The sequence below is a fragment of the Microtus oregoni genome, unplaced genomic scaffold (assembly GCF_018167655.1).
Source record: "Microtus oregoni isolate MIOR12 unplaced genomic scaffold, Mior012 000005F_ref0000423, whole genome shotgun sequence".
NCBI classification, from domain to species: Eukaryota; Metazoa; Chordata; class Mammalia; order Rodentia; family Cricetidae; genus Microtus; species Microtus oregoni.
Window position 1 is genome coordinate 23519629 of NW_024543064.1, and position 102145 is coordinate 23621773.

At 46.0% G+C, this 102145-nt stretch overlaps 4 protein-coding genes and 1 pseudogene across 10 annotated transcripts; 2 read left to right on the forward strand and 3 right to left on the reverse strand.

The window, feature by feature from the left end:
- Positions 1-303: 303 nt before the first annotated feature.
- LOC121448934 lies at positions 304-423 on the reverse strand (annotated as a pseudogene).
- Positions 424-1413: 990 nt separating this feature from the next.
- On the forward strand, positions 1414-23946 carry Zbtb8a (zinc finger and BTB domain containing 8A). 3 transcript variants are annotated; one of them, XM_041652067.1, is made up of 5 exons: positions 1414-1785; positions 7949-8042; positions 12761-13581; positions 15592-15761; positions 23002-23946. In XM_041652067.1, exons 3-5 carry the CDS (start codon positions 12762-12764, stop codon positions 23329-23331), a joined length of 1320 nt encoding a protein of 439 aa, XP_041508001.1. In that variant the 5' UTR covers positions 1414-1785; positions 7949-8042; position 12761; the 3' UTR covers positions 23332-23946. The 3 variants fall into 3 exon arrangements, with proteins under 3 accessions (XP_041508001.1, XP_041508004.1, XP_041508003.1); XM_041652070.1 differs by lacking the exon at positions 1414-1785 and adding an exon at positions 4760-4801; XM_041652069.1 differs by lacking the exon at positions 1414-1785 and adding an exon at positions 5110-5138.
- Positions 23947-28606: 4660 nt separating this feature from the next.
- Positions 28607-40364, reverse strand: Zbtb8os (zinc finger and BTB domain containing 8 opposite strand). Of its 2 annotated transcripts, XM_041652071.1 has the most exons (7): positions 39846-40364; positions 35421-35445; positions 33544-33665; positions 33271-33353; positions 31597-31649; positions 30737-30773; positions 28607-28718 (listed from the first exon to the last, which is right to left on the reverse strand). In XM_041652071.1, exons 1-7 carry the CDS (start codon positions 39940-39942, stop codon positions 28632-28634), a joined length of 504 nt encoding a protein of 167 aa, XP_041508005.1. In that variant the 5' UTR covers positions 39943-40364; the 3' UTR covers positions 28607-28631. The 2 variants fall into 2 exon arrangements, with proteins under 2 accessions (XP_041508005.1, XP_041508006.1); XM_041652072.1 differs by lacking the exon at positions 31597-31649 and having other exon boundaries at positions 39846-39964.
- Positions 40365-40605: 241 nt separating this feature from the next.
- On the forward strand, positions 40606-65819 carry Rbbp4 (RB binding protein 4, chromatin remodeling factor). The gene is made up of 12 exons (XM_041651721.1): positions 40606-40744; positions 41217-41364; positions 46792-46937; positions 57593-57766; positions 58297-58412; positions 58528-58688; positions 58782-58908; positions 59567-59644; positions 60589-60665; positions 61434-61491; positions 61597-61707; positions 64864-65819. Exons 1-12 carry the CDS (start codon positions 40729-40731, stop codon positions 64927-64929), a joined length of 1278 nt encoding a protein of 425 aa, XP_041507655.1. The 5' UTR covers positions 40606-40728; the 3' UTR covers positions 64930-65819.
- On the reverse strand, positions 65816-87239 carry Sync (syncoilin, intermediate filament protein). 4 transcript variants are annotated; one of them, XM_041651719.1, is made up of 5 exons: positions 83173-83244; positions 79265-80420; positions 70024-70148; positions 69803-69879; positions 65816-67288 (listed from the first exon to the last, which is right to left on the reverse strand). In XM_041651719.1, exons 1-5 carry the CDS (start codon positions 83223-83225, stop codon positions 67278-67280), a joined length of 1422 nt encoding a protein of 473 aa, XP_041507653.1. In that variant the 5' UTR covers positions 83226-83244; the 3' UTR covers positions 65816-67277. The 4 variants fall into 4 exon arrangements, with proteins under 4 accessions (XP_041507653.1, XP_041507652.1, XP_041507651.1 ...); XM_041651718.1 differs by lacking the exons at positions 65816-67288; positions 83173-83244 and adding an exon at positions 87084-87239 and having other exon boundaries at positions 69124-69879; XM_041651717.1 differs by lacking the exon at positions 65816-67288 and having other exon boundaries at positions 69124-69879.
- Positions 87240-102145: the final 14906 nt, after the last annotated feature.

Genomic DNA, 102145 nt, shown 5'->3' on the forward strand with positions numbered 1-102145 from the left:
CCACAACTGAGGATATAGTTGACCCCACAGCCATCGGGAAGGAGCTGTTTCTCAGGGAATATGTCTTCAAATTCACCTGCATTACATTTGATGGGGCCCCACTGCTTTGAGATGTGGATCAGCTGCAGGCCAGAAACTTGAACTTGCCTCCAGGTGGGGCCTGGAGCATATGTTCCTCATCAGGCATCTTGGTGCAGAGGACAGGGTGACCTGGCTTAAGTAAACCCTGGCCTTTGTGCCCTGGGGCTTCCCAAAAGCTTCCTGCATCCCGTCTGCAGTCTAGAGTGGGCATAGCTGCTGGAGAATTGTTTCCTACTTCCTTTAGGACAACCACATAGGTAAAAGGCTGCTCTGTGCAACCATCGCACGCCAGGCCCCCCCATGGGGCAAAGGGACCTTCCTGGTTGGCTCAATTGGCTGCCGAATGCGTTTTGTTTTGAGGCAGGGTCTACACAAGCCCTGGATAGCGGCAAATTCTCTTTGTAAGCCAGGATGGTCTTGAATACAGAGGGACCTGCCTGCCTCTGCCTCCCCAGTGCTGCTGTAAGCTTTTGCTATTATGTCTAGGTCTTTCTGGGATAAATCTTCAATGGGGCGTTAGCAGAACTGCACATTCAGCAATGCTGATCACTAATGATATTCTCTTTTGGAGAAAGGGTCTCAGTACCTTCCTCTGGCTGTCTTGGAACTCACTGTGTAAGACTGGGGTGGCTTCCAGCTGGAGAGATCTGCCCGCCTCTGTCTCCCAGAGTGTTGGGATTAAAGGCTTGCTAATGGTTTTCAAACAAGTTTCCATTATCTCAAAAGGTGAGGAAATACATCTACATCACAAAGCCCCCCCTGGAGTGAACAGGTGTGACGTTCAGACGACTGAATGACAAAGAGGAAACCACAGACACAAGAATTGGACAAGAGCTTGGGAAAAGAATCTCTCAAAAAATGGCAACCAGTATGAGGAATAACAAAACTAATTTAGTTTATAGAATTTATGCTGGTGTAGAGGGGGAAATTCAGCGATTTACTGTTATAGAAAATGCATAACCTGATGTTTGCAGCCTAAATATTTGGGACATGTCCGGAGAGAAGCTTGATATTCGATCAACTTTTGTACAAATCCTTCTGTTTTTACTAGTTTTATATCAAGAATCATGTTCTCGGGATCTCAGCTTCTGTGGGCTTGCCTTTTCAAATGGCCCTGCCGGGGACCTACGAAGGTTTCTAAAAGGCTATCCCTGTCTAGAATAAGTGCTTCGACAAAAGGGGAAATTTGTGGAAATTTCTTCCATTTGACGTTGCTAAACTTAAGTACAATAATGTCACATGTACTTATACAGTAATTGCGGGCACGCCTAAGTCCCTCCCTCTCTCCTTAAACCAATATCCCCACATCTTAGAAATCCAGCCCTTCTGCCCTCCGGAGGCGCCTTTCCCAACGTAAAGTACAATTTTAAAATTTAAGCTCCCGACTAAAAGAATGATCCGCAGTCAACTGCTAGGGAATCTGGGCGCCCCAGTGCCTGCGGAGGGTGCAGCCGGGTGTGGGCACGGGCAGGGGGAGTGGGCGAAGCTGCTGGTTGGTGCCTGAAATCTGTGCGTTGCCCCTTTAATTGTGTCCTCAGCCCTCGGGCGTTTCTGTCCAACGCCCACGTCAGCAAATACCTTTTGTTTCTCCCACGTTGGGGCTACTTGTTTAAGGGCGCACAGCCTCTGCTTCGGAAGGGGGTGCTTCCCCCACCGGGAACCGGGAATTGCTCCGCAGCGCGCACGAGCGGCCAGAGCCCCGCGGTAAGTGGCTGCGCGGGCGCGGGCGGGCGGAGGACGGCCGGGGCGTCGGGCCCGGCCCGAGAGCCTGGCGGAGGGCGGCGGGGCCGCCGAGGTGCACCCCGGGGATGCAACCGTAGCCCGTGCGCGGGGCGACGCAGGGGCGGCCGGGCGCCATTTGCAGCCGGGGGCGCAGAGCAGCGGCTCCGAGGACCGGCGACGGCCACAAAGGAGGCGCGGGCGGCGGCGGCCCCGGGCGCGGCTGCGGGACAATGGCTGCGCCGTCGCCGTCCGCGCCCGCCCCGCCGCCCGCCCCGGCCGGGCCCCGGGAAAGGCGGGAAGGCGCCGGAGCCTCCTGGCGGCGGCGGTGGGAAGGAGGCGCCACGGAGTCGGGCGTGTCCGCAGCCGTCGGGCGCCGCGGCGGGGGAGGGGCGCGGGGCGCGGGGCGCGGGGCGCGGGGCGCGGGGCGCGGGGCGCGGGGCGCGGGGCGCGGGGCGCGGGGCGCGGGGCGCGGGGCGCGGGGCGCGGGGCGCGGGGCGCTGCGGCCCGGCGTCCTCATTCCGCCCTCCACCCTTTCGCTTTCAATCACAACGCGACGGTTCCGGGCTTAGAACCGAGGGCAGAAGTCTGGAGCCCCAGCTGGCTCCCGGGAGAATGTCCCTGGCATCTCCCACCTGGCGACACTGTCTGCTTTGGTCCCTTCGCGTCTGGCGGGCTTACTCGCCCTTGACCGTGCGGTTAGCTGTATTCCTTGCTTTTCCGAGACGTGTTTGGAATGGGATTCACACCTAGCGGGCACCCAACCGCACACGCGCTAACACCTAGAAGTCTATATTTGCAGGACTCTAGTAAATGGAGTGGTTTCACTTTCATGAAATAGTTGACTTAATTTCTTCCGAGACGACTACCAGTTCAGTCTGTTTATTCTACCTGACGAAGGAAAGACTCTTAAGCACCGAGTTTCACTCCTAGGCAGGAAGCAGCCCCAGGAGCAGTCTCCAAGTACCAAAAAAACCTTCACTGATCTTCGTCACTTAAATCTTACTGCTATTTGCCTATTTATTTTTTGTTTTAAACTGGGCTCAGGCTAGCCTTGGCATTTTGATACTCCTCCTTCCACCTTGTGAGTGTTGGGATGAACTAGTCGAATTTCAGTCTGTTTTAACTCCTTCAATGGCATATATATATATATATATATATATATTAGTATTCAAAGAGGTTGATCTAAGGTTAGTTGTTTTTTTATTCTCCCTGATTTTTATATATTTATTTTTTGAAGACAGATCCCATGTACCCCATGCTGGCCCACAATCTATGTAATTTTTGATGGCCTTGGTCTCCTGATTCTCCTGCAGCCACCTGCCAAGTGCTGGGATTACAGCCATAGATCTCCACACCTGGTACTGTTCTGTGCTCAAATTGAACCCAGGGCTTCATACATGTTACACTGGAGCACTACCTCTGAGCCATCCGCCCAACCCTCTCCAAGCTTTAAATGCTTCTTCACATCTTACCAAAAAGCCAGAGGCCCATAAAGCCTTTAAGTCTCCAAGGCCTTATAGGAATTTGGCTCACTGTGTGTGTGTGTGTGTGTTTTGCCGGATTGAATTCAGGGCCTTGCACATGCTAGGCAAATGTTCTACTATTGAGATACATCCCCAGACACTTACTTTTTTTTTTTTTCCACAGTTTCTCTCTGTTGCCTTACCTGCCCTGGAAGTTGATCTGTAGACCAGGCTGGTCTCAAACTCAAAGATCCGCCTGTCTCTGCCTCTGAAGTGCTGGGATTAAAGGTGTGCACCACCACCTCCTAGCCTCATTTTAAAAATTAATTTTATTTTTGAGATGAGGATTTTCTGAGTGGCCTACGGCTGCCTTGGACTTCTTCTTGCCTCAGCCACCCGGGTCAGGGGCACATATATTACAGGTGGCCTGCTTTCCCCACCGGTTCTCCATGGTCCAGTCTTACTTGTTCCCCTTCAGGGCCTTTGCACCTGCTCTTAACTTTGCCTGGAATAGTCTTTCTGATACTTGGACATCACTCAAATGAAATGAGGTGGGTTTTTTTTCAACTATAGTTTTGAGTCTCTCTTTTTTTAAGTTTTAAACGGGTGTTTTGCCCGTTTGTGTACCAAGTGCATGCCTGGCACCAGACGAGGGTGCTGGATCCCCTTGGATGGGAGTTGCACATAGTTATGAGCCTCCTGTCGGTGCAGGGGAGCGAATCCAGGTCCTCTGGAGAAACAGGACTCTTAACCACAGCCCGTGCTCTTAACCACCGGGCCATCTCCCTAGCTGTTAAATGTGGGTTTGTTTTGTTTTCCCCTTGAGGCAGGCTTCTCTGTGTAGCCCTGGCTGTCCTGGAACTCACTCTGTAGACCAGGCTGCTCTCAAACTCAGAGATCTGACTGCTTCTGCCTCCCGAGTGCTGGGATCAAGGATGTGTGCCAGGAAATGTTCTTATATTTACTTTTAAGATTTCCAGTTTTAGACCCTGTAGCCCATACATGCTGCTAAAACAAATTACCCGGGACTGGGTAACACATAAGGAAGAAGTACTGCTGGGTGGCGGTGTACTCCTTTAATCCCAGCAGAGGCAGGAGTTCGAGGTCAACCTGGTCTACAGAACAAGTTCCAGGACAGCCAGGGCTACAGAGAGAAACCCTGTATTCGAAAAACAAAACAAGAGGGGCTGAAGAGATGGCTCAGAGGTTAAGAGCATTGCCTGCTCTTCCAAAGGTCCTGAGTTCAATTCCCAGCAACCACATGATGGCTCACAACCATCTGTAATGAGGTCTGGTGCCCTCTGCTGGCCTGCAGGCATACACACAGACAGAATATTGCATAATAAATAAATAAATAAATAAATAAATAAATAAATGAAAAACAAAACAAGAACGGATATTTATTCTCACATTTGTAGATGCCGGGAAGTCCACGATTAGGTGTTGGCAGTGCCCTGGCAGATGAAGGGTGCTCCCTGCTCCAGGACTGTGCCTGTCCCTACGTTCACCATGAGGTCATCTCCGTGTCCTCATTGGTAAGATGGATAGAAGGATGAAGAGGGGCCAGACCCACTTCTCCGAATCTCTTCATAAGGATGCTAATCCCATCCATGAGGGCAGGGCCCCTGTGGCCTGATGACCCCCTAAAAGCTCCTCTTAACACTCCCCCTCCGAGAATTAACTTTCAGCATGAACTTTGGAGGAGACGCAGCCTTCTCCAGCACGGCTCTTAAGATGGACTTAATTCCGAATATTCCCAGAATTACATCCTCCGAAGAGTACAATCACGATTCAAAGAACACAATTGCCGTTCCAGTTAGCTCAAATTTAGGAGGCAGGGATTTTTGCTAAGACCAACACACTAAGGTCTAGGTAAGTGGTTCTCAACCTGGGGCCGCAAAGCCCAGAGGGGTCGGATATTAGACATCCCGCATATCGGATATTTCCATTATGACTCATAGCAGCAGCAAAACTACAGTTATGGAGTGGCGTCGGAATCATCTCAGGGTTGGGGTCACAACACGGGGAACTGTATTAAAGGGTCGCAGCATTAGGAAGGTCGAGAGCCTCTGCTCATTGCTGTGTATAGTATCAGGCTTTACTTGTTACCCAAATCTGCATGGCTTTTTTTTTCTATTCCAAAGACCTTCAAACTTAATGGTTCCAAATTTGTCTTTTCCCACCACCTTTTTTTTTTTTTCTTTTTCTTTTTGGTTTTTTCGAGACAGGGTTTGTCTGTGGTTTTGGAGCCTGTCCTGGAACTAGCTCTTTTTTTTTTTTTTTTTTTGGTTTTTTCGAGACAAGGTTTCTCTGTGGTTTTGGAGCCTGTCCTGGAACTAGCTCTGTAGACCAGGCTGATCTCCAACTCACAGAGATCCGCCTGCCTCTGCCTCCCGAGTGCTGGGATTACAGGCGTGCGCCACCACCGCCCGGCCTGGAACTAGCTCTTGTAGATCAGGCTGGTCTCGAACTCACAGAGATCCGCCTGCCTCTGCCTCCCAAGTGCTGGGATTAAAGGCGTGCGCCACCACCCGGCCTCCCACCACCTTTTAAAATGGGAATTTTGACTTCTGTAATCTTCTTTGGGACTCCTATAGATATTTAGCGCAGAGATATTGCAAATGTCCCATTTGACTTTTGGATGGGCCCTGAGTTATAACTTGCTGATACAACTTGTAAGATCAGTCTACTGAAAAAGGAAAATCTGGAAGTCAGTATCCATGCCTGTGGCATAGTCCTGTATGCAGAAAATAAGCCTTTCATCATGTAGGATGCTATTTGCCATTGTGAAGTATGCTAAATGGTATCAAGTAGTAAGGAGCCAGTTTACTGAGCACTTCCTGAAGGGACCAGCACACAGCTGGATGCTCCTTCCCAGACCCCGGATTAGGCATGGACCACACACCTTTCTTTCTTTTTTAAAAAATAATTTATTTATTTTTATTTTATGTGCATTGGTGTTTTGCCTGCTTGTATGTCTGTGTGAAGGTGTCAGATCTTGGTGTTACAGACTGAACCTCCTGACATAGGTGTTGGGAACCGAGCTTGTGTCCTCTTGAAGAACAGCAAGTGCAAGCCCATCCTGTGAGCCGAGATCTCCCCAGCCCTGACTTCTGATTTTCATGCTTGAAAAACATAATACACTAATTAATGGAGGCCAGGGAGACAATTCTGAAGGTGAAGACATTTGCCACACTTGATGGCCTGAATTTGATCCCTGGAGCTCTCAGGATGCTGGAGAGAGTCTATTCCCCCATTGTCTTCTCACCTTCAGGCCCCCACTATGGGCTGTGTACATGGGACAACACAAACACAATAAGAAATGATTGTGATTTTAAGATTACAAGAAACACTTGCTGTAGTGTGTGTGTGTGTGTGTGTGTGTGTGTGTGTTTTAAAAGATCGTTATAACTGGATCACAATTGGAAGCTAGCTTGGGCTACATAGTAAGATCATCCAACCAGGCGATGGTGGTGCACACCTTTTATCCCAGGAGAGGCAGGCCGTGAGTTTGAGGCCAGCCAGGTCTATAGAGTGAGTTCTAGAATAGCCAACTCTACATGGATAAACCCTGTTGCAAAAACAAGAACCAGACAAGAATTACCATTGTTAACATAATGTCTGCATTACTGAGATTCATGATATTTGCATGCATGTACAACCCATGTGCTGTCTTGACATCCATGAAAGCTTCCATAAGCACGTCTGCCGGCATTAACAGTCCAGCCGTGGGAAGATGGTTCCGCCTCATTTCTGCCTTGGAGCTCTCATAAAAGATTTGTTATTTTACATGGGGGCTGGTGCGTGCGGTGGGGGAGACTAACTGCAAAGGAGTCTGGGAAATATGTTTTTTAGTTTCCCTTAAGGAAGTTCTAGAGGTGTCTGAGTATGCGTTAGGGTGGAACTTGGTGATTGTCACCCCAAAATGACATGTCATCAGCATGTAAAATCTGTATGGGATACAATCTAGGCTTAGAAATCGTTCTCCCTGATAGCTTAGAATTCACTTTTGCTAAGTCGCCCTGGTGAGCCCAAAAGCTGTCAGAGTAACCGTTTCACCCAGGTTCTTCTGGCTCCTTAGGACTGGCTAACAGATGAACTTTCCCTATAACAAGTTTTCCTCTCTCAGACTCCTGGATTTCCTGTGCATGGGAGGGAACACGTGCCCGTAATCTAATACTGTGGAGGCTGAGGCAGGAGGATCAAAGATGGGAAGCCCATTTGGGCTTCATGATGTCACAACCAACAGACAGTAAAACCAGTTGTTCCTCCAACTTCTCAGTTTCGTTCACAATTTCCAGCCTGCTGCATTAGTTGCCAGTGTTTGCTAAACTTCTTCTGTAGCCAGTTTATTACTTTTTTTTTTTTTTTTAGTTTTTCGAGACAGTTTTTCGAGACAGGGTTTCTCTGTAGCTTTGGAGCCTGTCCTGGCACTAGCTCTTGTAGACCAGGCTGGCCTCGAACTCACAGAGATCCGCCTGCCTCTGCCTCCCGAGTGCTGGGATTAAAGGTGTGCGCCACCACCGCCCGGCCTATTTTTTAAAACTAATGATCTGTGCCAAATTATCTATTTTTACATGCTGAACACTGATGCCTAAACTATCAATAAATAATTAAGTACCTTACAAGATTACATCTCTTATTACAAAAGCTCACTCTGTGTGTCTCCTTTCTCTCCACAGACACAGCTCCTTTTGTGACGTCATTGACTTAGAGTCTTTCATCTTTGCCCTTCAGTAGTCTTCAGGTGTCAAGACTAGCATCTGCACATTCCAGGTATGAGAAAACCTGTAGACTGAGACGGTTCATTTCCCAGTTACCCAGACCCGAATAATCACACAGAAAATATAGTATTTTTTTTATTTATTTATTATATATACAATATTCTATCTGTATGTATGTCTGCAGGCCAGAAGAGGGCACCAGACCTCATTACAGATGGTTGTGAGCCACCATGTGGTTGCCGGGAATTGAACTCAGGACCTTTGGAAGAGCAGGCAGTGCTCTTAACCTCTGAGCCATCTCTCCAGCCCCAGAAAATATATTAATTAAAACACTGTTTGGCCAATATCTCAAGCATATTCCTGGATCACTCTTATATCTTAAATTAACCCATTTTATTATTTTATATTTTACTACAAGGCTCATGGTTTGTTACCTCTTGCTTCTTGAGCAGCTACATGGTGTCTCTCTGACTCTGCCTACTCTATATATCTCTTCCAGCCTGGCTATATTCTGCCCTGCAATAGGCCGAAGCAGCTTCTTTATTAATCAATGGTAATAAAACATATTCACAGTGTACAGAGGGGCATCCCACACCAGAAACCATTGCTTTGGTGCTGGAGGTTGGCCTTGGGTGTTCTACCAAGGAGCTCCATCCTCACCAAATGTGAAAAGTTTAAGTCTTTTGCCTCATTAATATAAATATTAATTCTATATATCAGTAAAATACAATTTCTATTTTACGTGTATCCATGTTTTACCTGCATGTGTGTCTATGTACTGCATGCAGGTAGAGGCCAGAGAGGACCTTGTATCCCTTGGAACTAAAGTAACGGATGGTCGTGAGCCATCCTGTGACTGCTGGGAATTGAATTAGGGTCCTCTGGAAAAGCAGCCAGTGCTCTTAACGTCTGAGCCATTTCTCCAGCCCCCATAGTTATAACTGATATCATACCTCATCTAAACACTTATATAGCCAGGCGGTAATAAGAGTGCAGTAGCAGCAGCATGCACCGACCAGCCTGGTCTACAAGAGCTAGTTCCAGGACAGGCTCCAAAGCTGCAGAGAAACCCTGTCTCGAAAAACCAAAAAAAAAAAAAATTTCACAACTCTGCACTTTATATGTTACAGAATGCATTTATTGTTTTCACACTCCCTGTGTAAAGTGTTCAGCATTCTGATCTTGGTTCGTTGTTTCTGCTCACTTACTGTTAATTTTCTTCTTGTGTACACTGTGCTTGTTTGTGTATGAGTGTGGGCGTGTGGAGGTCGGAGGACAGCTTAGGTGTTGGTCCTCAGTGGCCACCTTGTTTGAGGCAGGGTCTCTTGTTTGCTGCCTCTGTATGCCGGGCTGGCCAGCCCCCACATTCCTGTGGTGTCTTTGGTCCCTGCGTCCCATCTCACCAAGGCAGCACTGGAATTGTCACTGGGGAAACTAGGATTCCCATTTGCATCCTTAGTCTCCTTAATAGAATAGTTTTAAAATAGGTTCAGAAGGAAGCTTGAGGACCATTTTATTAGAGCTGGAAAGAAAAACAACAGGGCAAGCAAGCTGTAAATCTTGGCAGCTGCCGGGGGAGGGAAATGGAGAGGGGAGAGAGGTGGATAGATGATAGGTACGCAGATAGATTAGATGATAGATAGGTAGACAGACAGACAGGAGTTATACAGGCAGGCTTGGCAGTGCTGTGTGCTGGAGGCTCTGCAGCCCACTCCATCAAGATTGGGATAAGCCCATGATCTCAATAAGGGGATAATTATTCCTCCTGTCTGCTTAGCATGTCTCCTGGTGAATCCGCTTTCCTGGGGAATGATCTCCTACCCAGGTGATGAATAGTCCAGCTGGGTTAACCCTCAGGGGAAGAGACAAGAGTATAATATTCCAGTCTTTAGAGCATATCAGAATGCCATAGTTCTCATATTTCATTCTTTTGACTAGGAGCAAATTGTTTTCCCTTAATGGATCTCAAAACCCTGATAGCTCCGTTTTACCCTATAGTTTTTTTTTTTTTCTTTATTTTAAGGTACCTGGAGGGACAGCCGTGGGTGCTGGGAACCGAACTCTTATATTTTTGGTTGTGAGCCTAGCCTTTAACGGCTGAGCCATCCCTCCAGGCCCCCTATAGTTTTTTAAATCCTAAGAAGGGACAAAATTGACGCTTCTGTTTGTCACATTACCGGGGGTCCAAGGGAGCCCTGGAAGGGGAGAAATCCATCCATAGTGCCCTCAGGTCAGGACAGAACCAAGAAGATTTTACACTTCTCCTATCCCTAAACTGCTTGGCCTATGTCTAGCTCTTGTTCTCATCAGGATTACAGATGTGCACCACGAAGTCAGGATTTCTGTGGGTTCTGGGGGTCAGAACATAGGTCTTCAGACTTCTGTGGGAAGTCCTTTCTATTCCAGCTGTCTCCTAGCCTCCTATACTGTCAAAACTTTAACGTAATCTTTTTCCTTGAGAATTTCCTGCACGTATACATGTATTTTGGCCATATCACGGTCCATTCCTCACCCCCAGCTTCCCCTGTGCCCCATACTTCCCCAACTTCACGTCCTTCTCCACCCCCCACCCTTCTTCATAACCCGCTGAATCCAGTTAATGTTGGCCATATGCACACGAGCGTGAGGTCATTCACTGTCTAACATAACCTATCAGTGGGTCGCAACCTCCCTCCCCCAGTAGCCATGGACAGCTGTGTGCCAGTGAAGACTGGGGCTCATGAGCCTCTCATCGTCCATGCTCTTGTCCATGCTTCTGTGCTATTCTTGTTGGGGCCCCACGCTGCTGTGAGTCCATGTCCAGTCTTTGACAGCACTCCATTGCACTCCTCCCATCCTCTGGCTCCTGCAATTCTCTCTCCCTTTTCCACTGAACCTTGGGGGTAGGGTTGAGTAGATGTGCCATTTAGGCCTGAATTTTCACAATCGCTTATTCTAAGCACTTTGACTAGTTATGTGTCTCTGCATTAACAGTTGCCCACCACAAAAAGCTCCTCATGGCCGGGCAGTGGTGGCGCACACCTTTAATCCCAGCTCTTGGGAGGCAGAGGCAGGTGGATCCATGTGAATTGGAGCCCAGCCTGGTCTACAGATGGAGTTCCAGAACAGCCAGAGCTACACGGGGCTATACAGGGAGACCCTGTCTCAGGGGGGGAAATGTTGTAGTGATATTTCATTTGTATTTTAATAAATAAAGCTTGCCTGAAGATCGAAGAATAAAACAGCTCACTGGTCAGCTTTACAGACCAGGCAATGGTGACCTACACCTTTAATCCCAGTAGCCATACTAGTTTGTCATCGAAACCAGTCAGTAGTAGTGCATGCCTTTAATCCCAGCCCTAGAGATGGGAAGAGACAGTTCTCAGTCTCATTCTGAGATTCCTGGAGACAGGTTCGTCATTTCGGACTGAGATAGAAGTAAGAGCCAGTGGCTAGCTCTCTTGCTTTTCTGACCTTCAGGTTGAATCCCAATCTGTCTCTGGATTTTTATTAATCGTGCTACAGAATGTTTAGATTTATTCTTAGGAATTTGGGCTGGAGATAAACATGTGAAAGCTAACAATGGAACTGAGGCAGGCAGCACAGGGACTGACTTAGTACCAAGGGGCTCCTTTTTTTTTTTTTTTTCTTTTCAGTACAGAGTTTCTCTGTGTAGCCCTGGCTGTCATAGAAATCACTTTGTACACCAGGCTAGCCTTAAACTCAGAGATCCACCTGCCTCTGCTTCCAGAATGCTGTGATTAAAATCATGTTCCACCTCTGCCCGGTAAACCCCCCCCCAACCACTGCCCGACCAACCCCCCCCAACCACTGCCCGGCCGACCCCCCCTCTTACAATGCAACTGGTAGCCTAGCTCCTTCACCCTGCATCCACCTGCAGAGCTACACTTAGCCCTCTCTCTAGGCAACAGAACAGGTTCTCCAGACAGCTGCGTCAAGCTCCTGGTAACTGGGTAAAAGTCCTCATGAATTATGGGAAATTGCTCTGCTGCGAAGCTGCATCCCAGGCTGTCTTCTTTACTTTCTGTTTTGGGGCATTCTCTCCTAAGTGTTCCCAGGCTAGCTTAGAATGGTCCCCAGAAGGGTGCTGAGAACTCCTCGTAGTCACAGCCCGACTTAAGGGAACGAGGCAGTATTTCTGAGGCGCAAGCATGTCTACCTCGGAAGCTAAGATCTCCGTAGAGACAGCAGAAGCTGTGTAGATCGCATGGAAAGGGAGCGCAGACTCCACTGCTGCTTTTACTTTTGGCTCGTGTTTTGTTGGTGCTGGAGACTGAACCGGGGAACTCTCCCATGGTACTATGTACCTGTAGCCGGATTTTTCTGTCTCCAGACTGATTAGGATGTATAAACCCTTTCCTTCCCAAATGGAAAACAAAGTCCCTGTTAACAGAAACTGCGAACGTGATATTAATGAGCATTGGCAGATACTCTTCGGGGCTAGCCCGAACTCTCCACTACAGTGATATTTTATTTATGTTTTATTTTGAGATGGTCTTGCAAGTTTTCCAGGCTGAGACCTGAACCCTCTCTGTAGCTCAAGTGGGCCTTGATCCTTCTCCTGCCTCACCTTTTGAGTAGCAGGGACTACAGGCCAGCACAGGAGATCCTGTGGACCCCACTATCTTCTGTGTCTTGGGGACTGTGTTCCTAAGAAGGAACAGGTTTAGATCGGGAACGAACTTTCTGAGTCCTGTTTTCTCGCGTGCCATTTCTCTCTGGTAATCGCCTGTCGCTCCTCTCTGGTAACCCCATGCCGTTCCCCTGCAGAATGGAGATCTCCTCCCACCAATCACACCTCCTGCAGCAACTGAACGAGCAGCGCAGGCAAGACGTGTTCTGTGACTGCAGTATTCTCGTGGAAGGCAAGGTCTTCAAAGCGCATCGAAACGTCTTGTTTGCTAGCAGCGGCTACTTTAAGATGCTGCTGTCCCAGAGCTCAAAAGAGACGAGTCAGCCAGCCACAGCCACGTTTCAGACCTTCTCCCCGGACACCTTCACAGTTATCCTGGACTTTGTCTACTCCGGCAAACTCTCTCTTACTGGACAGAATGTCATAGAGGTGATGTCCGCCGCGAGCTTCCTTCAGATGACTGATGTCATTAGTGTATGCAAGACTTTCATTAAATCTTCCTTGGACATCAGTGAGAAAGAAAAGGATCGCTATTTCAGCCTCTCAGATAAGGACAGCAGCTCGAATGGTGTGGACCGCCCCTCTTTCTACAGTAGCAGCTGGCAGGAGGAAAGTGCATCTCCCCGTTCTCACCTGAGCCCAGACCAAGGCCCAAGTATAGTAAGTGGAAAGTTGTGGCCCAAGTACAGTTACCACACCGCGCCCCAAAGGAATGCTCCGCAGCCGTTGGCCAACGAACACAGGAAGGATGCCCTTAAAAAGAGCAAGCACTTGAGACTGTCGCAGCCTTCTCAGCCTGTTCACCTTAAGTCGGGGAAAGCAGAAGCACGAGGGTCTGATTCCTCCGGCCACGTTTCCCAGTCTGAAGAGCAAGTACAGATTGACGCTGAAGTAGACTCTGCTCCCGCGGGCTTCCAGTACAGCCAAGGGTCTGACGTCACATCCAGGAGCTTTCCAGGTACCCAGAAGAGCTTAAGTCCCTCCCCAGACCCAAACACCCTTAGTTTTAGGTGCCATGGCAGTTGAACCAAGTGATTTTTTTTTAGAGATTTATTTTTTTATATTTATTTGTGTGTGTGTGTGTGTGAGTGCGTGTGTTTGAGCATGTGTGTGTATATATGTATGATGCCCACAGAGGCTAGAAAAGCATATCAGATGCCCTAGACTTGGAATTACAGATTGTTGTGAGCCTCCTGACATGGGTGCTGGAAACCAAACTCCGGTCCACTGGAAAAGCACCTCATTTTTTTTTTAAGTCATTTTTTTTACTCAAATTTATTTCATAGGACATGAATTTAAAATGTTAATTCAAAATATAATACTGAGTACATTTAATGACAGTCAAAAGAATAGAGTAATCAGATTATATACACATACACACAAAAAAAAAAAAAGAAAAAGGAAAAAAAATGCCTGACAGTGTCTTGAGGCAGCAACACACTTTTGCATGACTTAGCCCTGGATTCTGTCTCCAGCCTGACAACAAAAAGCCTTAAAAAGTGGATAAGAATAAGGCAGGGGTATGGAAAGTATAAGCAAAAGAAAGCAAGCTCTTATAGCTGGGTGTGGTAGCTCACACACTTAATCCTAGTGCTGGGACGCTGAGGCAGGATGCTCACTCTGAGCGCTAGGCCAGCCAGAGCTACTCGGTGAGACCCTGTCCTGAGAAGCAAAGCAAGCCCTTGGTGAGATGGCTCTCTTGCCACCAAGCCTGAGGCCCTGAGTTCCACCCCTGGGGTCCACACAGCCGAAGGAGAAAAGCAGGTGGCGAATCCTGCAGGTTTTCCTGACTTCCACATGCTCAATTTGGCGACATGTAATTTACGCGCATGCACTTGCACACATCACAAATAAGTAAATAAATATAATCTTTAAAAATCTAAAAAAAAAAAAAAGAAATAGGGATTGGAGGTTTACCTCAGTGGTAGAGCACTTGCCTAGCAATTGAAAGGCCCTGGGTTCGGTCCTCAGCCGGGGAGAAAGGGTCTCTTTTAAACGTGGTGGCACACACTTTTAATCTTTGTACTTGAGAGGCAGAGGCAGATAAATCTCTGTGAGTTTGAAGTCAGTCAGGACTGACAGTGAGAACCTGTCTCTAACAAACAAATAAATTCCCTCTTAAAAATGAATTGCTAGGGGCTGGAGAGATGGCTCAGAGGTTAAGGGCACTGACTGCTCTTCCTGAGGTCCTGAGTTCAATTCCCAGCAACCACATGGTGGCTCACAACCATCTGTAATGAGATCTGGTGCCCTCTCTGGCGAGTAGGCATATATGAAGACAGAACACTGTATACATAATAAATAAAAATCTTTAAAAAAAATAAATTGCTTGCTGGGTGATTGTGGCCACGCCTTTAATCCCCACACTCAGGGGGCAGAGGCAGGAGGATCTCTGTGAGTTCAAGGCCAGCTTAGTCTATGAAGTGAGTTCTAAGACAGCCAGAGCTGTTATACAGAGAAATTCTGTCTCAAAAACACAAATAAATAAATAAACAAATAAAGAATGAATTGCTGAGCCCAGGTGGTGGTGACCCACACCTTTAATCCCAGCACTTGGGAGGCAGAAGCAAGTGGATCTCTGAGTTTTAGGGCAGCCTGGTCTACAGATCGAGTTCTAGGACAGCCAGGGCTACACAGAGAAACCCTGTCTCGAAATGCTTCCCACCCCAAATTTCATTAATTAAAAAAAATTGATTGCTTTATTTTGGCTTGTGTGTGTAGTTTTACAGTCTGGTATTACCTTTTTTTTTTAAAATTTAAAATCTAATGTGGAGTAAAATGATAAGGCTGGTAGTCTAAATGTACCTGGTCTTTGTGTTCAGGTTACTCGTGTGTGCCCAGGATGGTTAACTCAAGTTGTTTGTCCTTGCCCCTCACAAGATTGGGCTCACCAGCGTCGTTGGATCCCTTACACTAACAGAAGTGTTTCTATGGTCTCTGAATGATCTAATCCAACTGTCTCTGACAGATGATCTGCCCAGGCTGCGATTCAAGTGCCCATACTGCACGCATGTTGTGAAGCGGAAAGCAGACCTCAAGCGCCACCTGCGCTGCCATACAGGAGAGAGGCCCTACCCGTGCCAAGCTTGTGGGAAACGCTTTAGCAGGCTGGACCATCTGAGTAGCCATTTCCGAACAGTATGTAGACAAGTTTTCATCATTCTGCTTCCTGTAAAGCTTGTGCACTTAGGTGCTTTGCTTTTCTCTCTCTCCCAATTCTCTCTCTCTTTCCCATTCTGGTCCTGGGGGATTGAACACTGCATCACGCATGCTGAAATGAATTACACCCCCGCCTCTCATTTATCTAGTTAAGTAATGGAAATTGGGGGTGGGGCGGTGACTTGCTTGGGTCCCCAGCAACCACATAGAAAATAATCCAGGGGTGGTAACGCACACATGTAATTCTAGCCCTGGGACAGTAAAGAGCAGAGGCTCCTGGGAGCACCTTGATAGCTACTCTTTTTTTCTTTTTTTTTTTTTTCTTTTTCGAGACAGGGTTTCTCTGTGGTTTTGGAGCCTGTCCTGGAACTAGCTCTTGTAGACCAGGCTGGTCTTGAACTCACAAAGATCCGCCTGCCTCTGCCTCCCAAGTGCTGGGATTAAAGGCGTGCGCCACCACCGCCCGGTGATAGCTACTCTTGCTAAATCAGTGAACTCCAGTTTAAGTTAAAGACTCTTTAAAAAACATTAGGTAGGGGGCTGGAGAGATGGCTCAGTGGTTAAGAGCACTGACTTCTCTTCCAGAGGACCTGAGTTCAATTCCCAGCAACCACATGGTGGCTCACAACCATCTGTAATGAGATCTGGTGCCCTCTTCTGGCGTACAGGCATACAGGGAGGCAGAGTGTTGTATACATAATAAATAAATCTAAAAAAAAAAAAAAAACATTAGGTAGAGGGTCTGCGGAGGTGGCTCAGAGGTGCCGAGCACTGGCTGCTCTTCCAGCTTCCAGAGGTCTTGGATTTGGTTCCCAGCACCCACATGGCAATTCACAAGCATCTGAAACTCTACATTATAGGGGATCTGACACCCTTTTTTGTACTCCATAGGTTCCAGGCACTTCTGCTGCACATGTATGCGTGCAGACAAAACACTCTTTTTTGTTTAAAAGATTTATTTATTATGTATACAACATTCTGCCTCGATGTAAGCCCGCACGCCAGAGGAGGACGCCAGATCTCAGTACAGATGGTTGTAAGCCACCATGTGGTTGCTGGGAATTGAACTCAGGACCTCTGGAAGAGCAGCCAGTGCTCTTAACCCCTGAGCCATCTCTCCAGCCCCCGACAAAACACTCTTATATACATAGTAAATAATCTTCTAAAATCTAATCAGTAAGAAGACACGGAACAGCAACCTCCACATGTATGTCCTACACATACAGATGCACACACACATAGCACACAACCACCCATCTAAATTCATGGCAGAAAGCCTCTTCCCCCAACTCCACCACACTGAGCACTCTTGGTCCAGTGAGATGGCTCAGCGGGTAAAAGTCCTTGCTACCCCGTGATCTAAATTTGATTCCCAGAACCCAGAGGAACAGTTATCCTCTAGCCATCACACGTGGACCATGACACACACATTCTCACACTCACACACACATTCACAGACACACATGCATACAAGTAATAAGATTTTAAAAAATGATTCCAGAAATACTATTTTTGTTTTGTAAAGAAATGCATAGGGGGCTGGAGAGATGGCTCAGAGGTTAAGAGCATTGCCTGCTCTTCCAAAGGTCCTGAGTTCAATTCCCAGCAACCACATGGTGGCTCACAACCATCTGTAATGGGGTAGGGTGCCCTCTTCTGGCCTGCAGAATATTGTATACATAATAAATAAATAAATATTAAAAAAAAGAAATGCATAGATTTATATAAAGTTATGGGTAAAGACACTTCTGTCACACCCGAGAACTCACTTTAATTCCAGGGACTCACATGGTGGGAAGAGAGAACCAATTATTTGTTTTTTTATTTGTTCTCGTTTTTCAAGACAGAGTTTCTCTGTGTAACAGCCCTGGCCTGGCTTGGCCTGGAACTTGCTCTGTAGACCAGGCTGACCTCAAATTTACAGAGATCCACCTGCCTCTCCATCCTGAGTGCTGGGATTAAAGGCTTGTCCACCACTGTCCAGCTTTTTTTTTTTTGAGAGCCAATTCTTGAAAGCCATCCTGAGACCTTTACATATGTGCCGTGACACACGTGTACACAGAGATGCACACTAAATAAAGTATAAACACAATCACTGGTCTTGAACTCAACAAGGACTCCCTGTCTCTGCCTCCAGGATTAAAGGTGTGCACCATCACACCCTGCATATATATATATATATTATATATATATATATATATATATATATATAATTTTATTCTCCTTTGGGACCTTGAGAGATATTCTTTTGGGGCTATTTTTTTATATTTCTATTTTAGTTCATATCAAATCTCATCTGCTTTGGTATATTTCTCTGCTGGGAGACAAAGATCAACCTGGACAGATGTTCTAAGTGTAAGGTCAGAAGCACCGTTTATGCAGGTGCTCAGCATCTGCTGTTGATAACCGAAACCTGCTGGGACCTCTGTCGGGCTGAGCCCAGCCTGCCTCCACTATACCTTCTTTCTAGTCTGGATCAACTTCTCCCAAGTCTCCTAAGGGAAGTAAGAAGGCCACTAGACACTGCCAGTCAGGGACTCTCAGGAAGTACTGTTCAGTGCTCCGTGCCTCATGGTTTAATATGGTATAACAATGGACTGGGTATAGCTCATGCCTCTAATCCCAGTACTCGTGAGGCTAAAGCAGGGGGATCACCATGAGTTTGAGGCCAGCCTGGTCTACAGAGTAAATTCCAGGCCAGCCTGAGCTACAGTGTAAAAGACCCTGTCTCTTTTTATTTTTTATTTTTTAAATATTTATTTATTTATTTATTATGTATACAATATTCTGTCTGTGTGTATGCCTGCAGGCCAGAAGAGGGCACCCTACCCCATTACAGATGGTTGTGAGCCACCATGTGGTTGCTGGGAATTGAACTCAGGACCTTTGGAAGAGCAGGCAATGCTCTCAACCTCTGAGCCATCTCTCCAGCCCCAAGACCCTGTCTCAAAAAAAAAAAAAATCCAAACTAGGGCCAGGGATTGACCGAGTTGGTAAAAGTGCTTGCTGTGTGAGCATAGAACCTGAGTTCAGTTCAGGCCCTGGGACCTTTCAGAGACAGCTGCAAGGCTACAGCAGCCAGGAGAGACCCTGCCTCAAAAAGACGGAAGGGAAAGCCTGACACCAGACCTCCACGCACTCTGACACATGACATGCACACACAGAGGAATACACATGCACAATAAACAATAAAAGGAGATGGCTCAGTGGTTAAGAGTACATAGTACCAGCGGGGCATGGTGGCACACCCTTTTAGTCCCAGCGGAGATGGGCAGATCTCTGAGTTCGAGGCCAGCCTGGTCTCCAGAGCGGATTCCAGGACAGCCAGGGCTACACAGAGAAACCCTGTCTCAAAAAAACCCAAAGGATAAACAAAAGTACATAGTAGTCTTCCAGAGGATTGCACAGCCCACAACCATCTATAATTCTATCCAAGGGAGCCAGTGCCCTCTTCTGACCTTCGTGGACACCCACACGCGTGTCATATGCTCATACACACACACACACACAAAGAAAAACGAACCTTTTATTTATGTGTATGCAAATATATATTAAAATATATGCTAAAATACAATTTCCTGAAAGTACCAGCTACCAAAAGTTCTTCTTTGATCTTCACCTGCCTCTCATGGCACTCATGCAATCACACGGCCACACATACATCATGTAATCACCACCAACAGCCTTTTAAGAGGGGCATAGAGGGGCATGCCTGAAATCTATTTATTTATTATATATTCTCCCGAGATTTTCTTCTCTGCATTTCTTTTACATGTTGTTATGTCACCTGTGTTACTTAGTTTCTTTTTTTTTTAATATTTATTTATTATGTATACAATATTCTGTTTGCATGTATGCCTGCAGGCCAGAAGAGGGCGCCAGACCTCATTACAGATGGTTGTGAGCCACCATGTGGTTGCTGGGAATTGAACTCAGGACCTTTGGAAGAACAGGCAATGCTCTTAACTGCTGAACCATCTCTCCAGCCCCAACCTGTGTTCCTTAGTAAATAGCTACCTTTCCACTGCAGGAAAATTTGATTGATTGATTGAGCACGCAGTTCAGTTCTGATTCTCCCATACTTCCCATCAAATACCTTTTACAGCTGGTTTGTCTGAGCCAGAGTCAAGTCTATCTCATCGCTAAAACCCATAAGTGTATTTTAATCTAGCATGATTTCCCCCACTCACACCCTCCTGCCTCATAATACTGGATTGTTGAAAATACTAAGCCATTTATTTTACAGAATATCCTACCTCGGAGTTTGCTAGCTCGTTCTTTTACCAGCCTGCACTTTTATGTACTGAAGTTTCATCCTTAATGGATTCAGATAAAGCACTTTTGGCCAGAACACATCAAGGCCAATGTCTATCTCGCGCATCACGTAGGAAACACTAACTGGAGGACTGGTCATTCGTGAGCACACCTTGCTCACTTTGCTGGGATGCTGGTACCATGCACATGCCTCTACACTCTCACAGGTGCTGCCTTTGCTGGGAACTGATCTGGTATCTGCAGCTGTCCATTTCCCCCGCAGTCATTTACTTAAATGGTATTTTCAGAGCAAAGGGTGAATGTCGGGATGGCAAGAGGACTTGGTGGATGAAATGCTCGCTGTGACAATCCAAGCAGCTACACAAAGGGCCAAGTGTACACATCTTTTTTTTTTTTTTTTTTTTGAGACAGGATTTCTCTGTAGCTTTGGAGCCTGTCCTGGAACTAGCTCTTGTAGACCAGGCTGGCCTCAAACTCACAGAGATCCGCCTGCCTCTGCCTCCTAAGTGCTGGGATTAAAGGTGTGCCACCACCGCCTGGCTATACACAGCCTTTAAAACTTATTTTAGGGGGCTGGAGAGATGGCTCAGCGGTTGAGAGCATTGCCTGTTCTTCAACAGGACCTGAGTTCAATTCCCAGCAACCACATGGTGGTTCACAACCATCTGTAATGAGATCTGGCACCCTCTTCTGGCCTGCAGGCATACATGCAGGAAGAATACTGTATACATACTAAATAAATAAAGCTTAAAAAATTTATTTTTAATGTGCAGTCTCCCCCCCCCCCCCCGTGTGTGTATCTGTGTATGGGTTTGTACACATGGGTGCAGTGCTCATGGAGGCCAGAAGAGGGAGTCAGATTCTCTAGAATCTGGAGTTACAGGCAGTTGTGCGTTGTCCAATGTGGCTGCTGGGAACTGAATTCAGTCAGGTTCTTTGGAAGAGCAATATGTGGCTCCTAAACACTGAGCCAATCTCTCCAATCCTCACTAAATAAATAGATAATTTTTAAAAATATGTATGTTTGTCTGCATATATGTAAGTGCATTGCATGCTTAGCCTAATGCCCACAGAAGCCAGAGAGGGTCCTGGGTCTCCTGAAACTGAACTTTTGGATGGTTGTAAGTCACCAGGTAGATGCTGAGAATTGAACCCAGGTCCTCTGGAAGAGCAGCCAGTGTTTTTAACTGCTGACTCATCTCGAGCACCCATCTAACTTTTTGGGGTTTTGTTTTGTTTCAGTCGGTTTCTTTGTGTAGCCCTGACTGTCCTGGAACTCACTCTTGTAGACCAGGCTGTCCTCGAACTCAGAGATCCACCTGCCTCTGCCTCCCACTGCCCAGCCGCCCATCTAACTTTTTAACCAAAGTATCTCATGACCAATAAGTCAGTTGATCCTCTCTTTCAGCCCTATGGGTAGCATCCCCATCAATGGTAAAGAAGCAGGCAGGGATAACTGTCTGGTGTGTGGAAAAACTGTGGTCTTGGTTACTTAAACCTGTCTCCATTCAGGGTAGTCAGGTTCCCCTCTGTGTGGATAATACTTTTCTCTGCTCAGTATTTTGAACACAGTTTGAAACTGGTTTATCACGTTTAAGTTTGTTCTGAGACACTTAGTTAATAAATGACAAGGATGTGGCCAAGCCAGGATCAGGAGCTGAGCCTTTTATCCCCCTGTGTGATCCACTTCCTAGCCAGGATCAGGACCCGAGCCTTCTATCCTCCAGTGTGGTCCACTTCCTAGCCAGGATCAGGACCGGAGTCTTCTAACCCCAGTGTGGTCCACTTTCTAGCCAGGATCAAGACCCGAGCCTTCTATCCCCCCCATGTGGTCCACTTCTTCCTAGCCAGGATCAGTACCCGAGCCTTCTGAGCACCCCCCCCCCCCAAATGTGGTCCACTTCCTAGCCAACCTTTTATTAACAAAAATAACCAGTGATCATTGCAGAAATGTTGGTAAATTTATTACTTGGGATTATATTTTTCTTTCTCTAGTAAAAAAAAAAGTACACGAAGTAAATTTTGGGTTTTTTTTGTTTGTTTGTTTGCTTGATCTCTAAGTTTAACTATATAAAGAGTCTTTAGAACAGGGTCAGTGAGGTAGCTCAGCAGTGAACAGCACTTGCTCCACAAACCCTGGTCATCTGTGTTCAATCCCCAGATCCTACGTTGAGGAGGAAGGAGAGAACTGCACATGCTCCCCCCCCCCTGCCCCATACACTCAATAACAACAGCGGCAACAGTAGTTTTTCAGCTCAGCAGTGGTGGCGCACACCTTTAATCCCAGCACTCTGGAAGCGGAGGCAGGTGGATCTCTTTGACTTTGAGGCTAGCTTGGTCTACAGAGTGAGTTCCAGGACAGTCAGGGATACACAGAGAAACCCTGACTTGAAAAATAAAATGACAACAAAAGTTCTTTAAAGTCCTTAAAACAGCACATGACACAAGCCAGGCCATGGTGATGCACGCCTTTAATCCCAGCACTCAGGAGGCAGAGGCAGGAGGATCTCTGTGAGTTTGAGGCCAGCCTGGTCTATAAGAGCTAGTTCCAGGACAGTTAGGGCTGTTACACAGAGAAACCCTGTCTCGCAAAACAAACAAACAAAAAAAAGAACAGCACATGGCACATAGTGTTTGGAACTTTCACACTGGGAAGGAACCCCCTCCTCACATGTCAAAATACTCTTGGGTTAATGAAAGTGTAGAATTATTAGGCATTTGATAGTAATAAGAAAGCCACTGCAGCCATTGTTTGGAGAAAGCTGGTATGTGATGTGTCTATGGTGTGCATGTGTCACTGATACTTGGGAGCTTTTCTGATAATTAGGTGTCCACATGAATTTAAATGCATGGCTTTGAACATCTTAAGTGTATGAACTGGTCCCTAAAATAGCAAACTAACCCACTTTTGAAAATTTTAATCACTGCTTAAATCTCTACGCAGATCCACCAGGCCTGCAAACTTATCTGCAGGAAATGCAAACGCCATGTGACTGACCTCACAGGACAAGTGGTCCAGGAGGGAACCAGGCGCTACAGACTGTGTAACGAGTGCCTGGCTGAAGTCGGCATCGACAGCCTCCCTGTGGATCTGGAAGCTGAGCAACATTGCGTGTCCCCCGCGGACGGAGATAAGGATTCCCGATGGCATCTGAGTGAGGAGAACAGATCCTACGTGGAGATTGTAGAGGACGGGTCTGCCGATCTGGTCATAAAACAAGTTGAAGATAGTGAGGAGGAGGAGGAAAAGGAAATCAAACCCAACATCAGGTAGCCTGAAGTGACTAGTCCCTGAGCGGGCGCGCCTGCCTGCAGTTTACAAGGACATTTGTACCTCTCCGTGGGCAGAGCCTAGCTGATGGATTTCTCCTGCTGGCTTGGAAGTGACCTGATGTAACTTGCATGCTTTACGAATAGGTCACTGTATCCATTCTGAACTCTGTCGCCCTGAAATACATCGCTGCTCTGGGAAGACCTTGCTTGCACTGGCATGACGGATGATCAGTTACCCTTTCTGTTATTGTGCAGATGCCATCTCTTTAAATATTGGAAAAATCTATTTAGCAAACTTTTTTAAGTAAATATTTTAAATAAATCTATCACAACACTTTAAGACAATCTTCTATCACATTTTTCTGTTTGGGGGAGGAGGCGGGTAGGTGTAGGACATGTATGGGAGCCGAAAGAGAATTTGTAGGAGTTGGTTCTCTCCTACCATGTAGGATGGAATTCCAGTCATCAGGCTTGGTGGCAGGGCCCCTCACCCTCACCCGCCAATAAACCCGCCTGCAAAATGTTAATGCATTTTAAACCTGAATCTCATAAGGAACCAAATAAGACTGAATTTGGGAGTCTGGCTACCCAACAGGAAATTTATTAAAAACTTCAAGTCTGCCGGGCGGTGGTGGCGCATGCCTTTAATCCCAGCACTTGGGAGGCAGAGGCAGGCAGATCTCTGTGAGTTCGAGACCAGCCTGGTCTACAAGAGCTAGTTCCAGAACAGGCTCCAAAACCACAGAGAAACCCTGTCTCGAAAAACCAAAAAAAAAAAAAAACCAAAAAAAAAAAAACCAAAACTTCAAGTCTTGGGGCTTGGAGAGATGGCCAAGCAGTTAAGAGCACTAGCTCTTCAGAGGACACATGTTCAATTCCTAGCATGGCAGGTCACAAACATCTGTAACTCCAGGTCCAGGGGATCTGGCATCTACTTCTGACCTCCATGGGCACCAGGTACTCAAGTGGTATACTGACATACATACAGGTAAAACATAATTTTTTTTTTCTGAGCTAGTGAGTTCTTTTTGTTGTTGTTGGGTTTTTTTTTTTTTTTTTTTTTTTTTTTTTTGGTTTTTCGAGACAGGGTTTCTCTGTGGTTTTGGAGCCTGTCCTGGAACTAGCTCTTGTAGACCAGGCTGGTCTTGAACTCACAGAGATCCACCTGCCTCTGCCTCCCGAGTGCTGGGATTAAAGGCGTGCGCCACCACCGCCCGGCTTGTTTTTTTTTTTTTTTTTAAATAAATTCTTTTCTTATATTTATTTATTTATTTATTTATTTATTATGTATGCAGTGTTCTGTCTGTGTGTATGTTTGCAGGCCAGAAGAGGGCACCAGACCCCATTTCAGATGGTTGTGAGCCACCATGTGGTTGCTGGGAATTGAACTCAGGACCTTTGGAAGAACAGGCAATGCTCTTAACCACTGAGCCATCTCTCCAGCCCTTGTTTTGTTTTTTGAGACAGAGTTTCTCTGTGTAGCTTTGGAGGCTGTCCTGGCACTAGCTCTGTAGACCAGGCTGGCCTCAAACTCACAGAGATCCACCTACCTGCCTCTGCTTCCCAAGTGCTGGGATTAAAGGCATGTGCCACCACCACCTGGCTCATAGTTGAATTTTTTTTGTCATAAAATTAATATTACTCACTGGGCACACCTTTAATCCCAGCACTCAGGAGGCAGAGGCAGGTGAATCTCTGAGTTCTTGGTCAGCCACTTCTACGGAGTTCCAGGACAACACAGAGAAACCCTATCTTGAAAAGCCAATAAATAAATTTAAAAAAAAAAAAAGAAAGAAAGCCAATAAATAATACTCTTGAGTGGCTGGAAAGAGCTCACCACAAGAGCACTGGCTGCTCTTTCAGAGAAGCTGGATTGGTAACTCCAGCTCAGAGGACCCCAAATCTTCATCTGGTATTGCGGGGCACTGCATGTGGTACGCAGGCATACATGTATGCAGAAAAACCCATGCATATAAAAATAAATCTTGCTAAAAATTACTTTTATCAGCTAATATTGTTGGGGGGAATTAAGTAGAGAGGATGGGGATGGTTCAGTAGAAAAAGTGCTTGTTCATGAAGGCATAAGGACTTGAATTTGGTCTTTAACCCATGTGAAAATCCAGACATGGCTAGTGCCATCTATAACCCGTGTTGACTGGGAATGAGCAGATCCTAGGAGTGAGTTCCAGGTTCACTTAAAGAAGCCCTGTCTCAAGAACTAAGGCAGAGAGTGATAGAGGAGACAGCTGGCTTACACAGGCACCTGCACATATATGCATTTACACACTTGTACACACACTACACACACACACTATGTATGGCACAGTAAGTATAATTGCTCTGCAAGCATGAGGACCTGAGTTTGAATTCCTAGAGCCTATGTAAAAGCCAAGCATGTGTGTGGGTGAGTACAGGTGGTGCTGAGAGCTATCAGGTTAGTGAGCCATGACAGAATGCTGTGCCTGCAGCTCACTGAGACAGCGTGGCTCATCAGAGAACAGCTGAGGAAGACTGTGGATATCCTACCCTGGTCTCCACACCATATACATGTACCACACACATAAAGAATAATAAGATCAAATCAGGAAGTACATACTGCTATCAGGAAGAGCACCTGCTGGAGCAGTGGTTCTCAACCTGTGAGTCTCAAGCCCTTCGGTAAACCTTTATCTCCAAAAATGTTTACATTAGGATTCACAACAGGCAAGGAAATAATTTCATGGGGTTCCACAAGAGGAACTGTATTAAAGGTGGTGACCCCAACCATGAAATTATTTCCTTGCCAATTAGGTGAAAATTGACCAAACTTGCCTAAGGCAGTAAGAAGCAATACCCACTGGGTATGGTGGTGGCACATGCCTTTAATCTTAGCACTTAGGAGGCAGAGGCAGGTGATCTCTTGAGTGTTTGAGGCCAGTCTGATCTACAGAGTAAGTTCCAGGCCAGATATGGCTGTTTCACAAAGAAACTGTCTAGAAAAACAAAAATAAGCAAAAACAAACAAACAAACAAACAAAAAAGCAATATCCTCAGTCATCACGTTACAATCATTTTCGGAGCTGCTTTTCTTGGCCTCATCTTCACTAATATTACTATCTGTATTAGCTAACCAGAGAAAATAATGCAGCCTCTGGAGACTGCGATGAAATCTGGCCCCGCCCCGTGGAACCCTCAGAGTCTTGTGAACAAGGCCAGCTTTGCATATTTGATCCCGAGAAGATCCCTCAAGAGAAACTAAAGCTTCAAATCAAACCCAGAGCATTTTTTAATTTGGTTTTTGAGATAGGGTCTCTCTCTAGAGCTGACCATCCTGGAACTCACTATGTAGACCAGGCTAGCCTCAGATTCTCAGATACATCTGTTTCTGCTGAGATTTAAAGTATGTACCACCATGTCTGAGCCATTAAAAGAAAACCAAAAACATTTTTCTTCTCTAATTGGATGCACAGACTGGTTTTAATAAAATTATAATCTATTGGGGTACACCTTTAATCCCAGTACTTAGTAGGCAGAGGCAGGCACTATGAGCTCAAGACCAACCTGGTTTATATAGCAACACCTGGTCTTCAAAAAAAAAAAAAAAAAAGTAACAGAAAGTCAGTGGTAGTGGTGTATGAGTTTAATTCCAGCACTCTGGAGGCAAAAAGCAGGAGGATCTCTTAGTTCTAGGCCAGCCTGGTCTATAGAGTGAGTTCCAGGTTACCTAGGGATACACAAAGAAACCCTGTCTGGGAAAAAAAAAAAAAAAACAATAAATAAGTAAACATAAATAAAATTTCACTTTAGGGCTGAACTATAAATTCAGTGGTAAAGCCCTTGGTTACTGTGATGGGGCTTCATCCCCAACACTGTGAAAAGAAGTAATAAATAAAATTATATGTCTAAGGGTCTATGTAAGGTACAGTATCAGATATTTCTAAGAAAATATGAAGTTGGGGCTGGAGAGATGGCTCAGTGGTTAAGAGCACTGACTGCTCTTTCAGAGGACTGGGGTTCAATTCCCACATAAACCCACATGGCAACTCACAACTGTCTTAAAATCTAATTGCAGGGGATCTGACACCTTCACACCAATGCACATAAAATAAAGTTAAATAAACCATAATTTTTTTTTTTTTTTTAAAGAAAAAGGGGGCTGGAGAGATGGCTCAGTGGTTAAGAGCACTGGCTGCTCTTCCAAAGGTCCTGAGTTCAATTCCCAGCAACCACATGGTGGCTCACAACCATCTGTGATGAGGTCTGGCGCCCTCCTCTGGCTTGTGGGCTTACATGGAGGCAGAATGTTGTATACATAATAAATAAATAAAAATCTTGGGGGCTGGAGAGATGGCTCAGAGGTTAAGAGCCTGCTCTTCCAAAGGTCCTGAGTTCAATTCCCAGCAACCACATGGTGGCTCACAACCATCTGTAATGGAGTCTGGTGCCCTCTTCTGGCCTTCAGGCATACATACAGACAGAATATTGTATACATAATAAATAAATATAAAAAAAAATAAAAATCTTAAAAAAAAAAAGAAAAGAAAAAATACGAAGTATCATTGTTATCAGAGCCTGGTGATGGTGGTGCACGCCTTTAATCCCAGCACTTGGTAGGCAGAAGCAGGTGGATCTCTGCAAGTTCAAGGCCAGGAGAGCTAAGAGGTGTAACACAGAGAACCTGCCAAACAAGTAAACAAACAACACCCAAAAACAAACAAACAAACCAGGACACCTCTAGTCCATTTTCCAGAGGGTTCCACTCAGAACCAGCCAGAATACAGGATGGCCCTGTCCCTTAGCAACCTAAAAAAACACAACCTCATGGTGTATGCTCTCCCTGCCCTACACTTTCCTTTTTTGAAACAGAGCAATGTTAAGTTGCCCTGGCTAGCCTTAAACTAATTCTACAGCCAATGCTGGCCTCAAGCTCAGGATCCTGAGTGTTGTGATCACAGGCATAGAATGTCTGTCATACCTGGATCAAATTATTTTGTTTGGAATTGGATGCAGACCCATGCTGGAGCGCTTGCATTCCACCGCAGGTGAAAGGCTACTTCTACAAACGACCAAGTACAAGACTGTTCCTCAAAAATCGAAGAATTCATTACCTAGGACTCATAGACCAAGGCTACACACTGGTTTTCCATTTCGGAAGTCACACTGTAAATTCCCAGTTCTCTAATTCCATTTAGCAAAGACACTATAGAAAATAAATCGTTGCATTTTGTTAAAAGACAACAAGTCAGTTCTTCCTAAGAGTCTGTCTGTCTGTCTTTCTTTCTTTCTTTCTTTCTTTCTTCTTTTCTTCCTTTCTTTGGTATCTTAAATGTCGATGATCACAAACACTTCAGGTTTCTCTTCATTGTAGACTTGCATCGCCGAGTATGTTATTGCTTTGACTTCTGTTCCCTGAAGTTGGAGTTAAAGGAAAAAGAAAGAAACTGGATTTAGAATCTTTGGTAGGAATTGGCAGAGAGTCCAACTGCAATTCTGACTCGGGAAACTGGTGGCTATCAAGTTAGTACAGAGGGTGGCTGGCATGAGAAAATGAAGAGCGGAGCACAGCGGAAAGAGCCATGAGACTTGGAGGAGCCAGCGCTGATGCAGGCACCAGCTGGCTAGTCGGGGAGGTCTGTTTTTTTATTTATAAAATAAGACAGACCAAACAACACAAGCTTTTCTACACTAGCCCAGGACTCCCCTTGTCCCTACCCACTCCTTACGGATTCTTTTCCTTGCAGGTCTGGCTGGAAAGTGACAGAGAATGACACAGGTCAGAGCTCTCCCAGGATTCTGATACATGACAGTAGCCCACACCCTGTCCCAGTTTAGAACAAAAGGATTAGATGTCCTCTTACGTTTCTTCCAACTTATAAAGAATCTGTAATAATAATGTGCCATGTAACAGGTGAGGGCACCTGCTAGCTCTAATGCAGACATGTGAGATGTGAAGACGCCACAGGAGGTAAGTGGCGCCATTTGTGGTTTCCCTCTACCATCACCTACGTCAAATTCTTTTTCCACCGGAGGCACTCAGTGTTTCTGACGGCATTGCCTTCAGATACACATACATGCATATCTCAAGTGGCTGTTTACTGACCAGTTATCTACACAGGCAGCTTTTCTCCCCGCAGGGACACTTCACAGGTTCTCCCCAGGCATCTCCTCTCCATTCTCACTCTCAACCAACAACGCTTCTTAAAGAAGGTCAGTAAGGAATAACTCATATATCCACCACCCACTCTGTCCTCTATCTACTGTTCCTGCAGTAATGAATGGCCTGTTCCAGGCCTATCAGAAGGCCAACTCTACACCTATGAACCGATTCCACACCACCACTTAACAACGTTCTACATCCTCTCCCTCTCCAGTGTATCTCTCCCTCCTTACTCATTTACGCTTTGCATATAAACCTGCTACAAAACCTCCTAGCTAAATAAAACCGGATAAAATAAAACTTCGCTTCTTTATTGACCATAGTCCTCAGCTAACTATGTTACTAGTTTGTCCCCTTTTCTGCAGTCATTTCCAAATGAATTTGTTTATTTGTTTGAGACAGGGTCTCCTTGTGATTTTGGCTGTCCTGGAACTTCCTATGTAGACCAGGCTGGCCTCGAACTCACAGAGATTTTTCCCGTCTCTTCCTCCCGAGTGTTGGAATCAAAGGTGTGCACTACTACACATGGATTTCCAAATGCATTTTTTAAAAGTAAAAAGAGGGAGGTTGAAGAGATGGATTAGAGGTTAAAAGCACTGGCAGCTTTTCCAGAGGTCCTGAGTTCAATTCTTAGCAACCCATGTTGGCTCACAACCATCTATAATGAGATCTGATGCCCTCTTTTGGCATGCAAGAATATATGCAAACAGAACACTGTATACATAATAAAAAAAAAATCTTTGAAAAAAGGAAAGGTAAAAAGAGGGCCGAGATATAGCTCAGCAGAGGAGCATTTGTGCAGCATTCACAAGCCCTACATCCAGTTCCCAGAGAGAGAGCATTTCTCCCAGCATCTTCATTGAGGAGGAGACCAAGCCTCTGGTGGCCCGTGCCTGTAATCTCAGTCCTCCAGAGGCAGGAAGAGACAAGGAGATCTCTGGTCTACATAGTGAGTTCGAGTCTAGTGAAAGACAGACAGAGGTTAAGAGGTGAAGAGATTCTGTTTCAAAAATAAGCAAAAAGTCCACCCAAACAAAGAAAAGAACCAGACTTTAAAATTCTTCACAATCTGTAACAAACTTGACCCTTGAGCCCAATGCTGACTGCTAACTGACCAAACAGATGCATGACTCATGCATGCTGGGTAAGAGACGTTTGCACAAACCTGCCACTTCACACCAATTAAAACTGAGTTTACTTTGGCATTCGCAAATTCTACATAAGAGAGCACGAAATGCTTTCAAGGGCTAGACTCCTAAATATACCATACCTGAGGGTGCTTGGACAGTGAAAATTCTTCTCCCCACCTTGAGAACGAAAGTTAAAAACATGGTTATTATTTCTACAATTTTCTATTTTTTATTTTATTCTCTACATTTTAAAGTAAGCGTTATAAATGTAGTCCCAAACTGGAGAAGCAGAAGAGATGGCAGGATCGGATGAGTAAGATGCACAGGTCTAATGGAGAACAAAGTACATGATCCATGGGCTCTAATTATGTTTTAGATGTTGCTAACGAAATAGGGATCAAGCTGAGCATGGTGGCACACATTTAATCATAGCTGGGAGGTGGAGGCAGGCAGAGCCCTGAGTTTAGGGGCAGCCTGGTCTACGGAGTGAGTGCTAAGACAGCCAGGGCTATGCTATCTTGAAAAACCACACAGCAATTGCAAGGATCATCTTGAGGGCTGGAGATGCTCAGTGGCTAAGGACACTGGCTGCCCTTCCAGAGAACCCAGGTTCAGTTCTCAGCGCTCACACAGCAGCTTACAACTGTCTAACTCCAGCTCCAGGGGATATGACATTCTCTTCTGTCTTCTGCAGGCACTAGGCACACATGTGGTGAACAAACATGCATGCAGGTAAACACCCACACATACAAAATAAAACACCTAAAATTGGAAGTCGAGCTTAGGAATCAGAAAGAACTTTCTTTCCACAGGTTCCCGAGTCTCTACCATTCAGGTGAGCTCACACTCCTGGGGGTTTCCCTCAGCTCAACCTCCAGGCCTAGCAAGGTGCAATTCTCCTGACTCACCACTTATATTTGTTGTTTTGCCCACTGGAATCAATGGAGACTATATTTTAACTTCTTTCATAACTTGCTACATAACTAGTTTCAGAACTTACCCAATTGACCGTAACTTGAAATTTTTTTGATCAATATTGAGTACTTTCACTTCCTAAAGAGGAAAAAAATTAACATTTTAATTATTAACTAGTTAATTAACTTTATTTTAAAATTATTTTTTAGATAAGGTCATACATTTAGTCAAGTGAGCCTCAAAATATAGCCAAAGATAACCATGCATTCCAGACCCTTCTGCCTTCATCTCCACAATGGTGGAATCATAAGCATGTGCCACCATGGTGGCTTTTATGAAGAACCAGAAATTAAAACCAGGGTTTTGGGAATGCTAAGTAAGTATTCTTCCAACTGAGCTACAACCCCAGCCCAGAAAATCATTACTTAAAAAAAGAAGAGTCAGGCAAGTATATAATGCTTATATACTTGGCAAATGCTTATAACCTGAGTTCTTGAACTCAGGCGAGGGGCCTGAGGCCAGGGCCACTTGGGATAAGGAATAAAGACCCTGTCTCAAAAACAAACCAAATTCATATTGGGACATTTACTAATATACCTCTAGCTTATCACATTTTCTAGAACACAGTATCATACTTCTCTGAAACAAAGAAAATTAAAATGTCAAGTAAAGCACAAGAAAACATGGTCTTCTATTATTTATTCAAGGGAAGTATCCAAGAGAAGTAGATATTCTAAATCCAGCAGTGAAAGCCAGGTGTGCTGCCACATGCCCGAAGCACGCAGGAGATAAACAGAAGGACCAGGAGTTGAAAGCAATGCTTCACCACAAAGTGAAGAGGAGGCCAGTCTAAGATACACGAAACCCTGTCTCATGGTTCCACATGTAAAAGAGTCAAGGGGCTGCTGCAGGAATAGCTGTGGTAGATCACAGGGTTTGGGATGTGCAACCTCAAATCCCAGCACCAACAAGGGAAAAGTTAAGAGAAGATCTCTTTAGAGGAGATGCACAGTTCTAATTGTGGTCAGTCCGTCTGTAACAACACTGCCCTCTTCAACTTTGTGTGAGGAGCGGATAAACCAGGGACAGACGGACTTCTAAAAACACAAGGGCCGTGTGTCAGATGCTGGACAGGTGTCCCAGAGGCGGACTGCAGCAAGCATTTTGCATTTGCCTTTTCCTTTATTTTCCCATTAAGAAATCTAAAATCAAGCCAGGTGGCAATGGCACACGCCTTTAATCCTAGCACTCAAGAGGCAGAGACAGGTGGATCTCTGTGAGTATAAGGCCAGCCTGGTCTACAGAGAGAGTTCCAAAATAGGCTTCAAAGCTACAGAGAAACCCTGTCTTAAAAAACAACAACACCTGGGGCTGGAGAGATGGCTCAGTGGTTTACGAGCGCTGACTGCTCTTCCAGAGGACCTGGGTTCAATTCCCAGCACCCACATGGCAGCTTACAGCTGTCTATAATTATAGTTCTAGGGGATCTGACACCCTCACACAGAGTATATGCAGGCGAAACATTAAGTACAGTGTACATTAAGTAAATAAATAAATAAATCTTTTAAAAACAACAACAACAAAACCCACATCTTAAAAAAAAAAAGACCCATAATTTGTACAAATCAACATTACCTCACAAGTCTACATGGACTGGTATTTGGTTCATATACCTTATTTTCAACTATTTGCTCAATTTTACAATATGAACAAAGAACCTACTTGCTCAACAAACAAGGAAACCAAACCCTGTGCTTACCCGGGGTATGAAGTATTCATCAGCACTGAACTTGTAAAGCCACTCATCCAAAAAGTGAAACAGCAGAGACTGCAAGTCATCTCCTACACAGGGACAAGGGACCATGACAGTTTAGTGACTGCTCTCCAGGAGTTTGGTTAAAGTACAATGAAGTTCTCTGGCTCATTTAAAGATTCATAATCCATCCTATTGTTCTTACTGTGACAATATATTCAGATCATGCAGACATTGCACACCCATATAGTAATTTTCCCTTGAGAATATATCAGTTACCTTGGGTTTCTACTTCTACTGTTTGGAGGGGTTCCACAGTGCCAGTGTCTGTCATGTAACCAAACATAGCCATGGCACACTGTTCAAATGCTTCCTCCAGGGTATCTCCCCATGCATGTAACCTAAAAAAAAAAATTAAAATTAAGACAAAAATAAAAGGAGCCACAGTGTTTATAATCTATACAAGAGAGAAAATTCCACAACAAAATCAAAAGAAATCAACTTATTAAGTATAAAACTAGATGTCTAATTTAAAGGCATCAAGATTGGATGCTTTTAGACCATCATTTTACAATTAGAGCAAAACAAAACAAAAGGAGAAAGAGGTACACTTGGGCCAGGGAGTTTGCTCAGCAGCTAAGAGTGCTTGCCACCAAGCCTGACTCCTCCAATTTGCCTTCTGACCTCCACACATTAACTGTAGCACTCATGTTTTCTCCACACAGATGCGTCTCTCTCTCTCACACAACACAAAATTAATAAATATGTAATTACATGGTTGGGCACGCCTTTCATCCCAACACTCAGGAGGCAGAGGAAGGTGGATCTCTGAGTTTAAGGTCAGCCTTATCTGTGTATTTATATAACAAATTCCAGGCTAGCAAGGGCTGTGCAGTGAGACCCTATCTTAAAAAAGAAAAGATAGGCCAGGGGGTGGTGGCACGTGCCTTTAATTCCAGCACTCGGGAGGCAGAGGCAGGAGGATCTCTTTGAGTTCAAGGCCAGCCTGGTCTACGAGAGCTAGTTCCAGGACAGGCACCGAAGCTATGGAGAAACCCTGTCTCGGAAAAACCAAAAAAAAAAAAAAAAAAAAAAAAAAAAAAGAGGGCTGGCGAGATGGCTCAGTGGTTAAGAGCATTGTCTGCTCTTCCGAAGGTCCTGAGTTCAATTCCCAGCAACCACATGGTGGCTCACAACCATCTGTAATGAGATCTGGTGCCCTCTTCTGGCCTGCAGGCTTAATAAATAAATAAATATTTAAAAAAAAAAAAAAAAAAAAAAGAAAGAAAGAAAAAAAAAAGAAAAGAAAAGATACGGGGCTGGAGAGATAGTTCCGTGGTTAAGAGCACTGACTGCCCTTCTAGAGGTCCTAAGTTCAATTCCCCAGCAACCACATGGTGGCTCACAACCATCTGTATTAAGATCCGGGTGCCATCTTCTAGCCTGCAGGAACACATGCAGCAGAACACTATATACATAATAAATACAAATCTTCAAAAAAAGAAAGAAAAGATAAAAGTGGAGAGTTGGCTTAGTGGTTGAGAGCATTTCTTTCTTTTCTTTTCTTTTTTTTTTTTTTGAATTTTCGAGACAGGGTTTCTCCATAGCTTTTGATTCCTGTCCTGGAACTAGCTCTTGTAGACCAGGCTGGCCTCGAACTCGCAGAGATCCGCCTGCCTCTGCCACCCGAGCGCTGGGATTAAAGGTGTGCGCCACCACCGCTAGGCTAAGAGCATTTCTAGCTCTTGCAGAAGACCCAGGTTCCAGTTCTAGTACCCACATGGTGTCTCACAACCATCTTTAATTCCAGTCCCATCTGATTACCTCTTCTGATCTCCTCAGGCTCCAGGGACACATATGGTACATATATACATTCAGGCAAAATATCCACACACATAAGATAATAAACTCAGTCAGGGTTTCCCTGTAGCTTTGGAGCCTGTCCTGGAACTCACTCTATAGACCAGGCTGGCCTCAAACTCACAAAGATTTGCCTGCCTATGCCCTCCAAGTGCTGGGATTTAAGGTGTGTGCCACCACCGCCTGGTAATAAAATAAATCTTGGAAAAGTAAATGTAATTAAAATTTATTAAAAAACTAAAACATTCATCCTTGTATTTAAAGACACAGTTTTCAGGAATAACTCTTGTACTCACTGGACATCAGCTGTATGGTCCAAATCTGAGGGAGAAAGGGAAAAATATGTGTAAGCCACTCAACTTGATCCTCAAGACATACAGACATTACTCTAGAGTATTAACAGGCAGCAGGCAGAAGCAGCAGTTAAAAGGACCTCTAGCTTATTGCTACTCATTAAGAACATCATCCTAGTGGGATATTAGGCTCACACCTGTAATCCTAGTACTTAAGTGGCCCTGGTACATAGTAACACCGCATCTTTAAAAAAAAGAAAAAGAGGGGGCTAGAGAAATGGCTCAGCGGTTAAGAACACTGGCTACTTTTCCAGAGGACATGAATTCAATTCCCAGCAACCACATAGTGGCCAACAACCATCTGTAATGGGATCTGATTCCTTCTGGTGTATATGAAGACAGGTCACTAATATACATAAAACAAATAAATATTAAAAAAAAAAAGGCGCCGGGCGGTGGTGGCGCACGCCTTTAATCCCAGCACTCGGGAGGCAGAGGCAGGCGGATCTCTGTGAGTTCAAGGTCAGCCTGGTCTACAAGAGCTAGTTCCAGGACAGGAACCAAAAGCTACGGAGAAACCCTGTCTCGAAAAATCAAAAAAAAAAAAAAAAAAAAGGCAAGGGAATGGCTCAGTCAGTGGCTAAAGGCACTTCTGTACTGAACCACCTAGTGGAAGGAGAAGACTGACTCCTGGAAATTGTCCTTTGACCCACGCATGCATCCTTCACCATCCCCCTCCTCATACACAAAAGAAATAAAGTGTTATCTGGAGAGATGGCTTATCAGGTAAAAGCACATGCTGTGCAAGGCACTATGGAAAGAGTTCTGATCTCCAGAATCCATGTTAAAGTCAGACACAGCAGCACACGCATCGATTATCCTAGTATGCTCACAGGAAACAGGAAGAGGAAACAAGAATCACTGTATCAGTGGTTCTCAACCTGTGGGTCATGACCCTTTCTCAGGGGTCACCTAAAACCATCAGAAAACACACATATGTACATTATAATTCATAATGGTAGCAAGATTACAGTTATGAAGTAGCAATGAAAATCATCTTATGGTTGGGGTCAGCACAATAAGAGGAACTGTTTTAAAGGGTTGCAGCATCAGGAAGGTTGAGAACCACTGATCTAGATATTCCTGGGCCAAGAGACCCTGTCTCAAAGAAGGCAGAAAATGCCGAGTGGTGGTGGTGCACACATTTAATCCCAGCACTGGGGAGGCAGAGGCAGGCAAATCTCTGTGAGTTCAAGGCCAGCCTGGTCTACACAACTAGTTCCAAGACAGATAAGGCTACCCACAGAGAAACCCTGCTTTGAAAAAAAAAAGGGAAAGCAGAAAAGTAAGGAATGACATCCAAGGTTGTCCTGACTTCTATGCACGTGTGCACTCACATCCCTGAACATGCACACATGCACATACACACTGACACACCACACATCCCTGAACATGCACACACACACTGACACACCACACACATGAAGCTAAAGCAAACAAGAGATGGTGCTGGATGGATGCTCATCCATGAGCACTCGCTGGCTCAAGAAAATGTGGACCCTGTCTCGAAAAACCAAAAAAAAAAAAAAAGAAAATGTGGACCTGCAGCACTGAATGGGGCTCCCAATCACTTGTAACTCCAGTTCCAGGGGTGGGTAATAGGCATGTATGTGGTGCACATATATACATCCCTCAAAACACTCATACACAGGAAGCATAAACAAATCTTCAAAAAATTAGAGAAAAACTCTTAAAAGTAGGAAAACACAAGGAAGTTAGACCTTTTATTACATAATTACTCAAGGTTAAGACTTTCCTAGTATTATTTTATAAACAAAGTAGCCTACCCACTTGGTTCATATTTAAACGAATGGCAAATTCTGGAAAGTACCGAGGCAGGAGTCTTCTAGGTGTTTTGTCTCATTCTGCTTTGGTTTTAGACACTGAGTCTCCCAATGCAGTCCCGGCTGGTCTAATCCTCCTGCCTCAACCTCCATCTGGAGTGCTGGGATTACAAGCATGCACCACCAAGCTTCTTATAGGTATCCTAAAACATCTAAGTTGGGTGCAGCAGGAAGGTCATCAGTTTGAGGCCAGTCTGGTATATGTATTGAGCTCAATTATGAAGTTCATAGAATGTCATGTTTCCAAAGACCACAGACCCCAGTGAAAGTTAAGTTTAAAAGGAGGGAAGTTGGGCGGGGCAATGGTGGCGCACGCCTTTAATCCCAGCACTCGGGAGGCAGAGGCAGGTGGATCTCTGTGGGTTCGAGACCAGCCTGGTCTACAGAGCTAGTTCCAGGACAGGCTCCAAAGCCACAGAGAAACCCTGTCTCGAAAAACCAAAAAAAAAAAAAAAAAAAAAAAAAAAGGAAGGGAGTTAGGGATGGAGATTAGTAGAGGAGTAGAGAATTACTCTGAATTCAATCTCTGCTATAACAAATTAAGTAAATAAATAAGCATTAACATAAATCTCAAATTATTGTTGGGAACTGCAGAACGCAAATAGTATATAACTGGTTTATCAGAACACCCGCATTTGACCAAAGTCTATTATGGCTTCTAGTAGCAGAAGGCCACATCTCAGATAGAGCACAAGTCTTAGTTAAAATGCTTGCCTGAGAAAAGCCTAAGAGAGGTTGGAGAATTCCCTTTTTGTTCTAGCCAACACTTGATAAAAGGCTCCTAATCTCTCTATTTTACAGCAAGTACCAAAGAAGCCCAAAAACTGTTAATATGTATCCTTTCTGGCTCCAAAGAATCTTTCCAAGGGCCTGTTCTTTGAGATGTTAGCCCAGCCCAGCCTCTTGTCTCAGGTCTGTGGGAGGCTAGAACTCAAACTTCCCAAACTGCCAGGGCACAGATAGAACTGGCTGGCCTTGGCTCACTGACTATAGCAATTATAATGACTAAATCTATTGTACTTTGTTACTTCTGACTTAGGAGCCTTGCCCTGCCCTCCTCACCCTCCTTGTAAAACAGTCGCTATGAACACAGTGAAGCTCATTTTCACCATCAGCGTCAGCATCAGCGTTACTGTACTCCAATTTGGGTCTGCCTGTGCTACCTTTGATGGGGGCGAAGAAGCCCCCAACATAAAAGAAGAGAGCATGGGTTCATTCCTATGAACCACTAACATAGAAAATTACATTCTAGGATTAGAAAACACAATAGGAAATGGCTTCAAGGCTAAGAGGCTGGAAAGGAACCGAGGGAATGTTCTAAGATGACAGAACTGTCCTATCTCAAAGTGAGCTGCTAAACAGGTATATCTGTTTAGCAGCCATAATAATCCGGGCAAGGTGTGGTTGCTCAAGTCTGTGACCAGCATCAGGGAAGGGGAGACAGGAGGATCATCTTAAGTTTGGTCCACCTTGTGAGATCCAGGCCAGTGAGGGTTAGGCTGAAACCCTGTCACACAAAAAGCAAAGCACTTAACACGTTACTCCTGTATATGTTAGTTATACTCAATTCTTTAAAATTTTATAAAAAGATGACCTATTGCTACACAGGGTGGTTCTCCGATTCTTTCATCTCAGAAACCCTATCTTCAAAGATTACTTTAGTGCTAAAGCTCAGTGGTAGACCAGCTCATGCACTGGTCTAGCAGGCCCATTAAAGACACAAGAGTCTTGTTTGTTTCTGAGACAGGGTTTTACTCTGTAGCCATGGCTGTCCTGGAACTCACTGTGTGGACCAGGCTGGCCTCAAATTCAGAGATCTTCCTGCCTCTTCCGCCCGAGTGTTGTAATTAAAGCTATGGAGGCTCACACAGGACTTTAACGAAGAAAGAAAAAAAAAAAAACCAACAATCTCAAAATACTCATTCAAAAATAACCCTATTTTAATGAACATAAATCACATTTCTGTGAAAAATAACTTATTGTGTCAAAGTTTAGAGTGGTATTTCTTATTTCAAATATCTTTGAACGTGATGCAATATATTCATTAAGTATATAATAATATCTGACCTTGGGCTGTGGAGACAGGCAGGCAGAGGCACAAGTCTCTTGACTACTTTCCCAGTCATCCAACGTGGTCACACTATTCTACTGGGAGAAACTTGAGGACAACTCAGAAAACGCTCCAAAATACAATTCGAGCGCTAGTATAATTTATAAAGATAAATGTTGGGCAAGTGCTATACCACTGAGCTACATCCCCAGAGAAGAGAGGGAAATGTGGTTTAGCCATACGTGGACCTTTTGGAGACTAGAAGGAGAAACAACAGGGGCTCAGGTTTCTTCTTCCCAAATAAAGTCATATTTTTCTTCACCGTCCCCCTATATTAGGTACAAAACGATCTACAATGCGGGCACACTTGAGATTATACCAGGAGCACCTGTGGAGCAAAGAATGGGCGAGACAGGAAGCTGCAGGTAAACCGCTGAGGTCGCCCTCCGCAAGAGATGTGAGCCACCTACTCACATTCGTACTTTCGATTGACCGGAGGATACTTGTCCTTGATCGCCTTCTGTTCCTCCGTCAAATTGTAATCTCTTACATCTTCCTCTTCTGGAGCCATGATTGCAAGACTTCGGGATTCTACTTCCGCCCTTCAGCAGCTAGACTTCGGACCTGCGCCATAACTTCCGCCCTACACCCCACCCCTTGGCAGCCAGGCTAAAAGGACCAGGACTCTATTCTCGGGTATCTCTGGCGGAAGGATACCACCTCTTGCCCCTTCCAGCCTAAGTCCTGCCTTCTACATAGCATGTTTTAATAGATCGGTAGTAATAAGTATCCTACGTTTTGCACTTATTACTACTAGTTCTTCCTAAAATCGAAGGGAGTAAGTTAAAAGACACCTTGAGCTAGGCACCTGTAAGTCTAAACGCTGATGCATTTTTCTCCTCGGAGTTGCTAACCAGACCCAGAAACACTTCAAATTTCTTTCGCTACCCTGAAGGAGTCGTTTGCATAACGGTCCCCGAAGAAAATGGCTGCGCGTGAGCGTGTGAAGGCTAAACCGGTCACGTGACCTGCACGGGAATCGTCCCAGCAGGCGGTGTGCGCGCGCGCAATGATCCGGCCTGAGGGGGGAGGGGCGGAGCGCGCGCCCGGGCCCCGCGAAAAGCGACTGTGTGCGTCTTCATTGGCCGCGGCCGCGGATGCTCCGCCCACCCCACCGGCTCCCCCATTCCCATTGGCCGATGTTGGCGCGAAGACCCGCGAGCCGGCCCCCCACGCACGGGCCGCAGGAAACAATAGAGGCCGCGCGCGCAGAGCGAGCGCTCGTCGCCTCCCCGTCGATCCTGCAACGCACGACCCTGGGATCCCCCCCCCAGCCCCTCCCGGCTCGCCTACCGCCATGGCTGACAAGGAAGGTGAGTGTGCCGAGGCGGGCTCGGGAAGGAGGCGCGGGGTGGCGGGGCTGTGTCGTGGCTTGTTACGCGGCCTAATCCGGAGAGCAGGCCCTAGTCTCTCCGGCGGGGCGGGCTAACAGCGTGCTGGCTCCTCCGGAGCGGATGCGAGACGACGCCAGCTCGGGGCCCGGGCGATGGCGACTCTCCATCGATCCCTCTGCCTGCCGGGGCCCGTTGCGCAGGCCTCCTTCTGGGTTTGGTGGACTTGGTGCCTCGAAGCCGGCCGAATAACGGAGTGCCTGGCTCGGCTGGCCCGAGGACTTCCGGCCGTCCGAGGCGGAGAGCTGCGTTGGTGCCTGCGCCCTGGGAGAAATTAAGACGAATCTCTATTTCGGTGTCAGAACCGGGGAGCCACGCCAGTGGCTTTGAAGAGGTTTGCTCGCTTTCCGTTTCTGTCCGCTAACCTCATTTGTTTTTTTAAAAAATATTTTAGCTGCCTTTGACGACGCGGTGGAAGAACGTGTGATCAACGAGGAGTACAAAATATGGAAGAAAAACACCCCTTTTCTTTATGATTTGGTGATGACCCATGCCCTGGAGTGGCCCAGTTTAACTGCCCAGTGGCTTCCAGATGTTACCAGGTGACACCAATCTCTTGGATATTACTTCTTTGGTATTTCAGGTCTTGAGTTGGTCTTCCATGTTTCGTTTTTTTTCTCCTGCCGCTAGAAGGGGCATGTGATCAGAGCCTCTGAGTGATGTTTATTTTCCTCGACCAATAAGTAGTAAGGGTAGAAAACAAGAAGATAATTTTGTAATTTACTCTGCTGGAGAAAAGGATTTCGTCCTCAGCATTGAGTCGAATTGCTATCTTGTAACTGTCATCGACCGTAATGTTACAACTTGACAGATTTCAGAAGTATTCTGTGTCCAGTTCGTTCCACAAAACATTTGAATTCTCAGTCATTTGTGATATAGCAAGGTAAATCCTGCCTTCAAGAAATCCCTTGGTTGAAGGGGCGGGTGTTTGAGCTTTAGATAAGGAGTTGAGGTAACACCTCAAGAGGGCTGAAGGGGTGTGATGTTTAGTGACAGAGTGCATACTGGCAGGGACTTTGATCCTTGAGTCCTAGCGTGAGGTTGCATACACAAAATATTCTAGCTAAGTGAAACATCTGTCAATACCAGCACTGGCTGGCAGAGGGAAGCGAGTGGCGATACAGAGATAAAGGTGAACGTCGACTGTTATTGATGGGAACTTGGCATTCTTTTGTAACTCTGTAAGATGTGTACAGAATCCGGCTGTGAGACTGAGGTCAACAGCTCATAGAAATTGGGAGTGAAGAGCTGTGTTTGAGGTTGCTAGGAGTTGAACCTTGTGCATGGTAAGCAGGCAGTACCTCTGAGCTACATCTCTGTTCTCTGTGGAACAGGAAGTTTTTGTGTGTTTTACTAAAAACTAAGAATGAGGCTGCTGCCTATGCAGGGATGTAGGTGAAAGTGGAGACCTTTATTTGAAGGGTGCTGTGCAGTCCACGCAGACACCTGGAACATTTTGCAGTTGGAACTTTTTAAAATGTAACCAGGTTCAGAATTAGTTGGGAACTCAAGCTTAGTAGAGTCATTTCTATCTGTTCTCATGGTCATTAAACCATTGGTTCTGAGAGAGCTTGTGGTGGCGCACAACTGGAACCCCAGCCCTTAGGAGGTGGAGCACTGAGATCAGGAGTTAAGGCCACCCCTAAGTTTGTTTATTTGTTTGTTTTTCGAGACGGGGTTTCTCACGTATCTTTGGAGCCTGTCCTGGAACTAGCTCTTGTAGACCAGGCTGGCCTCAAACTGAAGAGATCCCTCTGCCTCCCGAGTGCTGGGATTAAAGGCGTGCACCACCACTGCTCGGCATTAAGTTTCTTAAATATCGAGTATTTTTCACTTCAGGTTGGAACAATTCTTCATAATGTTGTGGTATTTAAGTCTAGCCCAGCCCAGTATTAGTTTTTTGTCTTACTGAATTGAACCTAGGACCTCTGGATACTAATTTAACACTCTCTAGTGTAGATATAGTGTATATCCTCTAGCTGTTAAATTCCAGTTATTTTGTGTCTGTCATGCAGTCTATACTGCCTAGTATTTGTGTGCATTACTAATTACTCCTTACTTTATAAAGAAATTTATATGTACGGGTGTTTTAGTTTATATGTATGGGTGTTTTAGTTTGCTTTCTATTGTTGTGATAAAAACATGACCAAAAACAGCTGGGGGGTGGGGGCATTTCACCTTAACAGTTTATAGTCCATCATGGACCCCTGGAAGCCAGAATTGAAGCAGAGGCCATGGAGGAGCACTGTTTCCTGGTCTGTTCGGTTTGTTTTCTTAACATAACTCAGGCCCACCTGCCCAGGTACTGCTCATGGTGTGCTAGGTCCTACATAGATCATTAAGCAAGAAAACACTCAAAGTTGCCTACAGGCTAGTCTGATGGAGGTAATTCTTCAATTGACATTTTTTTTCCTAGATGATTCAAGTGTGTGTCAATTCACAGACTAACCAGCACAGGGTTTTTTGTTTTCTCTTGCGTGTACTGGTGAGACCAGAAGAGGGTGTCATCACCTGGAGCTCCAGTTCCAGACAGTTGTGAGCCACCACATGGGTTCTGGGAACTGAACCCAGGTCCTCTGCAAGAACAGCAGTGCTCTTAACCACTGAGTCATCTCTCCATCATCTACTCTAGGCTCTTTAAGGAGTTGTGTCTGTGTGCTTTTATTTGTTTTGAATTTATGTGTATGCATATTTTGCCTGCATATATGTGTGTATACTATGTGCGGGTTTGCTGAGGCCAGAAGATGGCATTGGATCCCCATGGGTCTGGATTACACACAGTTGTGTGCCTCCGTTTAGGTACTGGGAATTGAACCAGCTCCAGGGAGTCATTTGTAATCATCTCAATGTTTCAGATGGGAGCGTTTGTAGAATGCTTACTTGAATATATAAAGCATTAGTTTGGGCAGGTGTTACACTAAATAAAGCAGTTGTGAGGACCGCATATCAAACCTCAGCACTGGTATAAATGCCAGATGGACATGGCAGCACACCTGCAATTCCAAGAGGCAGAGACAGAATCACTGAAATAAACTAGCTATACTAGCAGGACCAGTGAGTTCTGGGTTCAAGAGAGTGATTGTCTTTGGTCTGTCTGGAGGAAAGGAGTCAAGAAGGAAACCTTTGCCAAGTTCTGGCCTCCATATGTACAAGCACAGTACATGTATACATACTGGAAGGAAGGAAAGAAAAAGCCAACTCTAGATTCTGAGGGAGGTCCTTGCAGGTATCCTGGCAGGGAAGTGAACCATGTGATGAGGTAATAATGAAAACCTTGTCCAGATTAACTTCATCAACCTGGATCCAACTTCAAGAAGTTGAATGCCAGGAGGTTCATTGTCAGCATTAAAACAGTACAATTTGGAGCTGGGCAGTGGTGGTGCATGCCTTTAATCTCAGCACTCTGGAGGCTGAGGCAGGCGGGTGGATCCGAGTTCAAGGCCAGCCTGGTCTACAGAGTGAGTTCGAGGACAGGCTCTAATACTACTGAGAGATGGCTCAGCGGTTAAGAGCATTGCCTCTTCTTCCAAAGGTCCTGAGTTCAATTCCCAGCAACCACATGGTGGCTCACAACCATCTGGTGCCCTCTTCTGGCCTGCAGGCATACACACACACACACACACACACACACACACACACACAGAACATTGTATACATAATAAATATAAATAAATATTTTTAAAAAAACAAAAAAATACAGTACAATTTGGGGAAAGGTTTCCAGGCAACAATCAGTCCAATTCCATGTGTGCAATAAGGCACAGAGTTTGACTACATAGAAATTATTTTACAAAGTACATGCAAACATGAGGGTGGGTTCTATAGCTAAATGAAACACCTATAATCTAATGTCGTCTCTGACTGATAGCATAGAGGTCAGCAGGCCATAAAGTTCTTTTTAACCTAAGGATGGATATTGGTCAAGGGAAAGAAGAGTCTAGAATTCTGGGGAATTAGAGTAAGGTCTGTCCCTACAGGTAGCAAAAAGGTCACCAGGTCATTAACAACCTCCACTCTCCGCTTTCTGGGTGCAGCAGGTATTTGGTTTGTATGTTCTCCATTGAGGAGTCACCCTGAATGATTTACATTCCTGATTCTCTTAGTGGTTCTCTGTAAAAAGCAAGAATTATCCCCACTTCCAAAATGTTTGGAACAGAGTATTCTATTCAGTAACTTGCTCTGTAGACCAGGTTGTCTTTGAATTCAGAGATCCACCTGCCTCTGCCTCCCAAAGGTGGGCTCTACCACCACCCACCTAATGTTCTTTTTCTTTGGGGGTTATAAGAACTCTTGCATATGACCAGGCACAAACTTTACTGTGGGGTTTTATGCCCTAGTTTCTCCTCTCCTCTTTTTGTCTCTTTCATCTCTTAACAAAGTTCTTGGTAAACAAGACTCAGGCAGTTTTCTTCTCACCCATTGTAAAGGGTGTGTAGTTGACTTACTTTTTTTTTTTTTTTTTTTGGTTTTTCGAGACAGGGTTTCTCTGGTTTTGGAGCCTGTCCTGGAACTGGAACTAGCTCTTGTAGACCAGGCTGGTCTCGAATTCACAGAGATCCGCCTGCCTCTGCCTCCCGAGAGCTGGGATTAAAGGCGTGCGCCACCACCGCCCGGCTAGTTGACTTACATTTTTATTCCAATAAACTGGGAGAAGAGTAAACTTCCCTAGAGTAAATTTTTTTTCTTTTTTAAGTTTTATTTATTTACTATGTATACAGTGTTCTGCCTTCATGTATCCACACAGGCCAGAAGAGGGCATCAGATCTTATTACAGATGGTTGTGAGCCACCATGTGGTTGCTGGGAATTGAACTCAGGACCTCTGGAAGAACAGCCAGTGCTCTTATCTGCTGAGCCATCTCTCCAGCCCCCCTAGAGTAAATTTTAAGTTTTTGGTCAAGTTAAAAAAAATTAAGTGCTGTATTTGTGTTCTAGCCTTAATAGAGAGCTATTAAAGTAGGAAATAGACTGGCAAGTCGACTCAGTGAGTAAAAGTGCCTATTGCTAAGCTTGACAGCTTAATTCTGGTCACCTGGATCCTTGTGATGGAAAGAACAGATCCTTATTTGTTTTATTTCTGTTGGAGGGAGGTGACTGTGCATTCCCAGCGTGGGTGGTGGGTGGATGCTCAGGGTCTTCTGGAGCTCGAATTTCAGGTGGTTGTGGGTCACTTGGCATGGGAGTTCGGAACTGAACTCAAGTCCTCTGTAAGAGTAGCAAGCACTGTTAAGTGCTGAACCATCTTTCTGGTACTATTTTTTTCAAAAGAAAATAGGGGCTTCGGTAATGACTCGGTAAAGTGTTTGCCTTGCAAGCATCAGGACCATGCAGTCGATCCCCAGCACCCATGTTTAAAAGCAAAACAAGACAAAAGGTAGAGTGATGGCATATGCCTGAAGTCTCTCAGTGATGGGAAGATGGGAAGAAACCCTTGGGCTCCACAGCCAACCTTGCTAACCTTATTGGTGAGCTCTAAGACAATAAGGCAAGCCTAGAATTAGCAGAGGTGAATAGCTTTTTTTTTTTTTCTTTTTCGAACTAGGGTTTTTCTGTGTACGAACCCTGACTGTCCTGGAACTCAATGCAAAACCACCTGCCTCTGCCTCCTGAGTTCTGATACTAAAGGCCTGTGCCACCACAATCAGTCATGAATAGTATCTTAAGATTTAGTGACACTTAATTGTCCTCTAGTATCCATATGCATGTCTATTTAAGCACATGGGGCTGGTTTTGGTTTTTGTTTTTTGAGACAGGGCTTATCTTTGTAACATCTGGCTGGCCTTGAATTCACAGAGATCCACCTGCCTCTTCTAGTGCTTGGGATTAAAGGCGTGCCCATCACTGCCTGGCTTGTTTTTTTTTTTTTTTTAAGTAGGAACTAGTCCTCAGTAATGTTGTCAGGTGTACATTACTGACTTCATGATTTCTTGGGTTACTAATTTGAATAGTGATGATTTGTTGTTATTACAGGCCTGAGGGGAAAGATTTCAGCATTCATCGACTTGTCCTGGGAACACACACATCGGATGAACAAAACCACCTGGTGATAGCCAGTGTGCAGCTCCCTAATGATGATGCTCAGTTTGATGCCTCACACTATGACAGTGAGAAAGGAGGTAGGACTCTTGAGGATGAAAGAAGTAATGGTGTATGGGTTATGGCTTTCAGATCCAAATTACATTGAGGTACACAATTTAGTTGGGTGGCCTCTTATGTTATTGGGAAAACTAGTTTGCAATGAAGAGTAATTAACACAAAACTTGGTTCTGTGTATTTGCTATAAGCTGCCCTGTATTGGTCATGGTGGGATTTCTGCGGTTAAGGGAGCAAAGATCTACCATATGTTTTTTGTGTGTATTCTCAACAGGAAAGACACTGACCCAAAGAGACAGAAATTAATTCATAGGGGATTGCTACAATTTTTTTGGTTTTTCAGCACAGGGTTTCTCTGTCGCCCTGGCTGTCTTGGAACTCGCTCTGTACACCAGGCTGGCCTCTAACTCACAAAGATCCACTTTGTCACCACCACCTGCCACCACCACCCCCTTTTTTTTTTTTTTTTTTTTTTTTTGCTTTTTATGTTTGAGTGTTTTGCCTGTATATATGTGCGCCACTTGTGTGTGGTGTCTAGAAAAGGCCAGAAAAGGATCGAGTGGAGTTATAGGCATTTGTGAACCACTAGAAATTGAACCCAGGTCCTTTGCAAGAGCAGCCAGGTGCTCTTAATCACTGAGCCATCTTTCCAGCCCTACGTCTTATATGTTTTACAAGCACAGGTAGCAGAAAGATCACAAGTTGCAGGCCGACTTGGGTTCATAAAAATTTCTTAGTGAGGTGCCTGGAGAGATGGCTCAGAGGTTAAGAGCACTGACTGCTCTTCCAAAGGTCCTGAGTTCAATTCCCAGCAACCACATGGTGGCTCACAACCATCTGTTATGAGGTCTGGTGCCCTCCTCTGGCTTGCAGGCATACACACAGAATATTGTATACATAATAAATAAACAAATATTTTTAAAAAAAAATTCTTAGGGGTAACTAGTGGGGGGGATGAGAAATGCTAAATTATACTTGTTTGTTTGTTTGTTTGTTTGTTTTCCTTTTGGGGGCAGGGTTTCTCTAGTCCTAATTGTCCTGGAACTTGCTCTGTGGACCAGGCTGGTCTTAACTCAGAGATCCTTCTGTCTCTGCCTCCCAAGTGTGGTGATTAAAGGCTGCACCACCACTGCCCAAACACTAAATTATCCTTAAGCGTTTAAAACAGTAGCGATGATGTGGTATTTGTTATATTCATAAAAATATTTTCACAACCAATTTAGGAGATAACCTAAGATAACTGCTCGTGAATACTTTTTTTTTTTTAACCAATCTCAGTTTTCTTTATGGCCCTCATACCAAAACATTAAAAAAGATAGGGTCGGGCTGGAGAGATGGCTTAGTGGTTAAGAGCATTGCCTGCTCTTCCAGAGGTCCTGAGTTCAATTCCCAGCAACCACATGGTGGCTCACAACCATCTGTAATGGGGTCTGATGCCCTCTTCTGGCCTGCAGGCATACACAGACAGAATATTGTATACATAATAAATAAATAAATATTTTTTTAAAAGAAAGGTAGGGTCATTAGAGTTTCCTTGAATAAAACCTGTCTTAGACAAAACAAAAATAGATCATGGATTTTTTTTTTCATTAACATTTATGCTTAATATTTCTCGATGAGCAGAAAGAACCCTTATGTGTAAATTTATTTGGGATCCAACTGTTGGCCAAGATAACAATTGTGTTATTTAGTTCCTGGTTATTCCACATTTAATCTTCTGTGGTACAGAGTGCAAAATAGGTTGTTAGGGTAATAGTCAACTACAATTTTGTGTATTAAAAAGTGATTAGTTTTTTGAAAAGTTAGTCTCTGGATCCCAAAGAAAACACTGACTTTCAGAGTGAGGGTGGGTGAAGATCCCATTTGCCGCAGTTTAGCTATGTGCTTGTTTTGGTTTGGTGTTTGGTTTTTGGTTTCCAAAATAGTTTCTCTGTGTAGCCTTGACTGTCCTGAAACTTGCTTTCTTAGGTGCTGGCCTTGAACTCAAAGAGATCCATTTGCCTCTGCCTCCCAAGTGCCCTGTGCCACCACGCCCAGCCTAGCTTGTGGTTTTAGTATAAGTCGTTTAACCTGAGTATAGTTCCTGTCAGTTAAATAAAGTGTCTTTTTTTTTCCTATTTTAATGATTTCCTGGGTAATTGAACCCAGTGTTTTGTGTGTTTAAGGCCAAATGCTCTACCACTGAGCTACATCCTCAGAACTAAATGAGATAAATCTTGTCTGAATTGTATTTCGAGTGGGGGTTGTAATTCAGTGGTGGAATACTTGTACTAGCATATCTGAAGCCCTGGATTCGGTCACTCATACAGCAAAATAGATGGGCTTTTGTTGTTATAGGTATGAAAAGTTCGGATTACTATTGCTTCATGTATAAATAGATTTTAAAGTAATATAGACACTATCCTTTTCTCTATAAACTAATCCCCCGGAAAGTAGTGCTAATACCATACCTTGTTTTCTTAAAGGAGTCCACATATAAATCACTCATTCAACAAATGATGTGAATGGGCATGATTACACACTCGTAATCATAGCCCTCCAATCTGAGACAAAATGCTCGCAAATTCAAGACCAGTCTGGGCGACATAACTGACTCCTGTTTCCAAAAAAAAAAAACAGGCCAGTGAGCTAGCTGAGCAGTTAAAAATCATTGAAACCCATGGTAGGAGAGTTGCTCTGTCACTTCTATGCATGTGTAGAAGCATGTACACACACACCCACATTGTGTGTGCAGTAAGATTTTTTTAAAAAAGGAATTAGAGATATAACTCAGTTGGTAAAATGTTTGCCTGACAGGTCCTGGATTCTAAACCGTATCTGGCATTATATACTTGGAAGATGGAGGCAGGAGGGTTGGTGTTTGTTCATGGGGTGAGGGGGGTTAGTACTTACTACATGGAGGTGTTTTTCTTGGTGCCTGAGATGCAGTACAAAATGTTTGGTGTGAAAAAAAAAAACAACAAAAAAACAAAAAAGCCGGGCGGTGGTGGCGCACACCTTTAATCCCAGCACTCAGGAGGCAGAGGCAGGCGGATCTCTGGGAGTTCGAGAGCAGCCTGGTCTACAAGAGCTAGTTCCAGGACAGGCTCCAAAGCCACAGAGAAACCCTGTCTCGAAAAAAAAAAAAATGTTTGGTGTGGGTTTATAATTTGCTTTTCTGACAGTAGATTCAATAACTTCCAATCTCATTTTGCATGCAAGTGAGTGTGTGGGTGCTGGTGAACGTACCAACACACTCAGAAGAGCCTTCTGCCATTTGCCATTTTTCTATTTAATCCTTTGATACAGTGTCGCTGAATTGGAGGCTTGCCCAGTCAGCTAGACTGCTTGTCATTACACCCTAATCCTGGTGTTACAGATACACTCAAAGTCATGCCTGGCCAGATCTCATTATAGATGGTTGTGAGCCACCCTGTGGTTGCTGGGAATTGAACTCACGACCTCAAGAACAAACAGGCAGTGCTCTTAACCCTGAGCCATTTCTCCAGCCCAACATATCTGGCTTTTTATGTAGGTGCTAAGGATTCAGACTCTGGTCTTCCTGCTTTCTGGGTAGCAAGCATTTTACCTTCTAATATTTATTTATTATATTTATTTATTTATTATGTATACAGTATTCTATCTGTGTGTATGCTTGCAGGCCGGAAGAGGGCATCAGACCTCATTACAGATGGTTGTGAGCCACCTTGTGATTGCTGGGAATTGAACTCAGGACCTCTGGAAGAACCATCTCTCCAGCCCCATGAGCTCTTTCTCTTTTAGACAGATTGGATCTTATGTAGCCCAGGGTGGCATTGAACTCACAGAGACCCCTCTGCCTTTATCTCTCAGGTCATGGGACTAAAAGTGTGTGAGCCACCATGTGGTTGCTGGGAATTGAACTCAGGACCTTTGGAAGAGCAGGCAATGCTCTTAACCACTGAGCCATCTCTCCAGCACCAAGCATTTTACCTTCTAAACGATCTCTATCCTCCAAGCTCATTTTATTTATAAACTTAAGGTTCTAAGTTTGTGTCTATTATATTTTGGTTGTTTTCAGGTAACTGATAACCCAGGCTGGCTTGAACTTGTAATCATCCTTGCCTTCACTTTGACATTCTGGGAAGGATTGAGTTAACAAACCTGACCTCTGCTATTTTGTTAATAAAAACTGTACAAGCCGGGCGGTGGTGGCGCACGCCTTTAATCCCAGCACTCGGGAGGCAGAGGCAGGCGGATCTCTGAGTTCGAGACCCGCCTGGTCTACAAGAGCTAAGAGCTAGTTCCAGGACAGGCTCCAAAACCACAGAGAAACCCTGTCTCGAAAAACCAAAAAAAAAAAAAAAAACTGTACAATTATGAATTATTAACTTTTCCTCTAATGCCCTCCAACTTTTCTGTCCTTCTTTGAAATGCCTTCCCCATTCCAAGATTTCAAAATATCATCTGTTTATTCCTAGTACTTTTAACTGATAAACTTTGGTCTTTGTTTATTTTGCTGCTCTGTGTGTGATTAGAATTGAGTCCCATTCCCTGAATGTTTCTCTTACTTTGCGGAATTGGGGGCAGTATGCTGTCTACCTCTGAGCTTCTTCCTCTGACTAGTTTGGTTTTGTGTGTTAGTGTAGGTATGTACCCTCGTGCCAGGTGGGAAAGGATTATCACAGGTTCAAGGCCATCATGATCTGTGTATTGGGATCCTGACTGAACTATCTCAAAACTTCTTTCTCCCCAGAAATAGTAGCAAAAAAAACAAAACCAGTAATATGAATAACAGCTATGGATTTTTAAATTTGATTATCTCATTACCCCAGGGTTACACACCTTATTTCCCTTTTATCCCTTTGCCAATAAGCGGATAGGCTTAGTACTTAAATGTGGGGGAGTGGTGACTTCAATTAATCCTATCAGTGATGGGTACAGTTATGTCTAATAAGTTTGTAGCACAAATTCTAATTGTTCTTAATAAAGAACCCAGAGTCAGATATTGGGGGGTGAAATCTGAGAGGTCAAAGAAGCATAGCAGACAGCTACTAGAGAGACCTTTAACCTCTACCAATGCTCAAACCCAACAGGCAATCCTGTAACCAGACTATTTATTTTGTATACAGTGTTCTGTATACAGATGGTTGTGAGCCACCTTGTGATTGCTGGGAATTGAACTCAGGACCTCTGGAAGAACCATCTCTCCAGCCCCATGAGCTGTTTCTCTTTTAGACAGATTGGATCTTGTATAGCCCAGGGTGGCATTGAACTCACAGAGACCCCTCTGCCTTTATCTCTCGGGTCTTGGGACAAAAAGTGTGTGCCAGTACTCCCTGGCCTCTAGTGGCTTAGCTCTGCACTCCGATCTTCAGGCAAGCTTTATTTGTTAAAACTCAAAATACTACTACATAAGTCTCTTAGGATTGTGTCTCAGTGATAGAACACTTGCTTAGCATCTGCAAGACTGTGGGCTCCGTGCCTAGCACCACAGACACAAAAAGAAAGATGGTTTTTGAGAGATTACTAGGTAAATAACTTCTCACCTAAAAAAGGAAATGCATTATAAAAATTCATGAGTTAAGTATCATCATTGATTGTGATAAAATAATTTGGTTATTTGGCTTGTTAAAATATATTGGTGTTAAAATACATTCTTTGAAATTCCACAATGTTTATGATCCAGACAAGTAACTTTTTTAAAAATCAGAGTGAGGGAGCCTTGTTAGGCCATAGTATTGGTTAAGGGCCAGCAACCTTCGAGGGTGCTGGAAATGTTTTGTTTAGTTGGTTGGTTGGGGGAGGGGACTTTGCATTTTTTCTTACCTTTCGTTTTTTTACAGTCTCTGTGGAGTTTAGGCAGGTCTGAAACTCCCTTAAGTAGTCAAGGCTAGCTTTGAACTGGTGATCCTCTTGATTTAAGCCTTTTGTTTTTGGTTTCTCTATGTAACAGCCCTGGAACTTGCTTTTTAGACAAGACTGGCTTTGCACTCACAGAGATCCACCTGCCCCTGACTTAGCCTTTTAAAAGGGGGTTTCTTTTATCATCTTTACTGTTTTAATGTATGAGTGTTTTCTCTGCATATAAGTCAGTGCACCCACCACATGTGTGCCTAGTGCCTGTGGAGACCAAAAGAGGATTATCAGAGCCTGTACAAGAGGCAGCGGGCTGCGTTCCCAGCGCACAGCCGCCCAGCTAGCTTTACTCAAAATAATTACACGGAAACTGTATTCTTTTAAACACTGCTTGGCCCATTCGTTCTAGCCTCTTATTGGCTAATTCTCACATCGTGATCAACCCATTTCTAATCTGTGTTGCACCACGAGCTGGTGGTTTACCAGGGAGATTTTTTTTTTTTTATTTAAAGTATTTATTTATTTAAGTATACAGCAGGCCAGAAGAGGACACCATATCTCATTACAGATGGTTGTGAGCCACCATGTGGTTGCTGGGAATTGAACTCAGGACCCTCGGAAGTGCAGCCAGTGCTCTTAACCTCTGAGCCATCTCTCCAGCCCCACCAGGGAGATTCTTTACCTGCGTCTATGTTGGATGGGAAAATCATGGTGACTGCCTGAATCTGCTTCTTTCTCCCAGCATTCTATTGTTTACTCCGCCTACCTAATTTTCTGTCCTATTAAAAGGCCAAGGCAGTCTCTTTATTTAACCAATGAAATTAACACAAAACAGATGACTCTGCATCAAGAGCCCTTGGAACTGAAGTTACATGTGGATGCTGAAAATCAAACTCTGGGTCCTCTTGAAGAGCAGCCAGAGCTCTTCATCAGTGAGCCATCTCTGGCCCATGGGAATGTGTTCACCGTGGTTTGCATTCCCCTGCTATACACATGGATAAAGAGTTACAAAGCCACAGAGTCTGTTCATTTTTATTCTGTTGGTACTGTCCTTTAGGGTGGTTTTATCAGTGTTTTGCCTTTGTTAGAAGAAACAAGCTAGGAAGAATTTCTTACTTTAAGTTTTTTTAATATTTCAGGCCTTTTCTTTCATGTTTGAATGGATCCTTCCACTATCTACTTTATAGTGACAATCTATAATTTTAAGTAGGTGTAGCTGGTGGAGTGATAATGTTTCAGTGGTAATCTTTGTGGCCTTTGGTTCAGTGCAAAAAGAAAAAGACACATCTTAATCTGTGTTAAAACTCAATTTGAGAGCTGCATATGGTGATACATGTCTTGCAGTCTCCGTACTTGGAAGGCAGATAGATCTTTAGTTTGAAGCAAGCAGGGCTACTGAGACATGGGCAGACAAAACAAAAATATTCTCAATTTGAAGTCTCTAAAACTGGGCTCCTGCTAGTATAATTTTTAAGTATATATGCCCCAAGTGAAAACATGCATTGTATAACTGGTAGCCCCTTTTCCTGTGGGTTCTGCCAAGTGTTGCTTTTCTCCTGTATGTTGCTACTTTAGTCAAGTCTTGTGTAGGTAAGTGCTTACCTGTAACATGAATAATAAAAATCCAAAGACAGAAATTGGGATTCCGGCTGAAGATCAGAAGAGCAAAACAGCCAAGCCACCAGAGAAGTCTTATTCTACCAAGGCTGGGTGACTGCAAACTGATCCCGGAGCCTCTGTCTCCTCCCATCTTATATTCACCTTTAGTGCTGGGATTAAAGGAGTGAGCCACCACCACCTGGCTGTATTTCTGTGTGGCCCAGGGTGGCCTTGAACTCACAGAGCTCCATCTGCCATTCCAAACCCTGGGATTAAAGGTGTGTGACACCACTATCTGGCCTCTAATATCACTATACTTACCATGTACTTAGACTGAATTCCTTGAGATTGCCTATCTAACATTTATTTATGCATGCCTCTATGGGTTGTGTTGTTTGTGTGTGGAGGTCAGAGGGCAACTCTGCCTTATGCCTTGTTGAGGCAGGATATTTGTTATTTTTGTCCTACTGGTGTAGTGAATGCTCAAGGTCCTAGTCCTGTGTTAATCTTTAGTATGTCGTAGAGTCGGGCATATGCAAAGGTTTATTTATTTCCCCCCTCTTTATAGAATCTTTTTTACTTTTATTGCTTTTTAAATTTTTTTATTTTATGTGTATTGGTGTTTTTCCTGCATGGTATGTCTCTATGAGGGTTCCAGATCCCCTGTAACTAGAGTTATAAACAATTGTGAGCTGTCATGTCGGTGCTGGGAATTGAACCTGGGTCCTCTGGAAGAACAGCCAGTGCTCTTCTGAGCTATCTCTCCAGACCCTAGAGCCGTTTTTCAAGACAGGGTGTCACTATATACCCCCTGGCTACCTGACTGGTCTGGAACTCAAAAGATATGAGTGCTCTGCCACCCTAGAGGCAGGATTAAAGATGTATTCCATAGTCTGTACACATACAGGCAAAAATAGATAAATGAGGCTTCTAATCCTAGTACTTGGGAGGCAGAGATAGATAGGTAGATCATATGTGTATTCCAGGTTAGTCTGGTCTATATAGCAAATTTGAGGATAGCCAGGACTACAGTGAGACCCTGTCTCAAGTAAATAATGAATGTAATAAGAATTATTTTGAGGTTGAAAATTGCATAATAGGCTAACAGTGTTATTCATTTATATCTTTGCTCTCTGAAAATATTTTTATCCTTTAGTTAGTGACACTTTTTTAGGAATAGTAGTATATGTCTGTTATCTCTGCACCGGAGAGATAGAGATAGTTCGTGGCTATCCTTAGCTACATAGTGGGAGGGTAGCTTGTGCTAAATGAGACCATGTCAGTCAGTCAATAAGTGAAGTGACATTTGAGTAGCAGTGTTAGTGACAGAACATTTTCATCTGTACATGACTCTAAACATAAAGCCCTTCTCAAATCACCAAATTGGGAAGCAACAGAGCTACCTGGGTCTAAGTCTAACACTTAGTATTTTCTACCATATCCTGCCTTCTGTAAGTCTTCTATCATTAATTACCCTCTTTTCTTTTTTTTTTTTTTTTTTTTTTTTTTTGGTTTTTCGAGACAGGGTTTCTCTGTGGTTTTGGAGCCTGTCCTGGAACTAGCTCTTGTAGACCAGGCTGGTCTCGAACTCACAGAGATCCGCCTGCCTCTGCCTCCCGAGTGCTGGGATTAAAGGCGTGCGCCACCACCGCCCGGCCCTCTTTTCTTTTATATAACCACAAATTATTTATTTTGTAGCGCTGCTTGGGAGATAGTTAAATGTGAATGAAGAACACATGAGATGGCTCAAAAGGAAAAGATTGTCGTCACCTGAGTTGTCCTCTGGCCTCCACATGTACACCATGGCGCACATAATGACAAGTACATTTTAGAGCCAGGCCTGGTGGAACACACCTCTGCAAGTTCCAGGACAGACAAGGCTGAATAGTGAGAACCTGTCTCTAAAGCCCAATAATAAAAAAATAATTCATAAAATTTTAGGGATGCTAATGAAAAGGGATTTACTAGGCCTGGTAGCAGGTCTGTAATCCAGGCTGTTCAGGAGACTTGAGTCAGGAGGACTTCAAGGTTTGGAATCCTGCCTAGTCAACTTAGTGAAAAGGTTTTTAAAAATGAAAAGTTACAAGAGTTTGTTTGCCTAGCGATGCAGATCAGTGATAGAGCAAGCTAGGGTCTAGCATGAAAGAAGTGTCTGGAACAGGAGACTGCAGTGTGTTTGTTTTCTCATTGAACTAAAAAAGAAAAGAAAAGAAAATACCTTGAAGATATGCAGTTTGATGGAATTTCGTTGTTTGTGTTTTTTCAAGCTAGGGTTTCTCTGTGTAGCTTTGGAGCCTGTCCCAGAACTCACTCTGTAGACCAGGCTGGCCTCAAACTCACAGAGACCCGCCCACCCCCATGTACACCAGATACACACTAGCACACATGTAAGAAAATACTTACACACAAAATATTTTTAGCCAGGCAGTAGTAGAGCACACTTTTAATCCCAGCACTCAGAAGGTAGAGGCAGCCAGCTCTCTGAGTTCGAAGCTAACCTGGTCTGCAGAGTGAGTGCCAGGACAGCCAGAGCTACACAGAAACCCTGTCTTGAAACAGCCCCTCTCCCTAATTTTCTTTTTCTTTTTTTTTTCTACTCGCTCTGTAGACCAGGCTGGTCTTGAACTTAAGAGATCCTCCTACCTCTGCCTCCTGAATACTGGGATTAAAGGTTTGCACCACCAGTACCTGGCCCCCAAAAGTTATTTTTACATCAAGTGAGATTTGAAAACTGCCAGGAACAACCTTTTAGCAAGGAATAGTGGCCATCATATTTGTAATCTTGGCACTCAGGAAAATTGCTGAGGCTAGGCTATAGAATGAAGATTTTTGAGAAGGAATGAGAGAAAGATGAAGGACAGAGAACCTCTATGTAGTGAATTGAAGGCCTGTCTGGAAAACAAACAGAATGAGACTCACAAGGCCTTTTTTTTTTTTTTTTTTTAAATTCCCCCTCCCTGAGACAGGACCTTACTATAAAGCCTTAGCTAGTAGCATAATGCTCACTTTGCAGACTAGGCTGACCTCTAACTCACAAAGATCTATTTGTTCTTCCTGGGAGTGCCAAGATATAAAGGTATAGCACTGCCATGGCTGACTTGGGATTCATACCTTCTTGATTTTAATTGGTAATGTAGTGCTTATTGCTGACCTATCTGTAGTTACGGGTGTATGTATAAATGTAACACTGTGGTTCTCTAAATGGGTCAGTCTTCTACTCACACCACTTGGTTGATTAAGTACTTTTTGCTTCTGTGTACAGAATTTGGAGGTTTTGGCTCTGTCAGTGGGAAAATTGAAATAGAAATCAAGATCAACCATGAAGGAGAAGTCAACAGGGCTCGGTACATGCCCCAGAACCCTTGCATCATTGCAACAAAGACTCCATCCAGTGACGTGCTTGTTTTTGACTACACTAAGCATCCTTCTAAACCAGGTACTTCCCCCTTTCTAATCAGATACAGGTTCCATTTACTCAGAAATATTCTGTTATTTTTATAATTTAACATCTTATGTTTTTATTGATATGTGTGGGTATTTTTATGCTTCTCAAGTGAAACGATGCTTTATGTAGAGGAAATCATAATTTTGGAACTGAGCATTATATAGTTGGCCATAATGGCTTTGTATTTTGTATAATAGGCGTTTTGTTTCTTTAAAGATTTGTTTAAAATCTGAAGAGTGCACCAGATCTCATGGTTACAATCCACTATGTGTTTGCTGGCACTTGAGCTCAGGAACAGCTGGTGCTCTTAACCTCTGAGCCATTTCTCTAGCCCCCTGTTAATTTTTTTATATATAATGTAACTAACTTTATTTTATATGCATTGGTATGAAGGTGTGTCAGATCTGGAGCTGGATTTACAGACAGTTGTGAGCTGTATAATAGATGTTTGACATAATTTTGCTTAATAAACCCAGAGAGGCAATGGGCTGGATAGTCTAGATATGTCTGTTACTTTGCAGACCCTTCTGGAGAGTGCAACCCAGATTTGCGTCTCCGCGGACATCAGAAGGAAGGTTATGGTCTTTCTTGGAATCCAAATCTCAGCGGGCACTTACTCAGTGCTTCAGATGACCATGTGCGTATCCTTTTAGTTTTGAAGAAAATCTGGAATTATTGCAGTTTGGCTTCTTTGGGGGGGATATGTTGGGGAAGTGAGAGTCTTTTATATAATGGTTAATTTTATCTTTAAGACCATCTGCCTATGGGACATCAGTGCAGTTCCAAAGGAAGGAAAAGTGGTGGATGCAAAGACCATCTTCACGGGGCATACAGCAGTAGTAGAGGACGTTTCCTGGCATTTGCTCCACGAGTCTCTGTTTGGGTCAGTTGCTGATGACCAGAAACTTATGATGTGAGTGGACCCCGTTGTTTTTTAATATGTACGTTCAGAGTATTGTATTAGTCACCATTTCAAGCTTCATTTCCTGTTTTCTCTTAAATGAAGTTGGGATACTCGTTCAAACAATACTTCCAAGCCAAGCCACTCAGTCGATGCTCACACTGCTGAAGTGAACTGCCTGTCTTTCAATCCTTACAGTGAGTTCATTCTTGCCACAGGATCAGCTGACAAGGTCAGTTTGCTTTGTTTGAATTGTTCAAGCTTTATATCTTATGGTTAAGGGAATTTCACCTACATGCATGTCTTCAGCATGGTGTGTATGCATGGTGTCCATTGAGACCAGAAGATAGTGTCAGATCTCCTGGGATTGGAGCTACATACATTTGTGACACATCAAATGTGTGCTGAACCGGCCCTCTGGACGAGTACTAAGTACTCTTAACCACTAAGCCATCTTCAGTATCTTTTAAATGTGCAAAGATATCTTAGTTAATGTTTTAAAGTTTGTCTTGTCTTTGAGATTTTTTTAAGAATTTATTATCAGGCTGCTGAGCCTGAAGATCTGAATTCAGTCCCCCAAGACAGAAATGACTACAGGAGATTACCAGCTCCACTTCTACAAGTTAGCCTTTGATCTCTACACGGTTGTCATGGAACAAGTGTGTATATACACACACTAAATTACTTATTTGGCAGGGATAGGTGTATATATACAGTGACATTGTGTGGGGGTTGGAAGACAACTTGCCAGAGCTTGTTTCCACTGTGTGGATTCTGGGACCAGACTTTACCAGGCTTGGCAGCAAGCATCTTTATCCACTGAACTATCTTTCTGGCCCTAGGCTTTTCTTAATAAGTTTATCTTGATTTCTTTTTCTTATTGTATGTAGACTGTTGCCTTGTGGGATCTCAGAAATCTGAAACTCAAGTTGCATTCCTTTGAATCACATAAGGATGAAATATTCCAAGTAAGAGAAACCTGTGCTGCCTGCTCTCTTCCCTTCCTTCCCCTTCCCTCCCTTTTTTCCCTCTCTCTGTACAGAATATGGGTACACACCAATAATTCTAGTACTTGAGAAGCTCACAAATCAGAGCACCTGGAAATGGAGCTCAGTTGGTAGAGTTTTTACCTATGATGCAGAGCAACTCATACACCAGCATAGGTGTATGCTGTGTACACCTGTGATCCCAGCACTAGGAACAACAGATAAAGTCAACCACAGCCACAGAATAAGTTCAAGGGCAGTGTGAGCCACATTGAGAAATGAGACCCTTTCTCAAGATTTTGGAAGTGGTGTACCTACCTGTACATCAATGTTACTCTTTATACTCAGTTCTCTCCCTTTTTCTTTCCCTCCCCTCCCTCCCTCTCATTTTCATTCATTAAGCTTGCCATGTGTCTTTTGGGTTTAGCTGAAATCTGAACTACTGCCTCCACAGATTGATCTGTTTTGAGACAAGGTTTCACTATGTAAGAACTCTGACTGTCCTGATACTCTTTGGACCAGGCTGGCCTTGAACTCACAGAGGTCTTACCTGTCTCTGCCTCCTGAGTGCTGGGATTAAAGGCATACACCACCATCGCCCAGCTAATATTTGTCCGTTTTAACAGTATTCATTGCCTTTTATTTACAGAGTTATGTAAGATAATTTGAGATATTTTCCTATTCTATTTTCTTTCTTTTTTTTAAAATATTTATTTATTATGTATACAACATTCTGCCTCCATGTAAGCCCGCATGCCAAAGGAGGGCGCCAGATCTCAGTACAGATGGTTGTAAGCCACAATGTGGCTGGGAATTGAACTCAGGACCTCTGGAAGAGCAGCCAGTGCTCTAACCTCTGAGCCATCTCTCCAACCCTCCCATATTCTATTTTCTAATTTGTTGAATTTTTTTTCTCTTGGATTTAGGTTCAGTGGTCACCTCACAATGAGACTATTTTGGCTTCTAGCGGTACTGATCGTAGGTTGAATGTGTGGGATTTAAGGTAAGTTTTGTGTTAGTTACCCTATCCATGGAGTTACAGAGTTGTTTTGGTTGTTTTTTGTTGTTGTTGTTGTTGTTTGTTTTGGGGGAGACAGGGTTTCCCTGTGTAGTCCTGATTATCCTAGAACTCACTCTGTAGACCAGACTGACCTCAAACTCAATAATTTCACCTCTTTCTGCCTCCTGAGTGCCAAGCCTGGCAAAGTTACTGTCTTTACATTTGTCTTTGTTTTTGAGTCAAGGTTTCTCTATAGCTTTGGAGCCTGTCCTGAAATTTACTCTGTAGATCAGACTGGCCTCGAACTCACAGAGATCCGCCTGCTTCTGCCTCCATGGGTGCTGGGATTAAAGGCATGCGCCACCACCACCTGGCATCTTTACATTTTTCAAAGATAAGTGCTCAGGCTGTCTTAGGTTTTCTTTATAGAAAAAAGAGACAGCCATGACCACAGCAGCTCTTATAAAATGTTTAATTGGGTAGGTTATAATTCAGAGGTTTAGTCCATTATTATGATGTGACAGGGCAGTATGCCAGCAGACATGGTCTGGAGAAGTGACTGAGAGTTCTACATCTTGTGCAGACAACAAAGTGAGCTAAGACACTGGATGTGGCTTGAGCATATACGAGACTCAAAGCACGCCTCCACAGTGATACACTTCCTCCAACAAGCCACACCTCCTAATAGTGCCTGTGAGCTTATGGGGGCCAGTTATATTCAAGCTACCACACAGGGTGGTGTTTTCTGACTTAAAATTCTTTTTTGTTAAGTAAAATTGGAGAAGAACAGTCCCCAGAAGATGCAGAAGATGGCCCACCAGAGTTGCTGGTACGTTATAACCTTTCAGGTACTTTGGGGTCTTCTGTGCTTAAGCAGTAGGCTATGATTTAATGTTGTCTGTGTTTAATGTCTTGGTTTTGGTCCCTCTTCCAGTTTATTCATGGTGGTCACACTGCCAAGATATCTGATTTCTCCTGGAATCCCAATGAACCTTGGGTGATTTGTTCTGTATCAGAAGACAATATCATGCAAGTGTGGCAGATGGTAAGTGTTCAGCAATTTATTTAGGGGACATTAGATACATGAGACCATCATCACACACACTTCGGATGCAGCTGTCATCTCTGCTCTGTTTTCTTCAGGTGTGGCTTCGATGTTTAGGTGAAGTTTTCCCTGTTGGGTTTTTGTTTGTTTGTACTTTTTTCTTTTTGGTTTTTGAACAGTTTTCCCCGGGTAGTCCCCGAGATGACACAGACTAAATTTTGTTTTTTGTTTTGTTTTGTTTTTTTTATAATATTTATTTTATTTATTATATATACAATATTCTGTCTGTGTGTATGCCTGCACGCCAGAAGAGGGCACCAGACCCCATTACAGATGGTTGTGAGCCACCATGTGGTTGCTGGGAATTGAACTCAGGACCTTTGGAAGAGCAGGCAATGCTCTTAACCTCTGAGCCATCTCTCCAGCCCTTGTTTTTTGTTATTACTATGTGGCCAGGTTTAGCTTTTTGGTAACGGAAGCTGTGGCTTTTGAGTTGTGAACCGTTACACTATGAACTCAAAGGGAGCTGGGACTGTTAACAACTTTGTGTGCTTGTTTATAAGCCAGGTCACTGCTGTGTGAGCAATGTAAAGACACATGTGGGGTTTTTTGTTTTTGTTTTGTTTTTAAGATTTTTGTAACTTACCAGTTTTAAGTTCTGATTATTTTTTTCATAGCATTAAGCAGTCTTTAACTGCTTTAAATCTTGATATAGTGGTTGGTTGGTTGGTTGGTTGGTTGGTTGGTTTTGAGACAGGGTTTCTCTATGTAACAATCCTGGCTGGCCTGAACTCAAAAAGATTTGCCTGCCTCTGCCTCCCAAGTGGTAAGATTGAAGGCATATGCCGCCACCACCCTGCTGAAAGCCCTGGTCTTTTTTGAAAGAAGAGGAGAGATAGGTAGTAGATTTTTCTGTATTGTCATAACTATATATTAAAATTTACCTTAAAATGTAAAATTTTTATTGCTGGTACTTTAAAGATTTCATAAGTCATTTTTATTAGTTGACATAGATTATGAATGGCACTGTAAGGATTGTGTCATTTTAATTATGAAAGGAATGGTTTGTTTTGTTTTTTTAGGCAGGATTTTTTTGTAGTCCTGGCCACGCTGGAACTCTTCTGTAGACACCAGGCTGGCCTTGAACTCACAGATATGCCTGCGTCTGCCTCCCAAGTTCTGGGATAAAAGGCAAGCACTGAGATTAAAAGCATACCCACTGCTGCCATCACTATCACCTGTAAAGATTTATTTTAGTGTGTGTGTGTGTGTGTGTGTGTGTGTGTGTGTGTGTGTGTGTGTGTTGGTTTTAGAGGCCAGAAGGAGTTGGAATTACAGGCAGTTGTGAACTGGGAACTAAGAGACAGTTTATCTTATCTCTGCTTTTTGAAGCTTACACTGAGTTCCAGGAAAACCAGGGCTACCTAGAGAGACCCTGTCTCCAAAAAGCCAAGAAGGAGGCAGGGTGGGAAAGTAAGTGCGCCTTTCGTTCCAGCACTCAGGAGGCAGAAGCAGGTGGATCTCTTGAGTTCGATGCCAGCCTGATCTACAGAGTGAGTTCCAGGGTAGCAGAGAAAGCCTATCTTTGGAGAAAAATGACCAAAAGAAAGGGTTGTAGAGAGATGAATTAGATCCCCTCCAGGGTCACTGCCTCTGTTTGTTATGTTCATATAAGTAGTACCTGCTTAGATTTTGTCCTGTGTTTTGGCATGGTTCTGCTAAGAAATCACTGGGATTTGTAGCTCAGTTCTGCTCATGATGATGATGCCTTTTGTACCACACCTGAGTCTGTTCCTAAGTCTTTGGTGAGGCCCCTGGGTGGCCTCACAGCTGGGCAGTCAACAGGAGTGCTGAAAATTAACCTCTTGGAACTCTGCCTCCCCAGTCGGGAAGGGAGATTAAGCTCTTAGCTTGCTCTAGATAGTTTGAGCATCCAGATTCTTGGAGTCACATTGATTTGCTAGGAGAGTAATACGCTCTGCTCCCTCCTGTATCTCTTCCATTTGGTCCCTGGGTTTTCTAAATACAGACATACAAAATAGATACCCCAGGAATAAGCAGGGTATTATACCCTAGATCTTGGGAAAGCTGAAACAAGAGATCACACGTATAATATAAACATCAAAATCTCATTCTTTAGAATCATAGCAAATTTTCAAACCAGTCAAAGGAGTTTTTGCTAAACCCTCAAATTTTATAGCAATGTTGGATAGAAGTGACAGGGTAAGCCTGCAGATTTGGGGTTACAGCGCTCCTGAGGTGATGCCTGTTAGGTCTGGTATTGGTGATTGTTGATGTGACTGGGTTCTTGGTTCCACGCATTTGATTTTAGACTTAGACATTTCATCAACTACTGGGGGTGGGTGTTTGTTATGTAAAGTAGCTTTTCAAGACATTTATAAATTGAAATTTGCATATAAAGTTTGGGTATTTTCATTTAAATTTACTATTCAATGAGTTTTTTTCCTACTCCAGAGTTACACATCACAAAAAAAATACTAGAATATTTTTGTCATCCTTGAAAAAAATTCTTTGCTTATAAGCATCAATTTCTGCGTGTCTCATAGAAACCTCTGGTTTGCCGGGTGGTGGTGGTGCACGCCTTTAATCCCAGCACTCGGGAGGCAGAGGCAGGCCGATCTTTGTGAGTTCGAGGTCAGCCTGGTCTACAAGAGCTAGTTCCAGGACAGGAACCAAAAGCTACAGAGAAACCCTGTCTCAAAATCAAAAAAAAAAAAAAGAAACCTGGTTTATATTTTAGCTATTACCAATAATATATCTGGTTTAAGAGTTCAGGAATGAAGATCATCACACTTTGTAAAAATGCCCTGTAGTAGAAGCTGTGGCCTGCGCCTACTTTGTACTGGAACACACCTGTTCTGTTTGTGATTCATGTTGTCTGTTGCTATTTCATTCAGCAACAGCATTGAATAGTTAGAACTATATGGCCTTATTTGAAATGTTATCAGGGACCTTGTAATCAGGCACCTTGGCATAATATATTATGGAAATAGATTTCAAGAAATAACTGTTGCTGAGCAGTAATGGCACACACCTTTAATCCCAGCAGGCAGATCTATGGGAGTTCCAGGATAGACTCCAAACCCGAGGGGGGGCGAGGGAAGAAAAGAAATAACTGCCTTCTCTCTCTGGCAGGCAGAGAACATTTACAATGATGAAGACCCTGAAGGAAGTGTGGATCCAGAAGGACAAGGATCCTAGACATGTCTGCACTTGTGATTTAGACTCCCCTTGTTTTCTTCTGAACCCTGAGATGGATTTAACACTGGTTTGAGACACAGACTTTGTTCAGCTATCCGGCTACAATAGGTGCCACCAACAATACTATTAGCCCAAACCATGGGTGTTTTCTAAATCTTTAACTGGGGGGCTTAATTCAACAAAGCCACAGACTTATATTTAAATTTTTCTTCAGGAATTTTCTAGTAACAAACCCAGGTCTAAGGTGGCTTCAGAAATGGGGCATTGTGTGTGATTATTTTCTATGAATATTGTAAGATGACAGCTTGCAATATTTATACTCCTGGCTTGAACACCTACTTCACTTATTTCTTATCCACTCTAGTCACTTTCTTGAGAATATGAAAAATTTGGGATATAGCTTAAGAAGAAAAATAATCATACATAATATGCCTCATTTCTGAAGCTACTTTAGACCTGGGTTTATTACTAGAAAATTCCTGAGGAAAAATTTATAAATTTATAAAAATTAATAAATTTTATTCAGGAATAAAAATGACATCTTGCAATATTTATACTCCTGGCTCAGACACCTACTTCACTTGGCTTTTGTTGTGCGGTTTTTTTGTTTTTGTTTTTTAAACTTGGGACCACCAAGTTGTGAGATGTATGTTTTTAACTGACAGACCACTGGTGAACTGTCAAGTTGAGAAAGTGAATTGCTAGTTTGTATTTGTTTTTAAAATTAAATTAATCCTTGATAAGAGTTGCTTTTTTAGGAGTTAGTCCTTGACCACTATAGTTTGAAGCCATCTCCATTTTGGTTGACCTGTCTCACCATCAGGCCTGTTACTACTCTCCATGACTAACTGTGTAAGTGCTTATAATGGAATAAATTGCTTTTTTATAAAGTGTCCTGTGCTGCTGAGTTTTTTTTCAATATCCATCAAACACCAGTCTCCGGCTTCCTGAAGAATTGTTTTGGATGATAGTTGTTTTCCATGGTCTTGACTGTCAAGATTAAAATAAATGTAATTGATCCAGAAGCATAAAAAAAGGACTTTACTCCTGCCAGGGAAAGTGAGGGCATTAACAGTACACAAACTAGTCTTGGTAAAATTACATATTTTTGAAGTCTTTCCTAAAGAGCTACACAAATTTCTAAGATGTCAAAGGCAGTATAATAGAGAATTTAAGGCAGAGTTTAAACTTGAAAGAGGCTTGTGTTAGAGACCCTATATCTGTCCAGTGTTTTTACTGGACCCCCTACTTTTAAAGGGTTGGTTATGAGTGCCTTTGCACATGCAAAAACCAGATAAAATGACTGATTTTGCTTGAACTGTCTAGATGACTGTCGCCTCCAGAACCAGTGATGTTTTTTGGGGAAAGCTGAATAATGGAGTGTCTGGTCCAATTTCGAAGTGGTTCCTGTTCTCATCGTTTTAGTGTATGTCGGGCTGGCTGTGATGGCACAGGTCTTTAACCCCAGCACTAAGGATCTCTGAGTTTGAGGCCCTCGTCTATGTAATGTGTTCCAAAAAAGCCAAATCACTACATGGTGATACCTTGGGTGTGTGTGGAGAGGAGTGTCTCGGTGACGGACACCTGTAATCCTAGTAATTGGGGGTAGAGGCAAGATCAGAAGTTCAAGGTCATCCTGACCTACATAACAAGTTAGAAACCAGCCTAGACTACTTGAAAATCTTGTCTCAAAAAAGACAAACTTGACATTGTCTTTAATCTCAGTACTGTAGAGGCAGGCGGATCTCTGTGAGTTCAGGGCCAGCATTGTCTGAAAAGTGAGTTCTCAGCCAGCCAGGGCTATATATGAGGTCCTTTGTCAAAAAAAAAAAAAAAAAATAGGAATCTTGGCTCTGTTTTAAGAGTAAATATTTGAGTGCAGACATTAAGGGGGAAATAGCTTTGTGAAAGAGTTATTTAAAATCTAATGCCCATAGCTCAAAGGGACCCAAGTAGTGGATCTGTATAGCAAAGATTGACTGCCTTTTGACCCCAACTTTTCCCCTTGAATGTTCTTGGTTTGGGTCAGCACAAAGCAATAAATAATCTTCACAATATTGCCAGATGTGATACATCTGTTATGTGTGTGCTGCTGAAGGATAAAAAGGCTCATTTCCCATCCCACAGTACGTTACGATCAGTACTAGCAGCCTACAGAAAGAATCCAGATAATGCCAGTTGACTGGTATTCTGCTTCCAGCCGACCCTAAAATCTCTGGGCAATTTTCACAGGATGAATTGCTTGCCCACTGCTGGCACTCTTTCCTGTTTGGTGAAAAGTCCATCCCTGGTGGTGCTTTGATACAAATGCTTTGTTGTTTCTGGGTTACATATCCGGCCATACATTTCTAAAGAGTTCCTGTAAGATTGAAAGAAATACAATTAAGTTTGCACTTTGTACAGTTTGAAATAATACATTAAAAAGTTTTATAACAATGAGCTTCCAAGGTTTTCTGAGGGTAGACTAGTTTGATTTTACCATGTAGCCTTGCCTGACCTGAAGTTGACTATGTAGACCAGGTTGACCTTTAACTCAGATCCAGTCTGCCTCCTTAGTGTTGAAGTTAAAGTCATGTGCCTGGTACCACCATACCTGGCTACAATATAAAAACTAAATATAGTCATCTGTGACAGTGGGGTGAGAGAATAAAGTAAGCAGACGTGGTGTATGGCAACAATTTTAGCACTCGGGATGAGGCAGGACAAGTTCAAAGTTCTGGTGGTTTTGTTTTGACTTTTGAGGGTGTGTGATGTGTGCGCAGGAGCCCATGGAGGTCAGAAAGAGACACCATATCCCCTGGAGCTGGAGTCAAGGAGTTGAAAACTGCCTGAGGAGAATCATGGAAACTGACGCATGTTCCTTGACACGAGCAACAAATGTTCTTTTTGGCCACCTGACACCCTCTTCTGGCTTCTTGTAGACACTGTACATACATGGTATACAAATATACACATCGTAAAACACCTATACACAAAAAATAAAATCTTGCCAGGCAATAGCTGGAGAGATGGCTCAGGTTAAGAGCACTGGCTGCTCTTCCAGAAGTCCTGAGTTCAATTCCCAGAAACCACATAGCTCTCAACCATCTCTAACGAGATCTGGTGCCCTCTTCTTGTCCATAGGCATACATACAGGCAAATACTATGTATAAAATCTTGCCAGGCAGCCGGGCAGTGGTGGCGCAGGCCTTTAATCCCAGCACTCAGGAGGCAGAGGCAGGCGGATCTCTGAGTTCAAGGCCAGCCTGGTCTACAAGAGCTGGTTCCAGGACAGGAACCAAAGCTACGGAGAAACCCTGTCTCGAAAATCCAAAAAAAAAAAAAAAATGTTTTTTTTTTTTGTTCTTTTAATTTGTTGTCCTTTTTTTTAAAAGAGGATTTCTCTATGTAACAGCTCAAGCTGCCCTGGAATTAGCTCTTTTTTTTTTTTTTTGGTTTTTCGAGACAGGGTTTCTCTGTAGCTTTGGAGCCTGTCCTGGAACTCCCTTGGTAGACCAGGCTGGTTTCGAACTCACAGAGATCCGCCTGTCTCTGCCTCCCAAGTGCTGGGATTACAGGAGTGCGCCACCACCGCCCGGCTTGGTGATTATTTTATACATTGACTAAATTTGGGCTCCAGGAGTATCTTCAATGGTTTTTAAACTGAGTCATTTATTCCTGTTGGCCTCCTTTGTCAGTGTTAATTTGATAATAGGATTGTCTTTTGTGCCATACCAAGGAAACTGAATATCAGAGTTGGAAGGATGTATATAGAGCCTGGATTTTGTTTGCTTTAAATATCTTTTATTTTACGTGTGAGTGAATGTTTTGCCTGCGTGTATGCCTGTGCCTGGTGCTCATAAAGGCCAGAAGAGGGCACCAGATCCTCTAAAACTGGAGTTATAGATGATTGAATTGCATGTGAGTTCTGGGAGCCAAACCTGTATTCTCAGCTAGCATTCTTTTTTTTTTTTTTTTTTTTTTTTTTTTTTGGTTTTTCGAGACAGGGTTTCTCTGTAGCGTTGGAGCCTATCCTGGAACTAGCTCTGTAGACCAGGTTGGTCTCGAACTCACAGAGATCCGAGTGCTGGGATTAAAGGCGTGCACCACCACTACCCATCTAAGGCCATACCACCCTGAACGCGCCTGATCTCGTCAGCTAGCATTCTTAACTGCTGAACCGTCTCCGGCCACTAGATGATGTATCTGTAATATAAAAGTTATTGACGCTGGATGGTGGTGGTGCACGCCTTTAATCCCAGCACTTGGGAGGCAGAGGCAGGTTGATCTCTGAGAGTTCGAGGCCAGTCTGGTCTACAAAAGCTAGTTCAGGAAGGCTCCAAAGCTACAAAGAAACTCTATCTTGAAAAATAAAACACAAAAAGCTCTTGACGATCGTGGTAATTAATCCAAGTACTTGGAAGACAGAGGAAAGTGGTTCTCTGTGAGTTCAAGGCCAACATGGCCTACACAAAAGGCCAACCAAAGCTACAAGGTGAGACCTGTCTCAAAAAAATTATTGGTGAGGCCCAGCAAAATGGCCAAATGTAATTTTGTGTCTCACTAAAAATTAAAGCTTTCTCAGGCATTAATCCCAGCACTTGGGAGGGAGAGGCAGGCAGATCTCTGAGTTCGAGGCCAGCCTGGTCTACAAAGCAAGTTCCAGAGCAGCCACACCGGTTACACAGAGAAACCTTGTTTTGAAAAACCAAAAAATAACAATAATAAAAAGATATTAAGTAACCAGGTACAGAGGCACATGCCTGTAACTACACATTCAGGTAAGAGAATCCCAAGCAAGGGTAACAGCTAAGACCCTCCAGATAAGGCATTAGTACTGTTAGGAAAGCAGCGATAACGAGCAAACCCCCTGTCATCTGTGCACGAAGATCACCTTGGGATTGGGCCTCGACTCCACCTGCCTGAGAAGTAGCTGCATCAGCCTGTTCCAGACTCTTGGGTAGCATAGCCCTTTAAAAAGAGAGAGCCGGTTTCCAACTGTTTGAAAGTCAGTTCCCCAAATGATTTTGTTTTCTTTCGTTAGATAAGATATTCCGTGAGCCCTCCCCCCATCAGTCAGTAGTAGACGTGGCTTGGGAAGCAGAGAAAACTGACTTATACGTTGAGAGCTCTTCAGCGAGGCTGGTCCTCAGCTGCTCCATCTCTTTGTTCTTCTGTTGCTGGACCTGCACGCCGCTTCGTAACTGCCTCTGTCTCTCCTCCATCTCCTCCAGCTGCTCCTGCGCAGAAGGGCCAGATGTTTGTGAGCCAGACGATAAACACCTGACATCTGCTATATACAGCACTTCACATTGTTGTGTGATTGTTTTGTTACCGTGTGGTTGGTTTGGTCCCCCTTCCCCCTCACATACACACACATACACAGTTTTTCTGTGCATCCTGTCTGTCCTGGAACATGGTCTGTAAACAAACTGGCCTCGAACTCAGAGATCCACCTGCCTCTGCCTCTTTAGTGCAGGGAAAAGAGATTCACCACTATGCCCGACCTGTATCATTGAATATAGTGGTACTGAGATTGATACTACCTTCATAGGATAGGTTAGGAAATCAGTTCTGAGGCCTGGTGGTGGTGGCTCACGCTTTTAATCCCAACACTCAGAACAGCCAAGGCTACATAGAGAAACCCTGTCTCAAAAATACAAAAAGCTGGGCAATGGTGGCACACACCTTTAATCCCAGCACTAGGGAGGCAGAGGCAGGTGGATCTCTGAATCCGAAGCTAACCTGGTCTACAAAGAGTTCCAGGATAGCCAGTGCTGTTACACGGAGAAACCCTGTCTCGGAAAACAAGAAAGAAGTTTCTGAGAAGTCTCTTGACGTGACACTACTGTGAAAATGCCCGGTGGTGGTGGACACGCCTTTAGCCCGAGCACTCCAGGGCTGGCAGCAGGATCTCTGAGCTTTAGACCAGCGCTACGCAAAAAACCCTGCTGAGAAACTTAAAAAGAAAATAAAAAGTTTACCAATCATTTTATTTTATTTTTTTTTTATTTTTTATTTTTTTTGGTTTTTTCGAGACAAGGTTTCTCTGTGGTTTTGGAGCCTGTCCTGGAACTAGCTCTGTAGACCAGGCTGGTCTCGAACTCACAGAGATCCGCCTGCCTCTGCCTCCCGAGTGCTGGGATTACAGGCGTGCGCCACCACCGCCCGGCTTACCAATCATTTTATTACTTAAATCTTAACAAGAGTGGAAAGGGAAGCTTGAGAGATGGCTCAGCTGTTAAGAGCACTTGTTTTTCTTGCAGAGGACCCAGGTTGGATTCCCAGCACCCACACAATGGTTCACAACTATTGATAAATAGTTCTAGGCTCCAGATCTGATGCCCTCTTCTCCCCTCCATGGGTACCAAACACACATGTACACACATACATACAAGCAAGACAAAATGAACAAATCTTTTTGAAAAAAAAGGTACCTAGAGACTCAGGAGGCAGAGGCAGGTGGATCCTTGTGAGTTCGAGGCCAGCCTGGTCTACAGAGCTAGTTCCGGGACAGGCTCCGAAGCTACTGAGAAACCCTGTCTCGAAAAACCAAAAAACGATAAATAAAAAAACAAAAGGTACCTAGAGGATTAGTGCCTGACATTAACTTAGTGCTAAGTCAGTTGTTGACGTTCCTCATAATCCATAAACTTTCTTCTAGAAACATATTAAGGTATTTTTAACTTTATATGGGTTGGAAGGTGTTAAGGATTTATCTGCACTTTGTCAATTATTGAGATTCTTTAAGGTTTAAAAATCATTTCATAGCCGGGCGATGGTGGCGCACGCCTTTAATCCCAGCACTCGGGAGGCAGAGGCAGGCGGATCTCTGTGAGTTCGAGACCAGCCTGGTCTACAAGAGCTAGTTCCAGGACAGGCTCCAAAGCCACAGAGAAATCCTGTCTCAAAAAACCAAAAAAAATAAAAAATAAAAATCATTTCATGGGGGCTGGAGAGATGGCTCAGCAGTTAAGAGCACTGGGACTTCTTCCTAAAGGACCTGGGTTCAGTTCCCCCACCTACCTGTTAGCTTACAACTGTCTGTAACTCCAGTTCTAGGGGATCTCATACCTTCACACCAGTTCACAGAAAATAAACACATTTTTAAAAAAATCATTTCACAGCTAAAACCAGAGTCAAACCTGAATAAAGGGCTAGAGCTGTAGGTCAGTGGTAGAGCACCTGCCAGCATGCCCACACCCCAGTCAAGTCACCCTCAGCACTGAAAGGAGAAATGTTTTAGGAACCAGGCATGGTAGAACACACAAGCACTCTGAAGGTGAACGCTAGAGGATCTTTTTTTTTAATATTTTTATGGTTTATTTAACTTTATTTTATGTGCATTGGTGTGAAGTGTCAGATCCCCTGGAACTGATCTTCAGACAGTTGTGAGCTGCCATATGGGTGCTGGGAATTGAACCCGGGTCCTCTGGAAGAGCAGTCAGTGCTCTTAACCACTGAGCCATCTCTCCAGCCCCACACTAGAGGATCTTGAAGTTCAATAAAATTCTTAGTTACATAATGAATCTGGGGCTAGCCTGGACTACGTAAGACACTCCCTTTAAAATAAACGAGTATAGGCTAACAACTTGTGTGTGGTGCTGAGGATAGCGATTGAGTGCTCTACTGCCTTGAGCTCTGGGAGGAAAGGAAGATGCTCAGCAAGTCCAGCTTGGATCCTTGAAGGATCAGGATGAGGAAGCTGGGATGTGGCTCACTTGGTACGGTGCCTTCTGTCTACAAAGCCCTGGGTTTGACCCCCAGCAAAGCATAAATTGCGGTGGCAAATGTATTTTGGAGGTGGAAGCAGAATCAGAAGTTCCAGGCCGGCCTGGGCTGTATGTGACCTTGTCTCCAAAGGGTCGGGACTCTGGGGACACAGGGTGTTGCCGTGAGGAAGTCTTCTAAGGGCAGTTGAGAAATAACTGAGTCTGTTTTGAGCACTGCTATTATTAGAAGGTGCTCTGATCTGAGTCAGCTTTGATATTGTTCAGAGGTGCATCCGTCTGTGATACTGGGCCCTTGCGGAAGCTCCCCTTTAACCAACACTATCAAAAAGCTCTTTTTTTAGTGTTCAGCCCTGTCTGGGGGACCACACAGATGTGGCCTTACCATCTAGGAACGTGGCATCTGAAGGGCGGTTTCTGCACACTGCCCCACTTTTGGTAAAGCAAAGCACATGGGTGGGGGTGGGGCTATGCTACATGGGCATAGAGACAACACGGTGATGCTTGCCTCTGACCCCAGCACTCCGCCCAGACTCGAGGTTATTCCTGATCACCGTGAGTTAGGAGGCCAGCCTGGAGTCCCTGAGACTCCATCTCAAAAGAAGTTAAAAAAAAGAAAAAGAAAAGGCTGGGTGAGATGACACACACCTTTAACCCCAGCAGAGCTCTGTGAGTTCAGTACCGGTTTGCTCCACATAGTGAGTTCCAAGACAGAGCTGTGTAGAGAACCTGTGTCAAAAAAATACTTTTAAGGAAAAAAGGGCTGGAGAGATGGCTCAGAGGTTAAGTGCTTTGCCTGCTCTTCCAAAGGTCCTGAGTTCAATTCCCAGCAACCACATGTGGCTCACAACCATCTGTAATGCCCTCTTCTGGCCATACACACACACAGAATATTGTATACATAATAAATAAATAAATTTAAAAAAAAATGTTTAAAAAAAAGCGGAAAAAAATAAATACATGGAGAAATTGCGTAGTGAGGTGCTGACAACACAATATGAGAACCTGTTAATCCCCAGAATCATGGGTGTTTACAATCCCAGTTTTGGGAGGGGGGGGCAGAGACAGGCAGGTGCCTGGCAGCTCTCTGCAGTCTAGCAAATCTGGCTCCACCACCCACCAGGCCAATGGAGACCATCTCAGGAAGCTGGGTGAAGCTGGACACCTTTGAGGTGAGGAAGCAGGCATAGGTGGGTGGAAGCCACCTGATCCACAGAATAATTTCTGGGCAGCCAAGGCTCAATAGACCCTTTATTAAAAGAAGGGGTGGGGGCGGTGGGGGACTAGAGAAATGCCTCAGTGTTTGGTTTGGTTTTGGTTTTTTGAGACAAGGTTTCTCGGTGTAGCCCTGGCTGTCCTGGAACTTGCTCTTGTAGACCAGGCTGGCCTCAGATTCGGAGATCTGCCTGCCTCTGCCTCCCGAGTGCTGGGATTAAAGGCGTGCGCCACCATCAGTTGATGAGATGGCTCAATGTTTAAGCATTTGATGCTCTTTCATAGGACCCAGGTTCAATTCCCAGCATCCACATATCAGCTCACAAGCCACTGTAACTCCAGTTCCATGGGATCTGATGCTGCCTTCCGGCCTCCTTGGGCACTACATGCATGCATACATGCAGACAAAACACCCATACATAAAATTTTTAAATTAATGGTTGAGCCGTGAAGGAGTCAGTGCTCTTAACCACTGAGCCATCTCTCCAGTCCATCAATATTCCTTAATAAACTCCAAAGTCAGCCGGTGGTGGTGGCGCATGCCTTTAATCCCAGCACTTAAGAGGCACAAGCAGGCGGATCTCTGTGAGTTTGAGGCCAGCCTGGTCTACAAGAGCTAGATCCAGGACAGCCAAGGCTAACGAAACCATGTCTCACGTGAGCCTGGCACCACCGTAGGAGCTTCACCAACAATAACTAGCTCATTGTATGCAGCCTGGAAAGCGACCTTCAGCCCTGGTTTCTAAAAACTAATAATGCTCCTCAATACCTCGGTGTATATACATGCAGCAAGCATGTGCAGTGCCTAGGGCACTCAGAAGAAAGAGGGCATGGATTCCTCAGAGCTGGGGTTACAGGAAGGTGCAAATGGCCCAATGCAGATACTGGGAATGACCTCTGCAAGAGCAGCAAGCTCCTCCCGGCCACCAGCCATCTCTCCGCCTGGAAATCCCATTTTTACTGTCTCTTGGCCGTTTGGTTAAAATCGGGTATGATCCTGTTTTACCTGGGAGGGAGTGGGGCCAGGATTTGCAGTTGGTTCTGAGCTCACCCCTCATTACTTTCCTTAGACACAGACTCTTCTGTCTTCTCTGTGAAAGCCCAGAAGGCCAAAATGAAGTGCCTTGCACTCCACACTGCTCTGCTAAACAAAAACAAAACAAAAACAAAAACACGGAGGGAGGGCTTGGCAGAGGTGAGGGAAGAAAAGGGAGTGGGTAAATGTGATCAGAATTTATTATATAGGGGCTGGAGAGATGGCTCAGCTGTTAAGAGCACTGCCTGCTCTTCCAGAGAACCTGGGTTCAATTCCCAGCACCCACATGGCAGCTCAGCTACAGAGTCTGTAACTCCAGTTCCAGGGCATCTGATACCTTCACACCACTACACATAAAATAAATTGAAATAAAATATAAAAAATATATTATAGCGACAGTACTGAAAACAGCCTGGTACTGGCATAAGAACAGACAGGAGGACCAATGGAACCAAACAGAAGACCCGGATATCTATCCACACATCTTCGAACACCTGATATTTGATAAAGAAGCAAAAAATATCAAATGGAAAAAAGAAAGCATATTTAATAAGTGGTGCTAGCATAGCTGGATATCAACATGTAGAAGAATGAAAATAGACCCATATCTATCACCATGCACAAAACTCATCCTCATGCTATCTACGCTGGAGCAGCCGACGCCAGACAAACGGCTCCTCTGTCTCCCCTCTCTGCTCAGTTTCCAAACATTTTGTACCTCCCAGAGGTATGAGAAGTAATGAATTCTGTGGAGAACTTTCTAGTACATAATAGCTACTGTTAGTCACTCTCCATCCCCCTTGTTTCCCCAGGTGGGAGTGAGCATACCTAGTTCATCCATACAAAGACTATTCCCAGGACTGTCCTACGGCTTAGCACATTGAAGTACGTTCACTTCAAACTGCATATTTCAGCGAGTCTAAGATTGCCATAGTTAACCTTCTCAAATCAAGCATTTTTGGTACAGGGGGAGGGGCTAGAACTCACCCTATAAGCCAGGCTGGCTTCGGATTCAGAGATCCGCCTGCCTCTGCATCCTCTATGCTGGTAGTAAAGGTGATGCCACCATGTCAGGCCTCATTCTTCTCTCTTTCTGTGTGTGCAATAGCAGAGGGCAAGCCCGGGGCTTCGTGCATGCCAAGCAAGCTGCCTACCACTGAGCTACATCCCCAACTTAGGAAACCTGTTTAGCATCGATGATGTTTGGATTTTATGAAACCGTTCGTTTTGTCTGGCATCTCTCCCAGACTGCAAACTGGGAGAACAGCAACACGTCATCCCCGACTATTTTCTGTCTTTCCTGCCAGCGCCTGAGCCTGATTCATACGAGACACAGAAACGGTGAATGGAGGGATGGTGGCGGTGATGATATCACCAGACTGACTCCGAGGGGGCAGGCCCAGCCTGAGAAATCCCAGGGCACCCTCGACAAGTAACCAGAATGAAACAGGAAAGTCTTCAGCAAACACTGTTTGGCGACCCTTTCAGAAAAACAGAATTTGGAGCTAGGAGGTGGGATAGGCCTTGAAACCTCAACCCCTGAGGCAGAGACAGGAGAGCAGAGTTTGAGGCCAGCATGTCCTCTACAGTGAGACACTGTCTTAAAAACAGCATACATGGGGCCAGAGAAGTGCCTCTTGCAGAGGACCTGAGTTCGATTCCCAGTCCACATCAGGCAGCTCTCAGCCACCTGTAAGGCCAGCTCCCAGAGGATCCCATGCCTCCAGCCTCTGACAGCTCCAGTATGCATGTGCACTTACCCAAAAAATACACATAATTAAAAATAAAATCTTAACCGGGTGTAGTGGCCCCCCCTTTAATCCCAGTACTGGAGAGGCAGAGGCAGGCAGAACATGTGAGTTTGAGGCCAACCTGGTCTACAGAGTGAGTTCCTTGGCAGTTAGGGCTACACATAAACCCTGTCTTGAAAAACCAAAAAGTAAGCCGGGCGGTGGTGGCGCACGCCTTTAATCCCAGCACTCGGGAGGCAGAGGCAGGCGGATCTCTGTGAGTTCGAGGCCAGCCTGGTCTACAAGAGCTAGTGCCAGGACAGGAACCAAAAAGCTACGGAGAAACCCTGTCTCGGAAAACCAAAAAAGAAAAAAGAAAAAAAAAGAAAAAAAAACCAAAAAGTAAATAAATAAGTAAAAATAAAATCTTTTGAAAAATCATAAGCACTACAGTAAGATACTCAGCAAATCAGTTCCAAGATTTCTCTTGAGGGAAAGACATACAATTTCAAGTTTATACAAGGAGATATATGTTTCGAAAGGCAAATGTAGCAAGTTAGATATGATGGCACATGGCTATCCTCCCAGGATTTGGGAGGCTAAGGCAGGAGGATGGCAGGAGGATCTGGAGCTCCAGGTAACATTTACTTTGGGGCTAGTATGGGCTGCTTTAGACCCTGTCTGAAAACAAAGCCGACTGTGAAAGGCCCCATGTGGAAACATTCTCAGCGTGCCTAGCAACTCTTGGCTCAGCATCTGCCTCGTGTGTCCCCTAAGCTGCATCGCAGACAATAAAAGGAGATAAGTAGAGATAGCCCCCGCCTTCCGCACGCCTAGTCTGTGCAGCCGCAGACGTAATTGTTTATCCACACGGTATTTATACCCCACTCTTCTAAAAAGGACTTAGAACTGGCTCACACTTAATCAGAAATAACTCGGGTACAAGGGATATGGTGGCATGTACAAAAAAGGAAAATGCAGGGATTCCAGCCCAAACCCTGGACGATGGCTAGGTGGTATTTGGGGGTGAATGCGGCCGGTAGAGGAGGGAATGAACTCATTGGACTCGGCCTCTCTGGCTCTCCCTATAACCAAGCATGAGTCACTGTTGAGTTAGACTTTAAAAAGGCTTCTGTGGAAGGAGTAGGCAGACACAGGTTCAAACTACTTTACTGAGCCCCAGTTCCTTGTGTTTAAAACCTAAGAATCCAAGCCTGGTATGGTAGCCCATTTTACCCTGGTAGCACAGGCTTGCCATCCTAGCTACATGGGGGGAAGAAGCAGGGAGATCTCAAATTCAAGGCCTGCCTGAGCTACTGAGCGAGTTCAAGACTAGCCTAGTCAAATCGGGCCCTGTCTCAAATAAAAAGAGAACTGGGGTGGGGGGGGGGGAAGATGGCTCAGTGGTTAAGAGCATTGGCAGCTCTTCCAGAGGTCCTGAGTTCAATTCCCAGAACCCACTTGGTGACTCACAACAATGGGATCTAATGCCCTCTTCTGGCCTGTAGGCATAGGTGCAGATAGAGCATCATATTTATAAAATAAATAAATCTTAAAAATTGTATTTAAAGGCTTGGTGGTGGTGTACACCTTCAATTCCAGCACTCAGGAGGCAGAGGCAGGAGGGTCTCTATGAGTTCAAGGCCAGTCTAGTCTACAGAGTGAGTTCAGGGCTGTTACACAGAAAAATACTATCTCAAAAAACAAACAAAATCTACTAAAGAGAGAGAGGATTGAGGATAAAGCTCCGTGGTAGAGAGCTTGCCAAGCATGCATGAAGCCCTGGGTCCAATCCCCGAGATCCACTGCCCCCCCCCAACAAAGTTATATAAACCAAAAGTGAAAATAATTGTCAGGGTGGGGTGTGGAGCTAGAGAAATGGCTCAAGGGATAAGAGCGTGGTGTTCTGAAGAGGACCCAAGTGCAGTTCCCAGCACCCTCACTGTAGCTCACAGTTCCAGGGGATCCATTGCCCTCTTCTGGCCACCTTGGGCATTGCATGCACATGGTGCACATACATACATGCAGATAAAACATCCATATACATAAAGTAAACAGAGTAAGATTTTTTAAAAAGGGGATGGGGAGGGGATATGGTTCAGTGGTGCAGTACTTGCCAAACAAGCACGAGACCCTGGGCTCAATCCCCAACACACACAAACAGCTGTGTACACCAAGAATTCAAATACCCATCAAATCCTAACGCTGGCCTTAACCAAATGAAATAAATACAGAGCTAGGGGAAAGAATGAGTTAGCGGAACCAAGAGCAGGGTCCCTGCTTTCACACTGAATGGTAACCCCACCCCAAATGCATTAGACCTCTCTGGGTATGGTACACCGATAGTCCCAACACTCAGGAGGCTGAGGCAGGTGGATCTCTAAGTTTGAGGCCAGCCTGGTCTACAGAGTGAGTTCCAGACCAGCCAAGGCTACACAGAGAAACTTTATCTTGGAACGAAAAAAATAAAACAGACCTCAGACTTCCCTTCACCTAAATGGCATCTCTTCTGCTGGCTATGGTGGCACACACCTATAATCCCAGCACTCAGACGGCTGAGGCAGGAAGGGTCTCGAGTTTCTTAAGGTCTCCCGGCCAGCCTGAACGACATAGCAAAACTCTCCGACACAGAGGGCAAGGCCTACCCTGTACTGTTGAACCTCCTCATCACGTTTCTGCCTCACGAGTGTGATCTGGTCCTCCAGGTTCCTGTTCTGAAGGTGGAGCTGCCGGGCCTCGGCTTGCAGGGGTCTCAGGGCCTCCTTCATCTTTTGGATCTCGGCCTGGGTGTCCTGTAGCGCTTTGGTCCCTGCCTCTTTCCTCTCCAGGAGCCGCAGCAGCTGAGGCTCGTACTCCTCTTCCAGGCCCTGGCGGCTTTCTGCCATGAGATTTTCAAACTGTGTCGACAGCCGCCGCCTCTCCTGGAGGAAGTGCCCATCGCTCTGGGTTGGGGGTGCTTCTAGTTGCTGCTGCAACTGCTCCTTCTGTTTCTGATAGGCGTCGCGGAGCTGGGTCAGTTCTCCTGAGAGCTGGGCTGCCCGAGTGCTCAGCGCTTCCTTGCAATCGACAAACTGAGCCACATCCTGCTGGCGGCACTCCAGCTGGTATTGGTAGGCCACGCATTCCTTGGTCACCTTGAACAGCTTCTGCTTCACTATCCGGATCTCCTCCCTGAGCCCATCGCACTCCAGCTCGGCCTGGGCGTGCAGTTTATAGGCAGCCAGGATGTCCTGGTGGATTTGTTGCACCTCCTGCAGGGCTGGTTCCCGGAGCAGCACAAGCTCATGGATAAGCTGGTCCCTCTCCTCTTCCAACTGGGATACAGCCTGTACACACTCCTCGAAACGGCCCTCCAGCAGCTCCAGGTCCTCCATGCTGAGGTCCTCTTCTGTGCTGGGAATCGGTGGAGCCGGAAGGCTTTCCTCCGGGGCCACCATTTCTCCCTCAAAAGCAGTCTGCTCCGGGCTTGGGTTCTTAGCTGGCTCTACAGGCTCCTGGGACAACTGTACCTCATCTGGTTTCACAGGCTCCTCCACAAACAAGGGCTCCTCTGAACTCACCGGCTCTTCCAGATCCAGAGCCTCCTCCGGCTGCCTCGATTCATTGATACACAGTGTCTCCTCTGGCTTCTCAGACTCTTCCACATAGAGACTCTCTTCAAAGTCCACCGAGTCCCCCAGATAGAGAATGTCTTCTAGGTTCACAGTCCCCTCCAAAGATAGAGTAGCCTCTGGGATCAAAGTCATGGCCTCCTTCGGGGCTTTGGCGTCCTGAAGAGAACTGGCCTCTGTGCCTGCTTCCCTGCAAGAGAGAAGATGGACGTGAAGGAGAGCCCGAGAGCCCGATTCTGTTAACGAGTCAACAGGGCCTCCACCTCAGGGCTAGCTGCAGCAGCTTCACAGACTCTATCTACTCCCTTGCTAATCTGCCTCTTCCACAGCCAGCCAGTCCACTGTTCGCATTCCCAGACAGCACCACAGCGTCACTGGCTAGCCTCTGCTTAGGTTGCTTAAAGAACAGAAAACTCACTCTCAGACACTGCCGGCTGCCCCACAGTTCTACACAACATGTCCAAGGGTCCACACGGAAAGACTCTCTTGGGAAAACAAGGAAAGACAAACGTGGTAGGTAGTACACACCTCCAATCCCGGGACCTGGGGGATGGAAGGAGGGGGTCAGGAATTCAAGGCCAGCCTCGGGTACTTAGAGAGCTGAGGCCAACCTGGTTTCATGAGAAACTACCCCCACACACACACACAAAAGGGGGTTCAGGGAGTGGCTCAGCACATAATGGCACTCACTACCAAGACTGATAAACTGACTTCAATCCTTGGTGTCCAAATGGAAAGAATCAGTTTCTACAAGCTGTCCCATGAGTGCACCCCCCAATAAGTAAGTAAATATTTAAAATGGGGGGCAGTGCTGGACAGATGGCTTAGTGGTAAAGAGCTCTGGGGTGTTGTTGCAGAGGACCCAAAGTTTGGCTCCCAGCATCCTCGTGATGGCTCACAACCACCTACAACTCCATCCAGTTTAGGGAGGGGTATGACACCTTCTTCTGGTCCCATGCACCCCTTCCCACATACATACCAAAAATAAATTTTAAAAATTAAACATAAGGGGGCTGGAGAGATGGCTCAGTGGTTAAGAGCATTGCCTGCTCTTCCAAAGGTCCTGAGTTCAATTCCCAGCAACCACATGGTGGCTCACAACCATCTGTAAAGACGTCTGGCGCCCTCAACTGCCCTTCAGGCATACAGACAGAATATTGTATACATAATAAATAAATAAATATTAAAAAAAATTAAACATAAAACTGAATAAATAAAAAATCACAGCCGCCGCCAGACAGTGGTGGCACACACCTTCAATTCCAGCATTCTAGAGGCAGAAGCAGGGGCTCTTGGTGAGTTTGAGACAATCCTGGTCTACAAAGTGAGTTCCAAGACAGCTAGGGCTGCACAGAGAAACTCTATCTTGAAAAAAAACTGGAAACGAAACAAAACCAAGGGGCTGGGGAGATGGCTCCAGTCAGTAATGTGCTTGCTTTCCACACAAGAATGAGAACCTGAATTTGGATCCCCAGCACCCATGCAAAAATCCAGATGCTTGGGGCTGGAGAGATGGCTCAGAGGTTAAGAGCACTGACTGCTCTTCCAGAGGTTCTGAGTTCAATTCCCAGCAACCACATGGTGACTCACAACCATCTGTAATGATATCTGGTGCCCTCTTCTGGCATGCGAGCATACATAGAAGGAATGTTGTATACATAATACATAAATAAATCTTTGAAAAAAAAATCCAGATGCTGTGGTCACACTAAGCCTAGCACCCAGTGGACAGAACAGGAGAACCCCAGAGACTTAGTGTAGCTTGACTGGTGAGCTCCAGTTTCAATGCTGAGGAGGACACCCAAAATTGACCTCTGGCCTCCACACACGCGCACACGTATGTGCACGCACGTGAACACACAAGCATAGCTCAGTTGGTATAGTGCTCAAGCGACATTTAGGATGCCTTGGGTTTGATCCTGGCCTGGCACTACATAAAACCAGGTACGGGGCTGGAGAGGTGGCTCAGCGGTTAAGAGCACTTGCTGCTCGTCCAGAGGTCCTGAGTTCAGTTCCCAGTAACTACATCGTGGCTCACAACCACCTATAATGAGATCTGATGCCCTCTTCTGGTGTGCAGGCATATATGCAGGCAGAACGCTGTCATAAGGCTTAAAAAACAAACAAACAAGCAAACAGGTTGGTGGTGCATTTCGATGACCCCAGCCCTCAGGAAGTAGAAGCAGAAGAATCAGAAGTTCAAGATCATCCTCGACTGCATAGAGTCCAAATTCAGTCTGGCACCCATATATGTATATGTACACATGCACATATGTGCCCATGGATCCAAACACTAATGTTGAGAACCATGCTGAATAACTTTTCCCCCTTAATCCTCGAGGAAGGTGGTGTGGGAGTCCCCTCTGCATGCTGTGAATATCATTGGTTAATAAAGCAACTGCTTTGGGCTTATAGCAGAGCTATAGGGGAATAGAGCTGGGGGCAGGGGAACTAAACTGAATGCTGGGAGAAAGGAGGCAGAGTCAGGGATAAGCCATAAAGCCGCTTCTGGAGACAGGTGTGCTGAAACTTTGCTGGTAGGCCACGGCCTAGTGGTAATGCACAGATTAATGGAGATGGGTTAAATTAAGATGTAAGAGTTAGCCAATAAGAAACTAGAGCTAATGGGCCAAGCAGTGATTTAAATAATACAGTTTCTGTGTGATTATTTAGATTCCGAGCAGCCAGGAGATGAACAAGCAGCCTCCTCCAACAGGAAGGGTCTCTCAATCAAACGCAGAGCTCACATATTGGCTAACCTTCCCAGCCAGCCTGCTCTGGGGATTCCCATCTCCTCTCAGGGCTGAAATTACAGGTGGTTGGCGGCGTCCAACCAGTACTGTTTTGACCGAGCCATAGACCCAGCTTCAAGAGAACTATAATTTGGGGGCAGCTGAGCTTGAGGTGTCAAAAAGTACCAGGTGAAGATAATCAAAACCTACTTCTTTAGGGGGAAAAAGTGGGTGGGCATTATTGTGCATGCCTTTAATCCCATGCAGAAGCAGGGAGCTCTGTATAGGTCCTTATCCAGTCGGATCTGCACTGCAAGTTCCAGGCCATCAGGGCAAAATGTTGAGACCTTCTATGAGAAAAAAAAAAAAAAGTCTGGTGGCTGTGGTGCATGCCTTAATCCTAGCACTCAGGAGGCAGAGGCAGGCAGATCTCTGAGTTCGAGGCCAGCCTGATCTAAACTGTGAGTTCCAGGACAGTCAGGGCTACACAGAGGAATCCTGTCACGAGGGGGGAAAAAGTGAAGGGACGAGGTGATTGCTTCAAATTTACATACTTTTTACATTTTATCTATTTACTATGTGTTGGGAGGGCGGCGTGTGTGTCACAGTGTTAACGGTGAGGTCAGAGATCAGGCTGCACTCAAATTACAGCTCTCCCAGCCCCCAAGGCAGGGAGATTAGCAAGAGGTGTGCACTGCTGGTTCCTGCCCCATGTAACTACTGCTGGTTCCTGCCCCATGTAACTACTGCTGGTTCCTGCCCCATGTAACTACTGCTGGTTCCTGCCCCTTGTAACTAGCTCCCTGAAAACTGACCCTTACAAGAGGAAGTCTCCAGCCTCCGTCCAGCATCTTCCATCCACTGTCAGGTCCCTAGTCCAAGCCATGATCTGTTTGCTCTATTTTGTACCAGCTTTTTTTTTTTTTTTCAAGACAGGGTTTCTCTATGCAGCCTCGGCTGTCCTAGAACTTGCTCTGTAGAGCAGGCTGGCCTCAAACTCAGAGATCCACCTGTCTCTGCCTTCTGAGTGCTGGGAATAAAGAAAGGAAGAAAGGCATGTGTCGCCACCACATAGCTGTACCTGCCTTATAACGGGCCTCTTTGCTTCTCTGCAGCTCAGTCTAGCTACAATTCGCTGGCTACAACACGGTTGCTCCGTGCCATATTTCCAAAGCCTTTGCTGTAACGCTCAGGATGACCTGGTACCCACTACGTAGTCCAAGCTGGCCTAGAGCTCTCTCTATCTTTTTTTTTCTATTTACTTATTCTTTTTTTTTTTCTGGTTTTTTTTTTTTTTGAGACAGGGTTTCTCTGTGGTTTTGGAGCCTGTTCTGGAACTAGCTCTTGTAGACCAGGCTGGTCTCGAACTCACAGAGATCCGCCTGCCTCTGCCTCCCGAGTGCTGGGATTAAAGGCGTGCGCCACCACCGCCCGGCCTTTTTTTTTGATTTTCGAGACAGGGTTTCTCTGTAGCTTTTGGAGCCTGTCCTGGAACTAGCTCTTGTAGACCAGGCTGGCCTCGAACTCACAGAGATCCACCTGCCTCTGCCTCCCGAGTGCTGCTATTTACTTATTCTTATAAGAATGGATGCTTGGCCTGCATGCATGTATGTGCACCACAGGTATACACGGTGCCCTCAGAGGTTAAAAGAAGGCATCAGAGCCAGGTAGTGGTTACATACACCTTTAATGCCAGCACTCGGAAGACAGAGGCAGGTGGATCTCTGAATTCAGGCCAGCCTGGTCTACAGAGTGAGTTCCAGAACAGCCAGGGCTACCAGAGAAACCCTGTCCCCCAAAAAACTAAAACTAACAAACAAAAAGAAGCATCAGATCCCCTGGAACTGGAGTTATGAATGGCTGTGAGCCACCACGTGGGTGCTGGGTACCCAATCCAGGTCTTCTGCTAGAGCACCACGTACCCTTAATAGCTGAGCCATCTCTCCAGTCCCGAACCTGGAAGTCTTAACAATCCTCCTGCCTCAACCTCCCAGGTGCTAAGACTACGGACATGTGTCTCCATGCCGAGCTCTCAGAGTTTGAAAGAGGTGGTCCTAGCTCACCATTTTTAGCCTCAGCTCACATCACCCCTGCAACCCCTTCTCCCACCCCAGCGCCTGACAAGCCAGAACATGTGGTAACTTTTCACACCTCCTACTCAGGGTCCTCAATATCTGAAGGATCTAGCTGAAAAATGCAACTTCCTGAATACCAATGTGCCTAAAAACACTAACCCGAGCTTCCAGAGAAGGTAAGACTCCTGGCACTAGGAAGGAGCACCTGCTCGGGCGGGCAGGCGCACCTATCCTGCTCTGCCAGAGTCCCCGCTTTCCCAGCTGACGGCCTTTGCGTCATGTTCCACCTTGGAACGACTTAACCATGTTCGAGGCACTATTCTAAGCGCTTACATGAACACTCACTTTTAGCCGTTCATCTGTTATGCCCAGTGCAGAGATGAGCAAGTCAGGGTGCAAGGCGTGGGAAGCACACCTGAGGTTCTGGAGAAGGCAGCAGAGCTACCCTCTGCCTGAGACTGCGCATAGTCCTAAGGAGGGTTTGGAGCATTGCACTCAGAATGTCTTTTTTCATTTTGTTTTGTTTTTAAGGCAGGGTTTCTCTGAGTAGCCCTGGCTGTCCTGGAACTTACTTCGTAGACCAGGCTGGTCTTGAACTCAGAGAGACCCACCTGCCTCTGCCTCCAGAGTTCTGGGATTAAAGACACATGCCACCACCACCTGGCTCTGAATGTCTTTCTAGGGTGTTGGTGGAGTGTAGGGTCAGGGGGTGAGGCTGAGATGGGGAGAACTTGCCTAGCATATAGGAATTCCTAAATTCATTCCCAAGCCCAGAAAAAAAAAATTGGTTTAGTTAACAAATGTCTGATCATTCTCCAACTCCATCCCAGACGAGGCCCACTGCGACCTCACAACATTCTGAATGTAGCTCACCTTCGGAGCAGCAACTTTGTTTTATGAAAGTGCATGTGTCCGTTGGAGGAGAGGGGACATCCTGAGGACAAAGCCAGTTGTCTGTACCCTAGTGTGGGGCCCTCGGAAGGCAATCAGAAGCCAACTAAACTCCAAGGGGAAATCTGCCCAAGGTCAAATGGCAGAGCCGGTGTGGGTGTGTAGGACCCAGGCCTCCTGACTTCTGGGCTGAGCTGCCACACCACCCTAGGTACCAGATGTTGTCAACAGCTAGCTGCTTCTCTACTGAGCTGGTAAAGACGCAGATTACAGGAGACCAAGCAGAGAGGAGCATGCTCGGCTGGGGCCCCTGACCTCGGTGCCACTGCCGCTCTGTCCCTGTCCCCAGAGGACTTGGACAACTCCTTAACGCTGTCCATCAGACTGTGACTGGTTGTGTGTATGACATCAGGCAGACAAGAACTTGTGTCTGACGTCAAGCTTGTTAGTATGTGTGTGGGCAATTCGGGGAAAATGCATGTCCTAAGGTCCAGCTCAGCTTTATCTTCTCACGTGACAACAGAGGGTACCAGAAGTCTTCCCACGATTTGATAGACCGGGGAAGTCTCTGGGCCACAGCATGACTTGGGAAAGAACGACTCCACACACACCAGTGGTCAGATCCACAGTGCGGGCAGCTGCTGGGTCCAGCTATGGCCCAGCGTTGGGCTAAGAGAAAAATCCCTCTATAGGCCTTCACCGGATCCACACGGGGAAGAACAAGCTGACTGAACAGACTGGTAACTTCAAGCTGGCAGGTGCCCAACCCTGCACCAAGTGGCTCAAATACAGTGGATTATCAAATGGTTTCTTCCTTGCCCCAAGAACAGTGAATGAGAAATAAAGAAAAATAAAATAAAACTTGTACTATGCTTGGGCAGTTGAGCCAAGTAAATCTTGACAGGTTGCTAGCCTGAAAGGATTAATTCTCATGCAGCGGGTGGAAGAAGTATCCCAAAATACCACAGACCACCAGAGGTGTCAGGTCCCCAAGCCTGGGCCTCCCATCTCCCTTCCCCGGGTGACTCCGCCCCGTGCCACACCCGGGCCGGACCACTACCCACGGCGAGGAAGGGGCCGCGCGGGTGGAGGACGGGAGCCCACCTAGTACCACCTCTCCTACTGGGTGGCGACACGGGCCCTGGAGGCTCCTACCTCTCAGGCCGGGCGCCGTCCCCGCCGCGCAGGGGTTCCGGACTGGCCATGACTGCCCGACCCCGGGCTCGCCCGGAGCGTTATTAATAGCCGACCCCGCCGGCGGCTGTGCCGGTGCCCGCGTCCGCCGCACTGCCAGCTGCAGCGGACACCAGATCCCGGCGACCCGGGCCGGACGCGCCCACTTGGCCCGGACCATCTCCCGCGGGAGGAGGGCGCGGGCCCTGCGGCCCTGGGGGCGGGGAGAGGGTGGGAGGGGGATGGGGGGCTGGGGTGGGGTGTGATGAGGGGCGGCCCAGCCGCGCTTCCCGAACCTTCTTCTCTCTCCACCTTTCCTTCTGGCCCGGGTTGCTTGGCGAGGAGAGGAGGGGGCTGTGCAGTCTCAGGGGAGCAGTTCCCGGACCCAATGGAGGCGGGCTACCCAGAGAGACCCAGCGCCCCTCGTGCAGCGCCCTGCGATCCCCACCCGCACAAGGGCTTGGAGAGCGGCCACCCTCCCGGTGTCCCGCAGCTGTCGTGAAGGGGTGGGGCAGGGCGCCTGCTGGAGAAGGGGGGTTACCCGCCACACCCCGTGCGTCTGGGGACAGCTGGGGGCCACGGCTCGGGTTAGAGAAGGGCTGAGAAAGAACTGCAAAAAGGCTTAAGGCCGGAAAGTTGAGTCTGTGTTTAACGCAGGTCTCCTCCCTTCCCCCACCCCCAACTTGGGAGGTCTTCTGAGACCCACTTGTGGCCGCTGCCGTCGTGTTTCAAGGCATATACCCACGCCTGAGTCCTCGGTCCACCGCCCGTGTCGGGGCGGAGTTCCTCACTGAAGGCACCCTCCCCTACCCCCAGTAAAAGTTGTTGGGCCCCTTCCCAGACCTGGGCCCCAGGCATTTTTCCTCTGATTTTTTTTTCCACTTAGTCCCGTGTCAGGGAGGAGGGCTTTGATTCAATTGCAGAAGAATGCTTTGCACCCAACAGGCCCAGGCCGGGAGGAGGCTGGACACCCTTGAGCAGCGGTTGGGAATGGAGAAGCAGAACTGATGCCAGTGTGTTGACGGGGTGGCTTGTGCATTGTGTTCCATGTGCCCACCCACAGCTGGGAACATCTGGTAGAGAGGTTCTGGGTCTGGAGCAGGAGACCGATCTAGGGTCGTCTGTCCCACGTGGCTCCGTTCCTTTCCCGTGTGAGCTGTGGAAGTGCAGTTCATGACTTGACAGCTTGGTGCCTGTGGACGATGATGCCGGTTGTGAGTGCTCTTCAGGAAAACGAACCCTGGCTGTGGAACAGATGTGAAACGGGGTGTGAGTGTGAACCTGACTGGGCTGACGTGTGCCAGTGTGGCAGCTTGGGGTAGGTGTGTGACGGCAGTTGCCTCCTGTGACTGTGTGTCTTCATCCTTGTGTTTCATCTTTTCCTTCCAAGGGGAGGGAGCTCAACACCCAGAGAACCCAATATACCCATGTAAGGTATATGGGAGAAAAGGCATTTTGGAGGCTGCTGGTCATTTTCTGACTTACCCCTGAAATATTCCAGGGGAGGATGTTGGCAAGGCCTCGGGCTGCTTGCTGGACAGCTGTTGCCAGTCAGAGGGAAGGAAGGGAGCAAGGGCAAGGCCTGCCAGCCTGCCTGCTGTTTACCGAAGGTGCTAGGCAACGGACGGGGCAGCAAGGGGGGCACTCTCAGGGGCTGCCTCTGCTCCTCCAGCCCCGTGGCTCAGGAACTGTCATGAGTGTCCCCAAGGCTGCCTCCTTAACTCCAGGCAGCTCCCACGAAGCTCCTTCGGGTGAAAAACTGAATCCCTACTAAGTCCCAGAAACTCCTTCAAGCTTGGCGCTTTGTCCTTGCTGCTGTCTCTACGTACAGCACCTTCTCCAGCTTCTGTTCTCCCTCAGAGCACAGGCCGGGTGTCATCTCCTTAGAGAAGCACCCCCATTGCATCCTCAGATCCACTTTATCCATCACCTGCTCAGTAGGAAACATTAGGGCTTACTTGGGGTTTGCAGGAGTTGGGCTCCCAGCATTCACCTCAGGCAGCTCACAGTTGCCTCTAACTTCAGAGGGATCCCACACTTCTAGCCTCCTCGGGCACCTGTACTTACTCTCACACAAACAGACACATAATTAAATAAAATAAATCTAAAAAACAAAAAACAAGAGTTTTTTTGGGGGGGGTGCATTTTGAGGCAGGGTTTCACTTCACAGCCTTGCCTGTCCTGCTGGCTTTGAACTCCCAGAGGTCACCTGCCTCTGCCTCTGAACTGCTGGGCACTGGGATTAAAGGCAGGTGCCATCACTGGCTGGCTAATAGTGTTCATTTGTAATTCCTTTCCTTCCTGCTTCCTCCACTAGAACAGAAGCCACATGAGGACAGGGACTGTGTGATTTATTCAATGCTGTGGTGTCCTTGCACGTCATAGAAGACTTCATGGGACGGTCTCTGTGGCAACTGAATTTAATCCCAGATCTTCCCCCATATAAAGGTGGAAGGGGAGGACCAACTCCACACAGTTATCCTCTGCCCTCAACACATGCCCTGTGACAGATGTGCCGTCATGCCCACACACACCTATCGTGTGTACACACACACGATAATAAAAGTAACAAATACAATGTCTGTTGAATGAAGTATTGGAAAGAAGCTGGACGCTAGTATCCAGACCAACTCAAGCAACATATTATACTGGCCGCGTGCCAGGCTCATACTGCCCATGGTTAAAGAGCTGCAGTGGACCCTGGGAGACAGACACATACACGTGTTCAGACTGCATCCACCCAGGTGGCCTTGGGTGAGCAAGGTCACGGGACTCAGTCCCTTGGCACACATTGACGTTTGGTCTGTGCTGAGTCTGTATCAGAGCAAATGGCTTTATTGGCCCAGGTCTGCAAGAAGCTTATTGTGTAGAAGACGCCAGAACCGTCTCCTGGGGATGCAAGTTTGCATGGAGAGTAATGTAGATCACTAGGCTAAGCAATGTAGCCATAGGTTCTGGCGCCAAGGGGCCCAGGGGTGGGAAAGGTTCCTCCTGGGACTGCCTCATAGACAAGGTGTCTGGCCCTGGCCCTAAGGATAAGAAAAGGATTTTTTTCTGAGACAGACACAGAGGGTACTTTTATAAACAAGTGTTTTGGGGGCTGGAGAGAGGGCACAGCAGTTAAGAGCATTGACTGCTCATCCAGAGGTCCCAGGTTCAATTCCCGGCACCCACATAGCAGCTCACAACTGTCTATAACTCCAAGATCAGATACCCTCACACAGACATACCCTGTATGCAAAACACCAATGCACATAAAATAAAAATAAATAAATAAATATATATATATATATTTTTAAAGTGTATTCATACAAAGCTGAACTTAAGAAGAGAGAGCAGCCAGAGACTGGCCATTCTCTGCCTGACTGTTTCTTTCTCCATTTCTCCACTGCTCTGCCTGTCCAGGGGCTGGTCCCTGCCAGTTTCAAGGGTCCCTGGCCTTCTGCCTTCAGCTGAGTAGACATGGTAGAATAAGAAGGGGGAGAATGTGACCAGGATAGTCCCCATGCTTCACCGGCTATTCTGAGGACTGGACCCAGGGCCTGGCAGTGGAGCTCCACCACTGAGCTGTAGCCAGAGCCAGGGATCGGGCTGCTTATCAAGCTTCTCTCTCTCAGTGAGGTGTTTCTTGGCAGCCGCTACTCCTCTACCAAAAGCCTCAGCTCGTGTGTGTGTGTGTGTGTGTGTGTGTGTGTGTGTGTGTCTGGTACTGAGCCCTTCCTTGGCTGTCGGCTGTCAGCAGGTTTCCCGGTGAGACCAACTCCCTTTCTCTGACTCAGGATAGTGTCTGTGGCAGGGCTGCAGAGCCTGGGGTACTTCCCTGTTCTGGGAAAGGCCTCTATGAGCTGTCCTTTCCAGAGCTCTCTGCTAGCAAAGGCCTTGAGATGGCCTGTTTACCGATAAAACCTCCAAGGCGAGAACCGGATCCAAGGGAGCAGGCCCAGGCCGCAGAGGTTAAGGGAGGTCACTAAACACCAAAATGAGAGGAGTGTGAGCAAGGCTGGTATGTTGCTGAGTGACAGTAACACAGACTCGGTGCCCAAGACTTTGAATCCAACACTCGGGAAAAGCAAAAAACAAGCAAACAAAAAGAAGATGGGATAGTTCAGTAGTGCAGCCATTGCCTAGAAAAAGAAGCAAACAAAGAACTAGAGAGACAGACAGACAGACAGAAGAGGGGAAAGAAGCTGGAGAGCTGGCTCAGCCACTAGGATCACCTGCTGCTCTTGCAGAGGACAGCCTTCTGTTCACAACATAAGTCAGATGTCCCACAGCCACCTGTCACTCTTGCTCCAGGAGTTGTGACACTCCCTTCTGGTCTGCCTGGGCGCCCCCATGTGGCACCCTTGTGCAGAGACATGTATTCTGTGGTGGTTTGAATGGGCATGACCCCCATAGACTTTCTTTTGTTTGTTTGTTTGTTTGTTTGTTTTTCGAGGCAGGGTTTCTACATGGTTTTGGAGCCTGTCCTGGAACTAGTTCTTGTAGACCAGGCTGGTCTCAAACTCACAGAGATCCGCCTGCCTCTGCCTCCCAAGTGCTGGGATTAAAGGTGTTCGCCACCACTGCCAGGCCCCCATAGACTTTCATATGCGAATGCTTGATCCCAGCTGGTGGGACTGTCTGGGAAGGATTGGGAGGAGTGGCCTTGTCAGAGGGGGTGGGCTTCCATGTTGTGTCATCAAACATCATGAAGCATCAAAGCCCACACCATTCCCAGTGTTCTCTCTGTCTGCCTTGTAGCTGTTGTCTCAACACATGCTCCTGACCCATGCCTGCCTGCTGCCTGCTGCCTGCTGCCTGCTGGGCAGTGGTGGCGCACACCTTTACTCCCAACACTCGGTAGGCAGAGGCAGACAGATCTCTGTGAGTTCGAGGCCAGCCTGGTCTGCGAACTGTGTTCCAGGACATAACCAGATAGTCCCACAGAGAAACCCCATCTCAGAAAAAAAATTAATTGATTTATTGATTGATTGTGCTTGTGTGTGTGTGTGTGTGTGTGTGTGTGGTGTGTGTGTGTGTGTATGAGTGCTGGTGCCTATAGAGGCCAGAACTTCGATCCCTCTGGACCTGGAGTTATAGGAAATTGTTGAGTTGCCTAACATAGGTGCTGGGAACCGAACTTGGGTCCTCTGAAAGAGTAGTTTGACTCCTACCTGCTGAGCCATCCTTCCAGCTCCTATTTAGACATTTTGGGGTTTTTTTGTTTTGTTTTGTTTTGGTTTTTTGAGACAGGATCTCTCTGTGTAGCCTTGGCTGTCCCAGAACTAAACTTGCTCTGTAGAGCAGGCTGGCCTCCAACTCAGAGAAATCCACCTGCCTCTGCCTCCTGAGTGCTAGGATTAAAGATCTGAGCCACCACTGCCTGGCTTTAAAATGTTTTCTAGTCTTATTAAGGCCAGGCTTGCCCTTGAGATCCCCCTCTTCCATCTTCTGAGCGCTGGCATTGCACGAGAAACAGGACTTTTTTTTTTTTTTTTTGATTTTTCGAGATAGGGTTTCTCCATAGCTTTTGGTTCTTGTCCTGGAACTAGCTCTTGTAGACCAGGCTGGCCTCGAACTCACAGAGATCCGCCTGCCTTTGCCTCCCGAGTACTGGGATTAAAGGCATGCGCCACCACCGCCCGGCTAGGAACAGGACTTTTAATTATTCGTAGTTGTAGGCCTGGCCTCAGCTTTTCACTAAAGTAGCGGTTGGAGTTGGAGGAATAAGTCTGTGCCTTTGCCTAGGAGCTGCATGGAGTCCCGAGTTTGGTTCCCAGGCCTCTAAAACATGCAGTCAAACAAGTAGATGCATTCAGGAGTAAACAGTGCATGCCAGACGACAAGCTAGTCATTGTACCCGCGCCATTGCAATGGATCCTCAGAGCTCCCCTGTCCGGTGGAGCTGTACTAAAGTCCCTTTGTTGCCGGGCAATGGTGGCACACACCTTTAATCCCAGCACTCAGGAGGCAGAGGCAGGCGGATCTCTCTGAGTTCGAGACCAGCCTGGTCTACAAGAGCTAGTTCCAGGACAGGCTCCAAAGCTACAGAGAAACCCTGTGTCGAAAAACCAAATAAATAAATTAATTAATTAAATAAGTCCCTTTGTTGATGAGAAAACAGGCTGGTGGAGCGTTGTTGCCGGAATCACTCTTGCAGATTCTGTAGCTCCCAACACTTCCTTGCTGCTATTGAGATGTCATTATCCCTGAACCCCCCAAGGCTATGGTCAGTGTGGTGGGGTCGAGGGGCCCTATCCTCTTCAAACTCACTCTCCAGATGCCCAGGTATGACCACAGACAGATCTCTGGACAGATTACAGCCAGATCTCTCTTTTTTTAAAAATTCATTTTATTTGCATTGGTGTTTTGCTTGTGTATATGTCTGTAGGAGGGAGTCAGGTCCCCTGGAACTACAATCACAGACAGTTGTGAGCTGCCATGTGGGCGCTGGGAATTTGAACCCGTGTCCTCTGGCAGAGCAGTCAGTGCTCTTAGACACTGAGCCAAATCTCCAGCCCCCTAGACAGATTGCTTAATTCCCCTGGATGTCAGGTTTTGCTTCTATGTTAGGCACGCATGGAGAAAGCTGATCACTTTGCGTAGCATACAAAAGACACTCATTAAGCGTCACTCCCTTCATTTCCTTTTTTCTCCCTGCTCCCGCTGCTGTGTATCATTTCGCACGGGTGATGAGTGCCAAACGGCACCAGGTGGGGGGTGAGTCACTGCCTTCCACAGGTTAAACGAGTCTGCAATGTCTAGCGCGGCCTACAGGGGGCGTCACGTAGACACCATCTTTCCCACTCCAACGCCCAGCATTGCGGGACTTGTGTTTCTTGTCATGACCGCGCGGGGGTGCACCGGACCTGGGTTTTCAAAACCGCCAGTGCAAATAGCCGGGAGTGCAGAGCCCGAGGTGAGCTCATCAAGTCATCAAAGCAATAATTAGCAATAAATAGGGTGGGGACTGGATATCGCTCAGAACGCAGAGTACTTGTCTAGCACGTACGAAGCACTAGGTTTAATCCTCAGAGATGCATAAACCTGGCCTACTGTTTGCCAATAATCTCAGCACTCAGTAGAGACAGGAAGATCAAAAGTTCAAAGTCATCCTCAGCTGCACAGCTGATTCAGAGGCCGGTTTGGGTTATGGAAAACTTTGTGTTAAATGCACACACACAAACAGGAGTGATTAGAAACCCACAAGGGCGGGGGTGTAACTCTATCCTAGAGCTAACTTTGATATGCATGAGACCCTGTGTTCAATCCCCGCACCACAATGAATGAGTAAATAAATAAATAAACAACAATATAATACGAGCACCAGCCGTTTGAAAGGAACATTGAAAAGCCACGAGCTGGGTGCTCAAAGGGAAGAGCCAGACAGCAGGCTCAGAAAACCGCAGGTTAAATCCGTTAAATCCGGCCTCCCCTCCCCCTCACGTCTCTGTACTCTTGAGACTGTTCCTGGACTTTAAAATGGAAAACACCAACACTATCTCTCTTAGGAGGAATAAAGGAATTCCTGGAGAACAGCCCAGCAGTCGCTGCAGTTCTTACCTGGGCCCTGAATGGGAAGCTGCAACTATAATCTTTTTCCATGCAAGGATCGCTGGGGCATTCTCCAAGACCCCATGGATCTCCCCGCTGCTTCGTCCTGAAACAGCCACAGGCAGCCCTCCAGCTCTGCACTTCCTGCTGTCCTTTTTGGATGGTCCCTTTAGACTCTCAGGCTTCTCTAGACAGGGCCTCTATCCCCAGGCAAGTGTGATCTCCCCAGTCTCCCACAGCCACCCTCCCTCTACCCTCCGCTCCTGCTAGCTGTCTCATCCAGATTTTCGTTGTAGATTTTTTTTTTTTTTTGAGATAGTGTCTCACTGTGCGGCCCTGGCTGTCCTGGAATTCTCTGTGTAGACCAGGCTAGCCTCAGCTTCACAGAGATCTGCCTCCCAAGTGTCTGGATTACAGGCACGAGGCACCTAAATTTACACATGTGGAGGTCAGAGGCCAGTTTGTAGGAGTTGGTTTTCTCCTACTGTGTTGGAAAGCAGATCAAACTCAGATCATCAGGCTTGGCGGGAAGTACCTTTATTTATCAATCTGATGTGTTCTGTGTTTGTTTTTTGGGGGGGGGCGGGGGGGGCAAGAGAATTTTAAACTTTTTTTTTAGTTTTTAATTTTTTATTATTTTGTGTGTATGAATGGTTTCCCTACATGAGTATGTCTGTCTGTACATATGTATGTATGTATGTATGTATGGATGGATGGATGTATACTTCACGTGTGTAGTGCCCTTATAATGTGTTGGAGTTCTTGGGACTGAAGTTATATAGGTTGTTGTGAGCTACCATGTGGGTGCTAGGAATCAAACCTTAGTTCTCTGAATCTCTGAAACAGCAGCCACTAAGCCAACATCTGTCCAGCTCTACCATATGGGTTGTTGTTGTTTTTTTTTTTTTTTTGAGACAGATTCTGGAACTCATTATGTAGCCTAGGCTGGCCTTGAACTCCTGATCCCACCTCCCCACTTCTACCTCTTGTTGAGGACTGGGATACAAACCCCGCTCTTCCGCGCAAGACACCAGATTCCTCGCTGAACATAAGTCCCCCTGATTGCACAGTTGTGGCCTTGAGAGCAAGTATGACTTCTATCACTGGCTTCAAGGAACCCTCAGAGGCTCTTCCAGCGCCTGCAGCAGAGTGAGCAGTCAGTGCATGCCCCATGAATGAACATTATGCCTGTTAGTGCCGGAATGTGTGGCTTTGAAGCTTGGTGTTAGGAATGTGGACCACGTGTGCCCTGGCTGGCCGCGTGAGATTGCTGTGCAGCCCGCACTCCGAGTCATGCCTTCTAACTTCCTAGCCTCGGAAACGCTATCAATTTTTGTAGATATTTTTATTTATGTTTAATTTTTGCTTGTGCATGTGTGTGTGTGTGTGTGTGTGCGTGTGTGTGCACTCTGTGTGTTGTGTGTGCCTGTGGAGGCCAGAAGAGGATATTGGATGCCCTGAAGCTGGAGTTACAGATTGTTGTGAGCCACCTGATTGATATGCAGATGGGAAATGGAACTCGGGTCCCTGAGGGTTGCGTTTCTTTCTCCAACCTGGTAACCCTGAGAGAGCGTGAATGTTCCCAATAGATTGTGTATTTATCTTTGGGAAGTGTTACGTGCCTCACGTAGTTTGTGGGTCTTGCGACTGAGAGTGCCTCCCTATGGCACAGGAGCTCTTGGCTCTGACTGCCTCTCACATCAGAAGCGAGGCCCTTGGGGCCCAGCAAGGCTCACTAGTCCTGGAATCCAGGGGACAAATTGACCTTCCCTGAATAAACCAGGTATCCTAGCGTGGGTGCTTTCAATGTGGAGCACTTGCCTGCCAAATTCTAGGTACTGGGTTCCATCTCTAGCACTGGGGGTGAGGAGGCCAGATCTTCTCCAGAAGTCTGGTGATTTCCAAGGGTACGGCTGGGTCTCCTGACTTCTCTCCATCGCCACCACCTGCCCATCCCCCAGACACTCGTGGAGACTAGGCTGGGCCGTCACAGCTTTGAGAGCAGAGAGAACATGTTCAGCAGGATGACCTGGCTCCTCTCAGTATGTCCCTGCAACTGGGGCTCCCTTGCCAAGCGAGTCTCGAGCCCCTGGACTTGGCCCTGCCACACTCTACCTGTGCCTAACTCGCCAATTCCAGCGGGTCAATTTGTGTTTCTCATTCATGTATAGATGCGGCAATGGGGGCCTGAGAAGAGGTCCTTGCCTTGTCACGTGACCGGGAAGGGTGCCTTGCCCTGTCACGTGACTGGGAAGTAACCAGCTGGGCTGCCCACCTAGCAGGCTCATCTCACCCAGCTTTGAAAAAAGGAATAGGAGACAGATTCTGCCGGGACAGGTGTGGAGAGGGACGCCCAGGTTTCTGGCAGGGAGCCCAGAAGTTGCTGGCTCCCTGGACAGCGCCCGCCAGAGGGTGGGAGTGCCTGTTAGGGAGCTTGCAAAGAGAGGAGCAGACAGACAGTCCCCTAGGCAAGACCTGGGTCTGGGTTCCAGCTTCCTGTCTTAGTATTGCCATCTCTCCCCACTAGGCCCTGGGTTCGAGTCCCATACAAACTCTGAGCCCTCTCCAGACCTCACTTTCCCTGTCTGAGAAATGCAGACTGTGGACCAAAGCAGCGGGGAAATGCTTGCTGTGCCTTTAAGCCTCTCCCAGTGGTAGGCGTGGCCTAGGCTGCAGGTGAGCTGCTTGCCACATCAGCAGGGCTAACCCTGCCCTGTCCCCTCCCTCTAAAGGGAGGCCCCGGTGGCCCCAGAGGATGGTGGGAAATAGGTGGGGAGAAAGCCAGTCCAGTCGGTAGCTGGCAGGAACTCCTACGAAGGAGATGGCCTCGGGGGTGGGTGAGGAACTGCGAGTGTGAGTGTCCCTGACCCAACAAGTCACTGTGCATCTCAAGGGTGGCTGTGAGTGACATGCAAAATACGTGTGTGCCTGGACGGTCCAGATACAATCTGATTGAAGTGTATACATTTGTGTGTCAGAACGGGTCAGCCAGGCAATCCCCACCTGTGACCCCAGCACTGGGGACACAGTCAGGAGGCCTGCAGAAGTCTGAGGCCAGCCTGAGGTACACAGTGAGACACAGTGAGTTCCAGGGCTACATCGAGGAGACCATCTCTAAAAGAAAACAGCATGAATATCACCATATACTTCTTCCTGTGGGTGTGTGGACATTCCTTCCGGTGCTGCTTTTAATCCAGCCCTCGGCAGAGGCTGGAGGTCAGGAGTTCAAGGTCATCCTCACACACCTTCAAGTCTGCCTGGGGTGTGTGAGGAGTGTTTCAAAACTCCAACAGAAAGGAGCGGGTGCGTGTCTTTGTGAGTGGAGTCGCACACGTGTGTGCATATATCCCGGTGCTCTCTCCTGTCTGGGTGGAAAGAACACTGGGGCTATGTGAAAATGTGTGCCTTTGTGCCGACAGAGCTGCCGACAGAGCTGAAGGTAAAGATGCGTGGGGTGGCCATGGTGGCACACGCCTTTATTCCCGGGATTGGGAGCTCACAGGCAGCCAGATCTCTGTGAGTTTGAGGCCAACCTGGTCGTAGTTCCAGGACAGTCAGAGCTCCACAGTGGAACCTGCCTCTAAATAAACCAATGTGTGTGTGGATGGCCGAGCTTATGAGTGTACCGGGGAGTCTGTGGCCCCTGAGTATGTGGGTACAGGCAAATGTGCCTTTTGGGGACCAATTAAAGCAGTGTGTGTGTGTATGTGTGTGTGTGCATGCGTCTCTGTGTGTATGTGTGCGTGTGTGTCTGTATGTGTCTGTATGTGTCCGTGTGTGTGTTGGGGAATATTATTTTATGTGTGACTTTTGTTTATGCTGCATTTGTTTAACTCTGTGAAGCTGGGATTTGTCTAAAACACCTGATGGTCTAATAAAGAGCTGAACGGCCAATAGAGAGGCTGGAGCAAAGATAGGTGGGGCTGGCAGGCAGAGAGGAGAAATAGAAGGAGCAGCAAGGAAAGGGGGAGGAGGAGGACTTCAGGGTCACCCAGTCAGAGGTGGAGTAAGAAGGGAAGAAAGGTTTACAGGAATAAAGACAAAAGCCCCAAGGCCAAAGATCAACGGGGGATAAGCTACGTTTAGAACAGCAGGTGGGGCTGGAGAGGTGACTCAGCGGTAAAATCACCGACTGCTCTTCCAGAGGACACAGGTTCAATTCCCAGCACCCACATGATAGCTCACACTGTCACTCCATTTTCTGGGGACCTGACACTCTCACACATGCAGGCAAAACACCGATGCTCATCGAAATTAAAATAAATAAATCCTTAAAAATCAAAGTGGGGGGGCTGGAGAGATGGCTCAGAGGTTAAGAGCATTGCCTGCTCTTCCAAAGGTCCTGAGTTCAATTCCCAGCAGCCACATGGTGGCTCACAACCATCTGTAATGGGACCCTCTTCTGGCCTGCAGGCATACACACAGACAGAATATTGTATACATAATAAAAAAATAAATAAATAAATAAATATTATAAACAAAAATCAAAGTGGGGGGGCTGGCGAGATGGCTCAGAGGTTAAGAGCACAGACTGCTCTTCCGAAGGTTCTGAGTTCAATTCCCAGCAACCACATGGTGGCTCACAACCATCTGTAATGAGATCTGGTGCCCTCTTCTGGCCTGCAGGCATGGAGGCTGAACACTGTACATAATAAATAAATAAATCTTTAAAAAAAAAATCAAAGTGGGCAAGAAACAGGTTAAGCTAAGTCTCGGCATTCCTAACTAAGAATAAGCCTCTGTGTGTGATTATTTGGGAGCTGGGCAATGGGCCCCCTAAAAGACTAAAGAACTAAAAGAGTAAAACATCGCACAATGTATGTGTGTGTTCACACACGCACACCGGAGCACCCTGGAGATGGAACCTAGGGTATTAGGCACGGAAGCAAGCACTCTGCCCTGAACTATATCCCCAGCTCGAGGAGCTTACTCTGGTCTCGAACTCTTGGCAATCCTGCCTCAGCTGAGTGCTGGAATTACGGGTGGGAGCCGCCATCCCAGTGATTCATCCCCTCCACTCCTTTCAATTCTTCTTTTAATGTTTAATTGTGGTGTGTCTGTGTGTGTGTGTGTGTGTGTGTGTGTGTATGCGCATGTGGGGTACATGCACGGGAGCAGTGAGCGCAGACGCCCATGCTCATGGTGATCGGAAGCATCAGATCCCCCTGAGTTGGGGTCAGAGGCCCCAGCTGGGGTGAGCTGCCTGACATGGGTGCTGGGAATCAAATGCAAGCCCCAGGGAAGAGAGCAATAAGTGCTGGTTGCCACCAAGCCATCTCTCCAGCCTGTGTTGTTTTTAATTATTATTACATTCTGTTTGTTTACTTATTGTGTGTGCACAGAGGACCATCTGAGGGATTCGGTTCACGCCTTCTACCACGCACATCCTGGGACTGATCTCAGGCCATTAGGCCTGATGGTGGCAGGTGCCTTTCCCAGCTGGGCCATCTCTCCAGCTCACCTAAGTCTTGCTTAGAAATAACTTTGGATGAGTTGGGGGTTGAGACAAAATTTTGTCTGGCCTCAAAACCTCAATTCTCCAATATCAGGTCCCCAAGTCCTGGGACTACAAGCATGTAGACCACACCAGCCCAGAGGTCTTTTTTTTGGGGGGGGGACGTGACGGGGCATGAGAGCAGTACTGGAGATTGAACCCCGGGCCTCTGGGATATTTGTGCGATCTACTTCTGAGCTATATAGCCCTAGACTGTCAGGCCTGCTCTTGCTGAGACAGCTAAGGCAGCCTGCCTGGGTCACAAGGGGAGTGACTGGGCTGAGGTTTGAACCCAGAAGGAGGAACACATGATGAGTGGTAGAAATGGGGATGGGCACCCCAATTAGCCAGCATGCAGCTGTACCCAGAGCTATAGTAACACAGTCCCCCGTGATCTACAAGAGTTCACACGGGAACTCTTGCTCTAACCACTGTCTAGCTCCCTGCCCGTTCCTATTCCTTAAGCTGAGGGGAAAAGCTCTGACTAAGTGAGCCAGGCCTTGAGCTCCCGGCCTGCTGACTGCTCCCAAGTGGGTCCGCAGACCTCTGCCCCCTCCTAATTTCTATGTTAAAGCAGACCGCTTTGGAATGGAGACAGAGCAGGGACATGAGACAAAAGGGCGGCAGGGAGGATGGGAAAGTAAAGGTAGACCTCTTAGGAAGGCCGGAACCTGCTCTGCCCACCCATTGCCTCATTTCTCCTAGAAGCCGCTGGGATGGCAGATATTTCTCCACTGCTTGTCCTCCTCCCTTTTCCCCTTCTTTCCTTCCTTCCTTCCTTTCTTTTTTTTTTTTTTTCTGAGATAGAGTCCTATCACATAGCCTGGACTGGCTTCCAGATGCAGGGAGCTGCCTCAGCCTCTGAGAGCCGGGGTACAGAGACATGCCTCTGAGAGCCGGGGTACAGAGACGTGCCCCTGAGAGCCGGGGTACAGGTACGTGCCTCTACACGGGGCTCCTTTATTTCTGATGAGAAGAGGCTCCAAAGGCTCACACAGCAAAGGCAGAGATTGGACCTTGTTTTTGATCTTAAGCACAGGGCTCCACCATCTCTGGCTTCTTTTGGTTCTGGGAGATGGGTTAGGATGTAGAGGGGGCCAGAGAGGCGGGGCTGTAGTGTTCTTTTGAGTGAAGGGTATCAGGTAGATGGTGATACAGGTACTTCAGGAAATACATTTGTTGTAAGACCAGTGGGGCAGGAAGAGAAGCAGGACCCCTTGCCTCTGGGCCTCCATCAAGCGTTCATGGATGGTCAGAAAGTCTTAGAGATCTAGTCTTCCCCCAAGCTCCAAGTGTCTGACACTCTGATTCTGGGGTCCTGGTAACTCCAATGTGCTTGGTCTTTGCTTCTGTCCTCCCTCTGGGTCCCTCCTGCCTTGGGTCCTTCTGCCCTTTCTCCTGTTTCCTCATAGTGCCGATAGCTGCCCAGGCTCTCTGGTCACTGCTCTTCCCCAGGGGAAGATTTTCCTGGTCCAGTAAATTAGATTCTTCAAGCACAACTTCAGGTTACTTCGTGGGCATCAGCTGACTGAGGAAGGGCCAGCGCCTGTGTCAGGCCTACCTTTAGTCTAGTGAATTCAGAACATGACCCACACGCCCTTGCAGCCAGACCCTGATTCTAATCATTTCCATGGAAGGGGGGAGCTACCTTAGTTACTCTGCTTATTGCTGTGACTAAAGCAACCTATGGGTGTGACAAAAGCCGGGTATGCCACCACACGCCTTTAATGTCACCACTTGGGAAGCAGAGGTAGGAGAATCTCTCTGAGTTCGAAACCAGCCTGGTTTACAAAACAAGTTCTAGGCCAGCCAGGACTACATAGAGAAACCCCGTCTCGAAAAACCAAAAGCAACCAACCAAAAAGGAATGGTTGCTTAGGTTGAGGGTACAGTCCATCATGATGGGAAGCCATGGCCTCAGGAAGGTGAGGCCGCTGCAGATGCCTCTGCGGTCAGGAAGCAGAGAGGAATGCAATACTGGCTCTCAGCTACCCTTCGGTTTCTCTTTTATTCA

Coding starts and splice junctions, on each gene's coding strand:
- Zbtb8a (XM_041652067.1), top strand. CDS start 12,762: ATGGAGATCTCCTCCCACCAATCACACCTCCTGCAGCAACTGAACGAG. Junction 13,582..15,591: donor CACATCCAGGAGCTTTCCAG/GTACCCAGAAGA, acceptor TGTCTCTGACAG/ATGATCTGCCCAGGCTGCGA. Junction 15,762..23,001: donor TGAGTAGCCATTTCCGAACA/GTATGTAGACAA, acceptor ATCTCTACGCAG/ATCCACCAGGCCTGCAAACT.
- Zbtb8os (XM_041652071.1), bottom strand. CDS start 39,942: ATGGCTCCAGAAGAGGAAGATGTAAGAGATTACAATTTGACGGAGGAA. Junction 35,446..39,845: donor GGTCAATCGAAAGTACGAAT/GTGAGTAGGTGG, acceptor TTTCTCCCTCAG/ATTTGGACCATACAGCTGAT. Junction 28,719..30,736: donor CACTGTCCAAGCACCCTCAG/GTATGGTATATT, acceptor CTCCAACTTCAG/GGAACAGAAGTCAAAGCAAT.
- Rbbp4 (XM_041651721.1), top strand. Junction 46,938..57,592: donor CTATGACAGTGAGAAAGGAG/GTAGGACTCTTG, acceptor TTCTGTGTACAG/AATTTGGAGGTTTTGGCTCT. Junction 58,909..59,566: donor CCACAGGATCAGCTGACAAG/GTCAGTTTGCTT, acceptor TATTGTATGTAG/ACTGTTGCCTTGTGGGATCT.
- Sync (XM_041651717.1), bottom strand. CDS start 83,225: ATGGGATTAAAGGCATGCACAATAATGCCCACCCACTTTTTCCCCCTA. Junction 80,421..83,172: donor CACTTTTTCCCCCTAAAGAA/GTAGGTTTTGAT, acceptor TCTCTCTTGCAG/GGAAGCAGGCACAGAGGCCA. Junction 70,149..79,264: donor AGGAGGTTCAACAGTACAGG/GTAGGCCTTGCC, acceptor CCTTCTGCGCAG/GAGCAGCTGGAGGAGATGGA.